Below are 104514 nucleotides of genomic sequence, written 5' to 3' on the forward strand. Positions count from 1 at the left end.
CATGTCTAATATTGAAAAAATTAAAATTTTGAAAAATTGCCTTTGCATTAGTCAAAAATTGCCTAGTTTCTTCACCTCCTGACTTTTGACAAAAGGTGAAAATGTAGTAGGTGAGTAATTGAAAGCTACTTTTAAATAGATGGACAAAGTTGTTTGAGGAGGACACTTGCGAGTGTTAGTAAAGATTACATCTATTATTACACATGTGGATAATGACTGTTTAATGAATTTGAATTTCACCATCTATACGCCCAACAGTAACCGCACGCTCATTTACGACTCATTTTAACTTTCTTCATTCTTAGAATCAACATCCAGAGGAGAAAAAACCAAATCAAATCCGACCGATCAAGAAGCCTTAATTTGAGGAATGTGTTCATCCAAGCCTCTGTGACTGATCATATGACCTAAACTTACAGTGGGCTCCAGTAAAGGCGGGACCCACTTACCCAATAAAACTTGTCCTTGTTCTGGGCAAGTCAGTTTACCCATGGTTAGCGGAGCTCACTAGACAAGGACATGATTGGAATCTGGAGAGTGAAGGAGATGGGATCTTTGACTGGACAATTGTCCATGGCCATGGACCTTGTGTATGGGTGGGCCACAGAGGGGTGATATGATAGGCTCAAATTCCTGCTTAATGGCTCCATTGGCTAACAGGGTGGAGTGATATTCAGTGGAACATAATTTCTTTTTCTTTTTCTTTTTTTCATTTGTAGATAAATTTCTTGTTTTTATTTATATTTATATTTCAAAGTTGGTTTGGAGAGCTTATTCTTAAGTTATATACTACCTACCTAGAAATGAGTTTTTATCAAAAATAGCCAAAATTTAACCCCCAAATTCATAAATGTCAGTTTTTTAAAAAACTTTCAAATATAACCAAAAACTCATTTAAATTGACCTAAATGCCCTCTAAATTATAACTCAATTACACCTAAAAGCTAAAACCCAAAATAGCACGGGAGCACAAAAACAAAATTGGCTTCGTCAACTTAATCATGCCTATGAATCCTATCATAAAAATGACAATGTAATTATCAAAAAGAAGAAGAAAAGGAAAAGCCGATGTTTTCATAAATCCAGGCAATAAAAATCATCTCTGCGGCTATGGCTTGAATCAGTGGGTTTGAGAGTTTTTTTACAATAAAAAAAGTTAAAGTCAGTTTCTTGACATAATAATTTTTAATTGAGAAAAAAAAGTTGAACTTTCTTGCAAAATTCGTATCATAAATACTGTTGGTCTGCATATGATATCGGGGGTTAAACTTTCTTGCAAACCATCATATGTGCTGCTGCCCAGTGCCCTCCCTCAGCACAAGAGGCTTGGAAAAATTGCAAGGCCCTCACTGTTCACAGACTATCTTCCCACAACACAAACTTGCCTATATTAACTTTGCTTTCCAAAAGGGCGATTGGCGAGGGGTAGTGTCCTTGTGTTTAGGGGTAGGCTGGGTGGAGAGTGAGAGGCTCGTGCTCAGTAGCTTATGGCTTGGAAGAGCATGCTTTTTGGTTAGGTTTTAATTTAGAGGGCATTTGGGTCAATTTAAGTGAGTTTTTGGCTATATTTGAAAGTTTTTTTAAAAATTGACATTTATGAATTCGGGGGTTAAATTTTGGCTATTTTTGATGAAAACTCCCTAGAAATCCCCTAGAAATCCAATGAACATTTCTGTACACACTTTTAATACAATAAATATCACTTTATGTTTGTGATATTTATACCACACTGTGATACCGCATTGATAAACTATAGACTATACAATCAAATGTGGTATGTCTAACATTGCTCTATTTACGCATTTGTAATACCAAGAAAACCATTATTTTGGCCTCCTTTCTAACATGACACTATTCATGAGATATAACAAATTTGTTCAGAATTAGATATTATTAATGCTATCTTGTTGCTTGATGATGATCGATGTTTAAAATGGAACCCTCTTGTGTTTATCGATCATGCCATCATCCATGATTCAAAAAAAGAAGGAAGAAAAAAACCAAGTCTTTGAAAATACAAACAAGTTGTTGAGAAACTATAAGAAGGTTCCCAAATGAAGGAAGAATGAAGACAACTTTTGTGCCATCGTTTACTCTTTGTTGCTAGATTATAATATTTCCCATCGCTTTCATCAAGTTTTCTGCCGGCCCTTGTTGAGCGTATATATGTATTGACTTCAGCTTCACACTCTGCATCTTCTGTACAAACATGGCTTTCAATTTCATTCTAGTAATTGCAATCACTTTGATCATAGCTTTCTTCCTTTCAAAATTTCTGTTCAAGGGTAAGACCAAAAATCTGCCAAAAGGGTCTCTCGGATATCCCCTAATAGGAGAGACATTTAGCTTTCTGCGAGCACAGAAACAAGATCGAGGCCCCGAATGGCTGGAAGAGAGAACATCAAAGCATGGACCAGTGTTCAAAACCTCCTTGATGGGTTCACCTACTGTGGTTGTTGTAGGTCAAGCAGGCAACAAGTTTGTATTAGGCGCCGAAGATGATGTTCTTGCTGCCAAGCAACCAGTCACCCTAGTAGCCATTGCTGGAAAGCAAAATATATTTGAACTTACAGGGTCAAGGTAACAATCCCCTCTTCAATTTGTAGAGAAATGTTCTCCTGTCAAACATGTTAGCACGATATATTGCAAGATGTTTGAATGTGACGGTCTAATAATATAACATGCTACATATTCGTTTTGCAAAACTACCCTCAATTTGTATATATGTAGTGCAGGTACAGATTGGTAAAGGGAGCAATGGTGAGTTTCTTAAAGCCTGAAAGTCTTCAGAACTATATCAAACAAATGGATGAATTGACAAAGACCATGTTACTAAGAGAAACAGAAAACAAAGACACCATAAAAACTGTGGTCACCATGAAGAAACTTACGTTCAACATAGCATCCAGCATCCTTTTTGGTATCAAGGATGAGCACACAAAGGAGGTTTTGTTTGATGATTTTTCTTTAGCCTTCAAAGCAGTTTGGTCTCTTCCCGTTAACTTCCCTGGCACTGTTTACTGGAGGGGCCTAAGAGCCAGGTCAAGGATCGTCAGTCGGATTTTGCCAATACTCAAGGAAAGAAGGGAGGAGATTTCAAAGGGCACATTGAGCGCTACAAGCAATGTGTTCTCTTGCTTGCTAGCATTAAGAGATGAAAATGAACAGCCCATTTCTGATGATCTGATCTTGGACAATTATGTCACATTGATGGTAGCTAGTCATGACACTTCAGCCATTCTTCTGAGCCTTATGATATGGAAGCTGTCTACAGACCCTGAGATCTACAAGAAAGTTTTAGAGGGTATATATATGTACTAATTTACTATAATATTGCAGTATATATCCTTTTGCTCATGCCACTTAAATTTCTCTCACATTAAATTTCTTTGGTATAATGTCATTGCTTTGTAGAACAAATGGACATTTTAAGGAAGAGGGTGGAGGGAGCAGAAGATAGGCTAACATGGGCTGAGATACAAAAGATGAAATACACATGGAGAGTTGCACAAGAGTTGATGAGGATCATCCCTCCTGTGTTTGGCAGCTTCAGAAAAGCACTTAAAGACACTGAATATGGTGGCTATGACATTCCCAAAGGATGGCAGGTAACAATCAACATTTCTGATCATCATCCGAAGCACAACATAATTTGCTTCTAAATTTTCTGATGACAATTTGGTTTAAGGTAAGTCATGAATTCAAATCTCATGGATGGACAAGAATGTTAACATTTTGAGTTGGGTTTTGCAGGTGTTTTGGGTGTCCCATGGAACACACATGAACAAAGAGATATTTGAGAAGCCCACAGAGTTTGATCCATCAAGGTTTGAGAACCCATCTAAGCCAATTCCTCCCTATGCTTATATTCCATTTGGAGGAGGCCTGCACACTTGCATAGGCAATGAGTTTGCAAGAGTGGAAGTACTCACCACCATCCACAACTTGGTGACAATGTTTGAGTGGTCTCAGGTGTACCCTGATGAAATAATCACCAGGCAACCAATGCCATATCCATCCATGGGCCTTCCAATCAAGATCAAACCAAGAAAGCTTTAATTAGTCAAAGGCTTATGCTAATGCCATATGTGTTGGATGCTTCTTTTTTTATTAATGGGGAGGGAGGATTAATTCGAACTTGAAACCTCTTCTGACATTAAGAATATAAATATTTTTAAACTAAGTGCTAGTTGGTACATGTGTTGGTTGTTAAAACTATTTCCTTTTTTGCTTGAGTAATCGTTTTTCTGTAATCATCATTAACTATAAGTCAGACAGTCTCTATCTCATGGCCTTATATTATTAAAGCTTTTTTTTTTGAATGGGTTTGTAGCTCAAATAGTTAAGAGAAGTTATTTTTGCGCCCGTCCGAATCACCCTCCCTTAATTTTGAGTGTATAAAAAAACTAAAGAGAAGCTCCTCCTAAAAACAAATGAGATTTTGAGCTTCAAATAGCCTAGGCTAGACAGACCCAATAGAAACTTGTTGTCATGATTTGAGGATGAAAACAGCCATATGTGGCTTCCCCCCACAAGACTAGACGTGTATTAATCAACTATATATAACAAATTTGTTCAGAACATACAAAATCAATTAGATATTATTAATACTATCTTGTTGCTTGATGATCGATATTTCAAATGGAAGCCTCTTGTGCCATCATCCATGATTCGAAAAAAGAAAGAAGAAAAACACCAAGTGTCTTAAAATACAACCAAGTTGTTGAGAAACTATAAGAAGGTTCCCAAATGAAGGAAGAATGAAGACAACTTTTGTGCCATCGTTTACTTCTTGTTGCTAGATTATAATATTTCCCATCGCTTTCAATCAAGTTTTCTGCCGGCCCTTGTTGAGCATATACATGTATTGACTTCAGCTTCACACTCTGCATCTTCTGTACAAACATGGCTTTCAATTTCATTCTAGTAATTGCAATCACTTTGATCGTAGCTTTCTTCCTTTCAAAATTTCTGTTCAAGGGTAAGACCAAAAATCTGCCAAAAGGGTCTCTCGGATATCCCCTAATAGGAGAGAGACATTTAGCTTTCTGCGAGCACAGAAACAAGATCGAGGCCCCGAATGGCTGGAAGAGAGAACATCAAAGCATGGACCAGTGTTCAAAACCTCCTTGATGGGTTCCCCAACTGTGGTTGCTGTAGGTCAAGCAGGCAACAAGGGTCCTAATACCCTTACCCCATGCCATTTGCAAACCTCTAAGGAGACTCCATAACTTAGCCTTTGAAGGAAACATGCATTTAAATTTAAACTCATGGATTTTAAGCTACAACATACATGAATATAACATTCAAAGAGGCGGAAGCAAATTTTTGATCTTATTAAGCCTAATGCTACCAAATTCCAAGTATCTTTCTAGGTCTAATCTCACTTATGCACAAAAGAAAAGGGAGGAAAGGATGAGACTTTCTTATCCTTGAAGCTCTCTTGGATGGTCTCCAAGTTTTTACCTTTGGAAAGACCTTCCTTGTTGCTTGCTTCATAGAGTCTTCACAAGGTACCAAAGTAGATACCCCCTAGTTCATACACACAAATGTAGTGTAAGAGATGAAGAAGATAACCAAGAGGAGGTGAGGTGCTAGCCCTCTCCTCTTGGTGGCCGGTTCTAGCATGGTAGAGTGGAGATTTCTCTCCTCTCAAACCCACTCCAAGGTTGGATTCTTCAAACCATAGATAGAAAATGGTCTTAAAAAAGTGTGGCTTATATAAGCCAATATAAAAGATGAAGCAAAACCCCATCCTTGTATTTTGGCCATAGTGTTTCTTGGGATCCTCTTGTATTTTGGCTAATCTAATGGTTAAAAACTTGTGTCAAATAAAAGAATGATAATTATCCAGTAAAAGAATAATTTTTTAAAAAAAAAATTGATTCTATGATGACGTTAGTAAGGCTTAGTTTCCACGTCATCAAACTGCTCGGCAATTCATCACCCTTGACAATTTGACATTTTGTCGTCCAAAATATCCAATAAGGCCTTGTTTCTTTATTGCCTATTCAAAGACATTTCGACCAAAAAAACAAATTCAAAGACATTTGAATATTTTAAAGGTATAGCCGAGCGGCTATACTCTTTAAATATATTCCAGACGAACACGAAGCTTGCGCTCGCAGAGTACGGAACTTGCACTCGCAGTCAAGCCATTTCGCTTCTCTATCAACTCAAGCTTCGATTTGTTTTCTTTGGTTTCGGCTGCTTCGTCTTCCTGGTTTGGCAACGAAAAAAGATCCAACCCGCCTAGCCGCCCGCCTAGCTACCGCCTATCAACTCAAGCTTCGATTTGTTTGACTTCAGCTTCACACTCTGCATCTTCTGTACAAACATGGCTTTCAATTTCATTCTAGTAATTGCAATCACTTTGATCGTAGCTTTCTTCCTTTCAAAATTTCTGTTCAAGGGTCAGACCAAAAATCTGCCAAAAGGGTCTCTCGGATCTCCCCTAATAGGAGAGATATTTAGCTTTCTGCGAGCACAGAAACAAGATCGAGGCCCCGAATGGCTGGAAGAAATATTCTCCTGTGAAACAGTTTAGCACGATATATTGCAAGATGTTTGAATGTGTGGTCTAGATTGACAGTCTAATAGCCTAACAAGCTAGATAGATGGTACGTACCCTCAATTCCGTATATATGTAGTGCAGGTACAGATTGGTAACTGGAGCAATGGTGAGCTTCTTAAAGCCTGAAAGTCTTCAGAACTATATCAAACAGATGGATGAATTGACCAAGACCATGTTACTAAGAGAAACAGAAAACAAAGACACCATAAAAGCTGTGGTCACCATGAAGAAACTTACATTCAACATAGCATCCAGCATCCTTTTTGGCATCAAGGATGAGAACACTAGGGAGGTTTGTTTGATGATTTTTCTTTAGCCTTCAAAGCAGGTTGGTCTGTTCCCATTAACTTCCCTGGCACTGTTTACTAGAGGGGCCTAAGAGCCAGGTCAAGGATTGTCAGTAGGATTTTGCCAATACTCAAGGAAAGAAGGGAGGAGATTTTACAGGGGAAACTGAGCCCTACAAGCAATGTGTTCTCTTGCTTGCTAGCATTAAGAGATGAAAATGAACAGCCAATTTCTGATGACCTGATCTTGGACAATTATGTCACATTGATGATAGCTAGTCATGACACTTCTGCCACACTTATGAGCCTTATGATATGGAAGCTGTCTACAGACTCTGAGATCTACAAGAAAGTTTTAGATGGTATAGTACTAATTGATTATAATATATTGCACTATATAATTATATATCCTTTTTGCTAATGCCACTTAAATTTCTCTCCCACTTAATTTCATTGCTTTGTAGAACAAATGGACATTTTAAGGAAGAGGGAGGAGGGAGCAGAAGATAGGCTAACATGGGCTGAGATACAAAAGATGAAATACACATGGAGAGTTGCACAAGAGTTGATGAGGATCATCCCTCCTGTGTTTGGCAGCTTCAGAAAAGCACTTAAAGACACTGAATAAGGTGGCTATGACATTCCCAAAGGATGGCAGGTAACAATCAACATTTCTGATCATCATCCCAGGCACAACATAAATTGCTTCTAAATTTTCTGATGACAATTTGGTTTAAGGTAAGTCGTGAATTCAAATCTCATGGACAAGAATGTTAACATTTTGAGTCGGTTTCGCAGGTGTATTGTGTGTCTCATGGAACACACATGAACAATGAGATATTTGAGAAGCCCACAGAGTTTGATCCATCAAGATTTGAGAACCCATCAAAGCCAATCCCTCCCTATGCTTATATTCCATTTGGAGGAGGCCTGCACACTTGCATAGGCAATGAGTTTGCAAGAGTGGAAGTACTCACCACCATCCACAACTTGGTGACAATGTTTGAGTGGTCTCAGGTGTTCCCTGATGAAATAATCACCAGGCAACCAATGCCATATCCATCCATGGGCCTTCCAATCAAGATCAGACCAAGAAAGCTTTAATTAGTCAAAGGCTTGTTATGCTAATTGTGGGAGCAAATTTCCTCCCACGAGAATATTCGCCCAAGATTCCTTCGTCTTCTCCGCTTCTCTTTCTCCCTGCAAAATAAATCGGAGTAAAAGGACCACACCCGGGGGGTGTTGGCGAAAGGCCCTCCGATGCCTAAGTTAGGTTGGGTGTTTCAAGGAAAACTGGGTGGCCGGAGCCGTGTGTGGTGGCCGGAGCCTTGTGTGAGAGAGAGAAAGAATAGGAAGGGAGAAGGGTTTATGAGAAATAATTTATGCAGAGTTTCAGTAGGAATTCAGACGTACCTCCATCCTCATGTGTAGCTAATATTTATAGAGGGTCTCAGAGGCTTTAATTTGGCGAGGTTGGTGGGGTTGGTGTGGTTGGTGGGGTTGGTGTATTTAGGGGTTAGGGATTTAATCAAATCCCTAATTAAGACAAAAATCAAAGACATCTAATTTAAATCAAATAACCTCCTAATTAATTCAGATAATTCCCAATTAGGCTAGGTAACTCCCAATTAGGTCAAATAATTCCCAAATTGATTGGCCTAATTATTTGACCTAGAATGAGATATTTTGCTTCCCCACTAATGCCATATGCGTTGGATGCTTCCTTTTTTTAATTAATGGGAAGGGAGGATTCGAACTTAAAACCTCTTCCAATATTAAGAATAGAAGTATTTTAAACTGTTAGTTGGTACATGTGTTGGTTGTTACTACTTTTTTTTTCCGCTTGAGTAATCGTTTTTCTGTAATCATCATTAACTATAAGTCAAGCAGTCTATATATCTCATGAGCTTATATTAAAGTTTTTTTTTTTTGATGGGTTTGTAGCTCAAATAGTTAAGAGTAGTTATTTTTGCACCTGATGTCCTGTGTCTAGTGGCGGATCCAGGATTCTCGGGCCAAGAGGTCACAGTGTAAATGTTTCAAAAAATTTTTTAAAGAAAATAACACTAAAAATCAGAAAAATAGTACTTCCATCCAAGGTTCAATCGACGAGTTTTCTTTTGAAAACATTGCATTATAGCTTCATAAATCATTTATTTTTCAATAAAAAGGCTTTTTTGTTAATGTCTGATCTAAAAGAGAATATCATTTTTTTTATAAAGAATAAAATTATAATGTATAGAAATGACAATTATCTTTTTTTTTAAAAAAATTCAAATGAAACAAGCCCAACCCCCCACTTTGAAAAAGAACAGAAAAAAAAAAAAAACGAAAACAATACCTCCCCATCTTCTTCTTCACAGTTTCACTCTCTACAACATCCACCCCAATCCTCTCTCCCCTGAGACCTTCTCAACTTTTATTATAAATATTTTTATAAAAAAAAAATTTATAAAAAAAAACTATATATAATATAACATGTTTGCTGTTGTTGGCGTGCCTACATTCCTCTTTCCATTCCCTGCCGCTTAAACTTTTGCAACTGCTCGCCTGAGACCTCCATAGCCAAACGCCGACACCCCAAGGGCTCAATTGACCCCTCTTGTTCCTTGGTGCGTCCGCCCTTACCTGTGTCTAAATCACCCTCCCCAAAACTTTGAGTGTATAAAAAAAAACAAAGTTTTTTAATTTTTTTAATTGAAGACCGTATATTTTCTTTTGTATTGGGTTAAGAACTTAGAATCAAGCATTTACAAACCTTTCCTAATAAATACCAAAATTGCTAAGCAATTTTATATAAAGAAAAAGACATCTGTTTTTTTTAAAATAAATAGTAAAATAAAAGAATTATTGTACTACCACATATTGGAGGTTCTTCTTGTATTTGGCCGCTAACAGTTTGTTAATAGAACCCATGTATGCCTAGGACCACAAACAAAATGCATTTTTAAATATATGTCACTATTGGTCCGTAATTATTGGTGTGTACTACAACCTAATTATTGTCCTCTAATAATTTTTAACAAAGTTTTCTTTCATTTTTGTGGCTGATCTGAGCACTACTAGTGATTAAGTAAGAGTATTATAACATCATATGATCTGATAATTAATGTATTAATTAACACTTAATCACAGTATAATAGATACAAAAAATAAGTACATATCAGCTGCCGCATATACGTAATTAATGAAGCCATTAGGCAGTCTATCTTTAAAATTAATAATTAAAAAAAATTAGTGTGTTTAAGCACGGAAGGGCTTGTGATACATCTAAGGATCATGGAATGAGCTCAGCATTTTGTAGTGTTTTGTTACCATTGTTGTAGATTATTATTCCCATCACTTTCAAATTCGTCATCCTCATCTCCCAAGTTTTGATTTCTTAACATTTTTAAGTTTGTGCCCGCCATGGTTGAGCATATTTATATATATTCATTCAGTTGGCTTTGCTTTGTCACTCTGTATAAACCTTGTACAAAAATGACTTTGATTTTGGTAATTGCAATCACTTTGATCATAGCCTTCTTCCTTTCAAAATTTCTGTTCAAGGGTCATCAGACCAAGAATCTCCCAGGAGGGTCTCTAGGGTACCCCTTACTAGGAGAGTCCTTGAGCTTTCGCCAAGCACAGAAGCAAAATCGAGGGCCTCAATGGTTCGAAGAAAGAGTCTCAAAACATGGGCCAGTTTTCAAAACCTCCTTGATGGGTTCCCCAACTGTTGTTGTTACTGGTCAAGCAGGTAACAAGTTTGTGCTTGGTGCTCGGGATGATGTTCTTGCTACCAAGCAACCACCCACCCTTGCAACCATTGCCGGAAAGGAAAACATATTTGAACTTACCGGGTCAAGGTAATAGGCCCTCTTCAATTTGTTCGGAAATGTTCTCTTGTCAAACAATTGGCACGTTATATTACAGGATTATTAATCTAAATTGTTAATTAAGGTAGACTTTTGTATTTGAATGTTTGGAATGTTCTCTTGTCAAACAATTGGCCACGTTATGTTACAAGGTTTTCAATCTAGACCGTTAGTTAAGGTAGGCTTTTGTTTGAATGTTTGGCCGTCAAGGTACGTAATAAGCACTTTTTAAGTTGTAGGACAATGTTTTCGTCATACAGTTTGACACGTTAAGTTACAAGATTATCAATCTAGATCATTAATTAAGTTTGTTTTATTTCAATATATATAGTTGAGACAGTTTAAATTTACAGTCTAATTACATAATACATGTCCGGTATTGGAACACAACCCTTAAATTGTATATGACCCTTTCTAAATTGTTGGTTCAATATAGTGAGACTATATATTTATGTAATGCAGGTACAAATTGGTAAAGGGAGCAATGATGAGCTTCTTGAAGCCTGAAAATCTTCAAAACATTGTCAAACATATGGATGAATTGATCAAGACCATATTGCTAAGAGAAACTGAGAACAAAGACACCATAAAAGGTGTGGCCACCATGAAGAAACTCACATTTGAAATAGCATCCAGCATCCTTTTTGGCATCAAGAATGAGCACACAACAGAGGCTTTGTCTGATGATTTTTCTTTAGCCTTCAAAGCAATTCCCACTCTTCCTTTCAATATCCCTGGCACAGTTTACTGGAGAGGCCTAAGAGCCAGGTCAAGAATTGTTAATAGGATTCTGCCAATTCTCAAGGAAAGAAGGGAGGAGCTCTCAAAGGGGAAGCTAAGCCCTACAAGTGATGTGTTCACTTGCTTGCTAACATTGAGAGATGAAAATCAACACCCAATTTCTGATGATATGATCATAGATAATTATTTCACCTTGATTATTGCTAGTCATGACACCTCAGCCATTCTTCTCAGCCTAATGATATGGAAGCTGTCCAGAGACTCTGAGATCTACAACAAAGTTCTGGAGGGTATAATAGTAATTTCCTTTTTTTTTTTTTTTTTTTTTTGGTGCTTAGCACGCTTAATTATGCCAAATTATATATTTTCTTTACTTTCATTGGTTGTAGAACAAATGGACATTTTGAGAAAGAGGGAGGAGGGAATAGATGGTGGGCTAACATGGGCTGAGATACACAAGATGAAATACACATGGAGAGTTGCACAAGAGCTGATGAGGATCATCCCTCCTGTGTTTGGCAGCTTTAGAACAGCAGTTAAAGACACTCAATATGGAGGCTTTGACATTCCCAAAGGATGGCAGGTAACATTTTCTTTTATAATGTTTGTGACCTTAATACCGTCACGTTGTTATGTTATTAATCAACTTGTTATAATATAGATGAGCGACAATTTTACACTTTGAATTCAGATTTCTCTCCTAAACGTTTTAATAAATTCACATGTGTTATAACACAAGCTGATTAATAACATCATTAATTAACGGCCTTATGATCACACTGAAAGTTTTCTCATGAATATCTAATTAACACTTGATGAACTGGGTTTTGCTTATATGAGCATGTGCAGGTGTTTTGGATGGCACATGGAACTCACATGGACAAAGATATATTTGACAAGCCTACAGAGTTTGATCCATCACGTTTTGAGAACCCATCAAAACCAATCCCTCCCTACACTTATCTTCCATTTGGAGGAGGCCTTCACACTTGCATTGGGAATGAGTTTGCCAAGATAGAATTACTCATCACCATCCACAACTTGGTGACAAGGTTTGAATGGTCACAAGTTCACCCTGAGGAAGCAATAACCCGTAAACCAATGCCATATCCCTCCATGGGTCTTCCAATCAAGATCAAACCAAGAAAGCTTTAATTAGTACGAGGCTTGTTATGCCACATGCTTTGGTTGTTCATATTGTTCGTTTTGTGCTTGAATTTCTTGTCCTTCAAATGAAAATCATGGATGGAAACTTTTAATATGCATTATAAATTAAGCTTCTCAGCGAGTATGATATGATTTATTTTGTTGTGATGTTGTAATAAAGTTTGCTATATCTTGTTCGTATCAATTCGTAAATAGGATTTTATAATACATGAACGATGTACAGAATAATAAGGATGTAAAACTCGAATGTATATTAAGAGTATGTTATGAAAATAATATGTCTTCTACAGTCAAAAGATCTTTATAAGTCAATTTAGGTTTTATCTGCAAAGAATTTTTCATTTTCTCTTCATTTTGTCATTTTGCATTGGCGAGTAGATGCCATGAGAAAAGATATTTTGTAAGAGCATATCATATGGCCTCACATTATTAAGTTTTGATTTCTCTAGGTGAAGTTCTATCTCTTAATCGTTGAATCAGACTAACTAATTTGATTTAACGGCTAACCAATTTATCCAACGATTGGCCATATATATAAAGCCCTCGCTATAGATTGACTCCAACCAAATCAGGCATTAGTTGGGTCTACAAATTTTCCCAGCCTGCTGGGTCTAGGGCTTTTCCTCAATACCATCATCATCCATGAAATATATATCATTTCTATAAGTTGTTATACAAAACTAATTAAGATCCACAATAAATAAATTAATTAAGCAAAATCCAAGATAAAACATCGGAAAAATTGTTTGGGAGATAAGTTGAGTAACGTAAGAAACCCAAAGAGAGAGAGACTCTAAAAAGGGAGGTGATGACGGTGAGTTGGTGAATAAGGAGAATAGGATGAACTATTCATGACAAAAGAATTTGGGCTGCTGCTAGTATTATGCGCTCTGTTTGGGGTCCGTGGAGTCACCGGGGTCATGGGACTTTGTGATCTCGGTGAAATCATCGTGCTCCGGCCGTATGCCCCGTTGTTGCCGCCGCTCCTTCTTGGCCCTTTCTCTGCCCATTTCAGCTCAGCTTGCTTCACAATGAGGGGATACCTTGAAAAACATCCAACCTTTCCTGCTCTTTGTATGTACCTATGGGACAATAACATACACAAAATTAATATTATTTTTATAAAATAAACAATGAAATGAAAGATTGGGGTGTCCAAAACCAAAACATCTTCGTTGTTTGTTGTGTTGTGGAGGTTGTTCTTGTATTTGGCCGCTATACCAACCAAGGGACGGCAAAACAAATGCTATTTTTTTTCATTTATGTTACAATCTTTGGTCCTCCCCCATTAGATAACTTACGTGTAGGGTGACCCTAATTGCCGGCCTTTATTTATTTATTATATCATCATTTCCTTGTTCCCTTTTTTTATTTATTTTTGGCTGGGTAACAGAGTAATTGTTAGTCATCAATATAAAATTTATCGGTGTTCTTGAGTAACAGAGTAATATTCACCACACTAAATGACTAGATTAGCCGACAAATAATCCGTTTATTGACAACTAACCATAATAATTTACGTAATTAGCATAATCAGAAAATATAATCATTCAACGTTTAGTCATATGATGGGTATATTATTGTTGGCTTGAGTCAAAAAGTCTAACAATTGTATGATAGAGTTAAATTAATCAGCATACCTTTGACTGAATCGCCTCCCTAAACATTCAACGCATTTTCTACCTTCTGTCATTTCTCCCATCCCTACCATCACACATTGTCTACAATACACTCTTCCACAAACCTGCACACAAAATTAATTACTATCATCTCTCATCCATCTTTTCCACGCATAATAATATTAAATGAAAAATATCAAAATTATCTATTTAGTAATCCCTACCAATTTACAATATTTTATGCATAAATATTGTTCGGATGATATTTGGTATTTGATCACATATTAACAATGTATCAGATATTGTAGATTTGTTCAAATAATACGTACCAAGCAACGGTGGCGGAAAACATAGATGTAGGTGCTGCAAAGAGTGCAGATATTCGAGTGGGGAATTCCAGGCCTCCTTCGTCCTCCTCTGTCTTGCTGCTGGTTATACACGCCGGAAGCCATGCTTATACCACTCACATCATGATCATAAGCCCCCATGCTAGTCTCCAACCCATGCCTCAATCCGCCGCCGGCATGACATGCCGGGCCAGCTGGACTATTCATATTCATATGATGATTATTCATTGCATGGCCATCATGACCATGACCTTGACCATGGCTATGGCCATGACTCCCTCGCGATGCATGGCCATGGTGCATGCCAAGATCATGTCCGAGGTCATGATGACCGTTCATCTGGTGATGATCAAGATGATGATTGACATGACCTCTATGTGGACCTGCGTGGTCAGCATGGTGGTGGCTGTGGTTAATGTTGGATGCCTGCAGGGCTCTGTTGAAGTCAAGGCTTGGGAGTTTGGTCAAAGGAGAGGGGGAGGAGGGTTGTGTGGTATATTTGAGCTCAGACATGGATTCCAATAATATTGGGTTTGGTTTTTTCTTTTCGGATGATGCGATTCGGTTTAGTTTGAGCTCTGCAAAGTCTTGGAAAGTGAGGTTGACTGACTCATCTGGTATCCCTTGATACATGTCTTCAAGCTCCATTCTTGCCTTTGCCAATGTTGCCTTGTCCCCCATCGCTAGCTACGTACAACTTTTGAGAAAGATGTTGAAAGAGGGGCAGAAATTAGATGTGTTTTAAGAGGGAATTAATGTTGAAATTAAGGAGGAAGAAAGAGGGTTTATTAATAGGTTGTATTGAGAACAAAAGACGGTAATAAAAAGACAAGTTAAAGGGCCGGTCGTAGACATTGAACATCATTCTTTTCTCCCATATTGAAACAAGGCAGGTCTTAAGGATTGTGATATATTCATTAAACAAATGCATTTGCTTATGTACCCCTCAACTCTATCTATCTGACAGATATGTAATTGAGCTAATCAATAAGCCTTGAAAGATGGATGAGAAAAGCCAATTGGCTTTTCTAGCGTACGAGAAATTTTTCGACGGTCATATAGTTATGTAGTATTATCAATTCACCCATGTTATAATACGTGTATTTATTGTGCACAATCGCACTAAAAATCTTTTTGTAGTCCACGAATTGAAATTTATAAAACAACCAAGTAGAGGGGACAAAGTGATTACTTCTTGACTAGCTAATTGGGTACATCACAATATACAATCATACATTGACCCTTGTCGTGTGGTGGTATATATTAATTATAAACAGGAATTAAGTTTGATACTTAATGATCTGGCTTCTTTCCTAATTCATCTTTAAAACCTCAATTTAAGAAGTACAACCTATAAGCTTGCTAATATTGGTGAAAAATTGGAAAAGAATGCCATGTAGATTAACGTGGATATGATCAACCCGGCCAAGGATAAAACAAACCTTCGGCCGGACAAATTCTTTTATATACTGCCAGACTGCCAGTAATAAAATTGTCTGCTGGTATCAAAACATGGGTCTAGACTCTTGACTCTTCCTTGCTGATTAGGACCTATAATTGGATGTTATCATAAACCCCGTCACATTAAGGTTTATGGATGAAACAAGGATGGCCGATTATTAACTGGATATCTTGGTTTTGTTAGGGTTCGAGGATGGAGCATATCTTGGTTTTGTTAGGGTTCGAGGATGGAGCAGCATAAACATGATGCCATATTTTATTTTTGGCTTATTTACTGTTTCACTCCCTGAAACAGACGCTCAGTCTCACTTTACCTCCTTAAACTGAAATTTTCTCATTTAACCTCCTGAATCTCTAAAAATTGTTGAAATTTTCTCACTTTACCACTTCCGTCCATTTTCATCCACAAAACTGTTAAGTGTGCTGACATGACATGGGCTTTCTAGTAATTTTAGCTCCTTATCTTCTCCCTTTGTTCTCTCTTCTCTCCCTTCTCGGACCCAACCTCCATCACACCGCACTCCCACCCCGTCCCCCTCCTCTCTCCTCTCTTCTCTCTTCTCTCCCCTCCCCTCGCCAGACCCAACCCCCACCTCAAACCTAAGCCTCCATGGAATTACTCAACACACCAAACCACCACCACTCATAAAAAATATATATATATTTAAAAGCTCCTCAACAGCCACTCCCCATCTTCTTTCTTGGCAAAGATATTGAGAGTGAGAGTGAGAGTGAGAGAGAGACATATAGAAGAAAGAAGAGGAGGGAGGGGGTGGGGTGCAATGGAGGTGAGAGAAAAGAGAGGTAGAGGGAGGGGAGGGGAGAGAAGAGAGAGGCAAAGAGGTGAAAGAGACAAAGATAAAAGAGGAGAGAGAAGAGGGAGGAGGGGGTGGGGTGCGATGGAGGTTGGGTTCGGGATGGGAGGGAATAGAGGGCAGAGTGAAAAAGAAGAGGGAAGATAAGGAGCTAAAATTACTAGTATGCCCATGCCATGTCAACACACTCAACAGTTTTGTGAATAGAAATGGACGGAAGTGGTAAAGTGAGAAAATTTCAGCAATTTTTAGAGATTCGAGCAGACGGTAGTTTATAAACACCATGGATTCGTTTGTTTTGACTTAGAGGTAAAGGCAATTGTCCAAAACAAACATGACAGACGAACCAATGCATTCATTGACTCTATAGAACTGGTAGAGATGTATAACACTGCCCATTAAAGGTAAAAACAAAATAAAGTTATACTTTGACAACCAAAAAAGAAAAAAAAAAAAAAAGAAAAAAAAAAAAAAAGAACCAGGGCAACAGCCGGATTGTTTCAGTCTGCATCACCTCTACCCTCGCAGTCCCATGCCGCAACAGCTGAAAGGCGTCTTTCACTCTCATCAGTAGCTTGTGTAAGTAAAGAGGAACCAATACCAGCCTTTGGCTCACACATCATGTTTGTGAGGCAACTTTCCTTCATGAAGTTGTTTAATGGTTGGGAGGCAGCGTCAGCAAGCCTCAACAAGGTCAATCCTGAAGCCTGCACATACGGGTTGGGTTCACAATTCAGATCAATTTGTCCAGCGCTGGAACTTTCAGCCACATCAGCTTCAATTCTGCTCTGGCAGCCTCCATTCTCCGATGAGTGATTCATATGCAACCCAACCTCTGTTGATGGGCCATTTATTTCTGACTCATCTTTGTGGTTGTTATTATCCTTCTGAGCATTCTCTGCTTCACGTTCTGATTGGCGTTTCTTCTTGCGCATCATGAGGGTTTTGAAGCGCCGTCTAACTGTCAAGCACACATTGCATGTGCATGTTGGCTTGTGCTTGCCCTTCCCACTTGGAGGTTGAATGCATACTATGCAAGTGCAGCCTGGGCGGTGACGTGGATGTCTGGTGGTGGCTCCAACTGATTGCTCACCTGAGTCAACCACATTATCTCCCAGAATGGCAGCACTAGCCAGGGCATCCAAGCCCGAAGGTTCATGTTCTTGGGCTTCCGTACAGTTCTCTATGATTCTTCGCTTCTTTAAATCTGGGAAAATTTTAAACACAGCCAAAAAATCAGAGTAATAAATTCATTGATGTTACAGACAATATGTTTTTTTTAACAACTCAGTGAACAGAGGCACCAAACAATCCAGTTAGTTATTGAGGTTTCTATCGCAGGCAACAAACTTCTTCTGTTCTGAGAAATTTCGTCCCCTGAGCAGATAACAACGCAAGCAACCCAAAAATATGCACAACACTGTGAGCATGTAAAAACATGAGATGTCCATTTAACAATTCTTATAGCAACGAACTCTAGCCTTTTACAAATTCAAGTAAAAGCTAGATCTGTATCAATGCTTGCTCTGATGTTTTTGGACACAACACATGCATATGTTCGATAAATGTATTATAAATATAATAAGAAAAAGATTTCAAAATAATAAAATGCTACTTTGTTATTCAAGGAACACCTCTTTAACATAGAGCTGTAGAAAAAAAGACGAAGGTTTGAATTATACCCTTGCTTGCTCTTAGAAGACTATCCAAATCCTTCTGGCTCATCTCCTCTGGTGCAGAACATGAGCGCCTGTCAGGATACAAAAGAAACACAATCAATCTTACATCTCATGTACATAAGATAAAAGAAAAAAGTTGCACCTGCTTGTATCCCAAGAATTTTCTGAACACGTCCACTTTGGAGGGAGAAGAACATCAGCAGGCAACCTCCGCCACTTGGAGCAATCATCACATTGAGCCCATTGTTCCTGTCTCCTGAAATATAGTGCCAGATATTCAACAACAGAGGTGTTTTTCACATTGCATGCAAAACAATTAGTCCTCAATGTACAGTATACTGCCTACACTATAGGCATGTGTTTATGTGCCAACAGGTTCGATGGCTACATTACAAGGTTTAATAATGGATTCAAGAGGTTCGAATATGCTCTTTCAGGTGGCTGGGCAGAAATACAGTCGTCTTTCTCAATATGATAAAGTAACAGAACATAGTATATCTCACAAATACTTACTCAGATGATGACGCAGTGAATAGAGATCTCTTCCCAAAAACTGGGGGCTCCTAGAAGAAATAAACAACATTGATCAAATAACTAACCAAAGAACCTGATGGAATTTGAACTTTAAAAAGATTGAATCTGTCAAAGCATCATTAGCATATTTGATTTCATATAACAAGAGGGGCACTCACTATGACATACTTACATCATACTCCTCAAATTCATGATCTTCAATAGTGACAATGCTTGGTTTGACACTCGGGGGTGGACGAAGCAAGTCCTGTGCTTCTTCCCATGTCAGCCTCAGCTCCAGAACATCTTCACTATGCATGAGCAACCTCTTGCTTTTAGGCCCAATATTTCGGGCCCTCTTCTTGTCAGAATTCAACACTGGCTGCTGCAGCAAATCCTCACTTGTTCTGTGACCATGATAATCATTTTTATGCAGGCTCATATCCCCATCAGTCAAATGCAAATGTTCCGATAGAGCATGTAGGTGAGGATCCTTGCTTCCTGTATTTGTTTGGAAAAGGCCAAGGTGACCACTTCCTGTTGCCGGATTCTCAACAACATTAGGACAGGAAGTTTCCCCAGGAGTGCTGCCATTGGGAAGCATAGATGTTTGGGGGTCCTAAGTATTTAACATTTGTATATAAGTGTCAGGTTCCATCAGAACAAAAAAATAAAAACAAAAATGCAGTAAGTAAGATGATGCAGAATTTGATGGAATATGCAACTATGAAACTTGACCTGCATATCTAGCGATTTGGATGCCTTCCGAAATCCCATTACAAGTCTGCCTCCAGGATCTATCCGACTGAATGTCACTGCAATAAATGAAATCAGATCAAAATTCAGATTTCTGCTGGGAGTTTTTTTTTTCTTCTTTTCTTTTTCTTTGTGGGGAATGAGAAAGCTGAGAGATTATCTGGAACAGTGAAAAATGTGTGGACTTTTTTATCTCTACCCAGAATATAGAAGCATACCAGTATCACCCGCTTGCAGTTGCATAGACTGTATGCAAGGTGTTACACCTTCTAAAACATACATCCTGCTATTATTATTTGGCCAAAATCTGAACTGAAACATCCATTCATTCCCCTTCACATCTTGAATCCTTATAGGAAGGCCTTCTGATTGAGAAATAGGAGGAAAATATGCCTGCATTCAACTCCAGTTCATACAGATGTGCCAAGGGGAAAAGGATACATAAAAGACAGATAAGGAGAAAAGGAAAGGAATGAAAAACAATTTTCCCCACCCATCCTTCCCAAAATTGTAAATAACATAATATCGTTAACTTATTAATTTTTACCTCAGCACATGCTTTTGGGAGAACCAGACGACCAATTCGACCTGCATCACTGGCACTCAGCACCTTCTCAAACAGTGGCACAATAGCAGAATTCAAACTTAAAAACATAATTAAGGCAAACACTGCATTCAAATTGACATATAATCAAAAGCTTTAACCATACATTTACCAATTAAGAAGTGTTTAAAAAATATATGAATTTCAAACAGAAATTCTGAATTAATCAAGGATACTCTCCAGATAATTTCTGCAGCTCTTGGTCAGTAATCCTCGGCCAGTATCGGGGAAGTAATTGATTCTTCCCCCGCCCTTCAGCAGGTGGCCTTGCAACGCGCACATTAGGAAATCCACCTTTATTTGTCTCTGAACTCATAGTGACAGAAGGTTTCAAGGGCTTGGGCAAAATAGGCCGAGATTTTTGCCCCTGTTGGAAGGAAGAAGGTGTCTTGCTCTGTTCTCTTCCATCCACAAGCCCTTGTTGGAAGGAAGAAGGTGTCTTGCTCTGTTCTCTCCCATCCACAAGCCCTTGTTGGAAGGACGAAGGTGTCTTGCTCTGTTCTCTTCCATCCACAAGCCCCTGCTGGAAGGAAGGTGTCATGCTCTGTTCTCTTCCATGCCCCTGTTGAAAGGAAGAAGGTGTCTTGCTCTGTTCTCTTCCATCCACAAGCCCCCCAGGAAAGGGTTGTACAAAACTTGGAGTTGCAGATGGGGATCCCAGAGTCATACTCAAAGACGGCTGAGAGGATGATTTATTTATATCTTCTATCATTATTCTACCATTGTCTGATTTGGAAAATGTCAATGATCCAATAGATGGCTGAGTAGTACTTGGAAATCCCAAGCCAACTTCCCCATTATGATTTATCACTTCTTCTTGTTTCTTTTGCACAAGGGATACATTTATGTCACCTCTCTGAGGTTGAGGCAAAAGGTTGGATTCATTTGCCTCCATGATCTTGCACAATTGCAAAAGTTTTCCTTCGTCAACAGTATTACTAAATGCTCCATTCTGAACAACAGTAGATTGCCGATCACTGTAGTTACTTATTTTCAATCCACCAAATCCATTCAGAACATCATCATTCTGGATCTGCAAATAAGAAAATAAGAATCCATGAAAATCCTATAGGTCATCTGTGCGTGTGCATGAGCAAGATATATATATATATATATATATATATATATATATATATATATATATATATATATACACTGTGACTAATAAAGACCAATTTCTTACATATTCGTTAATTAGCAATAGAGTATCTAAAATTACTAATGGGAGACGATGAGCATTGCACAATATTTTGGATTGCCATCTTTTTGCATAGGTTTGCCGTTGAGCAGATGAAAACAGAAGAATCAATGCTATGAATCAATTGAGAGTACAAACTATGATATATATAACTAGTTTATTTGTTTTCTTTAACTTCATAGATGCATAAATTTATGTTCTTATGACTTAAGTTAACTATCAACAATGGAACCGAAAGAGAGAGTTTAATGCAAATGCATCATTCACTGGAGATCTAGATAGTGACTTTAAAATGGGAATATAATAACCAAAATCCTGAATTTGTTCATACCACACGAGGTTGAGAACTCTTTGCACAGCTAATACACCCTACACCCCCATAGTCCAGGCACTCATACAATGACTTCGAGACTATGCATCCACAGTGGAGAGGCTGCACAAAATTGAACAAATTTTAAAATTAGGTCAGATAGAGAGAGGGAGGGAGAGATTGAATAGTTGTTTTTTCTAAGATGACCAAACTGCAAGCTAACCTTGCGGCACAAACTGCAGTCCCTCCAACCAGTTTCCCCCGCATGGAATTTATCACAGTAAACTAATTTCTCATATGCAGCTCTAGAGTACACGCAGTGCCATGGTCCAGCATAAAATATATTAGAAACCATCAGGGAAATAGATAAGATGTATAGTGTGTGTGTGTGTGTGTGTGTGTGTGTGTGTGTGTGTGTGTGTGTGTAAAATATATTAGAAACCATCAGGGAAATAGATAAGATGTATAGTGTGTGTGTGTGTGTGTGTGTGTGTGTGTGTGTGTGAACAAATGAACACCACCATTAGAGATGACATGTTTACAACATAAAGTAGAAGTGCAGCATTCCTTAGACTAGGGATCACAAATGAAACTCATTATCCAAAGCATGAAACACAAGGCAGAGTAGGTACACATTTCTACTAGCATGGGTACACATACAGAAGTTGAATTATTATGCATACATATAAAAATTCAACATACAACAAAACATAAAAGTATACATATAGACAATGAGATTCTAAATTGCTCAGTTATTAGTATGGGAGAAAACAAACAGATCAAATAAGTCTAATTATTTCCCCCATATTAACATCTGATATCAAGTGACTTCTGATAGATTAATATACAGCTCAAAGAGATTGCAGTCAATCGTTCCCATCAAACTTTGAAACCACAAAAAATAGATAGAAGCTAATTGTAGATATTATAAAATGAATAATACTGTAACATCTGAAACAAAAGTACTTGATATGAAACATAAGCACCCCTACATTAAGATGAATATGCCACAGTTAGGTTCCCAAAAGGCTGGCTGATGTACTTTCGGCCCCAATTACTTGGCTAGTTTCATTATGGATATTCAGAAACTTGGGTATAGGGGAAATATAAATTGGTCAAACTACATAGATAACAAAAGTTCAGCACGGTTTATTGATCATTCTCAAAATGCTCTACGGTCATAAGTAATTTGGCAATTCTCTAATTCCTGTATTTCTCCTTTACATCAAATAAGTTGATTATCGACAATGTTGCTAATTCCTTCATGACCCACGCTAAAAATAGAAGCAGCTCATAAATAAACGCAATTAGCCAAAATTCAAACACGATAAAATCGCAACATAAATAAAAATCACAACATAAAATGGCTGCCTCCTCTAAACCCACAATACACATAAAATCCCACGTGAACAAGTAAAACCCATAATCCCACAACGCCCTTCCACCACCGTATCAACCACACAACAGCTGAAAAATTAAAACTTGGTAAGCCAAAATCTAAAAGAGGACAAAAATTACCCGCACTTGAAGCATAGATGGGCAAATCCACCAGATCGTAAAGGCCAACCTTTCTTCCATTCGTGCGTATTAGTCGTTCCACACAAAACATTCATGCAAATCCTGGACCCCATTATCCCAAATTCAACCCCTGCAAACCCTTAAATCAAACAAACAGAGCAATCAAACTCAAATCCCTAAACCCCTTTTGACTAAAACCCAGAAATTTAAACAGCAACCCCAGCATTCAGCACAATCATGCACAACATTTGAGATTGGGAAATCATTAAACAAAAAACAAACAAAAACAGCAAAAGAAATTAAAAATCCAACCTTTTTTTGTCCAAATCTGCAAAACCCAAATCTTGAAAACGACTAGTCATTCAAATATTGAGCAGAAACCATGAGCAGAATAGAGTGAGCTCCGGAAGAAGAAACGAGTCAAACTCAGTGGGTTTTTACCGTTTCACAGACGTAAGTTGTAACGGCGAGTTGGGGTGGGGGGGTTTTGGGGCTCTGTGGGTAAGACCAAGAAAGAAAGCGTGTATTTTGTATATGAAAGAGGGTAAGAGAGAGAAGGAGGAAGAGAGAGAGAAGGAGAGAAAGAGAGAGAGAGAGTGCATGCAAAGCAACAGATGCATAAAATGCATGCACGACACTTGAAGACACACCGCTTAACAAGTCGTCTCCTTTTTCACTCGATCATTGACACACAGTGTACACTGTACACTCCCCTTGTATTTTCAGTTTTCCTATTAGGACACTGATACACTCACCGACGGTTTCGTTCTTCTGCCTTCCTCCTCGTTGTGGGCTTGGCTTGGTGAGCTATGACTTGTCACTTTGTTGATTTTTTTTCTTTTTCTTTTTTCTTTTTTTTTCAAAGAGAAGAAAAAGGGCTGCGCTCTCACCACCCAAGGTTGCACCCACTTTGCATGATGCCTTGGTTTGTGTTGTGCCCATTTATGATCTTATCTGTGCAGTAATTAATTATGGGCTAATTTCATCCTTGTGTTTTGTTTGGGATTTCAATTTTTAGTCTTGTGTTTTCAAATTTGAAAAATGTGAAACACACACAACCAAAAAAGTGTAATTTATTTTGTTTTCACAAACGATGAGATATTTACCGCTCCTATTAGATATACCCAATTGGATTTATATGAGTTGAATTTGAAATCTCCCTCAATAAAATAGAGATAACAACGTAACATATTATACACGTATTTTTCACATAAAATATCATCCTTTTCCTTCTTTCTCTTTTTCTTTTTGTTTTTTTTATAAGAAAATTGTGTGAATAAGGAAGAAACCAGTTAGGCCTCTCTCCACGTGACAACGCATACCTTGGCTAGTTATGACTCCATGAGCCACCATATTGGATCTCTTTCAACAAGAATTGACTACCTCCCTCGTAAATCTTTATCACATGTTGCAACTTTGAATCATTGAAAGACTATTTGGTGAACAAAACGTATTAAATTCTCCATCAACGTATCATGTAAGGATTCAATCATAATTAGTGGCAGATTTAAGGGTTTAATTAATTCATCACACTAGTTATAAATTTATACAACTTGAATTGCAAGTACTTTTATACAAACAATATTTTGGGGGAACGAAAAACGTCATGTGCAATGGTAACTGCTCTTAACCATTTGAGGAGCAAACTCTTTGCTAAGCATGCATCAAAGCGATGCATCCAGTTGAAACACAGTTACCCCAATAAAATGCGAAGCATGCCTAATAATTTGGTTGATATGACTTCATGAATCAAAGTAAAAGTCAATATGATTGCCACACCATAACTGATATGACTTCAAGTGAATGAACATAAGAACACTATAGCTACAGAAAGTAATTCTCAATAAAATCAAAGTGAACAAATTTTAAGGACATGACATGGTGGAGGAGATGAGTTTGCTTTGTAGTTTGAATTGAAGTGGAGTTTCTGGGCCAACCTCAGTAGGCTCAGTTCAACTATGGCCCACAAAAATAGGCTCACCTCAAGTGTGCAGCCCAACCACATTTCACTCCAGTTCGGCCCAGTATGATTTGTTTGTTTTCTGGTTTTTTTTTTAAAAAAATCGGTGATTTGTTTTCTGGTTCGTTTGAATAAAACTAAATTATATGATTTGTTTGCCTTATAATATTTAACGCATTTATTTGAAAATTTTGAAAGAATCTTAGACAGCTATTACGTATCAATTATCTCATATATATATATATATGGATTCCAGAAAAGAAAAAAATTGTGAATAGTCAAATAACCGGATTCTGGGATTTATAGGCCTAAATTAGCGAGATTCTTACTACAGATATTACGTGTCAATTATATGTAATTTCTTGTACATAATCCTATATTTTGTATATCAAAATGTTTTATGAGGAAAAAGTATAATTATATATATACACAGTATCTTTCCGATAGTTGAACAAGATTTAGAATCCATATAATCTAATTAAGCTAATTTGATGCTTTCTAAGGCCTTCTCCAACCCATTTGCTCCTAACCAAAATTTTTCCCCTTCAAAATGTAACTATTTGGGTTTTGCCCAGACTCAAACCGTTTTTTCCCCTAACCCTTTATACTCAAATTTTAAGTCCGCAACTTTATTAAATTGTTTAATAATAGTTTTAGTCTAATTTTTTTTTTCATGGATAACTATTCTTCATTTAATCTTTTTAAACAACTTCATAATTTAATATTTTGAACAATTTGACCTAAAAAAATTGAAATTCCATAAGTATAATTTTATTTGAGAAATAGGTGGGTATTTATAGAGTTTGGAGTTAGTTTTGGGGTTTGATATGATTTAGATCAATTTAAAATATTATTTTAATCATTGAATTTAAATTTCAGCTATTTGATCTTTTTTGTTTATGTTAAAATAGCTTGGGTTTAATATGACTCATTGATTTGGGTTATTGTTGGAATAAAAAAAAAGTAAAAAAAGAAGTGTTGCGACACCAGCACGCGATAACTTATGCAGTACCAGCAGCGCGACACATGGCGCCTCATTGATTCCTCCTTACACATGGACTACGTCAACCTTGAGTGGGCTCCACCAAAAAGTTTTCCAATCCAGGCAATAGTTGGATTAGTATTTGGCCCCAAGTTTGGATTTTCCCAAATTTTAACCCCTTATTTTTCTTGGGTTGGGAGAGGAATTGGACTAAAATTTGGGATATTTTTTGTTTGACCTCATGGTTGGAAATGGCCTAATGTATTTCTCAGAATTAGTCACATGTGATATTTGTCTAAACTGAACAAGACTAAAGTCATTGCTAATTATTATCGACTAGTGGGGTAGTTTCATGGATTATTTTGTGGGCACATAAGGAAAAAATTTGAGTTTAAATCATCACAATATACCACATAGTATGTTATTAATTCATGTATTATAATACAGGTGGATGATGAGGATTAGTATAGAACGTGAGGTTATTACTGTCACACCAAAAAAAATTATGAATTTACAATCAAAGACTTACACTATCAATCATGTATTAATTGTTGACAACTTAATGTGATCAGATGATTGAGTTCATCATATGCCACTTAACATCAATGACTCCTTTTATACTCAAATAGACTCTGCTGAAAATTGATTAAGGAGCATCAATATTGCAAATGGAAATGCTATTTATCTATTTATCTATCTATATATATTGTCTAAAATAAAATTAAAAAACCCAATGTGACTGTCACGTAATAATGAAAACTCACAAATTCGTGTTAATATATAAATAAATAATTAGTACGTGTGTATGATGAGATAGTAGGATTATATATGATGGATCTTTGAGTATCCTTGTAGATCCCATGATTATTTTAAGGATCGATATTAGATAAATATAATCCCATAATTTTACCTTTTAGTTACTAATATTAGACGAACCAAATCTTGATGAGCTGGAGAGGATTATCATAAATCTCTAAGGAGTGATCAGAAAAGATCAGAAAAAAAGAAAAAGAAAAGAAAGAATCAAATTAGAATCAAAAATCAAAAGACAAGAATGTTCCTGGTATCGTGTGTATATATATATATATATATCACAAATACCTAAAAAGATGACGAAATATCTGTGAACAAATTGATTTTTTCCTGATTTCCTTTCACTTGTTTGCTCATATATATTGTATAGGGTTTTCGGGTTTTGAGAGATTTGAGAATGGTTACTTCCTCTGCTTCTGCTTCTGCTTCTTCTACTTCAGCAGCACCAATATTAATGGTGTGGGATGGTGATGAAAAGCCACATGTTTTGGCTGTTGATGATAGTTTTGTGGACCGCAGAATCATTGAAAAGTTACTCACCAACTCTTCATGCAAAGGTGACATATACATATAATATGCATATATAAAATGTTCTTTCTTTTTCTTCTTTACCATCCGGTGTAGTGAGTGTGAGTTTAGTATATTATCATCTCTTTTAATAAGAAATGTTCTTTCTTTTTCTTCTTGACCTTTTCTCCTCCAAACTATTTTATTATATATGTTCTTTTTTCTTCTTTTTTTTTGGTCTGAATCACGAGGTGATCCTGGATGGGCCCTAATTATGGGTGGCACCTTTAAACCTTAACCACAATCCAGACTAATCTCCGATCACACCGAGTCAGCCCGTAAAGAGTAAAGTGCTGGCCAAAGTGAAGGAATGTGCATAACTTTATATCGAGTTTATGATTAATTATAGGGGTCATAATAATAATAATAATAATAATAATAATAATAATAATAATATTTGGGTTCCTCTCTGGCAGTGACCACCGCAGAGAACGCACATGGAGCATTGGAGCTGTTGGGTCTGGCAGACGGCCAACAAAACTTCGGTAACACCGTAAGAAGCTTCTTCTATTGTGCTTCATTTTCACTCTAAAATATATATATATATATATATATATATATAAATATAAAGAAATTCTTATTAATCCCATCTGCTTTTATTTTTCTGTTTCAGGTTTCAAAGGTAAACCTGATAATCACTGATTACAGTATGCCAGGAATGACAGGGTATGAGCTTCTAAAAAAGATTAAGGTAATTATGCAATTGTTTCAACACAAATATTGCATAACTGGCAGCTTATTTTATTATGAAATTCATGATTAATTGAATTAATTAATCTAACCCAGCCAATCTAATCTCCCTCTAAACAGGAATCACCAACCGGGAAGGAGATCCCAGTAGTTGTCGTATCATCTGAGCACATACCTACTCGAATTGAGAAGTAACCCACTTGCACAAGAAATCTCAATTTTTTTCCTTCTTTTGTTTTCGAATCCTGTTTGTTGATCCCTGAAATTTCTTCTTCCGATCGATAGGTGCCTCGAGGAAGGAGCGAAAGAGTTCTTGCTGAAGCCTCTCCGACAATCGGACGTTAATCAACTGAGATGTCATTTGATGAAGTTGGGAAACCCTAGTGATGAAGGGATGGTTTGCATGGGAAGATAATCTCCACTATAAAAGACAAGACAAGGATTTATACAAGAAAAGAATCACAAAGGCTAACAGCAATATACCTATCGAAACTTAAAACCTGTTTGATGCATCAGACACTTAGATACATTGTAACCTTGTTAATCTCTTCAAATCCTATTATAATCAGCTTATGATCATGTTTTTTTTTAATGTAATTGTTCCCGCGTACAAGAGATTTAAATTTAAGCATAGTTTGTGCTTCTGCTCCCTTTTGCTGCTGTAATCTACCAGACCAGTATGATCTGCAGGCAGTTGCAAAATCACCTCCTGAACCATATATGGAAGGGCAGGGTGCAAAATCCATGACACAACTGCAAACGATGTTAACGATGAAATCCCACATCTATTTAGACGTGAGTCGTGACGAACGTGTTATTTCTTCTTTATGCCAGTCTGGGCAGCTGCCTCCTTCAGCACCTTTTGCACACAAAGAAACTGAACATAGCTCTGAAGCATCATCACCCGACAAGATGAGTCAACAAAATCACCTTGTTGTTTAGTTTCTTTCTTTCTTTCCTGAGGCTCAGCATCTTCCATTTCTGCATTAACAAGTGAATGAAGCACATTAGTCTGTGGAAAAAAGGAAAATGAAGAACTAAAAAAACATTTGCCCAACCTTACCACTGCATAATGAGAAACAAAAAAGAAGTTAAAAAGACAACTAAGAAAAATAATTGCATACCTTTGTTCCGATGTTGACATGGAAGAGGAATTTCATAACCATGGTGATCTCTGGAAACAATGAAAACCTCTAAGTACAAATACAATAGGCTTAAAGACTTAGAGTTGGGGAACCAAACATAAAAACTTGAGGGAGGGAAAATACTTAAATGTTTGTGCAACATACTCGTTGCCATCTATTTTGCTTTCAAATTTGCCTGGAGTCTTCAGAGACGATGATGCCTTCTCTGCATGGTCAGGAAAATAGGTTGACTTCACACTTGCCTTTAGTTCTGGAGCTGCATCTTTTGCTTCCTTAAATTCACTGTTCTTGCTCTTCGATGTTAAAGCACCCATTTCATCATTGTTTTCTGTGAACAAACCGTTGTTCATAATACAATTTTCTTCCTCAAGCTTAAATTCTTCGCTGGGCTGGGATTCTGCTTTTCTTCCCTCAACTTTGCTGACACTTTCCTGCGCTGATAAATCAGGAGATGGTGTGTTTCCAGGAGAATAGGGAAACAACTCTGTTTTTGTTGATCCAACCCCTATCTTACAAGTTGTAGGAGAATCATGAAATTCAAATTTCTCAGTAATAAAACTGCCAGAAGGTGAACTTGCAACAGGTTCAGAGTGTTTAGAAGGAGATCTAGGATCAAGATGTAATTCTGGGACAGGACTTGCACTAAAAGGATCTCCAAACAAGAGCTTCGAGCCTGCAGATGGACAGTTTGTATCTGAATTTTGATGGAAAGAACTGCAAACTGAATTTATATTAACCGACATATATCGCTCCTCAGCAAACCAATTGCTGTTTGGGGTTAACTTTTCATCAAAAGGAGAGTTTGAGTAGTGGGATGGTTTTAACTTCGATGAATTTGACATCTTTGTACATTTTCCTGACCCGTGTGCAATATTCTCTGGGTGAACAACATGTCTGCTTTTGTCATGTGTCTTTCCTGTAGAAGTTACATTTGCATGATATTCTGGTCCAGCATATGCATTGTCATGTCTTCTCTTGCTCCGATTCCTAGTTGACTTTGACAGTGAATTATCAATTGCATTGACTCTCACTGACATCAATGGTTGGAAAAAGAGGAATTTTAGTTTATGAAAATAAGATAATTGCATTGGCAATAACAGAAACTTAATTCCAAATCATCATATTTTCAGTTGATATACCTGCACTTGATGAGCATGATTCTTCGCTGCCAAAAAAGACACAGTAGGTAATGACACATAAAACTATATGAGTCAGAGTAAGAGGTCAGAAAGAAATCAATGTGAAACAAAAGAAAGCCACTAACTACCTCAGCAAGCTCAAATTATCCCTTTCATCAGTCACAAAGCAAGACCAATCTGGTTGGTTGGTTACACCTCCAAAATCAAAACTCCTTCCTACTGTATGGTGTCTGTATACCGTCACAACAAAACACAACTCTTGAGTTTATATCTACATTACTAATAGAAATTTAGCTCATACAGTAGGCGTACCTTGCCCCATTGGAAATCATAAAATCATGATCATATTCTGATCTTTGGTGCTTGGAATATGAAGGTGCCTCTGATTAGATAGAAGTGATCAAAGCATCAGAAAAATAAAGCCATAGATGAAAGCAAACAATTCCATTCTGTATAAAACTAATATATCAAAAGTTTAGCTTGGCATTTCCATGTTAGCCCTATCATTACATGGTCTAAGAAATGGTCACAACTTACGAGTTAATAGAATTCTACAGACATAGTTCTAGTGTTTATAGAATTCTACAGGCATAGTTCAATTGAGAGTTTAAGACATAGAGCACCTAAGATGTCAAACTTGTCTGTTATATCTGTTGCAGACCTGTACAGATGCCACAACTCTATCAAGAAGATATAGTATAATTTCTCAAAACAAGAAAAAGAAAAAAGTAAAGATTAATTAAACACCTCAACGGTGAAAAGGGACCTTCAAAAGTAAAATCTGGCATCTTATACGTTCCGTGCATCAAATTATCAACAGAATCACAGTTCATTTCACTTGGCCTCTTCCATGATAAATCATGTTCCCATTCATTAAAAGAGGTTTTATCTTGGAAGCAACGCCTACCTGGTAGACATATAACAAGTCATATCATACCTATATTTGACCCCTATTAGAAGGAAATCACCATAAGTAAAGAAAATCAATCTAGTGAGCAATCATAATGTAAATAACAGAAAGCTGACAAATAACTGGTCTCAATTTCATTCCCTGGACTCATTAACTTGATACGGAATAAGAAAAAGCATATCTCAGGAAACACTACTCGTAAATTTCATATCATGTTGAATATGATATATACATATACTAATCCCATGACTGAAAGATCATATTTCCACAGTAAAATTTCACCAGAGTTTCACGCACTTGAACCTAGAGACCTAGAATAGATCGTTACATGCAGCATTGTTAGATAACTGTTAGGGAATGATTTGTCCCCAAAAAAAAGGATAACTGTTGGGGAATGGATCAATACTGCTTATCAAGCTAAAAGAAATGATGGTATGTTAGATATCACATTCTGTTGCACTGTGCCTTAAGAAGAAGTATTTACCATCCCATTTATCTTTGCTGCAATTTTCAGCATGGTCAAAGATTCTCCTGGATCCATAATAACTATCTAGTTTACCACTGTGACCATCATGTCTTGATAATTTCTGCTTTGAATAACCAAATGAATCCATTGAATTGGTAGAAAACTCTAAACCACTGCTACATAGGGGCATATTGATATCTTGCATCATTGCATCCTGCATTGCATCAAACTAATCAGCCTCTAAAGTCTCAAACATTGATAACATAAAAAATTTAAAGCCTTGCACCTTTACAGTTCACGACAGATTTAGTTTAGTTAATGGAAGAGAATCAACAAGTACTTGGACTGATAAAAACAAGAAGTTTTGTCTAGACTAATGTGTAATATAATTGAAGCAGCATAAACTATTGCATATACCAAAAGATTCTTCGCGAACAAGATGCTCAAGACCTCTGCTAGCATCTCTCATTGAAGTTTCCATGTTAGGGTGTTAATGAAATTTTCTCCATTACATTTTCTATAATGTGTCTTTCGTCGCAGCCTTTTGCCACTTGTACTTAGCAAGTTAGCCTACTATGTAGTCACTTTTGTGGCTCAAGTTAACAAAGAAAACCTTGTAAACTTCTTCCTCACAGCTAAAGATAATTACAGTAGAATCTTAACCTGCCTCCTACTGCAGGCAGTTCAAATTGCAGTGCAACATTTTATATAAAGCATTGTGTGTGGCTAACAATCCATAATCAAAGAGAACCAGGATTCTAAACTTAAGGAGCATTAGTACTTTGGATGCATTAAACCAGCGGCTGCTTTCTCATCAATCACATTTTAGGGAAGAAGCACAAATGCACTGATACCCACAGTAATCAAATGACGTATTACGACCCAATATATTCCTAGAAATACCAATTAATGCCCACATACATTAGAAGGGAGCATGGTAGCTCTTTCAACATGAAAGCTTTAGAAGGATCAAGTACAAAAAGATTCTAAACATGGGTGAATATATCAAGGAGAAAGATAATAATCCTTCTACCAATAAGTTATTCAGAGTTACAGTTCATGGACTAGTTGAAATACACTATATTAACTCAATTAATAATGCCTCTCACCATTTCAGTTTCAAAGTCATCCAGATTCTTATGGTTCTTGAATGATTTTGGTTGCCTTGCAGCATTCAACGGCGAGGAGAAATCATAGGTGAATGTTCTATAATCACACAAGTTTAAGCCATTGTGCAGATATAGTTAGCATCTTCTTGTTAAAACCTCACTTTGCACAGCATTGCTATAAGATTTCTGTTGGTATTTAAGTAAAAGGTTTTTATGCAATCGGTGAATGCCATTTCATGGGAAATAAGAATACTTGAGTTCTGCAAGAAGTGTTGTCCTAGGTTGTAACAAAATAGCTGACAGAACAGTAGTTAAGAATAATTACCTTGCCGGCTGTTTTGGTGAATGGACTGGTGTTTCCATTCCCACTTTACCCAAACCTGATAAGTAAGAATGACAGTGAAGAAATTTATAAAAGTCAGGAAAAAATTGGTCGATAATAATTATCATAGCCCAAAAGGTTCATTAAGAAGGGTTAGAAATTACATCATGACAATTGTTTGGCAAACAAATTTAAGAAACATCTATTTTTCGTTTCTTTTCTTAAATGGCAAGTAAAGAAGGAACTGTAAGCTATGACACTTTCTGAGATAGCAACAATCATGAGAAGGCATAACATGTAAGTTAACATAACAGATGCCTTGAAATTTGTCTCCAAGACAAGATATGCTAATTTCCTGACCAAATTAAGAGTTTCTTTATCCTCTAGCTTAGTAATTGTCCGGTTTACTTCCAGAGACTTGGACAGAACCTTATGAAGAAACTCTACCATTTAAATTGAGCTTTTACTCATGCATTATAAAGGAAACCACAAACTATGAGCAACTCAATGGTGGAACAGAATTACCTTCAACTGAAAATGCAACATGAGCTTCATGTACTGGGCTGCCTTCTATGTAGTCATTCAACCCATCATCGCCAAAAAAATCAACTACAGAAAACTCTGAAACATAAGAAGGAAAAAAGTTCATAAAGAAGAAACTTCAATACTCAGAGGTGTATATAATGAACTATAACAACAAGGAAGGAAGTGACTTTCTAGGCACCATAACCAAAGTTCTACCAACAACCAACTTATAAGCTCATTTAGCAAGCTAAATCCGTAAGGAAAGATACATGGAAAGTGTTCAAGGCTGTATTGGATGCTTTTCTACTTACGTTGGTCAGTACCTGTCCTGCAGTTATCTGGTTGAGAATTAATTTCTTTGAAAGACTTGTTATGATTAGGCATAACCCTGAAATGAAGAAAGTATATAAAATCTCCACAAGACAGGATGCACTATGGCAAAACAATCACTGATAGAAGCAACTATGCACCCATTTGTGAAGATTTATAATCAATTTACCAGCAAACAGACCGGAGTCTATATGTGCAAAGTGAATTGACTGTATAATAAAATCACTTTGACCTAAGTAGCTTGCATTCATTTAGTCCGTTACAAGTAAAAATATGGCTTTTCAATGAGTGTGAGGCTAGGATGATATTCCACAAAAAGTACAACCATGCACAGACACATCACTCACTTTTTTGGTGATGCAATCTCCTCTCGGAAGCCTGATTCAGCTCCTGTATCATCATATATCACTAATTCATTCAAACATATTTTATCGATTTTATAAGCACAGAAAGATAGGTTCAGGTAAAAAATCTGGGTGGAGGAAAGGGGGGATGGGGAAGAAAAAGGCCCCAAAATTAAATAAGATGAAATAGAAAGCATACTTGCTTGGTTAAATTCAACAGAGTTGAGAGGAGCAACCATCTTTGGAGGTATTGTTGGTGGATCCTTTGTGATATCATACTTCATTCTTGAAGCATTGACTTCTACATCTTCCCTTCCTTATATGGTAGGAAAAGTAGCAAAAAGAGGGAAAGATAACATAGTTTATTATTACAGAAGAGCCCCTTGGAAGAAAGATTATAGCCAAAAAAGGAAGATAAAAGAATCTGTCTCATACATTCAACAACCACTTAAATGACAAAAATTGTGATTTACATCATAGCTTAATTTCAATTTTCAACAACTGCCGACATAACAGGAGAGAACTAGTGACTATCTGAATTTTCTAGATATTAGAAACTTACGATTGGGGCAAGCAGATTTATGTTCTTGAGCAGTCGTTGACAAGTTCAGAAAACTGAGAATATCCAACGACCGATGTTCTTTGTGATGTTGCCCAGATATGTTCATTCCATCTGCATAGCTCTCTAACCCAGTTGTTTGCCCCTGATGCTGTTGTTGTCGTCTTCTTTGTTCAAAGTATTGCTTTTGCCTTGACAATTAAAATGGTCAGAACATGTTGATACTAATTATGCATCTGATGCTATAAATTTCTTTTTAACTACATGAGTTGAAAATTTGTACTGGTAAAGAAAATTCTTTTGTACCTCTGCTGTGTAGACTTCCTCGACTGAAGTTTCCCCAGTGCAACCAAGAGGTACCATGTATGAAACAAACGCTAACATGTCAGAACAAACTTTCAACATCGCGTTCTCTAAATCCAGGATAGCAATTCAATGTAGCAAAGCCTATAACATATGCACTTTACTAATATACCAGCCCTATAAACTATAACTCATACTTACAGTTGCTACTTTCCGCCTCGATCCTCCCATCCATTGCAACATTTTGAAGATGCAATCTGAAATTTCACTCCCAGGGATTAAAGTGGAACATTCAGCAATATCAGAAGCGCTATTTGGGGAAAATACACAAAGTCTCAAAATTCAAAAACAGCGAGGAAAACATAAACCCTGAAATTGAGCCCATCGACGATTAAAAAAAATGGACACAAAACACGCAGATAGAGAGAGAGGTTGAAATAGAGCTGCTCGCACACTCAAGCAACCATTTATTTTGCATTATTTGCAGCAAAAGGTTTACCTGTAGAACTCGGAATTGGTTGAAGAGAAAGCAAGCACCGACTCAGTAGTTTGGAGATTTTGCTTTTTGATTTTGAACGAAAATGAAGGTGATGACGATGGTGGTAGACTAGTGGGAATGATTGAAGCAAGCGGACTGTAAATTTGGCGTCGTTTTTCTTTCACCCGATTTTTCGTATGAAGTTCAAGAGAAATATTTTTGGCGCGTTATCAATGAAATGCACGATCGCCTTTTGTGAATCTCATATGGGCTGGGCTGGGCTTTTTTTTATTCACTTACATGAGCCCAACACTGTTTTCTTTTTTAATTAGTTAAAGCGTACGGCCGTGCGGCTATACTAGGGTTTTTTAATTTTTTATTAATTAATCGTATAGCCGAGCGGCTGGTCCCTTTTTTTTATAATAATCGTATAGCCGCGCGGCTATACTGTTGAAATATAATTAGTATACTGTATAGCCATGCGGCTATACTGTGGTTTTCTCTTTTTGATAAATAGTATAGCCGATCGCCGCCTAGGCGGTTCCGTTATTTTTATAATAAATAGTATAGCCCGGCGGCTATACTGTTTAAATATAATATATTAAAATAGTATAACCATGCGGCTATACTGTGGTCTTTTTTTTATTTTTTGATAAATAGTATAGCCACCCGGCTATACCGGGATCCTTTTTTATTTTTAATAAATAGTCTAGCCCGCTAGGTTATACTGTGATATTTTTTTTATTTTTTTAATAAATAGTATAGCCGTTCGGCTATAATCTTTAAATATATACTGGGTCCTTCCAAAATTACAGACGACCGGTCATCTAAATTTAGGACCACTAAATTAGGCCTGGAGGGTGCCTTTTTCGGTAAGTTATCTTTTCTCCAAGAAAACTAAACCTAGAAACCTTAAGCGGAAACTAAACCTAGATTTGAGTTATGATTCCTTAATTTGCTGCATATATGTACATGTTTATCTCTTAATAATGAATTTATTTAAGGGTTTCAGTGGTAATATATGTGGAGTCACAGGGGATTTGATCTAGTTTTGTTATTTTATTTGCTTCATTTTCAAACGTTAGAACATGTGAAAGTGCAGAAGGTGCAGTCATTCCGAAGATGGCCATGGAGGAGGAACACACAAATATGATAACTAGTCCCAATAGGATTTTCTCTTTTAAAAAAAATTAAATCACTAGAATTGTGAAACAAATAAAATGGTTAAATTAACAAGACAAGAAATTTGAAAACAGGTTGCATGGTTGATTAATTTAGTGATAGCTGCCTTCTCAATTTGTCCATGTAGAAATCATACAAAGAAATACACAAAGAAATCGAAAATGCATTGAAGCTAGGCCGCATTTCAGAAGAAGATCAAAGCATAATGGCGTTTCTCAGTGGGATACGTATTCATCACGACATGACCATGACACCATACTTCAGGTATGAAATTTTGATCTTTACTGTTCAGAAATGGAACAGACCAATTTCTTAATTTGAGCTATTGACACACATAAACATACATTAATCAACACAAGAAATGCATAATATATATCATTACCTTCCTTTTCTCATATAGTAATTGATGGGAGAGACCTAAATGCAACAGAAGTTGAAGGGTGTGTGTTGCAAAGTTTGGTGTATTTGGCTCAAGGAAAGACACCATAACTTCAAAGCTGGCGCTGTGAATGCATCGGTAAACTAGTAGAAAGAAACTTATTTTCATTCCGACCTATATTTTTGGTAATCTTTTCTTTGCTAGAGAGACCAAAAAGGTGCTTCCAAAACCATCAAGAATTGGTGTTTTTGTTGATACTGCAGAAATTTCCATCATTGAATGTAAATTTATTATGTGATCCTTTGTGCTGCAGATAAGGGTATCTTCAAACATTAGCAGTGGGCAGGTCCTTCTTAACCGAGACTATGATATGTATTTAAACAACTCTAGATGCACTTTGCTTCTTAATGGATGAAGAAGAAGGCAATACGAGAATGCCTACGTACAGTTCCCACAATTTCGAAAACGTTACTAAGAATGAATTATATAGCAGTTCATTACGAGTAATCAGCGAGGTGAGTAGGCGTTTGTGAAGTCATATGATGGTGGAGTTGAACTTGTTGTTGGCGAGTCCTTACTTAGTTAGGATTTTGGTTCCTTACTATGTTAGGATTTTAGTTACTTACCTATTTGTCTAGTCCAATTATAATTAAGATTTATTTCATATTGTAATTTAGATTTATTTTCTATTGTAATTTAGATTTATTTCCCATTTTATTTAGAGTTAACACATCTTTGTACTTGTATAAATACCTCCATATTGGAGAATAATAATAATATGAGCGTATCTTAGCATAACTGAATATTTACCCTACTTTGTTTGACATGGTATTAGAGCCAGGTTCTCTTGTGACCTGTGTTTGCGTTCTCCTTGCAATTTAAGTGCTCTCCTCCCCTCCTCTTCAAGGGGGGGAGAGGGAGTGAAAAGGATATGTTTATTGACGTATCCCCATTAGCTTGACATATTCCCATGAAGATGTTGCTTATTTCTTAACTCCGACGACCTCTTCTCTTCAGGGGGAGAGGAGGAGTGAAGAGAAGTTGTCTGTGTGAATTAGCTAAAGTTGATATGGAAGAACTGTTGTTGTTGCCGTTGCCGTTGCCTCTACTATTGTCGTTGATGTTACCGTTGCCGCTATTGTTGCCGTTCATGTTGCTGTTGTTATGGTCATTGCCGATGATGTGCCATGGTCATTGTCGATGATGTGCCATGGTCATTGCTGATGATGTTACTGTGATTTGATCTGTCTCTACCCTAACCCTAGACACTACCTATTTCCGCTGCATTATACATTTAGCCTATAATCCTAGTTCGCCGCCGCCGCCTACCTTGCTACCGTCGTCGCTGCCTACCTTGCTATTGTTGTTGCTGCTTTATCTACTGCCGTGCTCATAGGGCTTCTGTGTTCTGCCTTACCTACTGCCATGCTCACTGGGCTTCTGTGTTCTGCCTTATCTACTACCGTGCTCACAGGGTTTCTGTGTTTTGCTATATGCCTTATCTTCTGCCGTGCTCACAGGGCTTCTGTATTCTGCCTTATCTATTGTCGTGCTCACAGGGCTTCTGTGTTCTGCCTTATCTGCTGCCGTGCTCACAGGGTTTCTGTGTTCTGCTATGTGCCCTATTTTTTAGGGTTTGCTCTTGTGTTTTCACTGCGAACTTTGCTTTAGTTTGTCACTTGTTTCACTCGTGGTTGACGAAAAGACCTTCTCTACAATTGGTGCTTCTCAAGTATGGTGTTCTGTGACTCGCTTGTCAAGTTGGGCATGCGAAATATCTTTGCCCAACTTGAGGGAGAGTGTTGGCGAGTCCTTACTTAGTTAGGATTTTGGTTCCCTACTATGTTAGGATTTTAGTTACTTACCTATTTGTCTAGTCCAATTATAATTAAGATTTATTTCATATTGTAATTTAGATTTATTTTCTATTGTAATTTAGATTTATTTTCTATTTTATTTAGGGTTAACACATCTTTGTACTTGTATAAATACCTCCATATTAGAGAATAATAATAATATGAGCGTATCTTAGCATAACTGAATATTTACCCTACTTTGTTTGACACTTATTTAAGTGAAGTTTCATGCTGTTTAAAAATTTATGGCTGACATGTTGGGAGTTCTCTGTTTGTGGGAATTGAAGGTGGAATGGTTTGGTTTGGATGGTTATGGGGGCCCTCTATATATTGGAAGTGGCTGCTTTCACAGAGGAGATACTCTTTGTGGGAGGAAGTTCATAAAGGGATGTAAGAATGAAATGAAGTGGGAGATTAGTAGAAAAAGAGAAGAAAGTGGTATTCATGAATTAGAAGAAAATTGAAAAGTCTTGCAAGCTGTGCAATTGAAGAGAATACTGAATGGGGAAAATAGGTCTTTATTTCTCTCTCTATCCACACGCACACAAGTGTACAATAGTTTGAGCTTGATGAATCTCTATAATGTGCAGATGGGTTTGAAATATGGCTGTCCGGTTGAAGATGTGATTACCGGGCTATCAATCCAGTGCCGCGGATGGAGATCAGTGTATTGCAATCCCACAAGGCAAGCTTTCTTAGGAATAGCTCCAACCACACTGTCTCAGACACTTGTGCAGGTTTTGCTTTCTAAATACAGCCCTGCATGGTATGCACATGGAAAGATTGGTTTAGGTCTTCAACTTGGATACTGTTGCTACTGCTTCTGGGCTTCAAATTCCTTGGCAACCTTATTTTACTCAATTATCCATTCACTTTACCTCCTTAGAGGTGTTTCGTTATTTCCGCAGGTATGGTTCCTCTGTCATTCTTATTAATTCGTGTGTCACAACCTTACATAATATTTGCTCTTTTCTCAATGTCTGCAATAATAAGTTTTGTTTTGTCGATGTAGGTTTCAAGCCCTTGGCTCATACCATCTGCATATGTGATATTTGCCAAGTACACTTGGAGCTGTGTGGAGTTTCTGTGGTCTGGTGGTACAATCTTAGGTTGGTGGAATGACCAACGTATATGGCTTTACAAGAGAACAAGTTCCTACCTGTTTGCCTTCATTGATACCATTTTAAACTCCCTCGGATATTCTGACTCAGCATTTTTAATAACAGCCAAGGTTTCTCATGAAGATGTTTCACATAATTACGAGAAAGAGGTTATGGAATTTGGAGCCTTGTCTCCAATGTTTACCATACTGGCAACACTTGCATTGATCAATTTGTTCTGCTTTCTTGGTGTTGTAAAGGAAGCAATCATGGGAGAGGGCATGACAAAAGTTTATGAGACAATGCCTTTGCAAATTCTTCTGTGTGGGGTTTTGATTCTCATCAACCTACCATTGTACCAAGCCCTTTACCTAAGGAAGAACAAGGGAAAGATGCCGAGCTCCATAGCCTTTAAATCAATGGCATTTTCTGTATTTGCATGTATATGTTTTAGATATTTGTATTGAAAAAGGTTTCTTTATTGACCATGATATAAAATGTCATTGCCATAAAATAGAATCATTCTTCAGGGTGCATTGCTACTAACTTGGGTTCCCAAATGAGATATAGTCTCTACCTTTTGTCTGCTTCGAATTCCTTTTTCAAATTTGTATTATGTCTTTGTTCTTCCTCTTTGCTTGCTCCATGGCATTCCCTCGTTAAGCAAATTTCCTGCAGTATGGCACCCTAATGTTTCATCCCACAATTACCAATCATTAAGAAGGAAGAAGATACATCATTATTAGGCTAACATTCAATCATTAAGAAGGTAATTCATTACTGTTCATGGGTCAAGCCTTGTTCCTTGCATTTGCTTATGCTTTTGTTACCAAGTATGCTTTCAGCACAATTGAATCCTTGAGATGACGGACTGCATTCAAATGATGGCGGAACGTATAAGGAATGAAGCAATTAGGGCTATCTCAAACAGATTTTTCATCACTAATAAGGTGGTCACCAAGGACATGTCAAAGGGGCATGAGCTAGAGGTTATGCAGATTGTGTTGCTAATTGCCTGCTGCTGATGCTTCACTTCTTGTGTCTTGGGTTCCTGCTGTGTGTGCCTTGTACTTGTTTTGTCTTCCTTGCCCAATCAGGTTTATTTTAGGTTGGTTTGATTAGGTCTCTGTTGCTATTTTGCTGCTAGAACTTTCTTTCTTTTTTTGTCTGAGCTGCTAGAACTATCTGGTTGTTCTTCTTCCTGTGTTTCTTCCTTTGCATACTTTGTTTTTAAGTTGCTTCCTGATATATTTAAATATTATAGCCGCGCGGCTATACTGTTTAAAATAATAAATTTAAATAGTCTAGCCGCGCGGCGATACATTTTAAAATAATAAATTTAAATAGTATAGCCGAGCTGCTATACTGATAAAAATAATGAATTTAAATATTCTAGCCGCACGGCTATATGTTTTAAAATAACAAAATTAAATAGTATAGCCGACCGGCTATACGTTTTAAAATAACAAATTTAATTAGTATAGCCGCCCGGCTATACGTGTTAAAATAATAAGTTTAAATAATATATTAGGAAGGCAGCGGCTATACTTGTTAAAATAATAAGTTTAAATAATATATGAGGAAGGCTTTGAATTTGAATTTGAGGCCGAGCATACCCAATGCATCCACATTTGAATCATTTGAGTTCTGATCTCTGTCGAGGAGTCCTTGAAGTTTCAAAATCAATTGAAATGAATATATTTATAATATCTCTTCCGTGACAATACGTGTACTCTATTTATTTTCATTTTGTCCTGCTTCATTTATTACAAGATTGAAAAACCAAAAGTAGTCCAAATACGATTTGTCCATTTGGAAGCATGCAAATCCAATTTGACTATCTTTTCTTCACAAATTCCATTCACATTGGATGGAGTTGCTGACTTTGCTCTACATCTTTCTTTTCTTATTTGGGTGATGAACAAAACAAATTGACATCCACAAGCAGCTATAAATATTTCTGCAATTTGATTTGAAGCATTTTTATTAAGATGGAGGACAAAGTGGTGCTTTTGGATTATTGGCCAAGCTCTTATGGGATGAGAGTGAGGATCGCTTTGGCTGAGAAAGGGATCAAATATGAGGCCAGGGAGGAGAACTTGGCAGACAAAAGCCCTCTGCTTCTAGAGATGAACCCAGTTCACAAGATGATCCCTGTTTTGATTCACAATGGAAAACCCATTTCTGAATCCCTCATCCTTCTCCAGTACATTGATGAGGTTTGGCATCACACATCTCCCTTGCTCCCCTCTGACCCTTATCAAAGATCCCAAGCAAGGTTTTCGGCTGACTATATTGACAAAAAGGTTAGTCAAATATATCACATTAATTGTCGTCAATATTAATGTTTTTAAGCAATGATAGCGTCAGTCGCATGTGAGCGCATAACGCATTTTCAATCATTAATGAGTGTGTGACTCATTGTAAATTGCGTCACGTGCAACTGACGCTAGCATTTTCCATGATATTTTCCGTAATCAGATTGCCATGATATTTACATGAATGAGTACATATTTCTAATGCAATATTGTGGATGGGGTGTGCAAAATGCAGATATACAGCCTGGGCAAGAGAGTGTGGAAGGAAAAGGGGGAAAAGCAAGAGGCAACAAAGAAGGAATTCCTAGAAGGTTTGAGAACCATAGAAGGTGAGCTTGGAGACAAGCCTTATTTTGGTGGAGAAGACTTTGGGTTTGTGGATGTGGTGCTTGTTCCCCTCACCAGCTGGTTTTATTCCTTTGAGATCTGTGGGAATTTCAGCATAGAGGCTGAATGTCCCAAGCTTGTTGCTTGGGCCAGAAGGTGCATGGAGAGGGACAGTGTGTCCAAGTCACTTCCTCACCCTCAGAAAATCTATGCTTTTGTCTTGGAACTCAAGCAGAAATATGGGTTGTGAGTTACAGATACCAATCAATCAGAATAAGAATTTGTCTCACACAGAAGATTGGGTTTGTTTGTTCAAAGATATACAGTCTCTATGCCTCATAATGTTGTTTTTATAATTCAATTCAAGCATGTTTTCTATCAACATAGAAATTGTGAATATTGAGGGAAAAGAAATATAAAAAAACCAGCCCAAAAAGTTCAAGTATTGGGCCCTGAGGGCCAACGAACATCAAATGTAACCCGAGGGCAGTCTCGTTAATTCACAGGAAACACCCGTGGTGTTTTCGTAATTTTGGGACCCTCAAGTGCGCAGAAACCCTAACTGACTGGCCTCTCCAAATCACCTATAAATACCGGATGAAGAGCGACCCATTCATTGCGGCTGAGCCGAGCGTAGTTCTTTGATTTTGTGATTCTTTTATTTTCTGTGTTCAATATCTGATTGAATCTCTGGAGAGCCTCGTTCTGATTTTGATTTTGATTTTTTTTTATAATTTTCGTGGTGTTTGGTGTTTGATTTACTGTTTAAATATTGGATCCGTGCACAATAAGCCGATGCTCTGGATGAAAAAGTAATGAAGGAAGCATGGTGATGTGCACGGAAATTGAACAACTCTGGGTCCGCATGTCTGCTCTCTCTGATTCTCTCTGATTTGAGGGCCTGGTTACGACCCACATGATCTCTTCTTTTTCTCAATCTCTTATTTCAATCTGTTTTTTTGTTGTTTTGAATCTCGAAATTTTTTGTTTTTATAATTTCCTTGGGTTAAAATCGTCAATATCTGTCAAATAATATGGTTTGAAGAATGCCAGAAAACCACGCTGCAAATGATTGTTGGAACAAAAATATGATGACATGTTTGAATATTCCAGTGGTGGTTGATCAACCATATGAATGGACCCAATTCTTCTAAATGATTTAAAGAATTGCCAGGAACACAGACCTTATAGGAATCCTGCAGTTTCCACTTGCAGTGTAAAACGTCAGTTCATAGAACATGAAAGAGAAACAACAAAATGTGTTCAATGCATGGTATAAAATATCGATAATATCGATGAGGATATTATCGTTTTTTTGAGTCATGAATATTTTGAAACGTATTTATATACATATTGTATAAATATTGATAATATTAGAAAATATCGATGTTGATAATTTCGTTTACACTTTAAGTAATATTTTGTCAAAATGTCGCTATAATATATAAAATATCGATGTAATGGGAAAAAGAAAAAAAAAACACAAACCACACACGCAAAGGGATTCAAACCCTTGCCATTTCACTCATCGCCTTAACCACTATGTTGCTTATGTTTTTGTGATAATATGCTAAAATATGTATATTTATATTGTTTTGTTTTGAACTGTTTTTGTTAGAATCAAATTTTCACGTGAGAATGTGAGTCTTTGACATTTCCTTTTGGGATGAAATCGAGCGTCTCATGGAAAGAATTCGAGACCTAATCTTCAAATGATTTTGCTTATGGACAACGTCAACCAATCTCGGATCCATATGGGTGGCATATTAACAATTACATGCAAAATTATTTTGAGGATTTATCATTTGATGACTACTCTTCATAATACACATAGAGATGATGAAGATGGTGAAAATTTTAAACCTCATAGGAATTCTATATGGTACTAAGTCACTCATATATCTTACCATGCAATGTATTAAGTGTAATGACAGAACCCGTCCCAGATTCCTCATAATTTGGGACGAATCCAGTAATGTTTCCAACATCTTACCGATGATGGGCCCACTTACTAAAGAACGAGACTCTCTGCCGAAATTTCGGCAGAGTCTCCCCTGAAAATTTGATGTTTCCCAAATTCGTCAACTTGTTAAAAAAACATATTTAAATATCCCAACAGGCAGCATGCATCAGAAACACTGAAACAGTTTACAACATAGGCATCCGACCTCATAATCAAACCCTAGCAAGGGCGATAACAGAGCAATCTAAGAGTTTCAGTTTACAAACGAAAATGAAGTTTAACATAAATGAACGAATAAAAGTTCGTCATACGCGCTCGCATAAGTCACGATCCACATGTCACGCCAAGCAAATATGTAACATGTCACGCTAAGAGTTGTAGCAAGCCTATAAAATGCATCAACTCTATAAACCCATGCTAATTATCCCGTCAAGTGCCATTTTGGCCCAGCAAAGCTCGAGCACAAGCACGCCAAAGAAACATGCCACGCCAAGCTAAAAACTCTTTATTTTACACCTAGCCACGCTACAAGCTTAAGTGGGCCCAAGCCATGCAAATGCCCGAGGCTTGCTGAGTGGATTGTGGTATGGACGGTTACGAGCATTCACGAGGCCCATTGATGGGCCAAGAAGTGAAAGTTTTGGGATGCTTGGGAGCCCCAAAACTCGAGCCCATTTCACGAGCCCAAATATGTGGGTAAACATGAAAAAGAGAAAAAGGTAGCCCATTACCTTAGAAAATTGGCCCATCACCTTAATAACAATAGTCCATCACTTTAGAAAGTTGGCTAATTCCCTTAGTAAACTAAACCATCACCTTAGGAAGGCCCAAATGACCAACAAAATATCTGAAAGTCTCCAGCACATGGCTGGAGACAAAACCACGACAAAAGCCAAGGGTTACTCATGTATGTAGGCTGCTAAGAGTCTCTAGTACATGGCCAAGAAACAAACCCAAGGTAGACCACCCGAAAAATCAAAGGATATTAGCGTGCGTAGTTTGCTAAGCGAGAAGCACCCTTCAAACCAACGTCATTACCCATTTCTTTTTCATATCAGCTCTTGCCATGAATAGGGGAGGAAAGAAGGAGAGATGATAACCAAAGATAGGAGATTGCTACTGGAACAGCTGTAGGAAGGCTCTAGAGCCTCCAAAAATCTTGTCTTTTTGTGTTTGGACTAAGGAGGATTTCACAAAATAGGATGAATCAAAGGAAGAGAAGAGAAATGAAAGGGAAGACTTGGCAAATTGGGGAGGAACCATCTAGGGTTCCTTAGTAAGGAGGAGCTTCCAATGGCTATAAAAGGGGGGTTTCTCCTACCCATTATCAAAAAACCACATCCAGAGAGAGCAATCATTACTTATCATCCCTGGAACTCTCCAATTTCAAGCCCTATTACTCAATCTCCTCCCATTTTCTCTTTTGGCAAGCTATTCTAGAGCCTGACGAAGTTTTTGTGAAGCTATCGAAAAGTTGCTCAAAGCACCCACTCTTCCACCCTAATTTCTCTCTCTCTCTCATGCTAAACTCATGAATGCTTAGCTTCCATGCAACAAGCTTCTCAAGCCAAGCCAAGAATTTATCTGTAAGAAACTGTTGGTTTCTGTTGGTTAAAAAGACCAAGGTGTTTCCTAAGCCTCAGCTACCCTTTCAAAGCACTCTTGGGGTCTGATTCTTGAATTCAGACCTAGGGGCAATTTCACACATTTGACTCTTTACATCAGCCTAGGCCCATCAATAGCTGCTGGAACGAAAAAGCCCCCACACCGAGCATACCCAATGCATCCACATTTGAATCATTTGAGTTCTGATCTCTGTCGAGGAGTCCTTGAAATTTCAAAATCAATTGAAATAAATATATTTATAATATCTCTTGCGTGACAATACGTGCAAGACTGGTACTCTATTTATTTTTATTCTGTCCTGCTTCATTTCTTACAAGATTGAAAAACCAAAAGTAGTCCAAATACGATTTGTCCATTTGGAAGCATGCAAATCCAATTTGACTATCTTTTCTTCACAAATTCCATTCACATTGGACGAAGTTGCTGACTTTGCTCTTTGTTCATCCGTTTTAATTTGTCTTATATGATGGTAGGGTAAAGTTCCTCATTGGCTTGAAAACCATTGGTGGTCAACAAGTCAACTTTCTTTGAGGCCCAAACACTTTCTTTTCTTATTTATGTGATGAAGTAGAAAACAAATTGACACTTGAGCCATGACGTCATTAATCTTAACATCCACAAGCAGCTATAAATATTTCTGCAATTTGATTTGAAGCATTGTTATTAAGATGGAGGACAAGTGGTGCTTTTGGATTATTGGCCAAGCTCTTATGGGATGAGAGTGATGATCGCTTTGGTTGAGAAAGGGATCCTGATATTTCCATCGAAATTTTCATGTTTTTAAACTGCCAATATTTCCAATACTATCAATATTTTAGACCTCGGTTCAATGTTAATAGATGGAAAAAAAATACAATAAAAACTTGCGGCAGAACCCGACAAGTTGGGCAAGTGGGATAATTCTAGTCTTTGTTTCTTCCCTCCAGGTTTTGTTTTGTTTTGTTTTTTAAAGTAGGAAAACAATTGTCCATTGAAGACTTTTTTAATACTAAACAAAAAGGTGGGAACGATTTAAAATCAACAACATGACTTCTAATTCTAGCACTTGAAAATGGATCATCTGAATTGATTGAAATCACTTTTGTGACCCAGACTTTTGTTCATCTGGGGCGTAAAAAATAATTTCATAACTAACTTCTACAAAGTCTAGGTTTTCATAGCAATACGATATATATCATAACAAATAATTTATTTCAATAATTTTTAATATATGATTTTGGGCCAAAATCTAAGGCTTTATATATTGGACCACATCTTATTAAAGCTTGGGCCTTGATATTTTCAATATAGGAGAGGTTTTGGGCTAAAATCTTGAAAGCTTTACTTATTTGGGAGTTTCACTAAAACACCCAAAATGGGGGCTGAAATTATAAAAAAACCCAACACCCAAAACACTTTATAAACACACCCAAAACTCATCATTACACACACTCAAAACCCATTTATAAACACACCCAAAAAATATACAATTGTTGATTTTGGGGTTAATTTTGGGTGTGTTTCTATGTTTAAATAGTATGTGGGTTTTTTTATAAATACATGTCTAGGATTGGGTTTATTTATAATAATCTATACTTATTTAGGGTGTTGAGTGGGGATTTTGCATGCAAAATATTAGTCAAGTGTCTTGTTTTTATTGGCAAAGTGCTTGGCTAGATGGGTGAAGAAAACACTTAAGTGTGGGTAGCTATCCACAGTAGGCATGTGCTGGGTCCGCCAGTGATTATAAGCTTTTCTATCATAAAAATGACAAACTTTTCTATTAAAAAATCTACAAGTGATTCTTGAAAAACTTTAAAAGTGTTTTTGAAAAAAGTTAAAAAGATGCGGGTAAAAATGGAGATATCAAATTACTAAACTTGTTGAAAAGAGGAAAGGTATATGGCTGTTATGCTTATGCTCATCAGAGGTTGAATCGATTTAGGCAAAAAATTAGGAGGTAGTTGGGGTTGACGAATGTTTAGGTGATGGGCACGATGTGTGCCAATACGAAATTCAAGCTAGAGTAGACTGATTGTACATGGGTAATGAAACTGAAGATGATGATTGATCACCAATGTCATTCCCACTAATTTTGAGGGGTTGGTGGAGGGAGCAAAGGCTGATCACCAATGTCAACTTAAAATATAAGTCAGCTCTGTGTGACATATATGGAATGTGCCAAGTTGGATTTGAAATAAGGCAACTATGAACTCAATATTTGTTAGGTGAGGCGTCAATTTAGTTGAGTTATTCTCCATGAACCATGGTGAGTGGTGTCTGCTCAATGCAGGTTTGGTTGAGCTAATAAATTGTGGCATAGCCAGCCACATGTCATGTCATATGGTTCAAAATTAGGCACATGGGGAGGAGGGGGTTGGTGGTACAGAAACTCTTCAAACCTTGAAAAAGATAATAAGAAAATTAAAAAATAAATGCATAAAATGAAAGATAATAAAAGTACTTATTGGAATAGTCACTAAATTTACATTGTCACACAAACCCCACATTTTAATTATATCATATTAATCCATCCACTTACGACATAATCAAAATCATCATCCTCACAAATTTCATCTATGACCTTATTGGCTTCAACACAATGGTAGAGTGCTTCAAAATGTGCAAGCTGAACTGCCCACCTTTCTCTGTGGTGTCAAGCTTCGACTGTCCTGGAGGAGGCAAGAGCTCAAAGTTCTGGACTAGACGTCCCAAAGTGATCCCAAGGATTGGCAGGGCCAAAATAATCCCGGGACAGCTTCTTCTCCCAACACCAAATGGAAGGTACCTAAAGTCATTGCCATTGGCCTCAACCTTGGCCTCTTCCTCCAAAAACCTCTCTGGCCTAAACTCCTCAGGCTTCTTCCAGTGGGCAGGGTTGTTTGCCAGCCACCATGCATTCACCAGGATCTTGCTCTCCGCCGGAATGTCGTAGCCGCCCAGCTTTGCATCGTTGAGGTTCATGTGTGGGACAAGCAATGGGATTGCCATGCGAAGCCTGAGAGTCTCTTTGATCACAGCTTGAAGGTAGGGAAGCTTCTGGGTGTCTGGCTCTGTGATTTGAACACCAGGGCCAAGCACTGAGTCAAGCTCATCCCTCAGCTTCTTTTGGATCTCAGGGTGGTTCACAAGCTCTGCAATCCCCCACTCAATTGACCATAGTGTTGTTTCAATGGCTGTTGATAAAAAAAAAATATATATATATATTAGACTGTGATTTATCTGTAACGAGTTAGATAAGTCATCAAACTGTGATTAATCTGTAGTGTCCAAATGGAAAGTGGGTTGGCAGGTCGATGTCACAGTTAGACTAACGTAGAGGATAAGATGTGTATGTTTCCATCATTATAAGGAAACTCAAGAAAGTTGCTAGGTTATATATATATATATATATATATATATATTAAGATTGAAGCCACATGTTTTGTTCACCTAGATGCACCTAATAAAGTAATATTTACCACCTAACCTGACAAGAAATCATGTCACAATGCAGGACAACCTATGCTTTGGGTTAAACTACAGTTGAAATTAACTTAAATACTTAAAATGAATTCTAAGTTGGTGTTGAAATAATCAATTTATAAGCATATAAATTACTAGAGAATGGGTTTCTCATACACATAACCAAGATACTATGAGTGTTCGAACCTAATATTTCTAGTCTGTAGATCTATTCTCTTTTTCACTCGACTAGACCCGTTAGCAGAATACATAATATTTTAACTGCGATTTAAATAAAACCTAGGATTTATTATTGATATATGTAATATTATTTGTAAGAAAATATAAAATAAAAGAGTGTGGAAGAACAGGTCAAAAAATTTATCCTCAACCTCACAATAAACACAAGCGACAAGGGCACCGAATTTTTCAGGCTTGCAATTATGACCGGTAAGTTTTATAGGATTTATTTTTTGTTTGTTTTGCATAAATAATGTGAAAATTTTAAGAGAAGCGCCGTTAGCAGGGAAATTGGGCAAAGCAGTAAAATGCATGCCACTGTGTTCCTGTGGTAAAAATTAGGAGACTAGGAAAGTGAGGGCCCCACTTACCAGCAACGTTGATATTCTCGACGATATAAAGGACGTTGTCCTCGTTGATCTCTCCCTTCTGCTGAGCGTCGAGGATATGGTCGATGGCGCACTTCAGTCCTTCATTTGTTGTCGTTTTTGTGCTCGAAAGTTTCCTGCTCAACAATTAAAATCAAATTTTATTTTAGATTTAATCAAATATTCTATAAAAATAGAAAACTTCACATATTTTGAAAAGTCGTATAGCAAAATTTCCATGAGACCTAAAAAAAGAAACCATTCATGCTACTAAAATGGTATATTTTTACCATCTAGTTATGTAATTACATAACGTATTATATCAAATATTGTTATTCACGCTATCAGTTTGTTATTTTTATCCGTTTCCATTTTCAATGCAGGATGACAAATTGAATTTTCAGTAACAGTTTCCTTTTTGTCTTTTACTAATTGGACACTAGTGTTTTCAACGTAAATAACAAAAATGAAATAAGTCAAAAAAAATATTCTTACTTCCGTTCATCAACAAAGTAGTCCTTGAACAGCCGAATTCTCTTCTCTTTGACCTCTTCGCAGATCTTCAAGTAACCTCTCAAGAAGGGTCTCAAAATGGGGATAAAATCTCCATAATTGTAATCGAAGCTCTGAGCCAATCGGCTCCTCTCCCCATTCAACCCCCTGAGCTTCATAAACAGAGGATCCTCCTCGCTCTCGAACCTCCGATCGAACATAATCCGGTACATGTTGTTGTACATCATCAGCTGCAACCGCCTCCGCAGCACCATCCCATTGGTCGCAGACCCCGGGTGCTTCTTCACGTCCTCAACCACCGCCGCCGCCTCCGATTCCCACCCGAGCCTGTACTGCTGCACGACCTTGTTCGTGAAGAAAGGGACGGTCATGATCCGCCTCATCTTCCTCCAATGCTCACCGTAGACCGTGAACACCATATCCTGGCCCTCCCCGGTGAAAATATCGAACACGACGTTTCGTGTCCTCGACCCGAATTCGACGCCCTGGGTGTGGAGGACCTCCTTGGCGAGGTCAGGGGACGAGACCACCACCAAATTGCGCTGCCCCATGCGGAGGAGGAAGATGTCGCCGAACTTTTTCGCGAGGTCGGTGAGGTTCCGGTGGTTGAGGTCGTCGCCGACCTGGATCCAGTTTCCGAAAATTGGTACGGGTATCGGGCCGGGCGGGAGCTTGAACCGCTTGCCACGGAGCTTCGAAATCATGATTGCGACGATGATGGCGATGAAGAGACCCAGGAGGGTCTTTTCCAGGAGGAGCAGGTCCATTTCGGGGTGTGTGGGTGTGGCGAGTGATTTGGTGGGTGGGCAGAGGAAAAATGCGGATGAGAGAAAATGAGTTATGGGTGGGAAAGTGAACTGGTGTTTGTGTGTTTGTGGAATGGAATTTATAGAAAGAAGTAACGGGCGAGCGGCCGTTAGGTAGGTTACGTGGTCATGTGGCTGTGGCTGTGGGGGGTGGGTGAAGCTGTGACTGAAGGCGAGGAAATGGAGATTAACGTCGTTATATTTAAAAGAAGTAAGGGGGTTGGAGAACTCTGGGCGTGTGGGAGTAGGTAAACGAGCGGGTAGGTAGACGAAGATGTCAACTTTTTTTTTGTTTTGAATCGGGTGTGGAGCCCTCTCAACTGTATCGTGGGGCTCGCCACTGGTATTTCGACACCTAAGCGGCTTCGGCCGTGATGGACTGCAACTTGCAAGTGTATGTTTCTCTTTTTTTCTGTGTCGTGGTCGCTTCAGGATCACGATGCTATGCTGCTGCCCTCACACTTTTCTTTATTCACCTCTATACTTAAATTATTAAATTTTTAAGTTTTATTATTATGTAAAAAGACAAAAAAATCATCCAACTACACACATTCCACCACTCTTCATATTAAGTTTTAGAAAAACATAAAAACACAAATTTCTCTACACCCTATTGTCAAATTACTCTTTTCTTTCAATCCAAGAAACTTACTACACTATCATTTTCTCTTCACAAACCCTAAATACGGTATGCAAATAGTGACTTGTAGTTCGTCAATTGAGTTTGACAACAGTGTTTTTATCTCTTTAAGGAATGTGAGATTGAGGTGATCTTAGAGTGATAAGGGGCAAGATAGCTGAGTGTGGAGTGGGAGGTTGATGAGTTTTTAATTTTCTTTTTGCTGGGTGTTATATTAAGAGGTAGTTTGAGAAGATAGTGGGATTTTCTTAGAAATTGTGAAAATTTGAATTAGAAGTTGGGATGAACCTAGAACATGGGGTGAACAAAAAAATTACGAGATATAAATAAAAAAAATCAAAATTAAACCATGATATTTATGGATGTTATTTATCTTATGTTCCTCATTCTCAGATGTCCTTATCGCAATATGTTTAAAAAAAAAAAAAACGAAGGAATATTTGGCCACCAAGTTGGGGTTGGGTCCCACCAAAATCTGATTTTAAAAAAATTGGTGTGAGCAGCGATTAGGTGAATTGTATGTGTTTTTCTTTGTACGTACTTCTGGATGAAGCACGCCACCGAGTTCAATTTTGCTTATTACCTACTAATTTTGATTTGTTGATTACCATTTTAGAGTATAATATAATGTGTCCCATAGAGACATATTACCTTCCCGCATTGAGATTTGGTAAAAATAAGACAAATTTAAAAAATGAATAGAACCTAACCTATTATTTTTATGATAGGTTTTCACACAATTGTTATTGCATGGAAATCAACCATTTTAAGTATTAACCAAAATTAAAATGGAAGCAAAAGGATAACCATTTTATTTTAGGTCCCGTTTGATAACCATTCCATTTTTATTTATTTAAAACTGAAAGCAAGAAAACACTAGCTAGTTATTTATTATCAACATATAATAATTAAAAATTATTTATTTATTTCATTTACATAAGGAAATAAAACAACACACATGCCTTTCAATTAGAGCATCTCCAATAGTAGTAGCAAATTAAACTATTCAAATTAAAGTTTATTGACCTATGTGGCAATTTGAAGGTTTATTTGCTACTTGAATATTTTTTATTCCAACAACTTCAATTCAATTAATGCAATATCATGGAGAAAAATGAAAATTATGAAAATATGTGAAAAATGTCTCTGTATTTATTATCTGAAAAGAAAAAAATGCATGTTTTTTAACATTTTCAAGGTAGGTTTTGTTTTTCAAAAATAAAATAAAATATTTTAAAGAACCAAAGTCAACTTACCAGTCTTAAAGAGAGAGAAAAAGGTTGCAGTTTTGATGATTGAGTTGTACAAGGATGTTCCAGAGATTTTTATGATGTGGCTCATCTATTCGAGCATCCCAAAGTGATTGAAGAGGCTACTGGAGATGTTCTTATACAACTTTATTTTATTTTAATTTTTATAAAAAGAGATAATTATATATAATTGGCCTTATGAATTTGAGGGAACAAGCAATTGATTAGACATAGGATATTCAATGTGTTGTGTGTGTGTGTGTTTTTAATGTAAAGTAGTATTGGCTCTCCCACTTATTAATATCCAACAAAGGATGTTGCACTTGTGCATAAATTAATATTTTACATATCAACACATCTTCTTCAAATCCAACAAACTAACTTATCCGTTGACCTCATAAAATTAAAGTGAACTTAAGAAAAATATTTAAAAGAAGTTTTATGAGGTTTTGGAGTTGGGTTTGTTTGAAGAAATCAATGACAGTTTTATAATTTAAAAGAAGTTAAAAGTCTTTTTGTTATATTGTAAATGGTCTTTGGGTGTATTTTTAAAGTCCATTTCATATAAGATTTTTTAAATATAATTTTAACTCATATATTGGGTATTATAGTGAATCTCTCTTTCGTAAATAAAAATCTAAGACAATTGCGTATTTATAGCATCACACATATATACGAGCATTCTCATCTGAAAGAAAAATAGTCGAACAAAGAGTTAGAATTGTTTAAAGGGGGTCCCAGGATGACAGCCAGAAAAAATAAAAATGTCAAAGTCGTTGCATTAAATGTGACGATGTTTATTTAATGCAAATTAATGTAAGAGTTGTAAATGGAGGTGGCAGTGGAACGGTCCACATGTGCTGCCTACCACAGTATACCACCACCACTCAATTCCTCATTTTTCTGCATATTGATATTTGCTCTCTCACTTCACTTGTACATCTTCATAATTATACTTTATTTTCAAAATAAGAACATCTTATTTATAGTCTAAATCATCTAAATCGGAAATTGTTATCCCTATTTTTGTTTTGTTTTGTTTTTTTTTTGTTGAGAAATTCTAAGATTGCATTCATAATTTAGTCAAAAAAGCTATTAACCACAAGAGGCCAAAATAAACTAGCCACAAAGGGCGATTACAATAACGGAGCGGTCGAACAACAAAATTAAGACAATCTGGTGCGCCTCCACTAATGATCATACATGATCGAATAGCATAGGCATCCCAACTAAGATTGCAAACTCAAAATCATCAAAAATAAATAAAGCTTGAAAAAACCAAGTCATAACAATACAAATAACGAGTTGTGTTATTTGTTTCAAATTTATCTAACGAGTTGCGTTGTTTTTTTTAAAGGAATTTTCACAAATAGACTCATTCCAATATGACATAAATCATATTTTTTTATAGTCATTAATCAATCAGGAACCTAGAAAACTAGTACAAGATTAGTTCTTTCGCAACATAAAGTCTTCAGTGGGGCTCTTCTAGATTGTAAAGAAAAATTCTCAAATATGACAAAATGCATACCTCTTAATCACTCTCTCATAAAATAAGATAAGAGTGATTTCATCATGTCATAATCACTTTATATTATATAAGTTGCGTGTGATGGATTATATATTAGGAGGGATATCTAGATGACGGCAAGGCTTTAGAAGGATTGCTTATAGATCTAAAATAAATACAAAATGCGTGTGCAGAGGATTTACTAATGTAGTGGTTTAAAACAATTGGTTTTCCATAAAAAGTTAAGAATTCGAGTCTTAACATTCGTGTATCGTATATAAGTTTAGTTCTACCTTAAAAGAAATTTAAAAGACAAAAGCTTAATATAAAAAATTGGGAGAAAGTAAATATTAAATTGGAAGACAGAAAAGAAAGATAGATACATGCTGCCGACTTTTTGAGGATCAGTTCCAAGGTTCTCACCTACTCCCGTTGAAAATGATTTGTTGAACGAATGGCACAACCCACATTCCAACAAAGTCGCCACCAAGCCCTTTTCCTTTTTCACGGGCTACTAGCACTTCCCACCATTCTCCACTTTAACTTTTCTAAACACCAAAATCGTACACGTCACCTATATGTCAACCACGTATATTTCCAACATCATCGACATCACCAATTATTAATGTTAATATTATAATTATTATTAGTCCATTTTTCTTCAAAACCAATTTCATGGATTACGACTCCAATGCTCATATTTTTACACGCTCATTCCGATTAAGTTTGGTAAAAGTGTAATCGATAACAGGGTGGGCACAGGGCCTACTACAATATATATTGGGCCAGAGAGAGAGTTGAAACGACCTTGTCTTATTGCCCCAAAAACATCCACCAAAATGTAAGCCCGCAAAGTGGGCCCATAATCCCGGACAGGCGCAAGTTAGCGAGAGTTTGAAAACAAAGACTGGACTGGAGAGATAGATTGGTTGGCCAAAGCACGCACGAACCTCTCCTTTTTCTCAAACTGTTTTTTTTTAACACTCACTCACTCCACTTACAGTCGTCGCATAAATCAAACTCTCGCCGATTCTGAGAAACCTTTCGCGAAAGCTAAACGATGTCGTATGTGCCTCCACACCTAAGGTCAAGCTCAACGACCACCACAACCACCACCACCACAGAAACCTCATCTGTAACCCTAGACGATCAGACCAAGCTCTCGTACCCCTCCTCCAACTCTCACTTCAACAACGACAAGTCGTCCGCTGCTTCCTTCTCCAGCTTCTCGCACTCCAATGCCTCCCGCTGGAGCTCCGGCGCTATCTCCACCGCCAACAGAGCTCTCGCACGGCCCGACACCGTCGTCCCTCAGTGGAAGCCCTCCGAACGCGTCCTCCGCATGAAGCCTGAACTGGTTCGACGCTTCACCAGTTTTCAATTGCATTTTGGGAATTTTTGAAATTCTTGGCCTTGTATTTCAATTCGTTTACTTAGGGTTCTTCCTACAGCTAATCTCATATTTTCAATGACATTTATGTTTTATTAATGTTATCAGTCTATTTACAAAATTATACATGCCTGCAGATTGAAGAGGTTTGTTTGCGGCTTAATTTGGATGTTTCTGTTTGTCCGGACTCTGCTCCTGCTCCAGCACCGATTGAGTCATTTGCAGATATGGTGAATCATATTTGTGTCTTATCAAAATTGGATTTTTTTCTTCTATTTTTACTAGCGTATTTTGTTTCTCTACGGTGTAACAAAACCATTTGGATTCGCTTTTCTCAGTGTTTGCACCCTAGCATCATGAAAGATATTGCATACCATGGATACACCACCCCAACATCCATTCAGGCTCAAGCCATGCCAGTTGCCCTCAGTGGGAGGGACCTATTAGGTTGTGCTGAAACTGGCAGCGGGAAAACGGCTGCATTTTCCATCCCAATGATACAGGTCCGAGGCTGCGTTATTTGATGTTCTTATGCAGTCTGCACGTTATGCCTGCTAAGTGGGTTTGTTTTACTTAAGGTTTTAATTTTAAATTTCAATGTGTAGCATTGCTTGGCTCAACCTCCTGTTCAACGTGGTGATGGACCACTAGCTTTGGTATTGGCCCCGACTAGAGAGCTTGCCCAACAAATAGAAAAAGAGGTACGATACCTGTGCTTAGGCTGCAAACGTTAACATTGTGATCACAAGTATTTTTTTTGTTGGCTTGGAATTTGTTTCGTAATACTTTTCCTTTGGTGCTAAGTTATGATTGTGTTTTTACAGGTCAAAGCTTTTAGTAAATCTCTTGAGTCCTTCAGAACTGCCATAGTTGTGGGTGGAACCAACATAGCTGAGCAGGTGATTGATTTGGCTCAATAATTTCACATTTTACTATTCAAATAATTGTTTTAATCTTCGTAGAAAATTCATTATTTCTTATCCTGTGTTATTGCCTAGGTTGGTGTGGGCTAGGATTCTGAATTATTGCTTCTCTGGTATTATAGTTTTTGTGAACATTTGTTTCTGCCTAATGCCCTCCTCCCCCGCTCTCTTACCCGTGGTTAAAAAATCAAACACTTAACCCATAGCTCCCTTGTTTCTCATGTAGTAAGAGTGAGATATTCCTTTAGTGCAATGATTTTCTGAACTTTTATAGCATTCTACGGAATATATTATTTCCTGTTAGTTTTTGCTAATACTTGTTTGGTTGTGGCTTTGCTACTGGATGAAATGACAGAGGTCTGAGCTACGAGCAGGAGTTGATGTGGTGGTTGCTACTCCTGGACGATTTATAGATCATTTACAACAAGGGAATACTTCCGTCACTAGAATTTCATTTGTTGTTCTGGATGAGGCTGACAGGATGCTTGACATGGGTTTTGAACCACAGATAAGAGAGGTATATTTTGTCTCACCCTTTGATGTGATTGTGTCTGAAAAAAAGAATCTTTTTGCCTTTTGCTTTTGAAATTATGTCATACCATCGTCCCCATGGCTTGTTTTGGCCTGCGTTTTTAAGTTCTTGAGCCAAAGTTTTTGTGTCCAACCGTTTCTTCCTTCCAATGCTTCCATGATTGTTCCTTTCATTTATAATTTCCAAACATATAGCATCAAGTATCAGGCTCAACGTGAATGCCTATTTTTGAGAAATGAAACTTTATAAAGAATAGGGCAACAATGAAAGGGAACATAGAAATGGAGAAAATATTCCTTGGAAAAAAGCCTACAGTTGGAGGAAACCAAGTGGAATCACAAATTCAAGGTGACATATAGAACGTCCTGGGGGACTTATACATGATGTTCACCTCACTTTTAGGTTCCGTTTTGAATAAAGTTTAGGTTTTGTACAACTTTCTGTCCCTTCTATATTTCTGAACCTTGTAAAGCATTTTCAATGTTCAAATCATTGTTTGACTCCTAAACCCGTTATTTGCAAGCATTTCTGTAACACTGAAAGGAGTTATCTGATACATATATTAGAACACATAATATAATCATCTGATTCCTTGTTTACTTCTGGAAGGATATGTCACATCTCTTTTGATGCTCTTTTAGGTGATGCGGAACCTTTCTGAAAAGCACCAAACTTTGCTATTTAGTGCAACTATGCCTGAAGAGATCGAAGAATTAGCCCAGGTAAGGTTTTCCACTAAGTTACCTTATTAAACTAGCTTTTATGTGTTATACAACTTAATGTTTTTTTGGAAATGCAATCTATGGCTGGATTTATTTTTGTAATAAGTTACCAATCACGCAAATTCCCTCCCTGCCCTTGAAATTTAAACACCATCTGATAGTATTACAAATCTTGTGCCAATGTGCGTATAATGGATTGATCAAGCTGGCTATATTTGTGATTTCCTAATTTTAATAATATGATACATGATAAATTTTGTTGTTGTTTATTATTCAATAAGTCTAAAGCATAGTTCAATGTAAACAGAATAAGAGAAAAGTGTCATTGTGGTTCATTTGTCTAATCAAATCAACCTTCTCATTTTACAATCTTATGTTTCTACGGCAAATTTTGTCCTGTATCTTTTAAGTTTCTGAGAATTTTATGTCTTTACTGAGAGACACAGGAGACATCATCCCTTTGTTTGATGGTAACTTCATATTATTTGTTGCTTTGCAACATGCAGATAGGTATTTAGACCTATTTATCACGTTACTTGTTAGAGGAGATACTAAAACCATGCAGTCTTGACCGTATCAATAGCCACTAATGCATTCTTACCTTTACAGCAGAGTAATTTTATCCCAAGTTTGGAATGAACTTTTAGTTTGTCATTTTCCAATATACAAAATCTAATTATTAGAATAACATTAAGATCATTGTGCTCTCTCTCTCTCTCTCTCTCTCTGTCTCTGTCTCTCTCGACTTTCAGAAAAACACTTATTCTAGCTTCTGTTGTCCAATTTCAGGAATACTTAACTAACCCAGTGCAAGTGAAGGTGGGAAAAGTGAGTAGCCCCACAGCAAATGTAACTCAGACTTTGGAGAAGGTTTCTGAGAGTGAGAAGGTTGGTTCACCCAGAACAATCATTGTTGATTTCTCTTTAATTTTTCTTTGCAATGTTTGAGAATTTAATTTAATTTCTTTTTCTTTCGTTTGAGGGTGGGGATGGTGTTTCTGTGGATTATGTTTGCTTTTGAACTCCACTTATTGTTCAGTCACTTTTTGTCTGATTTGCATTTGTACTGAAAATTTTATGTTAGATGTGTGGTGTGGAGAGTTGTTCGTTGTATTACTTGGTTGGAAATCTCTGTTCCCTGTGTATTTTATGTGCTTGATACTGATCTTATTATCTTTGACAAGCATATTCCTCAGCTTATCTTTTGCTTACGTATGTATTTTGAAATGCGTCTGACCCTTTAACCGGGAGAGTTGTTGGCCTGTTTTTAACTCAATAATACTGCTTTGTCTGTGTAGACTGATAGGCTTTTGGCTTTGCTCGTAGAGGAGGCATCTCGGGTTGAAAGAGCTGGCCATCCCTTTCCCTTAACTATCGTATTTGTTGAAAGGAAGGTACATTTTGCTCCATATCGTATCTTCACTTGATTATGACTGTCATCATTTCAACCTTATAATTAAAAGTGTCATGGGTATAAATGTTGATGGACAAGTTTGCCTGCATCTCCTCTTAATATCTATACTTGTGGACAACTCACTCATTTATGATTTGGTTTAAAGGTGAGCATCATGCCTAACAATGCATATGCATTCCAATATTGTGAGCATACATTTTGTAGTGTACTGAATAACGGAAAGAAGTTTAAATTAGGGCTTGGTGATGAACTGTTTTTCTTAAAAGCTTGAATTGTGAAGCCTTTGTACATTGATACAAATTTAATGCGAACTCTTTCCTACTTCTGAGTGCATGTTGCCATCAGAATGCTTTATATGCTTGCTATGGGGCAAAAATACTTTTCAATCTGGTGTGACTTAATTTTCTCTCCTTACTATCTATTTTCTCAGACAAAGGCTTTGATGATTAATGTTGTATGGCTTATTCATGAAATTTAACACTGGATTCTGACTTTGGGTGTGCATGCAGACAAGATGTGACGAAGTTGCTGATGCCTTGGTAGCACAAGGGTTGCATGCAGTTGCTCTTCATGGTGGTCGTACTCAGGGTGAAAGAGAGGCTGCTCTACGTGAATTTAGAAAAGGCACTACCAATATTTTGGTACATCCTCAATGTTGCTAGAGAGAATTGATGCTACTTGTCCTCTATTGATTTCACATTTTCTTTTTGTCTGTTTATACTTGTCTGATTCTGCTTGAATATAAGGAAGCTTTTAAAATCAGCCATCCATGTACCTTATTGAGGCCTTGTGTGCAGGTCGCCACTGATGTTGCATCTCGTGGTTTGGATGTCTCAGGAGTTGCTCATGTTATCAATTTGGATCTTCCAAAGGTATACCTGGTTGCAATTAAAAGGCCTGTTGGTTGGGTTATATCTGGAAGCCACTTATCCAACTTAGAAGATTATCTGAAAAATGGCAATAAATTTGGCAATTCTTCTGAATGAGTCAACTTGTGATGTTTGGAATAGGTGATCTAATAGGTGGTGATCTTTGGAATTTGAATAGCATAAAATCAATCTCAACTATGATCATTAAGTCTTTCTGCTATCATGTGATAGCATCTCATTAGCTTGGTCTTTTCAGTTGCTATTAATTTTGTTGTGAAATAGCAAACCTGAAGCTTCAGTTATGGCTACCTCAATATAGAGCATGGAAGATTATGTACACCGGATTGGAAGGACGGGAAGAGCAGGATCAATGGGACAAGCTACTTCCTTTTACACTGATCGTGATATGGTACCTTATTTTCCACCTTCTCTTACTGCTGCTTTTACTTATGATCTCTTGCATTGGCAGAATATAACTCTTCATTCTTGATTCTTGATGGCACACTGTAGTTCCTTGTGGCAAATATAAAGAAAGCAATTGCAGATGTTGGATCTGGAAATGCTGTGGCTTTTGCAACTGGGAAGGTACAGATTCTTAGATAACCTATGAGCGGTCAATTCTTTGGCGTCGTACTAGCGCCTAGCCTTTCTTGATCATTTCTAGATAATCTTGGGAGAAAGAAGAGAAATTTATTTCATGCATTTGTAAACCTTGACAATTTCTGCTATTAACTATCAGACTGCAAGAAGGAAAGAGAGAGAAGCAGCAGCTGCTCAAAAGCAAGCTAGGGTTGCTCTATCAAAGTGCTCAATAACGGGACCCACATCCGTAAACATTGAGGACAAGTATAGGTTCATGATTGCTGATTCCAACAGTAAAAGAGAAGGTGCTGCAGATAGTGCTTGGGACGACTAATGACCTTCAGTGCGTCTTTAATTACAAGCAGCGAGTTGTGCTTGGGGCGTCAAGAGCTTGAGGTTGGTAAGATGTACGCTGTGTGGAAGCCAGAGTAGAAGTCCCCCACCTCTCTCTCACCCTTCCTCTGTCCCACCCGCACCTTGTGGCCTGTGTCAGCTGTAAATGTGCCTGTGCTGTTTATGCATGCTTTTCTTGCAAGTTTGGTAAAGTTCTTCTATAGGCATGTTACTTCTGACTTGAGGCTTGGACTGCAAAGGTGTTGAATACAATTAGTTCCTTGTAAGTTGTCCACTTTTCAGTAATCAGATCTGTCGTTTTATATCGTTAACGTACCTAGAATCTGTACCAAGGACTAAAGGTTTGATGCTTAGGGTTGGCTCATAGGTTTTGCATTGTACATCTTAAAAATGAAGTTGACTTGAGAAGTTTGTAGTGGAATGAAATACTTTGGACTGATAATGGCTTCCGAAAGACATATATAACTTGACACTGTTTTACTCCTATCCTGTGCCTAACATTCACAGGTGCAACATGTGTCTGCCTGCAACAATAATTTGCAAATTCGAGATGCCTTGGTTTTGCAATGATGCTTTTAGACCCAGACGTATGTTCAGAAAATGTCAGTTCTAAGGTCAAGCATCAAATGCCATTGTAAGACCAAACTCAATGTTTCAGGCAAAAGAAGAAGAAAAGGGACCAACTTAAGTTGCAAAATCCTCTAGTGTGGTGGCTCGGCTTGGCTTGATTTTAATTGGGTCCACCCGTCCTTATGAGTCACCCCATTAAACGAAACTTGTAAGACAATATGTTGGAGTGGTGCCACAAGGGTGCGAACTTGAGACCATTAGTTTGCAAGTCAAGACCTTTTATCTATTGGGTTAGACCCTCTTAGCTTAGGTCTCAATATTTAAAAGTTAACCAAATAATAATCATGACACTTGTCCAATTTAATTGAAAAATCCGTTGGAACCAAACATCATACCTTTTACAATGACCCACATAAACGGAAACAGCTGCGTTTCTTGATTGCCAATTTGTGATTATACTCCATAATCACAAAAGAGAATTTAACATTCTGGTTGGTTTATAATATTTTTAAAATTTTGTTCTTGTAATTTCCTAACTGAAAGAGAAAGCAAAAAAGTAAGAAAAAGAAAAGAAAGAGAAAAAAGATGTGCAATTTTATATTTGAGAAACGAAATAAACGAGAGTTGCGTTAAGACACTCCCAATAAAAGTCAAAGTGACCTCAAACGCAGCGGCCAAATTTTGTTGAAAGTCAAAGTTGCTATTGACTTGATAGGGTTGAGGTTTTGAGCTCTCTGCGTTTTTGCAAATTGAGATCTGAAAATGGCAGGGGGAATCGCAGCGGCATCGTCACGTTTCTCGAAGCTTCCGAGGCCTCAATCCTCCGATGTAAAAGCGGTCGCTATGTGGGGCGTCGCCGCCGGCACCGGCGCTCTTTGGTTCATCCAGGTTCCCCCTTTCTCTTTCAGTTTTTACTTCAGATTTTATCATCCCTGTAATTATTTATCAATTTTTTTTTCAATAAGCCATAGTTTGATTGATTGCAATAAATATGAAAATTTGAAGTAAAAATTATGCGGAAATGAAGAAATAGTTGAAAGCTGCTGTATTTTATTGTATGATTCTAATGTTTTCCTTTTTCTTCATACAAAACATGAAACAGCCATTTGATTGGATAAAGAAGACATTTTTGGAGAAGCCTGTGGCAAATGAAGGCCAGTAATATGAAGAAGCTGGATCTGGAGAGGATTCACACAACATAAGCATTTTTCATCTTCAATTTAAGGACATTCTAATTTCCATCTGTTTCAATAATTGCTTGTTTTGTAAGCTAACAGAATAGATTATGAATCTGTTTTGTTGAAACATTTTCTTTGCCATTTGCCTTGTGATATTAATGCAAGTTCCAGTTTAGCTCTTCAATTTCATCACATCATTGTGCTCAAGATTTCTACAGCTTGTTCAAACCAGCTAGAACTCTATGAAAAATCGAAGGTGTTAATTTTGGTGTGAAGTCTTGGAAGGTTTCATGGGAGATTTTTCACTTTCAACTTATCCCATCGTGTGTTATTGATTTGGGTTTGTTTAATTATCTTGAAATGAGATATACCAGCTTTATCATAGTATTATTTGACTCAAATGTGCTTTCAATTTATGTTGAATTTCCTGGGTTCAGCTCTTTGGTGGTAGAAAGACTACCAAAGAGATCCACACGAGGAGAAGGATTTTCATGAGATGGGAATAGCACTATTTTGCTATTCCCGGTCAATAACGCTATGACACACGTGATAACATTTCTACGTGGTTAGCAAAATATTGTTATCCCCGTTGCAACTAAGTTTTTCTCCCACATGAGATGGAGAGTAGAATTAGAATTTAAACGGAAATATATAGAAGAAATATTATAAGAGAATCATATTGTTTTCTACAGTCTTTTACATTTTAGTGTGGGTATAAACATGATTTTCTAACCCTAGTCATGTAAACAAAATGGAGAAAAACATGTGACTAAATTATGATGTCTTGTATACTTTGAACTCAACTTCCTTTACAGACATACCCTTGGATATTTTGTTGGCATTAAGGAGAAATGTTTGCACATATTTTCACTATTTTTTTAAATTTCATTTCTAAACGAAGGAAAGAGAAGAAAATATATTAGTTTTCCTCATGGGAAATACACAAAAGAATCTTTGTGGGATTATTTGATTTTCTAGTTTTCTATATATATAAGAATATCAGGAATATCTGAACATTTTCTCTCTTGCCTCGGAAAGTGTGACATTATCCTCAAAATAGGCAATAGAAGCATATTTAAATAATTTTAGGTTTATATACAACAACAAGCGCCTGTAGCTCAGTGGATAGAGCGTCTGTTTCCTAAGCAGAAAGTCGAAGGTTCGACCCCTTCCTGGCGCGTAAATGTCTTTCTTTTTTTATTTTCACTTCGCTAAATGGCAATAGTTAATGAAGGCCAACATTTTGAATGAGCAACACTTTGGAATATGTGTCAAAAAAAGTTTGCAGAACAAACAGTTCAACTGTGCCAATCCAACCCAAAAAACCAAACACCAAACTCACATACTTTTTTGCCCTCTCTCTCCACCCAACTTTTGGGGGCAAGCCAGTGACTCAAATGGCCCTTAGATAGGACCCTCCTGCATCTATATATGCGTACTCTACACAAACCGCACATCAATACAACCATGAGAGCATGGTCTACAGCACAACACTAGGCTGGGGGATTTAATTTCCAACCTACATAGAGAAACAGGCACTCAAAAAACATGTATTTTACAAACTATGATCACATAATTTATATCTAGCTTAAGATGCCAAAACTGGAACTCGCTGCTTGTTCCCCATGCAAGCCTGTCGGAGCATATGGTATCCGTTTCTATAATGTTCGAGCGAGAAGCACAGCTGCCTTATAGCTTCTCTTTTTTCTTCTGCTCCTTCCATAATCGTAACTCTTTGCCTCTGAATCTCCTCCTCGAGTTCTTTCGCTCTTGCTGTCAGCGCCTCCACCAGTTTACGTGCCCCTTCAGCCCCGTCGAGCAGTTCTTGATGTTCTGTCTGTATTTGCTGCAAATTCTTGTCCATCTCATTGATCTGATCATCTCGAGAACTCGCCTCTGCTTTAAGTGTTACTACTTTGGTACTAAGCTCATCTCTTTCTATTTTCATAGCATCAAGGGTCTTGTTTAAATTCTCCATTTGATTGCTTCTCTCAAGTATCTCTTCCTTTAACTGCTCGATTTTGCCATTAAGTCTCTCCTCCATTTCTGTTTTTCCAGCCTTCATCTGTCTGATTTCATCCTCCAACAACCGGCCACGAGATTCCCAGTCTCTAAGCTGGTCCTCTAAGTGTGTCCGTTCTGATAGCAATCGGGATATTTCAGCCTTAACCTGTGACTTTTCTGGGAAAATCTTCTCCTCAGCATCAGATACTGCTATTTTCAAATCCATGACCTCATGATCCCGGTCTGATAAACTACTTTTTAACCTTGTAATTCGTTCCTGCAGCTTGGACACCTCTCTTTTCTCTGTGTTGAGCTTTGCTCTCCACAAGGAAATATCCTTGTTAGCGGATTCAAGCTGACCTTGCAACCTCTGGATTTCCTCAGAGGCTTTATTACTCTCAAGTTGATGTCTCAAACTTGCAATCTCTTTCTCTGATATCTGAAGTCTATCTTTTGTGATTTTAAGCTCTTTCATCAAGGCCTCCATCTTGCTATCTGGGTCTTGAACTTCTTCCGGCCCACCAACACTTTTATGAACCTCTGGTGTTTCATTTATCTCCATGTCTTGCTCACCCTCATCCCTCTTGGCCTCTTTCTGTTTTGATGTTTCAAGTGCAGCATCAAAACCATTATTAAGTTCTGAGGACTCGTACCTTTTGAGCTTGATGTTCAACCTGGCAATCTCTTCTTCTGAGTTCCGTAATTTTTCATTTGCAGTTGTCAGCTCTTGCTCATATTCTGCAATTTTTGCAGAAAATCCTTCGGAATGGTCAGTTTTTGACCCCGTGAATGAACTATCTGCATTATCTTCCTGTTGCATCCGGAGCTTCTCCTTCACTTCACGAAGGTCAATTTCCAATTCAATTATCTTTCTCAAATGCCCTTGATCACCACCATTTCCTAATGGAGTTGAATAATTATTGACTGAAGAATCATCAGATTCTGGCTCGGAATCGGTTAATGAAGATGATTCGTCTCCCTCTTTCTGGTAATTATCCAAGCTGCTTACACCAGGGCCAAGGAAGAAATCAAAGCCAGCAGCACGAGGGCCAGATCTCCGACGACCGAGCCTTTGGGGTTGGACGTCAGGAGACGGCCATGCAGATGGCAGTTCTGAACCAATGTCAGAAAGGCATGAACTCTGGGATTGGAGATCCAAGGTCACATTCTTCCGCAGCTCTCCTGTCACATGATCATAGCGTTCAGCCAGGGACCGGTACAAGCGATAAAATTCTTCAACATGAGCAATCAATTCAGGCCTCTTTTGATAATACATTTCGGCTTTTTTCGCAAATGAATCCCCATCCTCTTCAATCAGCTTCAACATCCGCTTGATGCTCCGATCCATCTCTGTGGTGAAGGATCGTTTTGTCATTTTCTTAATAGGCATTTTGGTGAAAATTTGACTACAGCATTCAACACTTTAGAACTTTGACCAAAATAAAATCAACTTTTTAGATATTTAAACATGCATAATTTTGGAAAACCAACTTCCTCCACAAGTTGGCAGTTGGGGTTGAATAACCCCTGTGCCATTAGATCAGGAGAAGCATCTAAAATTATATAACCGCTGTCCACTTTACCCATTTTAAGTTTGCCTTCATTTAGAATGTGGAACAAGAAACCTTTGCTACTGAAATTTTATCCCACATCTCAGGTTTAAGGCACCAGATATTGTTGAAGAACATAACAAAAAGATGTTTCTTCTCAACAATTAACTTTTAACTCATACTTTTGCATACCGGACAAGAAGATGAAAAATGAGAAAGAAACAAAATTAGGCAAAAATAGTAAAACAAATCTGACTAACCCAGAATTTCTTGTAAATAAGTCAAAAGAACCAAATAACGCTTGAATGTAGCTAGGTCAAACTGAATAAAATCTTATAAACGGATTACTGCTATGTAATCTAGGCACGATATTTTTCCTTTTCTATGAGAAGCAGCAACTAGATATATACAACGATGATCCAGGAAGAAGTCCTCACTGGACCATCTCTTTCCTAAGCCTTTGTTGCATGCAACTTTTTTTTCTTCTTCTTATTTATTTATAATAAAGACACTTACAAATAAGACCAAAAGAGGTGTTTGTTGCTCACCCTCGAGATTCTCTGGAAGCCATTTAGAGTTTTTGGGACTAATGTGACTATCCCACCACCAGGAATGAGACTTTCTTGATTCTGTCCTTTTCATATTCTTATTGGACTGAACCTGACATGAAAGCAAGACCAGCAGTTACTTAAGAGTTTCAATGCAAACCAGATAATGCAGGAAGAAATACCCTAAAGAAGCAACTTATTCATTCAACAACACTGAACTTTAGCGATGCTAGAATATCTGGTCTAAATTTTGACCACTCCATTGGGTTTCCATTCCATATATTATTAGATAAAAATCACCACAATGACATGTACAGCTAATATTTACCTTTCCTACACCACAATCCCTACCTCCTTTTATATTTCTGCACGTACCATTATCCAACTCACCATTATAATTTGACGAAACTCAAATTCAGGAGCCAACAAAAATAATAGACAAAAAATTTATAGCAAAAAAAGTAATAAACATAAAAAAGAGACAGTCTGTTGGAGTGAGAAGCTCGTGACACAGTAGTTCCTTAACAATCTTTATAAACAAAATTGGACTCAAAATTACCAAAGTGACGGATATTAGAAACTGATAAATTAGCAAAACTATTTACTCTTGTACCCAAGGTGTTTGCTGGAGTTTCGTTTCTTACCAAGGAAGTAGCCATTTGCTAGTATGGTTGAAACTTCAAGTTGATACCTTTGATAGATAACCTGTGTCCAAAACAGACAAACAGATTAGTTTTCTGATAACATATTTGTTCAGATTTATTATGTCGAATACATCATTCAATAATAGTAATAAAAAAATATATAATTTTATAGGCTTTTACAGATTTTATAGTATTATCATGATATTTTTGTTTTAGAAATTTGATATTTTTCTTGGGAATTGCTCTGTTGAAATTAGCAAACAGGTAGCAGAAAACAATGATTTATCATTTTCGGAAAACACCCTGTTTTTGAGATAGTTTCTGGATATCTGATGTTCAAAATAGACTACCAAACACTATTCCAGTGTTTGAAAATGATTCTTTCTTTCTGGGAATGAAAAACGGTTTCTCAATCATAATACCAAAAGGGCCCTTAGTTTGTCTAATAAAATGTGGATGAACAATCATCTCACTTTCCAACTACTAACAACCACAGGTCCACAACAAAGGTCTCAAGAATCTCAACATTATAGTATTCACATTGATTACATAACATTGTAATCTAATAATCATTTCTAATAATGTTCCTGCTCTAACAAATAATCTTTACCATTATAAATCAGCATTCACACACTTCACAAACATAGATATTTTTCTGAAAAGTAAGTTGAAGAATAAAATGAAATAACAATGACAAATGATTATAAACTTTCTGGCTTATAAAAAAAATAAAATTATTAAGCATTGCTGCCCAAAGTCCAGTTGGGCCTACAGAGTTAGAAACTGGGCCAATCAGTTTGGGAACTTTGGGTTGCCAAATTGTTTTATGGGCCCAAATTGTCCAAGATTAACTAGTCCACATTCTAGAATCTTGATAGTGCGTGAAGGCACGCACATGAAAAGCTGGGAGAATTTAATTAACCTCAAAAACAAGAAAAGGTATAAAAAAATCTGAATCTGAATCCGCGGGAATTGAGTGTAGTACATCTGTCGGAACAAAAGACTTTCCAGGCTCCAACTAATTACCCCACCACAGCCCTCACCTCACCTTCCATTCCAAAGGGAGTAAATTTGGTAGATGGAAGAGTGAGAGAGTAAGTGAGCCATTATTACATTCATACAATAATTACTCAATTATAAAAATTCTTAATTTACCCAAAAAGAATTTACAAAAATCTTATGTTCAGCAAAATAAAATTTTCTTGTTTCTGAAAAGTACAAGGGAATTTGAAATCCAAACTAAAAAGGGGGTAGTTTTATTGTTTGATCATCAGTCTATATGAGCATAAAGATTTCAAAAATTCCAAGAAATGAAGATATGCTAATTACGCTAGCATCGCATGTACACACACAGTCATCCACAAATCATCGAACCAGCAGCAGAATCACAAAAAGCAGTCATCTTTATGAACAAAATCAAAAATCCAAATGGAAAAGTCATTAAAAATCTTACCTTTGAGCTTTGCTACTGCAGACTGAAGAGAGGGGGAGAGAAGACAGATCCCTGTGGTGAAGACTGCACCCACCTGAAGGCTGAGAGAGAGAGAGAGAGCGGTGGGTGTTTGGGAATTGGGAAAATTGGACCTGAGGCTCCACTCAACAAAGTTCAAAATTGGGAAAGATAGACAACTTTTTTGCCTTGATCTTGTTTCTGACTCTCATATGGAGCCGAGATTAGGAATAGTATAGAATTAGAAATTCAAGAAAGTCAAAAATACTCATTTTCATATTTAATTTAATTTATTTGAAAATTTCGTATTTGACAACAAAATCATGGGTGGATGTCAATCTCAGCACTCTTTCAATCAATTGACCAAGTTTCAACAGGCAGGCACAAGCATGTGAGCTTGTAACGTTTGTGCATATAGTTGGGCTATATCTGCCGTCCATTTTCATTATTATTATTATTATTATTTATTTATTTATTTTGGTCAATAATTTTCTAGTCGACATAGACTTATCAATACATCCCTCCTATCTTTACTGTTTTTTCTGATATATATGACTTCACCGCCAAAGAAATTCATTTCCTTTACATTAACATCCAAAATTAAATTTTTTTGGTCCATATTGATGTGTACTCGTTTGCCATCTCCATCTTTACTCAATGGCTGGCTTGACTTATCTATGCTATTACCTTGATCATTGTAAATTGCAAATTTGATCCATGAATTGATGGGACAATCTTCTTGTGTTTGTATCTGATTTCACTTACTTTGAAGATATATTATCATGTTGTTAGAGTAAAACCTACAGATTTTACTTACTTACTCTTGAGAGCTTTTGTCATCCTATTAACAATTTAATAATACTACGGGCACCAATTTTGACACATAAATTGATATGACACTTTTTTTATTTGTTGTGAAAAATAAGAAGATCTAGAGTGGGCTCGCAATGAAAATAAACGAACTACTAGTACTACCACATTAGTTAGTTTTCAAAATTGATGTAATAAGTTGGTGTTCTCAGTATTACGTTTTACTATTATGATATGATTAGTGTTTGTAATGAACAATAACATGATAAGCGCGTCTTAACACGATTGAGATCTAAAATACTTAACTTAGTCCACAAGTGTTGATTACTAGGTTAAGGTAAGAAGAACAATAAAAATAACCTTTGGAGTGCCTTAATTACTTACAAGTTATAATGTGATTGGGGGTAGTTAGGTCGGGTCGATTTTGTTGCCCTATCCTCTTTGCTCAAAGAAGAAAAAAGGGAAAACCTTATCTTCTGCCATCACATTCTGGTTTGATTGGAAATGTCTCTAACTATCTTAGGTGTGTAATGTATGCATCAAACGAAGAGACATATCAGAAAGAAAGACACATGAATTAGTAAGAAACATTATCCACAGGCCTGTCTCCAACGTAGGACATTTTTGTTGCATAGCTACTTGGTGACGCAACTCAGTTGGAGAGCAACTAGTTAACTTCCTACGTCAGTAAATTACATCAAATCACATGTACCTTATCATCACATATGATAAGGTAAGGCCAGAGGAAACTAAAACAAAACTGAAGCTCTATCCTCTATGTCAGGAGGAAGAGTGGAAGAAGAGAAAGAGCATACAAAGAGTGAAATGTTACCAAAGTACCCTCATCATCATCGTCGGCAGCAGCATCACTTGGTTCTGATCCATGGCATAGGGCATGGAGCTTGGTGCTGGTACAAGATCAGGTGTCTCTTGGAAGCATCAGGCTACAAAGTGACATGCCTTGACCTAAAAGGTGCTGGTATTGACCAATCTGACCCTAACACCATCCTCACTTTCCAAGACTACAACAAGCCTCTTATTAACTTCTTGTCCAATTTGCCAGGGGATGAAAAGGTGAGTTCACCCTAATTAATCTTGCTTAATTAGGCTAATTATGTTATGTTGATTTAGTTTTTGGGGGATTAATTAATAATGTCTGCTATGCTAAAGGTTGTACTTGTGGGACACAGTGTAGGAGGCATGAGCTTGACGGATGCTATACACAGTTTTGCTAACAAAATACATATGGCAATATATGTTGCAGCAACCATGTTAGAGCATGGATTTTCTACCCATCAAGATTTCAAAGATGTAAGATTCATTTCTTCTTCTCTCTTTTTTTGGTGAAAAACTTAAGCCTTTAGTTCTTTACTCATGTTATTTTTGTCTAAGGAGAGTTCACAAAGGGTTTGAGTAGCACTGGGAAAAGTTATGTACCATGGTGTTCAAGCATGCTACTGCATTGACATTTTTGTTTTCATAGATGTATTATGTTTTTATATTCTTGTTATCTTATTTGTTTAATTTCATATGTTTATTTTATTTTTTTATACAATCGATAATACTCTAAATTACTCTAATCTATGAGGGAGGGAAATGGAACTCGAGTACAAGGGAGGTAGGTACATTGCCTTGACCAACTAGCCTAACCCATGTCTGCTAATTTTCTGTATTTATGGAGTAGGGAAAGCCCAACTTATCTGCATTTGGAAACGTCGTCAAATTCATATATGGGTTGGGACCTGACCAGCCTCCAACTAGTGCCATAATGAAGGAGAATTTTCAGCACCAAATCTTGTATCAGATGAGCACTCTAGAGGTAAGCAGTACTAGTACCGCATATTTTACATATTCTTCTTCTAAAGCCTCAAAATGGTAAGACTTCTTGATATTTGTCTTCCCCTTGGGGCCTTGATCATTTTTTTTTCTCTACGGTTTGAACTTAATTATATCATAGCCGTATTGGACCCTATGTCTACCAGATTGAATTACATTATACTAAATTGTATAACCTTATATTAGACAGTGTTGTGCAGAATTTAAACGAATTCTTTCAAATTATAAATTCCAAAATGTCAAAATCGACACCAGAAAGAAGCCTGAAATGCCAAACTGGAGACCCTTAAAATGCCAATATACAAGCCTGAAATACATTTTTTGCTGAAGAGCCCTGAGGGACTCTGCACATTCTAACACATTGCAGTGCAATCAATATTCAATATGAATTTCAGTCCAGTTAAATACAACATACCAAACCAGCCCCAAGTGCACTATTAACTGCAGCAGGAAGATATATAAACTGATGAAGTGTCAACCTCACCAAACCACCAAGACCACAACAGGCCATCTCAAATTTACCACAGAATTGACTTCTCTTCTATTACAGGGCGGTTTAGTTTAAGACGCAATGTGTTGGAACAAAATACCGAATTTATTATAATTCTCTTTGGTATTGAATGTTTCAGGACTCAACTTTAGCTTCAATGCTGCTGAGGCCAGGACCTGTGCTGGCATTGCAGGGTGCTCGATTCGAACGAACTGCAGATGCCGCTGACTGTGTGCCAAGAGTGTACATCAAGACCATGCAGGACCATGTTATAAAGCCTGAGCAACAAGATGCCATGATCAAGAGATGGCCACCATCCCAAGTCTTTGTTCTGGATAGTGATCATAGCCCATTTTTCTCCACACCAATTGTTCTCTTTGGATTGTTGGTTAAAGCATTGGCTTCCATCAAATGTTCTTAAAATTTGGAGTTTTTAAGTGCATGCTTGTTTTTCTCTCTGAATGCTCTGTAACACTCACAAAATTACAATAAATTTTCATAGTAATTGTACTCATTCGGAGGATTTCAAGCCTTTAAAGAACCAATCCAATAAACTTCCAAGCAGAATGAGAATTCAGAGGAGAAGAATATTATCCATCCTTAGATGGGCCACCTATGGACAGCAGGACTAAACACAATAAGATGACCAGAAAAGAACAGATGGGAAAATTCCATAAGCTATGAAACTCTTGTTTTTATCAGCTCAAACATAAGAGCCAAAGTAGCTATAGTTGTCTCATTTTGTCTGCTGAAAATGGACTTTGTTTTGTTATCCTTGGTTAAATCAATGTTGCTACATATATACTAGGCATATACTGAAACAGACATGATAGATTCATATGTTTTTGGCTCTTAGTCTTTTTTTTCTTTTTCTCCAATTATAATGAAGAATTCAACCCCTTGTAAAGGTTATAAATGTTTCGATAGCGCATAAATTTTCCCTAGACTTAATCCCAGATAAGTTTTTAGAAGAAGAAGAAGAAACAGCAGCAGCACGCAGTTTCTCTTGAAGGGATGGAAAATTACAAGAGCTTTGTTGGTGGAAGGATTGGGTTGATTTGTTTCACTCTGGGGATGTTCCTTGTGTTTCAAAGTGCTCATGCAAGTATGTATTCTTCTTCTATCTCATCGTTCTTCTTATATACGATTTGGAAAAAATAAAAGAAAAAGGCAAGATTAATTATTTGTACTGAACTGATGATGTTTGGTTTGATTTTCAGATAAAACAGACCCTACAGACAATGTAAATCTAAGCCCATTCGAGGGTTGGATGAGTGCTTACTATTGCACGAACAAAACAGTAAGAGCAAATAAATTCACCTAAAGACCACCGTTCTCTTCTCGAGTGATTTTTGACATATTATGTTATTAAATTGTCAACATGATACTATATTCTATAAGAAAGAACGCATTCGGTCAATGATTCATATTAACAACAGTCTGATATGTTATGTTCCGCAATATATTTTATAAGAAAAATTCATTTAATCAATCAGTTTGGCATAATATGTTATGTCCGGAAAGAAAAATAGATGGTATACATACACAATATGAATTTTGGTTAATAACTAAGAAGGAATTGTAAGTGTGTTGGTGGGTGTTATAATTAGGTACCTGCTCATTGCTCGCCGAAGGGGCAGCTGACATTCAGTGGAATAGTGGACGTGGGGCCAAGTGAGAAGGAAGACTATTGCAGTGATAGAACAGGGTGCTCAAAAAACGCCTTGGATGTGCTTAAATGCATCTACTTGGTCAAAAGAGACTTCTGGTTTCATAACGAAGCCACTGTAGCTTTCCTGAATAAAACCATCATTGAGGGATGTGCCAACAAAGATAATAATACAGGTACTCTTTTCTACATATGAGCAAAGAAATGTTCTCTTGTTAAACTGTAAGTCGATTTTAAATATTTATAATACTAATTAATTAATCAACACGATTGATCTTGTTAATTTTAAAAACAATCGTATTTGTCTGACTAGTGAAACTTTGATGAATGGCTTAGATTTTTTCGATAACATTAATTGGGAAGTCTTGGAAAATGCAGGTATTTCAACAGTGAATTACAAGAGCAGTGGGATGAAGGTGTACCAGAAGATGTACATACCATTTGTTGCATCATTGTCAAGCTTGGCCTTCATAGCCATGTCCAACATCATGTGAAAAGCTTTTCCACCGGCTGTGTGATAGTTTGGAAAAGTCTAGTCCAGTGAACTCTACAAAACCCTACAACATATTATGCAAATAGAGGCAGACAGAGCCATCTACACTATTGAAATCAATAAGGATCAACACTGCAATTACTATACTCTTTTTATTTTTTGTTTCTACTTATTTTAATCCTTATAATATATTTTGTAATCGTGTTAGTGATGTTGTAGCAAAACCCATCTATCAAATTCTAAGGAATGTTTTTGGCATCCGCAAATTGTTCCAAATTTCACAAATTTCCATCAGCATCAAAATTTCAGTGAGTCTATGCCGGGGAAAATAGAAACCTCCACCGATATATCATAACCTCTGTCGACATGCATAATTGTTCTTTACCGGCTTTTTGTTTTTTTCTTTTGGGTACGAACTATTAGGGAAGAAGGATTTGAACATAACCTCTGTCGACATGCATAATTGTTCTTTACTGGGTTTTTGTTTTTTTCTTTTGGGTACGAACTATTAGGGAAGAAGGATTTGAACACATGACCGTGGATAAAAACCAATTTCTCGTTTTTGTCCATCAACACCAAGCATGCCCATAGCCCTTTGAGTAGCAGTCATCAGTCAATCCAACTCCTCATTGACTTTTACGTCAAAAGTAAACTAACCTACCTAAACTAACACACTGCTAAAAAGATTGCGCCACACGACCCATCCAAATCTGATATATCGGATCCAATCCAATCCCATCCCAAGGGGTGACGGTTTAACTTGCACGTAGTGACAGGCACACGAACGCACATTCAAATGTCACTGAGTTATCACTAAACAGAAAATAATTGAGCAGCACTAGCAAAGGCCAAAGTATAGGAAGGTCTGTAATCACTAAGCAGAGGTAACTGTGAAACAACAATACAAGAGAAAATCTTCCTCAATATCCAAACGTCACAGCAAAAATATTACTGTTGTTGATGCCAAACACAACTCAAAAATCCATTAACTACTACCAGTAAAACATGAGTACAAAATATTTGGTTAAGATCATGTCCCAGCGTTCCTTCGTCCAACGCGAGCCACAAAACCAGCTTTAATTGGAGCAACTGTTCGCCCCGAACCACACTGCAACAGAAATATTTATCAAATAAATTAGCCGGGAAGCTGAAAGTAAGACAAAATACACTCAATTTTAAAGAATTTTAAAACCAGAAACATACAAGATTGGTAGCATATGGCATTGATTAACCTAGAAACTATGGGCATATGAGGAAAAAAAACAAGAAAAGTATTCCTTCACCCTATACCCTAAGGGTTTTGTCCCAATACCCACCCACCACCCCTTCAAAAGAACAAAAAGAACAAAAATAGCAAAATTTTAAACGAGGCCTCAGAAATAATATAGGTTACTCCATCATGAGCAAAAATCGGACAATGTAGGCAAATCTTCAGATCATCATAGGCCTCTTGAACAAGATGTTAGGTAGCAGCTTAAAAATGCTAAAACCCTTCTTTATTTGCTTAACAACTTCCTATAAATCAATCCCGCTGATCCTAAGCCTGATGTATGGTGTACTGTGGATCCAGGAGGTTGCCAATCTATGGGATAGAATTCAATCCATGCCCAGAGTACCACAACTATTAAAATTAGCAAACCAATAGACAACTAAAATATTAGAGAATGCTAAATTCTAAGACTGTTACCTTCTCGCATCTGAGAAAGAAAAGACGATTCTCCTTTGAGAGTATAGTGTCTGGACTTTTGCACCCAAGGCAAATGACATATTCATCTGGAAAAAAAAAGTTACATAAGAAAAAATGAAACAATAGTAACAAGTGTGAAACACAACATAACACATAGAAAATGACAGATATAACTGCCAAGCAGGCCTAATCAACAATGCATCTTGCAGAACACTCAATCAAACCATGTCAGATTAACAACTGTAATAAAAATAAATAAATCAAACCACAGAAGTAGATACTTACTGACATATCGCCGCAGTATTCCTTCAAAATTCTTCGGTGCAAATCTTCCCTTGACGACCAACCTCTGTTGTCCATCAAGTGATCCACTTGTCCCCAGTTCAGCCAGCAAGAACGCCATGACGTGATCTGGCTGCCTATGCATCCTGTACACACCATCCACCACCAAAAAAAAATGTCTTTTTTCTTTGTCAAATATGACATTTCCACAGAAATAGCATGACAAACAAACATGAACACCAAGGTAAACTGAGAAACCAACAGAGGGAGATTCGAATGGCCAAAATAATTTAAATATAAGGAAGGAAACATATAATGCAGATGAGATAAAAAAAAATGACGGTTTTGGTCTATCAGACAAGGGAACTGAAACATACGTCTTGCACAGATCCATGAAATTCACAAAAACAGTTTTCTTTGTGCCCTCACGAAGTACTTGTGGAGGCCTCATAACTGTCCTACGCCTGTCTCCAGCCAGCTCTGGGTTATTCTCGCGCAGAATGTTAAACACCCTATCGAGAAGCTGCAGACATGGCATTGAAAAAATAAATAAAACATATATGTACAGGGGTCAAGGAACCATCACTGAACTGCGAAAGATCTGTAATGGAGATGAAATAATTTACACACCTCCTCATATGTGTAATCACGATCGCTCCCCTCCCAAGGATAGGATGGAGCCTCAAGAACAATTCCTTCTCCTTCCTCATCCTCACCAGCGTGCTCTAAAAGGCCAAAAATATAAAATCTTAAACAATTTTTTTAATGACATAAAGGTTGCAGGCATTTTAGAAGGTTAAAAAAAAAAAGTTAAAACACTTACCATTTAAATCTTCCACTGCATCACCACTGTCTTCATTCAAGATACTGGTTTCAACCTATAATCACATCCACCACCAAAAATCAATAACTAGGAAAAAGATTCTGCTTGTAGACAGTAGAAAAGCTTGGAAACTTACTGGCTTCTTCTTCTTCTTTTTCAAACCAGAAAATGTACTCTCCTGCCCATCAGAAACTGCAATGACCAAAAAGATAAGTACCACCAATGGTGATGCATGTATAACATAATTGTAAAAGAAAACAGCATAATCAACAGTTGTTCAATTAAACAACCTGCCAGGTTTTCTGTTTTCTCAGCCAACTTGTCCACAGAATCATCAGTAGTATCCTGAATTACAACCTTCTTCTTTTTCTTCTTTTTAGTAGGATCAAAAGGGGCAATCTGCAAAAAAGGATGAAGAACCACAATACTTAGCTCTAGTCAAGAGACTCGAGGTATCACACCTTCACATCGATATAGCTAACTACACTTCCATTCTGAACCACCAAATTCTAGCCAGGGGATCACAATTTTTGGAGAATGCTGAAGGATCTGGATAAACTTTCCCCTCGAAAATGAACCAGCACAATTTTTCTCATTGGTTTCTTATACATCTAAAGGGAAACTTCATGGAAGACTGACACTCCCAAATAGATAAAGATGCACTGTTCCAGCAGAAACGTTTTATCAGCCATATATTTCTCCTATTTCTTTTATTGTAATAGATAATATAGTTTCCAGACTGCAAATAGTTGCAAGCAAAGGAAACTTTTGACAAAATTCACAGGTGAGCCTTAGGGGAATATCTAGTCCAATTTCATTCTATAATCGTATTCAAGCTCCAATAGCCAAATTAGGTCTCAAAGCTGAAGTAATTATTAGAATTCTCAAATAAAAAATTCAGCAATTCTCCAAAGAAAACCGGAACAATACCTTATCTTAAATTCCAAAATGAACTTAATGCACAACAGGTAGGGAATCCAAATTTCAATCATATAAGACCTGAAACTTATCTATCGGATGGGGTGCAATTAACAAAACCTGAAACTTACATCTGGTACCACCTCGTCCTTCACCTCATTCTGATTGTCATCTGCCATGTTTGCTGCAAAACAAGTGAAACAATATCTATCAAGGACCAAACCCATACACCGAGAACCAAACAAGCCCTATAACTCATAATCTCTCTATGTCGAACTATTTCAAGAAAACCAAACCTAGAAATCAGAAAAACCCTAGCACAGAACCAAATATAAATAAAGCCCAGAACGATTGCGATACATAAACACCATTTATTAAAAGAAACAAAAATCAGAAATCCATTCAAGCAAGCATTGCTTGAATTCCCCCATCCCGGCCAAAGCTTTAAAAACACAAACAAAACCATAAATAAATAAAAAAAGAACGAACGCAAAGAGGTCAAGAATCATACAGAGCAAACCAAGATTGGGTAAACAACTGGCGATTTTGGAAACCCTAGCTCTCGCTCTTCGCCTGTTAGTGTTTCGCTTCGCTCTTTTCTCTGTAGTTTATTCGTTTTCTTTTTTTTGCTAGTTATTTGTGGGTGAGTTGGGAGGAATTATACACGTGCAACAAGGCCTAAAAAGAGCTTAATAGCCCATTGGGCCTTGGATTTCAGTTTTTCTTGTTGCTTGCCCATCACGCACATGCTAACTAAAAACAGGGATTTTTTTCGCAGATGATGCTTGATGTTTGCCAAACTCCTCATTTCCGTCACTCACATAAAAATTGATGGAAAATGCTAGACTTATCACATTGTGTATCACTTTTTAAATAGAGGTGGGCCACATTGTATTGGTGGGCTCCACTTCTATTAGAAATATGGTACACAATGTGGTATAAAAATATGATAAGTTTGACATTACCCAAAATTGATTATTACCGTCCTTAAAATTGTAAGTTGAACATCAATGTCGTCTTGCTGTCATTTAAATGGGTCAAATACAATGATGCGACGCGATCGCGTGACCATATTCTCGAAGTAAGTTTCATCAAATCATGAATGACACAAAAATATAAGAAGAATGCAATTTGATAATTTCATGAACCTCAATAATGTTTTGTGATATAAAGCAATATTTGGGAGTTGTGGCCATTTGGCAACTTTCGCCCAAATAAAATTAATAAAACCCTTCTTGGAAATCTGGCCTCTCCCATTGTGACTTGTTCTCTTTCTTGACTAGGAATACAAGGGCTTGGCTTCTTGTAAACCCAACTGTAACACAATTTTGGTTGGAGAAAAGGTTTGGGCCGTTACAAGGATCACCAAAGTTGATCGATTAATAATCTGTCAACTATCTAGCAAAAATAAAATCAGGTTATTATTACCTTGGGCAGAGAGTGAGGTCAGTGTCTCGAGGTTACTGGACTGGAGAGACTGGAGTTGCACCACAGAGTGAGAGGCCATGGCAGCTAGTACTATACTATTTAAATATTAAATACACAAAAATGGGACGCCAGAGAGGGAGATTCCTTTACCTTGAGGCAGGGCAGAAACTTGTTGCCAAGAAACTACTCGAATTTACCGCCATACAACGAAATTGGAAGGATTCCCATAGATTTTTTGTTGCAAGCTTGACATATAGTTCTGCTGAATTGCTGTTACAGAACCTCTGTAAGTTCGTTTTGGTAACAATCCCATGAAGAAAACGAGGCCGCAATAGTTAAAAGGGAGATCAAATCAAAGGCAAAGACTGCTCAATGGTAAGATTTGAACAACAAATATATTATATGACGAAAGAATAAGAGAAGTGATTACATACCTTCTCAAGTTCAGTAGTAATTTATTTTTATGAATTTCATGTAGTTTAGTGAAGTACATCACATCTCCTTCATGAGTTTGATCTGCATATCCAAGTCAGCAAGACAAAGATGATTAGAAAGAACATTGCAGCCACATGCTTGCAGACGGCATAATTATCAGTACATGCTTACTAGCACATGCCTTTATTAAAGTTTTTCTGCATAATGCTTTAATATACAGTGCCAACGGAAAAGAGCTCGTGCATGCAACCATGAATTCATGTATCATATGGTTGTATGTAATGCTTGTTGCATCACTGTCAAGCTTGTACAACATCTTGTGAAAAGCTTTTCCACCCGCTGTGTGATAATTGGAAAAGTCTAGTCGAGTGTACTCTACAAAACCCTACATATTATGGAGATAGGCAGGCAGAGCCATCTACATTGAAAATTCAGTAAGGATCAACACTTCAATTACTATTATTATCGCATATGTCTCAGACTCTTTTTCTTTTTATGTTTCTACTAATCCTTGTAATATATTTTGTAATCGTGTTTGCGATGTTGTACCAAAACCCATCTATCAAATTCTAAGGAATATTTTGGCATCCGCAAATTGTTTCAAGTTTTCATTATGAACACCAAAATTTCGGTGAGTTATGTAGGGAAACATGATGGTAACCTCTGCGGGTATATCGTAACCTTGTCGAGGATTCTTCAATGGGTTTCAGTTTTTATTTTTATTCCTATACAAGTTATATTGAAGGAGGGGGAATTTGAACGCATTCTCGGGTGGTAACCAATTTCCATTATTAATTGGTCCTTCAACACCAAGCATGCCCATAACTCTTTGAGTAATGAGTAGCAATCATCATGCAATTCAACTCCTCATTCACTAAACTAACCCACAGTGCCTAAAAGATTGTGACACACGACCCATTCGAATCAGATATATCGAATCCAATCCCATCATCGCAAGGGGTGACGGTCTAACTTGCAAGAGAAACATGCAGAGGAAAAAGCACATTCAAATCAAACGTCTCAGAATTATCACTAAACATCAAAAAATTGAGCAGCACTGGCAAAAACCAAAGTATAGGAAGGTCTGTAATCACTAAGCAGAACAAGAGAAAATCTTCCTCAATACCCAAACGTCACAGTAAAAATGTTATTGTTGTGGATGCCAAACACGCAACTCAAAAATCCATTAGCAACTAGTAAACTATGAGGATTCGACACAACAGGCTAATTAAGATCATGTCTTCCTTCGTCCGACACGAGCCACAAAGCCAGCTTTAATTGGATTAACTGTTCGATCAGCACCACACTGCAAAAGAAAGCCAGACAAAATACACTTATTTTTTAGAATTTTAAAACCAGAAACACAGAGGATACAAAATTGGTAGCATATTCCACCGATTAAAATTAGCAAACCAACAGCCAACTAATATTAGAGAATACTAAATTCTAAGACTGTTACCTTCTCGCATCTGAGACGGAAGAGACGATTCTCCTTTGAAAGTATAGTGTCTGGACTTTTGCACCCATTGCATTGGACATATTGATCTGGAAAAAAAGAAGTTACATAAGCAAAAATGAAACGGTAGTAACAAGTGTGAAAAACTAGATAGCACATAGAAAAGGAAAGATATAACTGTCAAGCATGCCTGCCTAGTCAATCGAACACTATCAATTGAACCATGCCAGATTAAAAGCTGTAATAAAAATAAATAAATCAAACCACAGAACTAGGTACTTACTAACATATTCCCGCAGTATTGCTTCGAAATTCTTGGGTGCAAATCTTCCCTTGACAACCAACCTCTGTTGTCCATCAAGTGATCCACTTGTCCCCAGTTCAGCCAGCAAGAACGCCATGAGGTGATCGGGCTGCCTATGCAACCTGTAATTTTAAGATAGAAGGGTTTTATATTGAATAAGCATTTTAATCTTTTTAACTAAATAGAGAGAAACAAACGTACGTCTTGCACTCATCCATGAAATTCGCAAGAATAGTTTTCTTTGTGCCCTCACGAAGTACTTGTGGAGGCCTCAAAATTGTCCTACACCTCCTATCTCCAGCCAGGTCCGGGTTATTTTCACTCCGAATGTTAAACACCCTATCAAGAATCTGCAGACATTGCATAGAAAAAATAAGTAAAAGGAACCATCACTGTGAAAGATCTGTAATGGAGATTAAATAATTTACACACCTCCTCATATGTGTAATCACGATCGCTCCCCTCCCAAGGATAGGATGGAGCCTCTAGAACAATTCCTTCCCCTTCCTCATCACCAGCGCCCTCTAAACCATTTAAATCTTCCACTGCATCGCCACTGTCTTTGGTTTCAATTGAACAACCTGCCAGGTTTTCTGTTTTCTCAGCCAACTTTTCCACAGAATCTTCAGTAGTATCCTGAAATACAACCTTCTTCTTTTTCTTCTTTTTCGTAGGATCAAAAGGGGCAATCTGCAAAAAAGGATGAATAACCACAATACTTAGATCTAGCAAAGAGAAAAGATGGAAGATTAAAGTAGACGAAATTAGATAGATATTGCGACATGGGGAGGTGAGTTGGAAATTTGAGTGTTATTGCACCTCATCTTTATTCACATGATCATTCGGATGAGGTGCAATTACAAAAACCTGAAACTTACATCTGGTACCACCTCGTTCTTCATCTTATTCTGATTGTCATCTGCCATGTCGTTTGCTGCAAAAACGCAAAGAGTTGGACAAGCATACAAAGCAACTAAACCGTAGAGAACGAAGAACAATTAGGGTTTTTTGAATCCCTAGAACAAGTAAAAGATCAGGAGAATTAAAGACACTTACAAATTAAAGAAATCTCTTCCTCCTCTTTGACTGTGAGTGTTTGTCTAATCGCTTTGCTCTTTTCTGTGTACGTTATAATTGTTTTTGTGAGTTATATAATTTGCATGGTATTTATACGAGTGCGTAAGGTCTCTTGTTGCTTGTCCATCACGCATAGGGTTTGATATGTCCCAGTCAAATCAAGATTTCCACACAAAATAGGAAATATATTTTGACCACAAAAAAAAAAGGAAATATATTTTGACCCCAAAAAAAAAAGAAATAGGAAATATATTAGCTTTATAAAAATTGGAAAATAATAGCTTAGGTTTTTATATGAAGCAGATTGATAAAATTCAAAGTCTCAAGTTGTCGTCAAAAGCAAAGAAAAAAGTTGTCTTGTGGATGGAACTGTTATTTTCCTACAACTTGCTTTGTGGGGTGCCCTCAATAACTTATCTTCTTCGGCCGGAAAAGAAGAAGAAAAAAGCTTATTTGGGAATCTTCTTGCCTCTTTCTTGACTTGGACTACATGGGCCTGGCTGCTTCTGAACCCAACTCTAATACAAAATTTTGTTTAAGAAAAGGTTTGGGCCGGTACCAGAATCACCCAATTTGCTCCATCAATAATATGTCAATATATTATTTAGTATAAATAAAATATTTTATGAACACGAGCGAGTTGGTGTGTTAGAATTTAGAACCAAAAATTATATATATATATATATTTTCAAAAAAATACTATGTAAGAGTACCCGAATCTAAAATACAATCTCCAAATTCACTTTTCAATTATTTCTTCATATTGGGCTTGATAATTTCATTTTCCGATTACCTATCCAGATTTAGCCATGATCATTCTAGGATTAGTATTTTGCAGAACTTTTACATAGCCCATTGTATATAGATTACTTTACTAAATAAATCTATGATCATGTGATTACTAATTATTAGATCATTCCTCGATAGCTCAAGTTTTTGCAACAAGTGGTTATATAAGCAGTTACTAGATGATCCTTTTTGTGTTGTTAAAGTTGAAAGTTAAAAAAATTATAACTGAAATAGGAACTTTTTTTTTTTTTTGAGAAAGAGAATTCATTGATAAAGCCAAAGACGTACAAAAAGCGACATGATAGAATGCCAGGAAATGCAGACGAACATAAGACAGAGAAGATAAGTTAGGCTTTACATTTGAATTCAAGTGTGTACATTTGACTAGAGATTCGACTTTGTAAATTAAAATTACCAGAGAGACAAGAAACACTGTGGGGCTTGCTGCGTCGATTATTTCGATGGAAAATAGATTGGGAAAGTTCTAAGAACCTTGACTGTCCAACTTTTATTTCAAATTCAATCCATTCGAGGTCAAAGTGTGCATGCTGCTTGTTTCCGCCCGCTCTGTTTTTATGCTTTTTCCAACAGCATTTCACCTTCCAATTTGGCTTTACCCTATCACTTGGAAATTTCTCTCCAACCTTCAAATTTTTTTAAAAAATTTTTGGTTGGAGGGTGACATGACATTGTCATTGGAAGACTTGATCAATGGACGGTCTTTGTTTAGTCCAATATTGGGATGTACAGCTTCTTGTTTTTCTCTCATCGAAAATCAAAAAGCACTGCTTGGAAAAGTCAATTACGAAATTTATAGGACATGCTTTCAACTTCGGCGAACCTTCCACCTCTTTTTTGGTTTCTGTTTTTCTTCGTTTCCCAAGCTAAAAACAATATACACTCATATGTGGGTGTGGTTGGGTGTTGAAAAATCAAATCCAAAACCCATAAAATTTAGCCACCACGATTTTAAATTACGATACCCCAATTTAGGACATAATTTTCCTACTATTTATATTTGTTTTAGGGTTTAGGACATTAATTCCGCATAAGCACTTCTCAGGGAGATTCTTCAATAAATATTTTATGTTAAGGATTGGTTACTGTTGGAGCCGGATTTCTTTTAGGAAGAAATACCTCCATAAGTTCTTGACTGAAGTCCGTACACTTCCTTGGTTGAAAAAGAACTTCGGATTGCGTTCCCGAGAATGAACGATGAAAATGGGGTGAGTACATGCAAAAGCCACTCCGATGCTCAAGTCAGTGTTTGTGCAGTGGACTCTTAGTGCTCAATTGAATTTCTTGTACCTTTGCTGGAGGTCTAGTCGGATTTTTATAGCGCTTTGAGTCCTTGGGTTTAGCCCCACTTCCCTAAATTTGCGCATCCCATCCTCCTCTTCATGGTAATGGGGTTCAAATGACTAGGTCGTGTCTCCCTCACTCCGCACTTCTCTAATGGGAGGGAAGTTCGATCATCCCACGTTCTTTTAATCATAGCATATGGGTTAAGCCATGACACGTGAGATTTGGTCCAAACAGTTATATATTTGTAATCTTGGTCCGTTGGATTGTATTCATTAAATGTGTTGGTAGTCTCTTAAATACAATTCAACCGTCGAAATTAGAAATATGTAATCAATCCTTAACTAAAATACTCCAAGCATTTCCATTCTCCAATTCCCATGTTCCATTTTTGTTCAATTGGTTTTTGTTTTATCTATTATTTAACATTGTCATGAGCTGCATGCCTGGATATTAATTGAAAATTGCAGCCATAAATTATGGAAAAATGAAACCATTTATTCCCACTTCACCAGTAGCTAGCTAGTCTCCAGCAACATATATATATATATATATATATCATGCAGTGCCCATTAGAGTTTTGTACGTTTGGGTTGGTTGTTCTTATCCATTTGCAGGTGGGGCTTGAATATCTTTAAACTTTGCTGGGTGTCTTTATGTTTTTGCCCCTCAAAATGCAGTCCGTACTGTCTCTTGTCACACTTTTGTGTAGACGTTATAAATACGTACGTATCTCCAGTTTTAAATTTAGGGATTTCATAACATTCCAAGATAAATATCTTCTTCTTTCACTTGATGGGTCGTTTTCCTCACTAATTTAATGCCTGCTCCGTCTGCTTTAAGTCTTCCACAAATGTCCGACCAGTAAATAGTTATATTAACTCCATTAGTGTAGTGATTTAGAGTAAATGCTCCCTCGTGAAAAGTTATATGTTTGAGTTCTAGTATCCGTATAATTTGTGTAAATTTAGTATGTTATTAGTTACCCCTCTTAATCGAAAAAGTCCTTAAAAAAAGGCTCTACCGACGAACAACGGATCAATACAACAAAAATGTATGCCTTTGTGTGAGTTTGGGAAGCAAACAGTGATGACAATGACATACAAAAATAAAAATTTAGAAGTAGGATATTATTGGATTAATGGTATTATACGTCACATTTTGTTTTTTATAATACCATGTGGGTTGGACTTACTGCTGCTGAGCAAAGACAAAACAACCAATTAACTCCAAAATGCATCGGCAATTTGGCACCTAAATCTACTATTTGGGATTAAGATTCAAATAAAATTAATAATTGTTGGTATTAGTAGTGGGAGGCGGCTGTCGATTGGGCTTTGGTTACTTTCATATCTGTTTGGTCACCAACCGTAGGACCCACCAAATCCCCATTCAACCACGCCTTTTCAATTCAAGCATGCTAATTCCAAATTTCTTTGATGCTCCCCAAACAGCTCCCGATATCGCAAATTTGGATTAGGCCAATTGATTAGAACAGAGAACTCGTTTTTTGGTTTTTGGGTGTTGAATTCGAATCCCTCCTCATAGATTAAACTAATTTCACAATAGCTTGTATCTAAAGAAAATGAAATCTTCATTCCCCTTGAATTGGGGAATTCAAATTCCAACTTTGCAGCCGCCGGTAGCCACGTTGGCTGTTTTATGCAATTGTACCAGGTCCATTTGAAATACCATCATGATGCATTGGTGTGGGCCCAGAGCCTCAAGCTATGATTATTAACCACTAGTGACTAGCCACCGGTTCAATGTGGACCCCACACTAGCCTAGTTGGTTCTTGTATTTCTCCATTTCAACAGTATATGTAATAAGATAGATTAGGATTTCAACAGTATATGTAATAAGATAGATTAGGATTCTTGATGGAGCTTAGTGATCCTATTACCTTATATGGAATTTCAGCCTTTCTATTATTGTATCTTATTTTATGATAAATATATTTATGGCTCTGTGGCTGCCATTTAACGTCAACTTTGTGTTGAAAGAGTCTTCAAGCGCAGTATAATAATAGGGTGAAATCCATTTATTATACCAATGAGGAGTTATTCGAACCTGGGTGTCAAGCACTCTAAAGGAAAGGAGAAAATTTTATATGTTCCAGATATCACAGTGACTATGATACTTGCTCTCGACTTATACCAATGATTTTCATGTGAACGTCTCATATGAGTTTTATGATTAGTTGTCTATACCCAATTCGAATGATTTCTGGCTAGATATATGTGAATCGATACGACGCTCACAATAATTCATTTATAAAATGGATTATTTTCTTCCATATAGCGTGGCATCCAATATCAGTTTTGTTATGTACACAAAAAAACAGGTTTCACGGATTCACCTTATTATGAACCCACTACAAAATTATCTTTACCAAATATTGACATTATCAACAAAAACAAAGCAATTTAGATTACTTGAAAAAGAAAGAGAAACAAAAAAGAGAAAAGGCAATGTGATTAGATATTGTCGTCTTATTTAATAGTTTATTTTATATAATATGCGATGGAGCCCGTCAAGGATATCCGACAAAATCCAAACTCCTGACCAGTTTGCTAATCTGAAAGCAGCCCGTTTTCAACACGTGTCAAAAAGTATTGAGCCTTCCTCCAAGTGTGCCACTATAAACAGTGACAGCCGAAGCCGAAGCCAAAGCCAAAGCCAAAGCCAAAGAATTAGAAAGAAAATTCATTCCATTTTTTTATATTATTCACAACAAGGCATATTATATATTCTTCTCCATTTTAATATTTAATATTTAATTTAGCCGAAATCAATAATAATAATTATGCCTTTTGCTTTTCAACGCTAGGCGTGATGTCCAAGGAATCAAAGCACTCCTTCATTTATGATTTTTTCCCACCTCAAAGTCTCCAAAGCTTCTAAATTCTCATTGACAATATAAAATAAATTAATAATCTTTTTTAATTACAATTAAACACCAATAATTTTATAAATAGAAAAAGAAAAACAAAGTACAAAGGATTCTCACAAAATCGCCGAATATAATTAGATAAAATCGGCTTTACTCATATATAACACTCCGTCGTTTGACTAGCCAAAACTAATTGGGCATTTTGGTAATTCCACATTATACACTCAGCTTCCGCTCCCAGTCCTACTATGCCACGTCACAATACTCACCCGCACAGTCCCGAACGAAATTACAAAATACTCCTTTGCACCCACGTGTTTCAGTGGAATCCGACACGTGTAAGCGTGCCTGGTGAATTTAACATATGACGTCAACCCAGAAATCGTTGACGTCAAACTCGCCGAACTCGTCGTGAGCAAAGTTGTTATTATTCGACAACATAATATCGGGCAGGCTTAACGGCAGGTCGATATCGAACCCAAAGGCGTCCACCTCGCCGTAACGGAAACCGTCGAACGGCGTTAACTCGTCGTACCGGAGAACGGAAGTGGGCGACGTGGCAGCCTCGTTGGGCGTAGGTGATCCGCACCCGCAGCTCTCCTCCGCCGCCGGGACCACCACGTCAGTAACGACCGTGGCTTCCGTCATAGCGGCGTTAGGAAAGTTGGTGACGGCGTCAGGACCTTTGAGCAACACTGCGGCTCTGTCGTAAACAGTGGCAGCTTCCTCCGCCGTGTCGAAGGTTCCGAGCCAGACCCGTTTTCTCCGGGTCGGGTCACGGATCTCCGCTGCCCATCGGCCCCATGGTCGCCGGCGGACTCCTCGGAACTTGTTCCGCCGAGTGTGGTCGGATCCCGGCGACCTCGACCCGAGTTTCTTGGTGGGTCGTTGGTCTTTTCTGGGCCGTTTGGAATGAGCCGAAGAAAATGAAGAAGAAGAAGAAGGGGAGGAGGAGGAGGAAGGTGAAGAGAGCTCGAGGCTGATCTGTCTGACATGTCGTTTGATTCTGCGTACGCCGCTGTCTTCTTCGTCGCTGGAGGAGTCGGTGGCGTCGGCGTCTGTGAGTATGATCCGGACGAGCTTTGGTGAGAGATGGGTCGGGTTCACAGGCGGGTTTTGGTTTTCGTGTGTGATGAGCTTGGTCATGGTGGTTACTTGCTCCGAAAATTTGACCATGGGGTTTACGGACGAGATGGTTTGGAAGCTCGTCATGGGTTTTGAGGGAGAGGAAATGAAATTGGAGATGTGGGTTTGTTCTTGAGAGACATCAAGAAGCGAAAGGCAAAAGAAGCATGTACAGAAAAAACTGTACCAGTGAGTTGTACTGAGTGAGGTTTTAGGTGGAATCTGAACTTTTATAGAAGGGTGATTGATTTCAGAGTGGATCGAAGAGGAAAGAAAGAAGGTGATGGAAAAGAGGAAGCAGAGGCCTGCGAAGAGTACGGGAGGAGGAGCGCCTAGCCAGCTAGCTAGAAGGGGCTTTTGGCAGATAAGAAATCGTACTAAAACCCCTTTGCAGGTTTGGGAAGAGAGAGAGAGAGAAGCGGAGAAGAGGAGGAAAACGGAGAGCAATGGGAAGGGTCAAGGGTATATATAGTGCATGGAGCCATGGATACATAAGAGTGGGAGTGGACTTAGTATTTGAGTAGTTAATACATTAACCTCACTCTGTTAGCTTTAATTTCTCAACTTTACTGCTGTTTTTTAACTTGTTTTAAACATAATTGTTATTCACACTTATCTTTTCCGAAATCATCTCTGCTTTGTTGCCTTTGCTTGAGCGATGATGATGCTAAGGTCTAATGTTAAACGTGTGGCACATAGGTTTGCTACCTAGTCTTTGTTAATCAATGATTCTTCTGATCGGTTTAAGGTGTCTTTAATTTTATATCGAACATCCGATTAGAGGAGTAATTTAGTCGAGTACATCTATAAGGTATGTAAATCGTAGAGAAATGTATTAATTCTAGTGCATACATTCGTTCTTCATATATTTCTCATCACGTGATATGTAGCGAGTATAAATTAGAATAGAGTATTACGTCACAAAAAAGAGAGATTGAAAAAGTATCAATTATTTTTTTGGCGAAATGACATAAGAGTGCGAATAACAATTCAATTGTTTAATATTATCTATTCGAAATGGGTAATGTATGTAGTTTTCTCGTGAGTGAGTGTGTGAGCGGGTCATGGTTCATGAGTCATGTCGGGGAGTATAAAGCGGGAAACCTGCCTCCAGCTGCCTCTATTGACGTGTCAGTTGCCCTCTTCTTCCCTCGTCCCCAACCCCTAAACTCTCGTTACGTTTATTCCACCGAAAAAAAACAACCCCCCTTGACGCTCACAAATTGCCCCAAGTCGTCCCTTCCCCTTGATTTTTCTTCCCCATCTTTTTAATCAATTGGATCTAAAACAGTAGACCCTCTTTTTAATTATGTCTTTCTTTCTTTTAGTCTATCTTTGTAATTTAAGCACACTAGAGTTCAGCCAACATTGTCCTGTCTATATTGTCGGCAGAGATCCATAAATGGTGCATACAATACAACACTTTTCTCACCAAAGACTAAAAAGCTACTGAAAAAACAGATTGTATACAATAATTTTGTCCATTGGTCTCGACTCGGATGATTAAGCTTATTATAGTACAGTGAGCTTCAGCTGACGAGAATAACTTAAATGAATCATGTACAATATGCGTGATTGACTTGAGATATTACCACGATAGCCGGATAAACAATTGTGATTAAACCAATTTTAATTTACATGTTTGTAAAACCGACCACGCAGTTGTATGTAGCTCTTTTTCTCTGCCTTTTTACCGTCTCTGTGTATGTTGTGTCCTCAAAAAGCATGCCGGGAGGAACACCCTTTTTCTCTTTCAGATGCTTTCTTTCCACCTAGGAATTGGGAAGATGTTTTACTTTTTTACTGTTGCAGTTCCTCTCCTAATAGGTGCATGCGAGGGCATGTCATGATCAGCCATTGAAATATCAGCTGGACACAATTTTTATTTCTTCTTGACTCCTTCAAACCTAAGTCGGTCCATTCATTACATTACCTTTTAAAAAAATAAAAAAAAATAAGAAAATAAAAATCACTGCCTAGAATAAATTGTGATAGTCTATTTTGGTAAGGTGCAGCCATAGGATTATTTTAAGCAAGGGATTGGGTTCAGTCAAAATAAAATACACTGAAAAAGGGAATTTGTCAAATGGGAGTTGCAGAATGAGAAAGGGCATTACACAGTAATTTGATTTAAATAATACAAGCCACTCAAATAACGTTGAAAAGTTTGCTAGAGTTGGTTAATGCTTGGGCAAGAAGCAAAGGCAACAGACCCCAATCCACCAATCAGCCACGTGGAGCAAGAGCAATCAATCATGTACAACTAGAGTTGGGATGAAAAGGGACTTGGGGAGGTTGCAGTGACCACCTTCGTTGCTTGTCAACCAAGCGATAAGTTAATCAAATTTTTATTATTTTTCCTCAAATGTTATTATATTACACACTTAATAGTGGGGTTACTACTACGATGGCCTAAAAAGGAAGTTAATACGATTTTTCTCGGGCTATCCCCCGAGGTCATATGTTCGATTCCTCATCGTCATCATCTCCCTTCTTCTCTCCTTAGACTTATTATTTAAATCAAGTGTGACCTAACTGCTCCTTCTCCTTGTATTAGAATATGCATAATACAACAAAACCCATTAAGAATCAGAGATTTCAGTACAGCCAAACTTGGGCAATGAACGGAGCGACAATTCAAACCACAAGGCCACGTGGTTTTAAACCTCAAAATTCAAAACAGAGCACATCACTCGTTGCCAAACATTGCATGGTTTCGGCATGAACCATCCATTGGTGTGACGCATTCGCATCCAATTCACATGTATACTAATGATCGAGACCCCTACGTTGAAGAGATTTTAGACCAAGCGAAAAGAAAAACAAAAAATAAATAAATATATATATATTTAAAGAGATTTTTTCATATCAAAGATATATACTACGTTCCTTTCATAATAAAATGGCTGTAAAAAGAAGCATTGCATATACTGTTATATGCAACAAAATTTACCATAAATAGACTAGCTTTATCTTCACGGACAAGACTCAAAAGCAAAGTCCAACCACCCACACAGCTAGTTGATACTTCCTATAAGAGGAAACAAGGACAAAACCAGTGAAAACGAAAGCCAATAACTATCCTATAAGAAGAAACAAGGACAAAACCAGTGAAAAAGAAGGCCAATTTGTTGTATGTTTCCACACAATCCAATCCATCAATCTGAAACAAAATACATCTTTCGAACCTTCGTACAATACGTACTATTACGTATTTTGCTTTTAAGATGTGTTTTCCCTCAGTGATCTTCTGAGGGGAAAGCATTTGCTAACCGATATAAGCAATCTCCGCAATCCTGCCCTCAAAACATTATTTCTTTAATCATTTTACGGGTAGTAGATCAACAAACAAACCATTCGCTTAATAACAACATAGCAACAATACATTACAGTTGTTTTTTCCTTCCCATCTCCGATGCCCCCAAATGAATATTCACACAATGAGAACTAGTTCCTTCATCAATTTTAAGTTCCACAAATGACAAAGAAATTTTCAATTTTTCCAATGTTTACTTAGAGGAGAGGGAATTCATGCATTTGCATCCTTTTACAAATGCTGGGAATCTCCTTCAATTTTACCCCATGGCATACTTCTGTGTCCAACTGCGGGCAGTGGCTTCATACTTTGCCCTATCAGTCTTGTACATGTGTGCGATTTCAGGGACAAGTGGATCATCGGGGTTGGGGTCCGTCAACAGAGAGCATATGGATAACAGCACCTGAACACAAATTTATTGAATGACCATTATAACCTATATATCAAAACAAATAGGCTGTTCTTCTTGCTGCTATCTTGTAATGGAGCTGGCTTCTGTCCTTTTATCAGATTAAATGATGTAATATTAACTCCATCTAATCCTACTTTGGGCATACCATGTTACGTTGCTATGTGTAACACTCACACCCATCTTGTTAGAGTTGCATGTGACGCACCACCGATAGCAAGTCACAAGATGCAGCAAGATGGGGAGTGAAAAGTAGGATTATTAGGATGAGTCACAGGACATATCATTTTAATCTGATAAGAGGACTGAAGCAAGACCTCTTGAATCACAAACGAAAAACTAAAATAGCTATACAAACCTTGGAAATGGTAAGTGCCGGACTCCATTGTTCTTTAAGAATATCAAGACATATACTTCCATTACTGTTAATGTTTGGGTGGAATACCTTGGTCCTAAATGCAACCTGAAATGTAACTCTGGTTAGCCTCTACATTATAAACTGTCCAAAAATAAATCACCTCAAAACATGAAAGCGACCAACGCAAAGCAAAACATTGAATTGCCCGCTTAGTGAGATGATCTTACAAGAATCGGCTTTTTATCGTGCAACTCTAAAATCATTCTAAGACAACACCTACAAATATCACGAACTAAGGGAACACATAATTCTCATAAACTTATAAAGTTTGATTCAAAGATAGAGCACCAATGAAACACGTCATCACTTTGTTAAATTTACATGAATATCAATTTTGAATAAAAGAAAACGTTAATTTAGATGTTCAACACAGATAAGTAATTATCAAGACTGATATACAGGACCAAATACTCTATGGGCATTCTTGTTCACACACACATGCCAACCCACCACAAAATCAGATTTTGGAGGGGAGGGGGGAGGGGGAGCATCTTACTTCTCACTAAGTTCTCACACATATTAAAATTTCAGAGATAATATACACAGGTTGCCATTGACAGAATTATCATTTAATCTGCAGAGAGCAGTTTGATACAATCACCTAAGCACATCAACTAAATAACAGAAAACTTTATCCCCTTTATTAAACACAGATGCAGTGTCCATTTTAGCCATTCTACGACACACAGAGCTCGTGCTTCATTTATTGTATCGTATGGAGGAATGAGACAATTACAAATTCTATAGAAACAAAAGGGTAAGGTTTTGCTTCTTTTTTACCTTTGGAGGCTTGAATGGATAATCTGGAGGGAAATGAATTGAAACTAGAAAAACACCACCTGCATATGGGCTATCAGCAGGCCCCATAATTGTTGCTTGCCAATGGAACATGTCCTCGGCCACGGGACCTACAACCCATTAAAAGGTACACCCAAAGAATAGCTTCTATATCAACCTCAAGATAAATAGTGATCAAAATATACATATCTGAGAAAGCTAAGATGCATTAGCAAGCACACGAGACAAAGGAAACTCATTAAAGTACAAATATGCTACCATCTTCGATCAGTTAAAACATTAGGGGTTTGAATTTGAGCCTGAGACAACCTCCTCAGATTAGAGGTGTTGCTCTCAATTGGGCCATCCACAAATATGCCATTCAACAACTCACAATATTTGAACATTATTTTCAGTTTTTTCCTCTTTAATGGATCAAAAGGGCCATGCTTATGCTAAACATCGTGAGCTGAAAAGGGTTGAAAGCCTTAAAATTAACCAGTTAAGTAGCTGCAACTAGTACTTTCTACAATCTTAATACAAATTTAAAATAAACATCGCTTCATTACAAGTCTGAGACAGAATCCATGCAAGGGATTGTGGAAAAGGGAAAGGAGCAAATACCAGCACTGCATGAGGTAGGAGGGTCTTTCTGCAAATCCTTAAGCTCCTTCAAGATGCGTTTTGACGCCATGGCAACACACAACCACACAAACACAACCTGAAGACCTAGAAAACAATCGAATCAACCCCAGATCGTGAGCCTAAACAAGTCCAAAACGACACCCAAATTTCCCAAAACCAAACCCTATTCGTACAACAAACGCCGATCCGAGATCAGCAGAGAAACCCCAGATCATATAAATAATGACAAAACAATAAAAAATAATTACAGAGAATAGGAGGAGAAAGGCAAATACCAGGAGATTGTGAGCTTGGATTTGAAAGAATCAGAGATTTCGAGAGGGGCTGAGAAGAATAAAATTCCGAAATATATTTTGTATTTTTATATATAAAAAGATAAGAAATAAAAATAAATAAAAAAGCTTTGTTTCTAGAATTTTCTATCTTTATATTCCAACTTGGCGTAGGATCCACGTCCTTATTACAACACCCTTTCCCCACCCTTTTTTTGTATTGGCTACGGAGTCCCTGAGTGAGAGACATGAATTTTATCCGTGACCCACATTCTCCTTTAAACTTTGCAATCGGGTCCCTGGGAGTATGGGCCCCACCCCGTATTCATTTGTGTGATTGGGCGTGTGGGCATTTACTGTAGGGTGTAGATTGGACCCATCCAAGGGCCATTATCAATTGGAGAGGCTAGAATGAGGAGGTTGAGTGAGGAGCTTATTTGAGGAGGTGAAATCTCACCATCAACAACTAAAAACAAAGCACATGGGGGGGGTGCATTGGGGGGTCCACACCCCTTTTAATGGTGAGATGAGCCTCCTCAGATAAGCTCCTCACTCAACCTCCTCATTATAGAAGCTCCCCATTATCAATACCACCATTAGATGCGGGGCCACTATCAATACCCCTCAGCCCAACCCTGGCTTATCCTCTCAACCATGGCCAAAAAACTTACTAGTAACGAGAATAACATTGTTTTATTGTCCCTCATAAATAACACAATAATATATGAAAATGTTATCCTATGCCATATAGTAGGATATATTGTCTAAGAGCATCTCCAAGAGAGATGTCAAATATCAAACATCAAATTTAAATTTGATGGTTGATGTGGCAATTTGACATCATACACAGTTTTACACTAAACCCGATATGTCAAATTAAATTATTATTTTATTACGTTTTAGTGTTGATTTATTTTTAATTAAAAAGAAAAGATAAGAAAAAATAATAAAATATTCATTTGACATCTTGCTTTTGGGATGTCAAAAATAACATCTCAACCTCCAGCCTTCATTCCACATCAGCTTTGACACATCGGTTGGAGTGATGTGAGATGTTATTTCTAGCTGTTAGATGTCGAAGTGGCACTTTTGACACATCGGTTGGAGATGCTCTAATACATTAACGACATTACTTTAAGTGTAGAGAAAGTGACACATGTCATGAAGAGAAGGGAGAATGTCCAAAAGAAGAGAGAAGGTAGCTAGCATTTCCCTTGCGTTATTGACTGGGATAACAAAAAGTGATATCCCCGTTGCATGAGAATTTCTCTCCATTTTTAAAGAATCAAATCGCACTGATAATTAATTATTTTTTATTTTTTATTCAAATTAATAGTAGAGTGGTTTCGAATTTTAGAAAAACAAATCATGCTAAACTAAGAGCTAATTGATAAATAATTTTAGTCTGTGTTTATGGGCTTATTGTATGATTCTATTGATAATAGTGTCATATTGTTTGTGTTAATGTGAAAACAAATTCTTTTCTGGGTAAGGCGATGATCCGCTATGTTATGAAACTATGAATCTAAATAGTTAGTTTGCATGTCCTTTCGATGTTAGTATGGTGACATCTCATAATTCTAGGTTCGAAAGCAGTAGGAAATCATGAAATTTAGAAAGGAATATAAAAAACTAGGCAACGAAAAAGATTACAGTAAGTGCTGCATATTGTTGTGTGCTTTGAATCTCGATTGAAGACATGTAAAGATTGCAATGATGAGCATTTTGATTATCAAGAGTTTCAAAATCTTGAGATGTTTATTGATTCTCAAAAAGTTTCTCCACATTAAAGAAAGATGGAGCAATTGGGAAGGCACGCAAAAAAATAAGGAAAAACTTTGTAACATTCCACATGATATGATACATAACAAACAATCAAATCTTTTATGCAATCGACATGATTATGATGATGGCTCAAACCAATTCCCTCATCTAACACTATTGGCAGCTATTGCCCTGCAGCCCATTGAATCTGTCTCAGACAACATTCGCTATATAACCCTAACTTTCTTTTTTCTCAACTCTTTCCCTCGTATAGAATACATGCAGCATGTATGTATATAGATTTCAGGATCATGTGAGAGAGTTGAGAAAAAAGTTGGGTTCTAAAGCATTTTCTACGCGGATGGAGAGAGATATCATTGAGGATTTTACTTTATGGCAATAATCCTATAGTCACATTTGGCCTTGTTTCCAAAATCAACTTCCTTTTGCTTGGCATCGCAGTTTGATATGATGGGAATGCTCTTAAACCAAACTCCACCAATAGGGAAGCTAACACTGCCGGTCATTGCCAAATTCAGAGTTACTTCCCTATTTTTTATGTCGGTTTTGAGCTGATCGGCGTCTTCTTTATCAACCCCAGAAAGTTTAACATTGATGGTTCCGTTCAGAGATTTTGTGTTTTTTTGGCCTTGTCTAAACTCAGGAAACTCAGTCTTACCTAGCTGGACGTGCGCAGATGAAGCAGTGATCTTGAAGGCACCATATCTGATCTCAGTTTTCTCATTCTTGTTAAAAAACTCCACAAGAAAATCAACTTTTCCCTTCACGCCCAAATCTTTGTTGGCTTGAGCGAAGTTGATGGCAGTGGCGTTGAACCTTCGGATGTGGATTTCAGGCAGAAAGGAATGGAAGATGGCCACGAATATGAAACCAACAATGAGAGCAAGCAGTATGAAGGCAAAGAAGAACAAGCAACCCCATGCACAGCAGGCGTAGCAGCCTGGACGAAAGCGTTTAGGGCGCTCATCATCAAGGTCAGGAACAAAATGGATGGCTTGATCGTGGGCCTTGCTGGGAGCTGATGATGCAGAGGTTTCAGAGAAGGCGACATGTCGTGCACTGCTGGCCTTTGATTGGTTGTGGCCAGGAGGTGGAGGCAAGGATGAACCTAAGCCGTCTGACATTGTTGGAGCTCTCTAGCTAGCACACCTCCTAGCCTGATTACGGAGGGACAGCGACAATAATGGTGACGAGAGAGTTTTGAAATATCTCATGTGTTGAGATGGATCATAGTTTTCTTAGTTGGGAAACTCTAGGAGGACCACAATCTATATACGGTAAATTGAAGTTGGCATATCGGAAACTGGGATGGCTAGGCTTCACAATGCCACCCCAAATAGGTTTATATAGTCTCCTACTTTCAAGGGTCTAGAGAGGTGGACGTCCGTCAGAATTTCTTCTACCAAAAGACCACAGTTTCTGACCATATTAGCTGTCACAGAATTATGATAAGCACACATTTAACTTTCATAATCAACTTGTTATAGTCTTAACCTATTGTGATTAAAGTGTGATTATAGGATTAGGATATATAACACAAAAGTTAGGGAAAGCTCTTGAATTAATGAAGATCATCAATTAATTCCTTAGGTTAAAATACATATTGCAACAAATCAAGAAACTAAAAAAAAAAAACCCCACCTGACAACTACCTAGGAAAAATGGCACAATTGGATTGATTCCCACTCTACAAAGCCATGCATGTAATTGAATAATGCTTGGGAAAACCTTAGGAGGCATGTACATAAAGGAAAAGTTCTATTATGCTTCCCTAATCAGAAGAGGAACAAATATATGAATTTCTCAGAACCTGATGAGTGGAAAAAGCAACAAGTTTTGGTGGTGGTCAAGGAGTCTGCACATTTGAGTCCTTTGATTTATTCTCTTCAGAAGAGGGCCGGTTCTCTGAGTCGGATTGCCGGATTTCTTCAATCATTCTAACAACTTCTTCCATGTTAGGTCGCATGTCTGGCACCTTTGCCACGCATGCCATTGCAATTTGCAACATTTGCACCATTTCTTCTTCAATGTTTTGGTACCTCATCAGCTCAACATCAAAAACCTCAGCAGTCCATTCCTCCCTTACAACAGACTGGACCCACCGAGGGAGATCAACCATATCATCACGCCCTGGTGACTGGAGGGGAGCTTTTCCAGTCAGCATCTCAAGGAGGACTACGCCAAAGCTATACACATCTGATTTATGAGAGTGCTTGCGGGTTTCAATCACCTCCGGAGCTCGATAGCCTGCACTCCGAGTAGTGGCAGGAACATTCATGAGAGGAGTCAGGCCAACATCAGAGATGCACCCATCAAGATCTTGGCTGAGGAGGACATTTGTGGACTTGATATTTCCGTGAGTGAATTTTGGACCACCCATAGAATGGATGTGGGCGATTCCTCTTGCAGTTCCAAGGGCAATCTTTATCCTGGAGTCCCAGTCTAATGCAGTTCTTCCGCCTCCCCTGTTTCCTGCCATCAGATTCAATAAAAAGTGAGTGTGGTGCACAACACAACGCTTCAATAGACAGCTGAATTTTCTATAAAGGCGACTCTAAACAGGTTGTCCTACAAGAAGAATGAAAAGTTCTTACCCAAAAAAAGTTGAATATCAATAAGTAGCAAACTTCTTTCCCTAGCTCAGTTAACTGAAAAGGGTTTTGAATTTTGGAGTTTCCGCATGTTCCAATCTCAAGAAAGGGAAAGATACTTCGTATTTGTATTGGTAACGGAGAGAACAAGAAGAACAGTTACTGGTCTTTTAATATGCATCTCCATAAGCATTTTTTTTACCACCCAGCAGAAAAAATACAATCAGGAAAAGTAATATGCATTCTTTGTAAATGGCATTAAATAATAGGTAGCTTTCAATATCAGTAACACTCTGACTGAAGAGTGGCGTACGACATTGCCTCCTCCAATATGGGATATGACTTGGAAAACCATTAGGCATATGGAGGTCAAAACAAGGCTTACATAGTCGTTCAGATTAAAATGAAAATCATGTTCTGTAAAGGATAGAAGAAGCTAACAAGAAGCTGTAAAGAGAAAAAGGGGGGCAGGGGGAGGGAGCCACCTTAACTGCAACAAAATAGTTAATGAATAAAAACATACAAGTTGTAAAGCATGTAATTATAACTAAAATCCCAACGCAACATCATTATCAAACATGATACTCGACTAGGTGCACGAGCTAATACACTTCCAAGTGTGAAACAACTCTTTCTTTAAACATTATGTTTTTCACTAGTATTCTACAGAAACTACAGTACTCGTCATGGTAATTACCTGCATTCTCTCTTAGATATGCACATAAAGTTCTCACTTATAGATATTAAGGCACAGTTTGTTTATTCTCATGAGTGTCTACATACCCAGAGGAATGACGACATTCTGCGTAAACTCCTTGACTATCTACTGCCCCGACCCTCAATATCCCCTTGTTTCCGTCAATTAATTTTTAAAAGTTTAACATGACTTCAGACTGACATTTAGGAAGTTGACTTCAATTTACTGCTCAACCCGGGACCCCACCCCATGAAAGAGATAAAATAGAAGTAAACAATTAAATAAAGATCAGTGGCAGTGGCATGCATACCATGCAAAAGAGCAGATAAGCTCCCATTTGAGATGTAGTCATAAACTAGAAGCTTCTCATCCTTTGAGTAATAATAAGCACGGAGTGGAACAACATTTGTGTGCTGTCCAACTCTTCCCACAACCTCCATTTGCTGTTCAAAATCCTTCTTCCCAACGACCACTTCCTTCAACCTTTTGACTACCACTGTTGTTGCCTCCTCCAAGACGGCCTTGTATGCTGTGCCATAACTCCCCTTTCCCAACACTTCAGCAGAAGCCCTCAACAAATCATCAAGATCAAAATTGTAAGAACAACCTTCAAAGAAAACGAGTTTGTTCTTCTCAGGTTCTTGCACCCCACTTCCAAAATCCTCCTTAGGCTTCTCACTCCTTCCACCACTAGAAGCCTTTCCTTTCAATACACTAGTTCCTCCACTATCTTTTTTCTTTAAACACCAGAGAACTATGATAAGGCCTAACAGCAACAGCAGAACAGACCCTCCAGCTGCGATCGCAATGATAACTCCCAACTTCAGCTTCTTTTTGGAGCTTCGTTTCTGAGGAACTACTGGTGGTGGTGGATTGTGAGTAGGAGGTGGCGGAGGAAGGACGAGGGAGCAAGCTTTAAGAGGTGCTCCACATAAAAGTGAGTTTCCCACAAAGGATGAATTGGAAAATCTTTGAAGGGATGATGGGATAGAGCCATTAAGATGGTTGAAGCTTAAATTTAGACGCTTGAGCCCGGGTTGGTTGAGATCAGGTATGGGTCCAGAAAGGTTGTTGTTCTGGAGGTTCAATCCTGTGAGTTGTGTCAAATTATGTAACATTTGTGGAATGTTGCCAGTGAAGGAATTAAATGATAGATCCAATACATTGAGCTGAAGAGAAAAGGAGGCCGGAATATCACCAGAGAAGTTGTTATGTTGGAGGTATAGATTCTGGAGTACAGGAAGGGAGGTAATATCGGAAGGAAGATTACCACGGAGGAGATTGGATCGAAGGCTAAGAATCCGAAGGGCATCTAGCCTACCAACGGTGTTTGATGGGACAGAGCCCACAAGTCCAACTCCAGGAAGTCGGAGGGCAGTCACCCGGGTGCGATTTGGATTGCAAGTGATGCCAACCCAGGATGTGCAGACTGGGGAAGCAGGGTTCCAAGTTAGCTTGCGACGATGGGGAACAGCAGCAGCAAAGTCAAGAAGGGCTTTCTTATCAGAATTCAGGTCAGAGAAAACAAGGGGAAGAAGAATGACAATGGAAAAAAGGAAAGGAATAACTGAAAAGGGACAGGACTTCATGGGTAGTTGTTTGGACTAAAGTCTTTGAAAGTGACTAGAGAAATCAAAATGTAATCCTTGGAGGGCTAACAATCTCCTGGTTCAGCACAAAAACCACAAATCAAGATCAGGTAGCCAATAATGCAAAGCATTCATATATTAAGAAGGAAAAGTGATAAACTTTTCGCATGCATAATAGCAGGGGAGAACAGTAAACACCAAATGATAATGATAATCGTCAAATTATGAAATGTACTTCAATTCACTGTTGCCTTGATTCTAGATTGCAAATTTAGAGCAGAAAAACTAAAAAGAAACATGCTTCCTTTCCCCTTAAATGAGAAAACAACGTAAAGTCAAAATTGGGTACATATCCGTTGGGAGTTACAACTATTATTTCCTTCAGTCCAGTAATGTATATGCACAATACACAAGTGAGTGAGAAAGGTTAATCCCCTTTCATACACTGCTGTATAAACTAATTTCTTATACAACAGGACTAAATAAGCAGAATCATGCATACCAGTCTGATAGCTCAGAGTGGTTTGACAACAATATGGAGAAGTTAAAGAAATGAACTTTACCAAATTAAACCTAATCTAACCGTTACAAGAAAGTGGGTTTACTCTAAAGCAAGCACATTGACCGAATTCAACAAATTAATTCTAGTAATAATGAATGAATAAAACTGAGAAAGCTTTAATGGGTTGAGTAGAAATCAAGTCTAAGAACTAGCATTAAAGCATTCATCCAAGGAGAGAAGAGAAAATTTCAAGTTCCAGACACTGTCAGAGTCCAAAACACTCGTTACAACGGCAACAATTACAAGACAGATCTGTAAGCAATTGAAAAAGGTGAAGATGGTAACCTGCAGTTTGCAGCAAAGAATGCAGTGAGAGCTGGGCTGCCTGAGCTGAATAGCAGAGGGTAAAGCTCCTTCCTTGAAATGAAAAGCTTCAGATCCAGGCATTAGAAATTTCTCTTGGGTTAGCACTTAGCAGAAATGTGGGTACAAGGAAGGACAACAAGTCTGAGACTTTTGAGAATTTGGTGGGAATTAAGCATGATTTTAACTGATAAATGAGTTAGGAGAAGCAGGCAGGAATAGTATTTCTAATTTCTTACCAGAAAAAAAAAATGACAAAGAGAAAGTTGGTTTTTGGAGATGAAAAAGAAAAGAAATTTTTTGGGTTTGAATTATAAAAGTGGAAAGGGAAAAAGGAGAAGGTAAAGGGCAAAGAAGAAATATTAATAAATTAGAGGAAAAAGGAAGATGAAGAGGACTGCACTGCCCTTTGTTGTATGAGCTGAGCTGTGAGCCTCACCCTACTCAGAGAGAGAGAGAGAGAGGAATTTGCTGGTTTTCTTTTGGCTACATATACACACACAATATTTTATGTAACTATTTTTTTCGGTCGGAAAATATAAATATGTGTCTTAGTGTTGCGGTTAAGCTCGTTTGTTGTTATTTATTGTTTACGTTTTGGCTGCTTTCCTCAGCAATTAAATTCTTCAGTTTCAGACTTCAGTCTTTGTTTTCTGCACAAATTACTATCATGCCAAAGACAATGAAATTGACAACAAAAAAACAAAAGAGAAAAAGAAAATGAAGATTATTATTATGCATGCAATTCCATCACTCAATGAATTATGGGTTATAAATTTAAAAAATATATATATATATATATATATATATATATATTTGGGTTTGACTAAAGATACTTATTAGTTTAATGCAGGATGGTCTTGTTGTGACAAAAGAATGAGAGGAATGAGTTGTACCTTACACATTAAAGTTTGAATCCTTAAAAATAAAAAAAAATTACTCGAATTTATTTAATACATATGATTTATGAGTGATTATTGGTTTCCGAAATTTGAAAGTTTTCTTTTTTAACC

At 37.4% G+C, this 104514-nt stretch overlaps 18 protein-coding genes, 3 non-coding genes and 2 pseudogenes across 32 annotated transcripts; 11 read left to right on the forward strand and 12 right to left on the reverse strand.

Moving 5' to 3' along the window:
- The first annotated feature begins 2194 nt into the window (after nt 1–2194).
- LOC110750838 (taxane 13-alpha-hydroxylase-like) lies at nt 2195–4366 on the forward strand. Its single transcript, XM_021951211.2, has 4 exons — nt 2195–2580; nt 2736–3304; nt 3415–3608; nt 3754–4366. The coding sequence occupies exons 1-4, from the start codon at nt 2210–2212 to the stop codon at nt 4057–4059; spliced, it is 1440 nt and encodes a 479-aa protein (XP_021806903.2). The 5' UTR covers nt 2195–2209; the 3' UTR covers nt 4060–4366.
- A 2311-nt stretch (nt 4367–6677) lies between these two features.
- LOC110750813 (taxadiene 5-alpha-hydroxylase-like) lies at nt 6678–8277 on the forward strand (annotated as a pseudogene).
- Nucleotides 8278–10302: 2025 nt separating this feature from the next.
- On the forward strand, nt 10303–12867 carry LOC110750794 (taxane 9-alpha-hydroxylase 1-like). Its single transcript, XM_021951158.2, has 4 exons — nt 10303–10709; nt 11181–11749; nt 11849–12042; nt 12309–12867. Exons 1-4 carry the CDS (start codon nt 10342–10344, stop codon nt 12612–12614), a joined length of 1437 nt encoding a protein of 478 aa, XP_021806850.1. The 5' UTR covers nt 10303–10341; the 3' UTR covers nt 12615–12867.
- A 424-nt stretch (nt 12868–13291) lies between these two features.
- Nucleotides 13292–15409, reverse strand: LOC110750795 (uncharacterized). Its single transcript, XM_021951159.2, has 3 exons — nt 14575–15409; nt 14267–14370; nt 13292–13708 (listed from the first exon to the last, which is right to left on the reverse strand). The coding sequence occupies exons 1-3, from the start codon at nt 15271–15273 to the stop codon at nt 13420–13422; spliced, it is 1092 nt and encodes a 363-aa protein (XP_021806851.2). The 5' UTR covers nt 15274–15409; the 3' UTR covers nt 13292–13419.
- Nucleotides 15410–17203: 1794 nt separating this feature from the next.
- On the reverse strand, nt 17204–24223 carry LOC110750782 (B3 domain-containing transcription repressor VAL1). Of its 4 annotated transcripts, none has more exons than XM_021951144.2 (13): nt 23759–24223; nt 23447–23576; nt 22152–22233; nt 21950–22051; nt 20597–21453; nt 20364–20460; nt 20035–20209; nt 19799–19875; nt 19254–19679; nt 19061–19110; nt 18690–18803; nt 18551–18618; nt 17204–18075 (listed from the first exon to the last, which is right to left on the reverse strand). In XM_021951144.2, the coding sequence occupies exons 2-13, from the start codon at nt 23557–23559 to the stop codon at nt 17369–17371; spliced, it is 2868 nt and encodes a 955-aa protein (XP_021806836.2). In that variant the 5' UTR covers nt 23560–23576; nt 23759–24223; the 3' UTR covers nt 17204–17368. The 4 variants fall into 4 exon arrangements, with proteins under 4 accessions (XP_021806836.2, XP_021806835.2, XP_021806839.2 ...); XM_021951143.2 differs by having other exon boundaries at nt 23447–23585; nt 23759–24222; XM_021951147.2 differs by lacking the exon at nt 22152–22233.
- Nucleotides 24224–27598: 3375 nt separating this feature from the next.
- On the forward strand, nt 27599–28881 carry LOC110750812 (two-component response regulator ARR17-like). The gene is made up of 5 exons (XM_021951178.2): nt 27599–27758; nt 28185–28261; nt 28382–28459; nt 28579–28649; nt 28744–28881. Exons 1-5 carry the CDS (start codon nt 27599–27601, stop codon nt 28871–28873), a joined length of 516 nt encoding a protein of 171 aa, XP_021806870.1. The 3' UTR covers nt 28874–28881.
- A 178-nt stretch (nt 28882–29059) lies between these two features.
- Nucleotides 29060–36296, reverse strand: LOC110750783 (uncharacterized). Of its 5 annotated transcripts, none has more exons than XM_021951148.2 (19): nt 36110–36296; nt 35812–35867; nt 35614–35636; nt 35311–35498; nt 34948–35064; nt 34752–34794; nt 34398–34462; nt 34075–34170; nt 33553–33607; nt 33228–33324; nt 32137–32332; nt 31490–31649; nt 31366–31403; nt 31055–31124; nt 30871–30972; nt 30743–30768; nt 29727–30633; nt 29583–29632; nt 29060–29439 (listed from the first exon to the last, which is right to left on the reverse strand). In XM_021951148.2, the coding sequence occupies exons 2-19, from the start codon at nt 35851–35853 to the stop codon at nt 29273–29275; spliced, it is 2442 nt and encodes an 813-aa protein (XP_021806840.1). In that variant the 5' UTR covers nt 35854–35867; nt 36110–36296; the 3' UTR covers nt 29060–29272. The 5 variants fall into 5 exon arrangements, with proteins under 5 accessions (XP_021806840.1, XP_088111789.1, XP_088111788.1 ...); XM_088255663.1 differs by having other exon boundaries at nt 29748–30633; nt 34386–34462; XM_088255662.1 differs by having other exon boundaries at nt 34386–34462.
- On the forward strand, nt 36192–41107 carry LOC110750811 (cellulose synthase-like protein E1; annotated as a pseudogene).
- A 1343-nt stretch (nt 41108–42450) lies between these two features.
- Nucleotides 42451–44170, forward strand: LOC110750791 (putative glutathione S-transferase parA). Its single transcript, XM_088255591.1, has 2 exons — nt 42451–42911; nt 43159–44170. The coding sequence occupies exons 1-2, from the start codon at nt 42597–42599 to the stop codon at nt 43498–43500; spliced, it is 657 nt and encodes a 218-aa protein (XP_088111717.1). The 5' UTR covers nt 42451–42596; the 3' UTR covers nt 43501–44170.
- On the forward strand, nt 44064–44170 carry LOC148294124 (small nucleolar RNA snoR100). The gene has a single exon (XR_015836920.1). It is a non-coding gene; the product is annotated as a small nucleolar RNA snoR100 (small nucleolar RNA).
- A 5093-nt stretch (nt 44171–49263) lies between these two features.
- C4H (cinnamate-4-hydroxylase) lies at nt 49264–52360 on the reverse strand. The gene is made up of 3 exons (XM_021951152.2): nt 51366–52360; nt 50874–51007; nt 49264–49994 (listed from the first exon to the last, which is right to left on the reverse strand). Exons 1-3 carry the CDS (start codon nt 52148–52150, stop codon nt 49396–49398), a joined length of 1518 nt encoding a protein of 505 aa, XP_021806844.1. The 5' UTR covers nt 52151–52360; the 3' UTR covers nt 49264–49395.
- Nucleotides 52361–56504: 4144 nt separating this feature from the next.
- LOC110750785 (ATP-dependent RNA helicase DBP2) lies at nt 56505–64315 on the forward strand. 3 transcript variants are annotated; one of them, XM_021951150.2, is made up of 15 exons: nt 56506–56946; nt 57117–57209; nt 57318–57482; nt 57585–57680; nt 57804–57878; nt 58258–58419; nt 59076–59156; nt 59946–60044; nt 60455–60550; nt 61080–61211; nt 61368–61442; nt 61759–61848; nt 61950–62024; nt 62179–63833; nt 64048–64315. In XM_021951150.2, exons 1-14 carry the CDS (start codon nt 56650–56652, stop codon nt 62353–62355), a joined length of 1713 nt encoding a protein of 570 aa, XP_021806842.2. In that variant the 5' UTR covers nt 56506–56649; the 3' UTR covers nt 62356–63833; nt 64048–64315. The 3 variants fall into 3 exon arrangements, with proteins under 3 accessions (XP_021806843.2, XP_088111302.1, XP_021806842.2); XM_021951151.2 differs by lacking the exons at nt 62179–63833; nt 64048–64315 and having other exon boundaries at nt 56505–56946; nt 61696–61848; nt 61950–62009; XM_088255176.1 differs by lacking the exons at nt 62179–63833; nt 64048–64315 and having other exon boundaries at nt 56505–56946; nt 61722–61848; nt 61950–62009.
- Nucleotides 64316–65230: 915 nt separating this feature from the next.
- On the forward strand, nt 65231–65303 carry TRNAR-CCU (transfer RNA arginine (anticodon CCU)). The gene has a single exon. It is a non-coding gene; the product is annotated as a tRNA-Arg (tRNA).
- Nucleotides 65304–65512: 209 nt separating this feature from the next.
- LOC110750784 (protein NETWORKED 4A) lies at nt 65513–70630 on the reverse strand. 2 transcript variants are annotated; one of them, XM_088255010.1, is made up of 4 exons: nt 70323–70630; nt 68870–68930; nt 68226–68331; nt 65513–67477 (listed from the first exon to the last, which is right to left on the reverse strand). In XM_088255010.1, exons 2-4 carry the CDS (start codon nt 68882–68884, stop codon nt 65712–65714), a joined length of 1887 nt encoding a protein of 628 aa, XP_088111136.1. In that variant the 5' UTR covers nt 68885–68930; nt 70323–70630; the 3' UTR covers nt 65513–65711. The 2 variants fall into 2 exon arrangements, with proteins under 2 accessions (XP_088111136.1, XP_021806841.2); XM_021951149.2 differs by having other exon boundaries at nt 68226–68337; nt 70323–70627.
- A 1209-nt stretch (nt 70631–71839) lies between these two features.
- Nucleotides 71840–73969, forward strand: LOC110750788 (methylesterase 17-like). Its single transcript, XM_088255416.1, has 4 exons — nt 71840–72203; nt 72300–72440; nt 72814–72948; nt 73595–73969. Exons 1-4 carry the CDS (start codon nt 71907–71909, stop codon nt 73874–73876), a joined length of 855 nt encoding a protein of 284 aa, XP_088111542.1. The 5' UTR covers nt 71840–71906; the 3' UTR covers nt 73877–73969.
- A 147-nt stretch (nt 73970–74116) lies between these two features.
- On the forward strand, nt 74117–75881 carry LOC110750792 (uncharacterized). The gene is made up of 4 exons (XM_021951157.2): nt 74117–74560; nt 74676–74755; nt 75066–75300; nt 75503–75881. The coding sequence occupies exons 1-4, from the start codon at nt 74470–74472 to the stop codon at nt 75616–75618; spliced, it is 522 nt and encodes a 173-aa protein (XP_021806849.2). The 5' UTR covers nt 74117–74469; the 3' UTR covers nt 75619–75881.
- Nucleotides 75882–76471: 590 nt separating this feature from the next.
- LOC110750790 (eukaryotic translation initiation factor 2 subunit beta) lies at nt 76472–79995 on the reverse strand. Its single transcript, XM_021951155.2, has 10 exons — nt 79839–79995; nt 79459–79511; nt 78700–78808; nt 78546–78601; nt 78410–78464; nt 78217–78311; nt 77964–78109; nt 77590–77732; nt 77305–77390; nt 76472–76725 (listed from the first exon to the last, which is right to left on the reverse strand). The coding sequence occupies exons 2-10, from the start codon at nt 79504–79506 to the stop codon at nt 76648–76650; spliced, it is 816 nt and encodes a 271-aa protein (XP_021806847.2). The 5' UTR covers nt 79507–79511; nt 79839–79995; the 3' UTR covers nt 76472–76647.
- LOC148294125 (small nucleolar RNA SNORD34) lies at nt 76984–77068 on the reverse strand. Its single transcript, XR_015836958.1, has one exon. It is a non-coding gene; the product is annotated as a small nucleolar RNA SNORD34 (small nucleolar RNA).
- Nucleotides 79996–82858: 2863 nt separating the features above from the next.
- On the reverse strand, nt 82859–84063 carry LOC110750810 (eukaryotic translation initiation factor 2 subunit beta-like). Its single transcript, XM_088254732.1, has 6 exons — nt 84007–84063; nt 83829–83884; nt 83383–83640; nt 83152–83300; nt 82930–83072; nt 82859–82884 (listed from the first exon to the last, which is right to left on the reverse strand). Exons 2-6 carry the CDS (start codon nt 83874–83876, stop codon nt 82859–82861), a joined length of 624 nt encoding a protein of 207 aa, XP_088110858.1. The 5' UTR covers nt 83877–83884; nt 84007–84063.
- Nucleotides 84064–89007: 4944 nt separating this feature from the next.
- LOC110750789 (pathogenesis-related genes transcriptional activator PTI6-like) lies at nt 89008–90585 on the reverse strand. Its single transcript, XM_021951154.2, has one exon. The coding sequence runs from the start codon at nt 90222–90224 to the stop codon at nt 89370–89372; it is 855 nt and encodes a 284-aa protein (XP_021806846.1). The 5' UTR covers nt 90225–90585; the 3' UTR covers nt 89008–89369.
- Nucleotides 90586–93478: 2893 nt separating this feature from the next.
- Nucleotides 93479–96134, reverse strand: LOC110750781 (ubiquitin-conjugating enzyme E2-17 kDa). Of its 2 annotated transcripts, none has more exons than XM_021951141.2 (5): nt 95978–96134; nt 95682–95786; nt 95061–95188; nt 94221–94325; nt 93479–93856 (listed from the first exon to the last, which is right to left on the reverse strand). In XM_021951141.2, exons 2-5 carry the CDS (start codon nt 95749–95751, stop codon nt 93713–93715), a joined length of 447 nt encoding a protein of 148 aa, XP_021806833.1. In that variant the 5' UTR covers nt 95752–95786; nt 95978–96134; the 3' UTR covers nt 93479–93712. The 2 variants fall into 2 exon arrangements, with proteins under 2 accessions (XP_021806833.1, XP_021806832.1); XM_021951140.2 differs by having other exon boundaries at nt 95682–95778; nt 95978–96115.
- A 1666-nt stretch (nt 96135–97800) lies between these two features.
- Nucleotides 97801–99100, reverse strand: LOC110750809 (uncharacterized). Its single transcript, XM_021951176.2, has one exon. It carries the CDS (start codon nt 98881–98883, stop codon nt 98125–98127), a length of 759 nt encoding a protein of 252 aa, XP_021806868.2. The 5' UTR covers nt 98884–99100; the 3' UTR covers nt 97801–98124.
- A 202-nt stretch (nt 99101–99302) lies between these two features.
- Nucleotides 99303–104012, reverse strand: LOC110750780 (Leucine-rich repeat protein kinase family protein). Its single transcript, XM_021951139.2, has 3 exons — nt 103484–104012; nt 101358–102712; nt 99303–100231 (listed from the first exon to the last, which is right to left on the reverse strand). The coding sequence occupies exons 2-3, from the start codon at nt 102634–102636 to the stop codon at nt 99606–99608; spliced, it is 1905 nt and encodes a 634-aa protein (XP_021806831.1). The 5' UTR covers nt 102637–102712; nt 103484–104012; the 3' UTR covers nt 99303–99605.
- Between the last annotated feature and the right edge of the window lie 502 nt (nt 104013–104514).

Source organism: Prunus avium, chromosome 6, assembly GCF_965620075.1.
Source record: "Prunus avium chromosome 6, drPruAviu1.hap1.1, whole genome shotgun sequence".
NCBI lineage: Eukaryota > Viridiplantae > Streptophyta > Magnoliopsida > Rosales > Rosaceae > Prunus > Prunus avium.

Excerpts from the sequence above, each read along its gene's own strand:
- LOC110750838 (XM_021951211.2), top strand. The coding sequence starts at position 2,210 with ATGGCTTTCAATTTCATTCTAGTAATTGCAATCACTTTGATCATAGCT. Across the intron at positions 2,581-2,735 it reads TTTGAACTTACAGGGTCAAG|GTACAGATTGGTAAAGGGAG; the intron begins GTAACAATCCCC and ends TATGTAGTGCAG. Across the intron at positions 3,305-3,414 it reads CTACAAGAAAGTTTTAGAGG|AACAAATGGACATTTTAAGG; the intron begins GTATATATATGT and ends ATTGCTTTGTAG.
- LOC110750794 (XM_021951158.2), top strand. The coding sequence starts at position 10,342 with ATGACTTTGATTTTGGTAATTGCAATCACTTTGATCATAGCCTTCTTC. Across the intron at positions 10,710-11,180 it reads TTTGAACTTACCGGGTCAAG|GTACAAATTGGTAAAGGGAG; the intron begins GTAATAGGCCCT and ends TATGTAATGCAG. Across the intron at positions 11,750-11,848 it reads CTACAACAAAGTTCTGGAGG|AACAAATGGACATTTTGAGA; the intron begins GTATAATAGTAA and ends CATTGGTTGTAG.
- LOC110750795 (XM_021951159.2), bottom strand. The coding sequence starts at position 15,273 with ATGGGGGACAAGGCAACATTGGCAAAGGCAAGAATGGAGCTTGAAGAC. Across the intron at positions 14,371-14,574 it reads TTTTCCGCCACCGTTGCTTG|GTTTGTGGAAGAGTGTATTG; the intron begins GTACGTATTATT and ends TTTTGTGTGCAG. Across the intron at positions 13,709-14,266 it reads GGGAGGCGATTCAGTCAAAG|GTACATACAAAGAGCAGGAA; the intron begins GTATGCTGATTA and ends ATTGTCCCATAG.
- LOC110750782 (XM_021951144.2), bottom strand. The coding sequence starts at position 23,559 with ATGGGGTCCAGGATTTGCATGAATGTTTTGTGTGGAACGACTAATACG. Across the intron at positions 21,454-21,949 it reads AGAGTTCTCAACCTCGTGTG|ATCCAGAATGATGATGTTCT; the intron begins GTATGAACAAAT and ends TCTTATTTGCAG. Across the intron at positions 18,619-18,689 it reads AATTCTTGGGATACAAGCAG|GCGCTCATGTTCTGCACCAG; the intron begins GTGCAACTTTTT and ends GTATCCTGACAG.
- LOC110750812 (XM_021951178.2), top strand. The coding sequence starts at position 27,599 with ATGGTTACTTCCTCTGCTTCTGCTTCTGCTTCTTCTACTTCAGCAGCA. Across the intron at positions 27,759-28,184 it reads CACCAACTCTTCATGCAAAG|TGACCACCGCAGAGAACGCA; the intron begins GTGACATATACA and ends CCTCTCTGGCAG. Across the intron at positions 28,460-28,578 it reads AGCTTCTAAAAAAGATTAAG|GAATCACCAACCGGGAAGGA; the intron begins GTAATTATGCAA and ends CCCTCTAAACAG.
- LOC110750783 (XM_088255662.1), bottom strand. The coding sequence starts at position 35,853 with ATGTTGCAATGGATGGGAGGATCGAGGCGGAAAGTAGCAACT. Across the intron at positions 35,499-35,613 it reads AGGAAGTCTACACAGCAGAG|GCAAAAGCAATACTTTGAAC; the intron begins GTACAAAAGAAT and ends TTAATTGTCAAG. Across the intron at positions 29,440-29,582 it reads ATGTCAACATCGGAACAAAG|AAATGGAAGATGCTGAGCCT; the intron begins GTATGCAATTAT and ends TTGTTAATGCAG.
- LOC110750791 (XM_088255591.1), top strand. The coding sequence starts at position 42,597 with ATGGAGGACAAAGTGGTGCTTTTGGATTATTGGCCAAGCTCTTATGGG. Across the intron at positions 42,912-43,158 it reads CTGACTATATTGACAAAAAG|ATATACAGCCTGGGCAAGAG; the intron begins GTTAGTCAAATA and ends TGCAAAATGCAG.
- C4H (XM_021951152.2), bottom strand. The coding sequence starts at position 52,150 with ATGGACCTGCTCCTCCTGGAAAAGACCCTCCTGGGTCTCTTCATCGCC. Across the intron at positions 51,008-51,365 it reads TACTTTGTTGATGAACGGAA|GAAACTTTCGAGCACAAAAA; the intron begins GTAAGAATATTT and ends ATTGTTGAGCAG. Across the intron at positions 49,995-50,873 it reads CGAGAATATCAACGTTGCTG|CCATTGAAACAACACTATGG; the intron begins GTAAGTGGGGCC and ends TTTTATCAACAG.
- LOC110750785 (XM_021951150.2), top strand. The coding sequence starts at position 56,650 with ATGTCGTATGTGCCTCCACACCTAAGGTCAAGCTCAACGACCACCACA. Across the intron at positions 56,947-57,116 it reads TCCGCATGAAGCCTGAACTG|ATTGAAGAGGTTTGTTTGCG; the intron begins GTTCGACGCTTC and ends ACATGCCTGCAG. Across the intron at positions 58,420-59,075 it reads TTGAACCACAGATAAGAGAG|GTGATGCGGAACCTTTCTGA; the intron begins GTATATTTTGTC and ends ATGCTCTTTTAG.
- LOC110750784 (XM_021951149.2), bottom strand. Across the intron at positions 67,478-68,225 it reads GCTTCCAGAGAATCTCGAGG|AGATGGATCGGAGCATCAAG; the intron begins GTGAGCAACAAA and ends CCTTCACCACAG.
- LOC110750788 (XM_088255416.1), top strand. The coding sequence starts at position 71,907 with ATGTCAGGAGGAAGAGTGGAAGAAGAGAAAGAGCATACAAAGAGTGAA. Across the intron at positions 72,441-72,813 it reads CCCATCAAGATTTCAAAGAT|GGAAAGCCCAACTTATCTGC; the intron begins GTAAGATTCATT and ends TTTATGGAGTAG. Across the intron at positions 72,949-73,594 it reads ATCAGATGAGCACTCTAGAG|GACTCAACTTTAGCTTCAAT; the intron begins GTAAGCAGTACT and ends TGAATGTTTCAG.
- LOC110750792 (XM_021951157.2), top strand. The coding sequence starts at position 74,470 with ATGGAAAATTACAAGAGCTTTGTTGGTGGAAGGATTGGGTTGATTTGT. Across the intron at positions 74,561-74,675 it reads GTTTCAAAGTGCTCATGCAA|ATAAAACAGACCCTACAGAC; the intron begins GTATGTATTCTT and ends TTTGATTTTCAG. Across the intron at positions 75,301-75,502 it reads CAACAAAGATAATAATACAG|GTATTTCAACAGTGAATTAC; the intron begins GTACTCTTTTCT and ends TGGAAAATGCAG.
- LOC110750790 (XM_021951155.2), bottom strand. The coding sequence starts at position 79,506 with ATGGCAGATGACAATCAGAATGAGGTGAAGGACGAGGTGGTACCAGAT. Across the intron at positions 78,602-78,699 it reads GAAAACAGAAAACCTGGCAG|TTTCTGATGGGCAGGAGAGT; the intron begins GTTGTTTAATTG and ends TGGTCATTGCAG. Across the intron at positions 78,110-78,216 it reads GTGATTACACATATGAGGAG|CTTCTCGATAGGGTGTTTAA; the intron begins GTGTGTAAATTA and ends CCATGTCTGCAG.
- LOC110750810 (XM_088254732.1), bottom strand. The coding sequence starts at position 83,876 with ATGGCAGATGACAATCAGAATAAGATGAAGAACGAGGTGGTACCAGAT. Across the intron at positions 83,301-83,382 it reads GTGATTACACATATGAGGAG|ATTCTTGATAGGGTGTTTAA; the intron begins GTGTGTAAATTA and ends CAATGTCTGCAG. Across the intron at positions 82,885-82,929 it reads AATACTGCGGGAATATGTTA|CTTTTAATCTGGCATGGTTC; the intron begins GTAAGTACCTAG and ends TTTTTATTACAG.
- LOC110750789 (XM_021951154.2), bottom strand. The coding sequence starts at position 90,224 with ATGACGAGCTTCCAAACCATCTCGTCCGTAAACCCCATGGTCAAATTT.
- LOC110750781 (XM_021951141.2), bottom strand. The coding sequence starts at position 95,751 with ATGGCGTCAAAACGCATCTTGAAGGAGCTTAAGGATTTGCAGAAAGAC. Across the intron at positions 94,326-95,060 it reads ATCCATTCAAGCCTCCAAAG|GTTGCATTTAGGACCAAGGT; the intron begins GTAAAAAAGAAG and ends GTTACATTTCAG. Across the intron at positions 93,857-94,220 it reads CGGCACTTACCATTTCCAAG|GTGCTGTTATCCATATGCTC; the intron begins GTTTGTATAGCT and ends ATTTGTGTTCAG.
- LOC110750809 (XM_021951176.2), bottom strand. The coding sequence starts at position 98,883 with ATGTCAGACGGCTTAGGTTCATCCTTGCCTCCACCTCCTGGCCACAAC.
- LOC110750780 (XM_021951139.2), bottom strand. The coding sequence starts at position 102,636 with ATGAAGTCCTGTCCCTTTTCAGTTATTCCTTTCCTTTTTTCCATTGTC. Across the intron at positions 100,232-101,357 it reads CTTATCTGCTCTTTTGCATG|GAAACAGGGGAGGCGGAAGA; the intron begins GTATGCATGCCA and ends ATCTGATGGCAG.